The 144,179-nt window shown below is 40.1% G+C and overlaps 6 protein-coding genes across 9 annotated transcripts; 1 reads left to right on the top strand and 5 right to left on the bottom strand.

Moving 5' to 3' along the window:
* Positions 1–5,849: 5,849 nt before the first annotated feature.
* Positions 5,850–17,166, bottom strand: LOC110285368 (membrane-spanning 4-domains subfamily A member 6D). The gene is made up of 7 exons (XM_021151464.2): positions 17,043–17,166; positions 15,561–15,723; positions 14,240–14,374; positions 12,093–12,149; positions 9,224–9,430; positions 7,211–7,312; positions 5,850–6,424 (listed from the first exon to the last, which is right to left on the bottom strand). The coding sequence occupies exons 2-7, from the start codon at positions 15,705–15,707 to the stop codon at positions 6,329–6,331; spliced, it is 744 nt and encodes a 247-aa protein (XP_021007123.1). The 5' UTR covers positions 15,708–15,723; positions 17,043–17,166; the 3' UTR covers positions 5,850–6,328.
* An 11,399-nt stretch (positions 17,167–28,565) lies between these two features.
* On the bottom strand, positions 28,566–34,591 carry Ms4a2 (membrane spanning 4-domains A2). Of its 4 annotated transcripts, none has more exons than XM_021151469.2 (7): positions 34,530–34,591; positions 33,658–33,760; positions 33,020–33,154; positions 30,706–30,766; positions 29,826–29,881; positions 29,515–29,613; positions 28,566–28,664 (listed from the first exon to the last, which is right to left on the bottom strand). In XM_021151469.2, exons 1-7 carry the CDS (start codon positions 34,589–34,591, stop codon positions 28,566–28,568), a joined length of 615 nt encoding a protein of 204 aa, XP_021007128.1. The 4 variants fall into 4 exon arrangements, with proteins under 4 accessions (XP_021007128.1, XP_021007126.1, XP_021007127.1 ...); XM_021151467.2 differs by lacking the exon at positions 29,826–29,881 and adding an exon at positions 29,952–30,107 and having other exon boundaries at positions 30,710–30,766; XM_021151468.2 differs by lacking the exon at positions 29,826–29,881 and adding an exon at positions 29,952–29,996 and having other exon boundaries at positions 30,710–30,766.
* A 5,469-nt stretch (positions 34,592–40,060) lies between these two features.
* On the bottom strand, positions 40,061–49,328 carry Ms4a3 (membrane spanning 4-domains A3). The gene is made up of 6 exons (XM_021151465.2): positions 49,174–49,328; positions 48,226–48,363; positions 45,729–45,785; positions 43,104–43,262; positions 41,747–41,848; positions 40,061–40,159 (listed from the first exon to the last, which is right to left on the bottom strand). The coding sequence occupies exons 1-6, from the start codon at positions 49,258–49,260 to the stop codon at positions 40,061–40,063; spliced, it is 642 nt and encodes a 213-aa protein (XP_021007124.2). The 5' UTR covers positions 49,261–49,328.
* Positions 49,329–57,359: 8,031 nt separating this feature from the next.
* Oosp2 (oocyte secreted protein 2) lies at positions 57,360–72,563 on the bottom strand. The gene is made up of 4 exons (XM_021151474.2): positions 72,488–72,563; positions 64,090–64,271; positions 59,586–59,689; positions 57,360–57,504 (listed from the first exon to the last, which is right to left on the bottom strand). Exons 1-4 carry the CDS (start codon positions 72,561–72,563, stop codon positions 57,360–57,362), a joined length of 507 nt encoding a protein of 168 aa, XP_021007133.1.
* A 7,200-nt stretch (positions 72,564–79,763) lies between these two features.
* Positions 79,764–103,420, bottom strand: Oosp1 (oocyte secreted protein 1). Its single transcript, XM_021151473.2, is given in 5 exon segments — positions 79,764–79,896; positions 80,371–80,490; positions 99,760–99,857; positions 101,093–101,274; positions 103,345–103,420. Coding segments are annotated over 5 exon segments (609 nt in total).
* Positions 103,421–110,073: 6,653 nt separating this feature from the next.
* LOC110285371 (oocyte-secreted protein 3) lies at positions 110,074–123,445 on the top strand. Its single transcript, XM_021151471.2, has 6 exons — positions 110,074–110,146; positions 112,340–112,518; positions 114,066–114,163; positions 117,059–117,115; positions 118,351–118,462; positions 123,377–123,445. Exons 1-6 carry the CDS (start codon positions 110,074–110,076, stop codon positions 123,443–123,445), a joined length of 588 nt encoding a protein of 195 aa, XP_021007130.1.
* Positions 123,446–144,179: the final 20,734 nt, after the last annotated feature.

The raw sequence follows: 144,179 nt of genomic DNA, 5'->3' as shown, positions 1-144,179 counted from the left end.
AAACTCAGGAAGAACGAAGACCAAAGTGTGGACACTGTGCCCCTTCTTAGATTTCGGAACAAAACACCCACGGAAGGAGTTACAGAGACAAAGTTTGGAGCTATGACAAAAGGATGGACCATCTAAAGACTGCCATATTCAGGGATCCATCCCATAATCAGCTTCCAAATGCTGACACCATTGTATACACTAGCAAGATTTTGCTGAAAGGACCCAGATATAGCTGTCTCTTGTGAGACTATGCCTGGGCCTAGCAAACACAGAAGTGGATGCTCACATTCAGCTATTGGATGGATCACAGGGCTGTCAATGGAGGAGCTAGAGAAAGTATCCAAGGAGCTAAAGGGATCTGCACCCTATAGGTGGAACAACATTATGAACTAACCAGTACCCCAGAGTTCTTGACTCTAGCTGCACATGTATCAAAAGATGGCCTAGTCGGCCATCACTGGAAAGAGAGGCCCATTGGACTTGCAAACTTTATATAAACAGGGGAACGCCAGGGCTAAAAAGTGGGAGTGGGTGGGTAGGGGAGTGGGTGGGAGGGTATGGGGGACTTTTGGAATTGCATTGGAAACGTAAATGAGGAAAATACCTAATAAAAAATATTTTTAAAAGTAAGGTTTTGAAAAATATAACTCAACTGCCTGGCCATACATTTATTTTTGGCTTTCTAAAGTAGTGCTGTGTAGTGAAAAATAAGATTAGGCGGTAACAGACCCATCTGGAGTGGGGAAGAAGAAAGGACAACTATTGGGGGCTTTTGTAATGATGGATGTTTTTCATTTCTGATGTTATGATTTCTTTTAGTAAAATGTTCAGGGATATTACTACTCAGGGGAGCAGGACTGTGATTGTATGAATAAAGATTCCTGAGCTATTTGGCCACTTACTTGACAGTCAACAGGAGGTCAGTGTTTTCCCTTTGTCCAATGCCCCATCCCATTGTCCATACCAGAATCTCCCAGCTGGAGCTGATCTCCAGAAAAAAAGAACTAAAGACTGGGAAGAGGCTGGGAGGTAGAGGAGTGAGGGTAGAAAAGTGAATTGATATCATCTTATCAAGGTTTCTGCTGCTGTGATAAATATCATGACCGAAATCAACTTAGAGAGGAAAGTGTTTATTTTAGCTTACAACTGGAATCCATCATGAAGTTAAGACAAGGAAAGCAATGGAAGCATAAACTGAAGCACAGGCTATGGAGGAATGCTGCTTAGAGGCTTGTTCCCTATGGCTTGCTCAATCTGCTTTCTTATATACTATCTAGGAATACTTGCCAGGAGTGGCACTGTCCACCATGAGCTAGGCCCTCCTACGTCAACTGCCAATGAAGAAAGTGCTTCACAGACTTGTCCAAAGACCAATCTAATAGAGGCATTTCTCAGTTGAGATTTCTCTTCCCAGGTAACTCTAGTTAGTGGTGAGTTAACAACAACAACCACCATAGAAACAAAAAGCAACCAAATAGACAAAGATATAAACAAACAGGAAAGACATAGACAACATATAGTGTATGGGTGTATCACAGTGAATCTTATTAACCTGTATAATATTTGATAATGTTTAGAATGACAACTAAAAATTTAAAGAAAGACTGGATCAAAGCAGAAGAGTGCTCAAGACAGTATTCTTCCTTGTTTCTAAGTTTACCTGAATATGGTGCCTACATCTCAGCTCTACTAATTCACAGGGTGAGCCCAGTTCACTGTATCCCATGCCATTTAAGTTACACAGTCCACATTTTATGTTCCTCTGTGATTGTATAGAAAATTTACAATCATGTGATTTATGTCACCTTGGAAAAAAAACTTAATCAACCATCAAACCCAGACACTATTGCAAAGGCCAGAAAGATTTTGCTAAAAGGACCCTGATATAGCTCTCTCTTGTGAGGCTATGCCAGTGCCTGGAAAATACAGAACTGGATGCTCACAGTCATCTATTGTATGGAACACAGGGACCCTACTGAAGGAGCTAGAGAAAGTACCTACCCACGGAGCTAAAGGGATCTACAACCCTATAGAAGGAACAACAATATAAACTAGCCAGTACCCCCCACCCCAGAGCTGTATCTCTAGTTGCATATGTAGCAAAGAATGGCCTAATTGGCCATCAATGGGAGGAGAGGCCCTTGGTCTTGTGAATATCATATGTCCCAGTACAGGGGAATGCCAGGGTCAGGAAGTTTGAGTGGGTGGGTTGGGGAGCAGGGTATGGGGAGGATATAGGGAGATTTGGGGATAGCATTTGAAATGTAAATGACGAAAATATCTAATTTAAAAAAAGAAAGAAAAAAATTAATCAGGAAGCCCTTTTTCATTACATATTTTCTTTATTTACATTTCAAATGTTATCCCATTTCCTGGTTTCCCCTCCAAAAACCCCATCCCTTGTCCCTTCCCTATGCTCACCAACCCCTAACCCCCCTTCTCTATCCTGGCATTCCCCTACACTGGGGCATCAAGCCTTCACAGGACGAAGGGCCTCTCTTCTCATTGATGTCTGACAAGACCATCTTCTGCTGCACATGTGGCTGGAGCCACGGGTCCCTCCATGTATACTCTTTGGTTGGTGGTTTATTCCCTGGGAGCACTGGGGGAACTAGTTAGTTCATATTGTTGTTCCTCCTTTGGGGCTACAAACCCCTTCAGCTCCTTGGGTACTTTCTCCAGCTCCTCCATTGGGGACCCTGTGTCCAATCCATTGGTTCACTATAAGCGTCTACTTCTGTATTTGTCAGGCACTGGCAGAGCCTCTCAGGAAACAGCTATATCAGGCTTCTGCCAGCAAGCACTTGTTGGCATCCACAATAGTGTCTGAGTTTGGTGATTTTATATGGGATGGATCACCAGGTGGGGCAGTCTCTGGATGGACTTTCCTTCAGTCTCTGCTCCACACTTTGTCTCTATATCTCCTCCCATGGGTATTTTGATCCCCCTTCTAAGAAAGATCGAAGTATCCACACTTGGTCTTCCTTATTCTTGAGGTTCATGTAGTCTATGAATTGTATCTTGAGTATTCTAATATCCACTTATCAGTGAGTTCATACCATGCATGTTCTTTTGTGATTGGGTTGCCTCACTCAGGATGATATTTTCTAGTTCCATGCATTTGCCTAAAAATTTCATAAATTTATTGTTTTTAAAATCTGAATAGTACTCCATTGTGTAAATGTATTCCCAACTGAGTAATACCAAATGGCTAAGAAGCACCTAAAAAAAATGTTCAGCATCCTTAGTCACCAGGGGAATGCAAATCAAAACAACCCCTGTATTCTACTTCATACCAGTCAGAATGGCTATCATCAAAAACCCAGGTGATAGCAGATGCTGGCAAGGATGTGGAGAAAGAGGAACACTCCTCCATTGCTGATGGGATTATAAGCTGGTACAACCACTCTAGAAATCAATTTGGCGGTTCCTCAGAAAATTGGACATAGTACTACCTGAGGACCCAGCAATACCTCTACTGTGCATATACCCAGAAGATGTTTCAATTTGTAATATGGACACATGGTCCACTATGTTCATAGCAGTCTTATTTATAATAGCCAGAAGCTAGAAAGAACCCAGATGTCCCTCAACAGAGGAATGGATACAGAAAATGTGGTACATTTACACAATGGAGTACTACTCAGATATTAAAAACAATGAATTTATGAAATTCTTAGACAAATGAATGGAACTAGAAAATATCATCATGAGTGAGGTAACCCAGTCACAAAAGAACACACATGATATGCACTCACTGATAAGTAGATATTAGCCCAGAAACTCAGAATACCCAAGGTACAATTCACAAAGCACATGAAACTCAAGAAGAAGGAAGACTGAAGTGTGGATACTTTGATCCTTCTTAGAAGTGAAAACAAAATACCCATGGAAGGAGTTACAGAGACAAAGTGTGAAGCAGAGACTGAAGGAATGACCATCCAGAGACTGTCCTACCTGGGGATCCATCCCATATACAAAACCCAGACACTATGGTGGATGCCAACAAGAACTTTCTGACAGGAGTCTGATACAGCTGTCTCCTGAGAGGCTCTGCCAGTGCCTGACAAATACAGAAGTGGATGCTCACAGCCAAACATTAGACAGAGCACAGGGTCCCCAAGGAAAGAGCTAGAGAAAGTACCCAAGGAGCTGAAGGGGTTTGCAGCCTCATAGGAGGAACAACAATATGAACTAACCAGTACCCCCCCAGAGCTCTCTGGGACTAAACCACCAACCAAAGAAAACACATGGTGGGACTCATGGCTCTAGCTGCATCCTCTAGCAGAGGATGGCCTAATTGGTCATCAATGGGAGGAGAGGCCCTTGGTCCTGTGAAGGTTCGATGCCCCCAGGATAGGGGAATGCCAGGGCCAGGAAGTGGGAGTCGGTTGAGCTGGTGAGCAGGGGGAGTGGAGAGGGATTAGGAGGTTTTTGGAGGGGAATCTAGAAAAGGGGATAACATTTGCAGTGTAAATAAAGAAAATATATAATAAGAAAGAAGGAAAGAAGGAAAGAAAGAGAGCGAGAAAAGAGAAGGGGAGGGTAGGAGTCGGGAGGGCAGGGGAGGGGAGGGGAGGGGAGGGGAGGGGAGGGGAGGAGAGGAGAGGGAGGGGAAGGGAGGAGAGGGGAGGGGAGGGGAGGGGAGGAGAGGGGAGGGGAGGGGAGGGGAGGGGAGGGGAGGGGAGGGGAGGGGAGGGGAGGGGAGGGGAGGGGAGGGGAGGGGAGGAGAGGAGAGGAGGGAGGAGGGAGGAGGGAGGAGGGAGGAGGGAGGAGGGAGGAGGGAGGAGGGAGGAGGGAGGAGGGAGGAGAGAGGAGGGAGGAGGGAGGAGAGAGGAGGAGGGAGGAGGGAGGAGGGAGGAGAGAGGAGAGAGGAGAGAGGAGGGAGGAGGGAGGAGAGAGGAGAGAGGAGGGAGGAGAGAGGAGAGAGGAGGGAGGAGGGAGGAGGGAGGAGTGAGGAGAGAGGAGGGAGGAGGAGGAGAGAGAGGAGGAGAGAGGAGGAGAGAGGAGGAGAGAGGAGAGAGGAGAGAGGAGAGAGGAGGGAGGAGGGAGGAGAGAGGAGGGAGGAGGGAGGAGGGAGGAGGGAGGAGGGAGGAGGGAGGAGAGAGGAGGGAGGAGGGAGGAGAGAGGAGAGAGGAGAGAGGAGGGAGGAGGGAGGAGGGAGGAGGGAGGGGAGAGAGGAGGAGAGAGGAGGAGAGAGGAGGAGAGAGGAGGAGAGAGGAGGAGAGAGGAGGAGAGAGGAGAGAGGAGAGAGGAGAGAGGAGGGAGGAGGGAGGAGGGAGGAGAGAGGAGGGAGGAGAGAGGAGAGAGGAGGAGAGAGGAGGAGAGAGGAGGAGAGAGGAGGGAGGAGGGAGGAGGGAAGAGGGAGGAGAGAGGAGAGAGGAGAGAGAGGAGGAGAGAGGAGGAGAGAGGAGGGAGGAGGGAGGAGAGAGGAGGGAGGAGGGAGGAGGGAGGAGGGAGGAGGGAGGAGAGAGAGGAGGAGAGAGGAGGAGAGAGGAGAGAGGAGAGAGGAGAGAGGAGGAGAGAGGAGGAGAGAGGAGGAGAGAGGAGGAGAGAGGAGGAGAGAGGAGGAGAGAGGAGGAGAGAGGAGGAGAGAGGAGGAGAGAGGAGAGAGGAGAGAAGAGGAGAGGAGAGGAGAGGAGAGGAGAGGAGAGGAGAGGAGAGGAGAGGAGAGGAGAGAAGAGAAGAAGAAAGTTGTCCTTATTTTTTCTTAGTAAACACTGAGTATTTTTGGTTAGATTTTCTTTGAAACTTTTGGTAGCGCTTAGGAGGGAAGAAAGGTAGTTTATCTTGATGTGTCTATGTCAAGTGATCTGCCATGTGCTTAAATGCAAAAACAAAATTGTACAAATGAAATGTGGGATTATATAAAGACTTTATTTGGAGGCTAATGTTTTTTATGCTCTTTGAGACTTCATAAGAGGTGACTTGTCTTCATGTGCTTTGAATAAAATAGATGCCATGAAGTCCATGCCACACGCACAGAATATGATCTCAGACCCTAGTCAGTACCTCCTGCAGCCAAGTAACAAGGATAAGAAGAACTGTTGCCCATTGGCTCCACCATGATCCTATAAAACATTCTTCTAGTTTTTAGAGAAAATAATTGGGGCTCTTTGACCACTACATAAATTGAAATTTACAGGTCTGTGTTTTGACTGGAGTCAAATCAAGAGCATACTACTGAACCCAGCCAGTTAGTATGTTTTTCATGGTTGCTGATTAACCAATACACACATTAAGATATTAAGATATTAAGCATTGTTGTCACACAGTAAATGGCTTTTCTAAATCATGTTAAAGACAGATTTTCTGCTATATAACCTCTACTTAATTCTTATGAAGTCAATATGCTTTCATATGTAGGGTTACAAAGTGACTCTGAAGATACACTGGATTTATTCTTTGAGTTCTGAGACAGGAAAATTACATTCTAGAAAAAAAAGAAAACATATCAAGTGTCAGACTTTACTCAGATTTAACTGAATAATGTGAAGCTATTTACCTCCAGCTACAGATAAATAGATACAGTTATAAATATAATTTCCTTCCAAGTTTTACATAGGCTTCATCTTCATTGAAAGACGAGAACAGTTGTCTACTAACTTCCCAAAACTATTTCATGTTCATCACATTGTATTCATTCACAATGTATAATAAGACTTAGGCTGATGAAAAGTTTTCAGTTGAGTTAAGCTCTGTGTGACTTGATTTAACATATCCTTAGTATCTTTGAGGTAAGGAAGATTTTTAAGATCTCAAAGTGGGCTAAACACATTCAGTGTGCAACAAGCCATTGCCAGGTTAAGACTGTTAGAGAATAGTTACTCTTAGAGAAATTTTCCTGAGTAGAAGGGAGGCAGCTATGTTCTAGTTTGAGTGAGCAGTATAGTCAGGAATCCCTGACTATAGGCAAACTCAATGTAATGCCAAGAGATACATTTAACTTTCTCAAACTTATGATTGTTTATTTGGGGGGGAAAAAAGAACCAAGATATATGTGATATACAACTATTTCTTGTCCAGGTATTCCTTATCATCTATACTTCTGTCTCCTCTCTCCAATATCTACTAAGGACCCTCCCCATTAAAAAAAAACCAAACCACGTGGTATACATTTCACGATGGCTGATTATTCTGTCTGATATTCTTAGTGGCATTGACTAATATATCCCAGAGGAACACCAGGGAATATTCAAGCGGCCTCTAGCATACTTACCCCAGAAAAAGCAGAGCAGCTCTGTTTCCACCACAGCGTGGCAGTGAGGACAGCCAGGCTAAACTCCAACACAGTGCTGATTAGCATCAGTGAAAAGACTCCCTAAATTCAGGAGAAGAAAGGTCGATGTGACTGAGTCAGCTGAAGCCCTCATACCTGGGTGGGAGGTGACTGTAGAGATGAAACCATCTCCACCATCAGAAAGGGGAAAGGATCTTCCCAAACCTACAAACGGGCTAACGTTGTTGCCTTGTCCCTTCATTGCTTGGAGGAAGTGGGTGAAGATGACAAACTAAATCAACAAAGCCTTTTTCTGCCATTTCTCACCCTTCTTGGACATGGATTCTGACTACACTGTTCACTCAATGAGGAAGCAGAGAGGAGTAGTGACCCCAGGTCAGAGTCAACAGTTCCTGCTCTTGGCTCTCTTGATTAGTGTGGGGCTGGGCAAGTCTTTGATTTTCTAGCTTCTGTATGCTCTCTTATCTCACCTGTGTAGTATTTCCTCTGCAGAGACTTGTGAGGGTTAGTGAGATTCTGACCATGCAAGCAAACTCTGTAAAAGTCGGCATTGATAGAACCTTCTTCCTTAGGATGGATTTGTGTGTGTGTGTGTGTGTGTGTGTGTGTGTGTGTGTGTGTGATGGTGAAAAGGCAGAAAAGCAATCAAGTTTCTAAGTCTGTGACATCAAAAATCAACTCAAAGAAGGATCTAAGTGAAGAACGCATATCCCGTGACTCTGTCCCAAGGTCTTCATGAAGGTCGCTTGATAGGAAGGGAGATGAGTGTCACACTGTAAACTCTTCATTTATCTGCGCACACACACAGGTAGAAAAGAGACGGAGCATGCCTCCAGTACCTAGACACTGTCCCAGGAAATACACTCAAGCCAGTCTCTGACTTACAGTGTGAAACTATCCCATGATGCCATCATTCTTTGTGGTCCACCCAGATTCCTTACCCAATGCTTCTAAAATCAGGCATAGTTATTCCAGATGTTAATTTACTCACATTGTTATGTGTCTCTTTTAAAATAAATGCAAACTTTTTTTTAATTGTTGTGGTTTTCATAACTAAGGAAAACTCCCTGGGGCCCAGCTCCATAAGGAACTGAGAAAGCCTGGGGTTGAGAACTATTTGTAGCTTGTCCAGCTGTCTCTTGCTCATCTGACTTTTATGGTTACAGGACTATGGATGTGTTTCTGATAAGATGGAGGCTCTCACATCACTGCCAGTTACTCTTCTCCATTTCTCTGTATTTCTTTTTCTCCTCATTTAACAATCCCATCTCTTTGTGTTGTAATGAAAGCAGTCTTGAGCTCACCTCCACACGGGCTTGGTGCTCCTTGCTACTGTGATTACTGGAGGGAGTAGATGCCCTGACTTCCCCCTGCCCCCGCACTTCCCACGCTGTTTCTCAACTTGTGGCTGAGGTTTGCTTGGTTCACTTCATGCCTGTACCACATACATGCACCATGGTTCATGCATTTCCTGATCATCTGTTTTCTTTTATTTTGTTTTTTCTGGTATGCTTGCCTCTCTTCACTCACTACCCCATAAAGTAAGACTCTTGGTTTGACAACCTCATCCTTTATGCCTCTAAAACTGCATCCTTTATTCCTCTAATACCTTCTTAAGTCTTAGAAAATAGGGGTGGTCTTTATAGTTTTATCATCTACTTAATTTGGTAATTTCCCTCAATATTTTGCTATTACTACACGACCCAATCTGTGTAGAATTTTAACAATATGTTCATTCTTGCCTCTGTCTTCCATGACTCTGGCTTTATCCTAAATGTACAAGCAAGAGTTAGAATAAAAATAAAAATTTCCATGAAAATGCCACAATGAAACCAATTACTTTATATGTTAGTTTTAAAAACTAATAAATTAAAAACAAAAACAACAACAACAACAACAAAAGAATGAACAGAGTTTTGAATCAGGGAACAGAAGAAGTGTGCTGTCAAAAACATCTTTAAAACCTGGAACATTTCCTTTTGAAATACTTACAGTCAGAGCAGCTTTGGCCATGAAGCAGCTGTTTGATGGCTCAGGGCGAAAGTAATGATAAGGGTCTTGGGTTGTGTCTAGTTGTGTGAAAGCCAGATTACATTGCTGCAAGGCAGGCTCTAAAGCAGCCAAACTGACAGAGAGAATAATGATGCCTGTAAGAGCAGAGAGGACACTCAGGATGCTCAGGGCTAGGCTGCTGTGAACCTGGAATGACAACACACATCACATATGCCTCTTATTCACTACACTATAATAGGCCCAGCTGCTTGTCTCTTTCAGGATCTAAACCTACAATAGTTTATTTCTCAATGCCCTCTAGTGTCTGCAAACATATAAACCCAGAAGGTAAATTATGATTGAGTAAGTATGATCCCATGCCAGACAGCACTTCAGAGGCAGGGAAGAAAATATTGTCTATCAGCTTCATCTATGACTACAAGTAGCATCCTGTTAGATAAGCCTGAAAACTCTCCGATAGTGTGTAGCCAAAGGTGGGAGTGCAGAACCCAAATTTTCCCTATCTACCAATACCTTTATTGATACAGTTTGGATCTTGCATGCCTCCCCTACTCCCAAAACATTGTGTGGTGAAGACCTAATTTCCAGGTGGATGCTAGTGTAAAGTGGTAGAAACATTTGCCAGTGTAGCCTGATTGAAGATTTGTCATACCTTGTTTCCCAACATGCTCTGCCTCTCTAGTGGTTCCAAAGGAACAGATTCACACAGTCATGCATGAAGACTTCTTAAAACGTGAGCCCAAATAAACCTTTCTTCTTCATAAGTTGATTCATCCCATGTGTTTGTTGCAGAAAAGTAAATCTGACTTATATACTTAGAGACCTCCATGGAACCCCCAGGAACACACAAGAGTGGTAGGTAGAGTAGTCAATACTCCCACCACCTGGCATACAACCTCTCTCTCAAAAGCACATACACCTGAAGATAAATGCGAGGACATGGTTTGTAACATCAACCAGGCCCTGGGGTGTGCATAAGCACATGACTGGCTATGTTAAGGGTAAGGTACAGAAGACTCTATCCTTTGTCAAAAGAGGACAAAGAATAATACAATATGAACACAAACAGTGAGAGGAAGAAAGAAAGCAGTCAAGACTGGGTGAATGTCAAGACACAAGACCAGATATCCCCAGACTTAGTGTTCTCAAGTAGTCAGTTCCTCAGTGACTGTCTGCTGCCACCCTGGATCTCATGCTATACCATTCACAATGTAGGGAGATAAATAAACTGGTCTCAGAAGCAGCTTTCTTTCTTCCTTAGTTTATCAAATGTGAGAATTGAGCTAAGACTTCCTACAGGTTATAGATATATGTATGAAGGTAACAGAATATACCCAACTGTCATATATTAGAGTGTGATTTGGCCTGATAGGCTACTTTTCTTTTCAGGATTAAATAGATCACTTAGTTCTGATGCTTTGAAACACTAACAAGTCATACTCATTAACTTCTTGATCAATAGTCACAATTGGCATGCTGAAAGTGAGTCCTGACAAAAGTGTCGTAATTCATGTGTTATAGTTTAAATGTGGAAGAAAACTCCTCATGTGAACAACATCTAATCTGTTTTCTTAAGTTCTTCATTTAGTGGGTGAAATTATACAGTAAACTCACAACAGATGTACCTTTTCTATAAGCCTTTTCATTCCACCACTGATAAAAATTTAATATTTTGTGGAAGAATTTTTGTTGTTTTGACAAAGTGTCTCATGTGATCAGCTTGAGGGAATAATGAAATATTTTGTCTCATGCCATGGATCAGACCATAATCATGGAGAGGTATAGAGGAATTTTTATCCAACAACATAGCTGCTTTGGCAAGGGATCACATCCAAAGACCTAGCTCTGTGTAAACTGGCTGGAATGCAGACATGTCCTCAGTACACACATTTAAAGATAGAATTATTTTGTAGAGTGAAGCAGCATATTTGAAAGTGATGACTAATTGAGAGGTAGACAAAGTGATGAATCAGAGAAAGATTTGACAGAAAGAGTTGGGGAAACCCAGCTCTCATGAGAGCAGCACAAAGAAAGAATCTATTTAAGAGCAGTGCAGGAAGGGAGCATCAGTCACTTGAGACAGTGCACTGAGAGCAGTGAATGGTGTTGAGTTCATTCATGAGTTCATGTAGTTCAATGCAGGTCAGCAGAGGCAGCTGAAGACAGAGAATAAGAAGGAGCCAGATTAGAGCAAATTGCCAAAGTTAGTTTAAGGCCAAGCAAAGCAATTCAGCTAGAAGACAGATTAAATCAGTCAGTTTGCAGAGGAATTTGAGCCAAAACAGCTGAGTTAAACTGGCCAGCCAGAGTTCAGAAAGAACTAGAAAAGGTGAGCTTATTCAGCAGTAAGCTTCCAAGATGACAATTGTACCAGGTGAATAAAAGTTACATTTACAGAGAGGAGTTGGCAAAGCAGAAAAAGATCACATGCTGATGAAAGACAAAGAGGAAAAAAGGTTTTTTTTTCCCCCTTTTGCTTCCTTTTAGACCATCTGAATCTTCAGCTTATAAACGGCTCCAGAGGTATGACTACTAATCTCCTAGGTATGCCCTAATGCAATGAAATTGATGATACCAGAGCCTGTTATTTATAGACAGCAGATTTTTTTTCATGAGATTCTTGGTCTCTGATTGTTAATATCATATAGGCTTTTGGGCACCAGGGCAGGAAAAACACACTCTGTACGGGGTTACAGAGAATTCAGAGTAAGCTCCTAAGTCTAAGAAATAGCTTCTAACTTTGAATATGGAGAAACTGGCTTAGGATTTTTTGGGGGGAATGGGGGCTTGGAAGTGTTCTTACTAAGTTCCATCTCCATTAGTTGTAGGTTATAGCTCTTGTACTCACCAAAGGCTTAGTCATCTTTTTCTCTGTGATAATAGACAGAATTCCAGAGATGGCAAACTGCTCAGGGAAGACAAAAACATTGTCAAGTCATCTTGCAAGTATAGAATAACTGCAGTGTTAGTATCTGGGGCCTATGAAGCACTCCAATGGGAAAAGCTCTGGTAAAAACTGACCGGTGATTTTAGACACATGTAGATGCATAGATGTTCTCCTTGCCCATGTGATACATAGAAAGTTTTTGAGAAAAGATAGATTTGAGCTTGAATCTATACCCTTAAAATTAATGAGCACCTTAAAAGATAGCAATGAGTATTTTTATGGGAAAGAAAATTTTGGGAGTCTAATCTTTGAATAAAAATACAAGATAATAGTTTAGAATGAAAAGTACCAAGAAATTGCAGTTTTGGATCTGTATCTCCATTAATAAAGGAATATCATTTACTTGGTGGCATACATTAAACCACATTTAAATATCTGAGCAAATCCCATGCTGAGTAATGTTTTTCAAGTGCTGTCATACTCAGTGTGCTAGTATTTTGATGAAGAATTTTGAAATTACATTCTTGAGAATTTCACCTGTAATTTCCTTTTCTTGTAATACCTTTGTTTGGCTTTTGTGCAAGAATAAGACTAGCTTGAAATGGCTTCTGAAGTGTATCCTTCAAATTTTTTAAGAGTTTGAAAATAATATCTACTTGTTCCTTAAAGAAAAAACAGGATCCAATTTGTTAACTGCAGAGCAAGATCTGAAAACCAGCTCTTATCTGGACACCAGGTGAATGAGAACAAAAGGCAGGAGGGCTAGATGGTGTGAACTCTTTCTTAAACACTGTTCAGAAAGTCAAGCAAAATATGTTCTCAGACTCAGTAGATTTAAGAAAGTTAAGTAATAGAACGTTTCTGAAGATGAATTTTAAAATGCAAGACCATCTGATGTTTCAGTCTCCAGAATTTATCAATGTGCCCATACACATAATTCCTTTTCTTGGTGATGTTGAGGGTTAAATCCAGCCCCTCATACATACTACTCCAGTGGTCTACTGTTGAGCTTCTGCATCAGCTCTAAGTGTGTGTTCTTAAAGTTAAACTAAAAGTAACTCAATGACTTTTCCCATGGGAACAATGCTGATTGACATGAGAAGACCACAGAATGAAAAGGAAGAAAACTTGAAGAATAAAGACAACACCACAACTCCATGCAGAGGGTTACTTCAGCAGTGAAATGGTGTTGACAGCATGAATCTTTCACATGATCTGACAGAATGGCACTTCCCCTCTCTCATCTCCTATTCATTCATTATCCTGGCCTCAATTAGATCTGCAAACAGTCCACAAAATGTTGGCCAACGACTATCAAAGTCATCAAGTAAAGTCACCATAAGGAAAACATAAGAGGTTTAGATGAGGAAGTCAGGAGAAAACCAAGAAGGGACAACAACTAAGGGTTCTAGAATGGACCCTGGGACAAAGGAAGAATATTCATGGACAATGGATGAAGTCAATGTATTGGCCTCACTAACGCAGAAATCATTGACACAACAGATCTGTGGATGAATCAAAGGAAGAAATGTAGGAAGGAAAAAAAACCTGTAACTGAGCTGTAATAATCAGATGGGAAGCCACAGTGACATGAAAACTCAATTCTGAGTGAAATTCATCTACATCAGTCTACAGGAGAGCCATCCTCTGAGAAAAGGACCTTCATGACCTCCTCACCCCAAACATGAAGCAGGCTCAGAGGAATATCCAGTCTATCACCCTGAATGCCTCTAACAAAGTCAGATCCTAAAAACGAAAGTGTTCTTTTCCTCAGTGCGGTCCACTGTATGACCTTGCACGAAACAGAAAGTTCTAGATCATTTGGGTGCCACTTCCTAGACTTTTCCCTAAAGCCTGGAAGCCACTAAACTCATGAGCTCAAGAGATGTCATGAAGGTGTAATATTGACAAGAAATATTTATTTGAGCTACATGAAAATACTTTCAAGATGACATAACGGCTGCCCTTCCACACTAAGACCTTCTCTGATAACAGACAGAAGAACAAGGTCTACCATTGACCTCTTTTTCACAGTATACAGAAATGCAGCTAGATGAAAACTCCCTTCTGTAGCCTCCCCATCTTATTCCCCACAGAAGTCTACTTACAAACAAAGCTCCTACAAATGGGTAGCCAGATTCTAACAGGACGGAAAACACTGAGGTAAAGTGTACATTGGAGGGAACAGATGCCAAAATGATTCCCAGAGCCAACACCATCACAGCACACATGATCTGGATTGCCTGTTGAGTGAGAGAAGGGAGATGGTGATTAAACCAGCAATGACAAGAAGGACCTCTCCACTTTTCCCATGGTGCCCGTGCATTGTCATCTTCTACAACATCCCAGTGAGCACACAGACACTGTACAAGCTCTGCAGTGAGAGAGGAAAGTTCATTCTGGCATGGATGTAGTTCTGCCAGAACGTTGAGTCACCTTCAATTATTTCTGTCATGCTCATGACCCCTTCTGGCATCTTCTGGCTGAGGCTGAGTGCATAGTTAGCAAGTCTCCTGCTCCCTCTTGTGGGAGGAAGAGATATCTGAAAGCCCACTCACTGAGAACTAGAATGTGGAAACCTCTCCACACATCAAGCAGATCCCACAGAACACCACATAGGACTAGCCTCTCTGCCCTGCTCCACAGCACCTTCAGTCCAGGTGCCCGGTCTGGTGATCCCTTGCCTCTATATTAAAAGGGAAATTTTATCTTCCTGATGCCCTTCTTTACCTCACAGACTCACAACTGTTGTAATTTTGATTAAGCAAATTTATAAATGTTTTGTTACATGAGCTTCAAAGAAATCCAGAGAATTGAATGTATGTCCAAGCTAAGACCATCAGTTCCATTAAGTTTTGGGACTGAGTAACACAGAGGCCCATGCAGTGTGTTTCATAGAAACAACACTGACAAAACACCTTCATCTTTCCTCATAGCACAAAATATATGTTCTTTCTCATCTCCCTGTACCTAAAAGTCTTGTTAGTATGTCCTGGAGGAGCACAGAGAAACAAACCAATGGTCTTTTTTTTTTTTATCATCTCTTCTCACTAAAGAGGAGAAGGATGTTCTGCACTCAATGAGCACATAGAATGTAGCTACAAATGTTTTCATAAATAAAATACTTAGCAAGTACTATCCAAAAATAATAATGATAAAAAAAGAAATAACAAAATCTTGATGGCTGCTGGAATAAGATCATTGAATTACAGCACAAGCACATTAAAACAAGGTAAATACTTGCCAGTTTGTGGAAAGTCTTAGAGATGTAAGCAGCATTCCCAGGGGCTTCCACCAGTCTACAGACCACTCTGTGATCACTCTGTCAAAACTTAAGGCTTCCCACCCCTAAATTTATCTCTGGTCCTAATACATAGAGCCTCACCCTCTGCCCTCCACCCACCCCAGGGTGTTCTGTGTGGAATTTACCGCCATCACTTTGATCTCAGACTTTAGATGTTTCTTCAGGCTGTCTTGGCTCTGGTGGGAAGGCTGGGGTTTGTCTGTTTGGGGAATGCTGATTCCATTTGGTGAAATCACTGTGACAGTCTCACTGGTCACTACTTGTGGAATCATGATGGAGCTCCCACGGCTGGAAGAGAAAATGGACTCAGCTCTTACAAAGAACTGCACACCCATCTTCCCACTCTCAAATCTGTAGGTGAGTACCTTACTGCATTCTTGACTTATCCTCCAAGGGAAGAAACTAGAAGACTAAAGAAAATGTAAAATCCCAAACCTTAGATTCAGAAGGATTTTTTTTTCTGCTTGAGATAGAGGGTTGTTTTTAGACAATGATTATATACATGACATGACAACAACTCCCACTGATCCCAGTGAACAAAGCCAATTGTTCACATAAAACTTGTAGATTGGAACTCTTGAAATGACTCAGCAAATAAAGGCATTTGACTTCAAGCCTGAAGGTCTGAGTTCAATCTGCTGGACCCATGGAGCAGGAGAGATCCATTGCAAGCTATCTGTGACCTGCATATTTGCCTTAACACACATTCACTTGCATGCATACACACATATACACACAAATAACCATAATAAAAAAGACTTTCAAAATGTAGCATTCATTTCCTAGTTGCTATCATGTTTGAGTGCATTGTCCCTTATTTTGATGAGTTTTATCCTCAAGTTGTTCTACCAGTCTTGAGAAACTACTGAGAACTATTTGTTCATTGTTTGTCTCATAGTATTATTTCCAGCATATTTTATCATAGTTTAGAACCCTCACAGTAATTCTATTTGTTAGTAATGTCATAATCAAAAATGAATTTCAGAGGTAAATTTTGATTCATGTGTGAAAATAACACATGATTTTATAATGACATAGGCTTGATGCTAAATAGATATTTAAAGTTTTCGTTATTAACCAGTTGCCTACACACAGTTGGGTGCTGGATCCCAACTGTCTCTGTCTCTGGTTCCTCACCCTATTTTCCCACCTGGCTGTGGCAGCCTGTGTCTAAGTTTCCTCAGTGTGGAGAAGCACCTGAATGCAGAGTGCGAAGCCCTGGAGTTGTAACCTGAGGCTCAAGGTTAGAACTGTGCCCTTGTTAGAAAGGACCAAGTTGCCTGTGGAATTGGTTTCTGAGCTCAGTTTGCCTCTCTTTTCTTTTCCACTCTCAGACCTTAGACTGCCTAATTAGTGAATGGCCTAAAAGCCTTTGCAGGTACAAGAGCTCTGCTTTTGTTAATTACATGACCTTAGGACAGTGACCACCAAGATCATGGAACTAAAAACAGCCAGGACCGATATAAACCCAATACCCATTCCGTTTGCCCATTTAGTTCTGAAGTGTCCCAGTGTCTCCATTGCTTCCATAAGCACCAGCAATCTCTTACAGTGCAATCCCAGAAATAGAGTGCTGTACAGAGGAATTTCTCTTCAGGGTTGCCTACCTGAGCCTGTGCGCCTTGTCACCCAGTCACTTCCAGCGGAGCTCTCAGAAACCCCAAGAGCTTTAACTATGGGTTTTCTCAGTCTGATCCTTGGTTCCTTCTTGTGAACTTCTAACTGTCCCAGCCCTTCCTTCTTCTGTGCTCACTGCACAGGAAGTGGCGCTTACAGTCTGGACATGTGAATGTGTCTTTACTTCCTTTTTCATAAACTTCCAGTAACTAGGAAAATGACTAATTGGACTAGTTCTGGGAGACTTGTAGGTTACTTTTCCTTCCCATAAAATATCATCATGACAGCACTGACATTTTTATCACTGGATTGAATTTTGCGTCTCTCTAATTATCCTAGATCTAGAATACACATTCAGTGGCAGAGCTGAACCTGCTGAGGATCTCAGAGACCCTAATTTCTGATCTGATCCTCAGTGTGCATTATGCTTACGTGTCTATTGGGTGCCAATGAACAGAGTGAACCAAGTTGTTATGAAAACTGACAAAGGTGTTCTTCCGAGCTGGTTTGCTTCTGCAAAGGATAGCATTGCCTCCAGATCCTGACTTAGTGTCAGTGGAGTTCTGCACATTCCATGTTGGCCCACAATGATATGAGTATCACAAAATCAAGCAGTGAGCACAGAAGAAGGAAGGGCTGGGACAGTTAGAAGTTCACAAGAAGGAACCAAGGATCAGACTGTTCTTCCCAAACTTATGAGTCATGAAAGTTGTGGCAGAGATGGAACAAGGAAGATGAACAGAGTTGGATATCATATTCCCCAAGGCCAGTGATCTTGTGGTGTTAAGTAGAATGTCAGTCAGAGTAGCTTTTCTCAGCTCTGTAACTACTCCATGCTAGAGGGATCATGCATGGGGTTAAAAACTAAAATCTACAGGTAAATAAATAATATGCTACATTTTCAAAGGCTTTAATCAATGAACTTAAAATATTTAATGATTTCTGCAAAGCTCAAAAATCTAGATCACTATTAGAATACAACTAAGTCTTTCTTTTGTAGTTAGAGATGGATTCCTGATGTGTTTTCAGTACCCCAGAGAAATTTATTGTAATAAGATGTTGGAATAAAAGCTAGAAACCTCTAGAAGTCTCAACATCATGGAATGTTCTATGTGGTGGCATCTTTTGAAACAGGGATTGTGGAAAGAGCAGCTTTTCTTTAGCAGTTGTGCCACCATTAATGTCAGGATGTCATTCAACACTCTTCACTAATATTTTCTCTTCATTTGTGTGGGGCACACCTGTGCATAAAATGTGATACCACTTCTGTGATATGGTCAGTGTCTTAACCAGAATTCTCTAGAGGGACAGAACTGAGAGAATGAATATATATGTATGTATGTATCTCATTACGGATGGTTGTGAGCCACCATGTGGTGGCTGGGATTTGAACTCAGTACCTTCAGAAGAGCAGTCAGTCCTCTTAACTGCTGAGCTATCTCTCCAGCCCTCACAAAAAAAGATTAATCACTATATTGATCGGTTGACTTTGATTCTATCATAGAGGATATTATTATACATGAACCTAGAATAATTAGGTGTGCCAATTCAAAGAAAAAAAAAACTCAAAGAACTTGACATCTTTGCTTCCCTATTTTCTCAAAGTACACTATCATTCATTCTAAACTATCTATTCTACACTATCATTCTACACTATCATTCATTTCTAAAGTAAAGAAATGAATTCTGCCCTGTGAGCATGAAAGAGAACCAGAATCTCTATAGGACATGGCAATCCACCCAACAGCACAAGCATAGCCTACAACTTATAAGCAAGCACTTGACAAAACTATATCCCTATCTTGACACATGGACTCTGAGAGTCAATAAAGATATGGGGGTTTATTTAAGTTTCTAGGTTTGTGTAACTGATTAATATGCAATAGAAAATGCTTGAACCAAGCCTACCAGGGTTCCAACAGGTCACTTTGCATCTAAGGAAAGAGGGGGACACATCAACACAGGTGTCTACTGATCTTGATCACAAAGAATTCCTACCCTAAAAATAAAATCATACTGAGGAATGTAAGAAATGGAAGTCCAAGTTCCGAACATATCCTCTAGATCACAAGACCCAAAGAGAAAAGGCCCTGGCCAAAGTCTGGAAGTGTGATTCTTTGTTGACTGTGCCCCGGACTACTCGCTGCCCAACCCTGCCTGCCCTTGGGGGTTGGAGGTAAGGTGACACGGAATCAACAACACAGAGGTCCCAGGTGCCATTCCTCCTACAACTCTTGGTATAGCCTAACTCCTAGCCAGTTTTGGCCTCTTGAATGTCACTTGTTCTTTCACTTTTTCACAGATCCCTAGTCCCAAGCTCAATACGCTCTCATGCCAGCAGAGAAATTGAATGTGAAAGTGCTGTAAACTTGGTAAGAGAAGCCAATTCTCTCCAAATGATTGTCATATTGATCCTACTATGGCCTGAAATTCTGCATAGCTGAAATAATACAGTCCCACATTTGATTGTAGAAAGAGAACAGTCTCTCAAGTTGGCCTTCTAGCCTAGCTCCAGAATATGGGCTGTGGATGGTCCAGCTATACAGCATAGGATTTTCTACTTTGCAGATGGGATAAAGATTTATTTATTTGTTTTTGTTTGTTTGCTTTTTGTTCTTTTTTTATCAAATGACATGGACAAATTATCTTGTCCTGTTCAGGACTTCCAGGGGCTAGAAAGAAAGCTTCATTGATAAAGCACTTGCAAGAGGGACTTGGGTTTGACCCACATGAAAAAGGCAAGCATGGTTGTGCCTTGTAATCCTGGAGAGGCAGAGACAGGTAGATACCTAGATCTCACTAGCCAAACAACCTATTGGCAAGCTCAAGATCCAAGATGGATGGATAGTTCCTGAAGGATAAAAACTGAGGTTAATATCTGGCTGCAACACATGTGCATACACACACACATGCATAAATATACATATATACCTATACACACCAATACACACCTACATACTTTTACAATATTATACACACAAATACACACACACACACACATCCTATAGGGGATTGATTAGAATAATGTCTAATGCATGGCTGCTTAGGGGAGAGGTTCTCTGCCTGCTAGATAGTTTTTGGTAGAAGTAAATGGCATGTGCCAAACAAATTACACCATGCAGCAGGTCTCACGTGGGAGGTTTATCTGAAGGTGAAATAGAGGCAGCCTCTGGGAGAGGGAGGGGGCAGGAAGAACGAGGTTTTTATTGGGCCCATGATACATTCACAAAGGGACATGCAACAGGGGCCATGGCACATGTGGAAAGGAACAAACATAGGAGCGAAGCTGTAACCTCATGGGCCTCTAGAGATGACAAGTCTTATACCTGGGTCCTTCGAGGGCTGGCTGTAAAGATGCCTAATTGTCCTGAAGTCACTTCTAGCTGTCCATGGATGTGTCTGATTGCCAACAATTTTCAACTTGGTTTTAGCTGAACTCTCCTCTTCCAGGGGCTGCAGAAGAAGGCCTGTCAAATGCTGAGGAAATTTTATTTATTCCTCTTACTTCAGAAATATAGAAGCAGACACAAAATAGGAAACTAAAGCCAAGGAACTAAGATGAATCTAGTTTCATTGTCTCAGTTACTGTATTTACCACCTGGTGGCTGATGTGCTCTCATCCCACCATCTTTGAACTTGCATCTAGAAGGCTGCCTACAGCCATGCATACATGATTCTGCACGATGACCAGTCATATACCTGGGCAGAGAGGCCTGCCTGTAACAGACAAGCATACCCTTGTATTCATCTTTGGTCAGTCAGGGTGCCTTTAGAGAAATGGTGTGCAAGAATGAGTGAAATGTTTTCCCTGCCTCTTCTGTGTGACTGACAGTTCTGGGTGATTTGAATGAGAGGTTAAATGAATCTGATGTTACCAGCAAAGCCTCACAGGGTGCTTCCGTCTGTTCAGCTTTAAATGTAGGAGGGAAATATTTTCTGCCACACAATTGAAGTCCTGACTTCTGGAAACATTTCATTTATTCAGTCACTCGGCTGAGATTTACTCACCAATTTCAGAGTTTTTTCCTAGATGCTAGAATTAGAGTGGCATGCAAAAAAAATAATTCTAGACCTCTTAAGGAAGACAAATAAGAAAATGAGAAATGCGATGCCCCAGTGTAGGGGAATGCAAGGATGGGGAGGCGGGGGGGGGCACCCTCATAGAAACAGGGGAAGGGAGGATGGGATAGGGAGTCTCGGAGGGAGGAGGGGAACCGGGAAAGAGGATAACATCTGAAATGTAAATAAAGAAAATATCCAATAAAAATAGGAAAAACGAAAGTGAGAAATGTATTGTTCATTAGGATTTCATGATTAGAACAGCTTTCAACTCAGCCTCATCTCCGAAGCTTTCCATCATGTTTCTGTAATTCATTTTTGTTACTTAATAAAATTATTTAATCAGATTTACACTTGTTAAATTTTGAAGAAAGTCTGGTGCATTCTAAATAAAAAATGTATCATGTTTCTGTTATCTTAATTGGCAAATGATAATTATGTACATATTGGAGTATGTTGAGCTTTGATGTCTCTGGGGTGACTTATGAGGATAAATAAAGTGCCCATCTAGTCAACTGATTTTAATGAGATATTTAAAATCTACTATTTTAAGTTTCTAAACATTTTTATTTGGGAAATGATGACCAGACTGTACAATATGATTCTAAATATGATTCTAAATATTCAACATCTTATGTTGTTGAAACTTTACATTCCTTAGACAAGTAGTTCTTCATTTCATACCCCCAGAACTTCTGGCCACCATAACTTGGCTTCTTTCCGTCCTCCAAGTTTGCTTCATTAGATAAGGATATGATGCTCACACAGTGTTATTCTCTCTGTGCCTGGCTGATTTCACTCGGCATGTGGTACAGATAGATGCACTAAGGAATACAGTTTAGCATAAAATAGTAATTTAGTCCTATTGCTAAATGTTGAAATTGTGATTGCAGACATAACATCCACATTCATATCTTCTAATAGAAATGACTAACGGGTCCTCACATCAGATGGACATGATGGTATTTGCCTATAATACTAGATATTTGGAAGGCTTAAGCCTTACAAGTTCAAAGCCTGTCTGGGCTGTAGAGAATAAATATAATACCAGACTGGACAATTCAATGAGATCCTGGTTCAAAATAAAAATTAAAATGAGAACTGAAAATACAACTCAGGGTATAGTGTTTGCCTTCCCTCTGTCAGGTCCTAGAAACAATCCCCAATACAAAATCCCCATATAAAGAAATCTAATAAATCATTGTAGAAAGTAGTGCTTACGACATGAATTTTTGTATGCTCGTTATTAAGAAGACCGTTTAATAAACTAAAATACAATAATCGTTGTATAATGCTTTTCAGACACAAGAATAGATTTTGGTGCTAGATGTTGCCTTTTAAGGCAATTTCAGCAGGCTTTTAAGCAGTTCTCCTGTAAAGGGAACAATGTGTTAAGCTTCCCAGTAGAGGGAGCAAAAGAGTTGTTGCAACAGCAAGAGGATTCCTGTGATCTCTGGCACCAGGCACAGGCCCACAGCATGTCCATTCCAAGCCTGCTTCCTCAAATTTGTAATGCAGATACCTTCTGGTCAAGAAGAGCAGACGCTCACCGACGTGGCCAGCTTCATATGGGTTCTGTTGACAATCCGTGGGCTATCTGGACACAGCCAGCCTCCTGTGGCTGTGTGCTTTTCCTTCCTGTAAACCTCATGCACTCTGAAGAGCATAGCCCCGACTTGCCTCAAACATTCACTACACAGCTATGACACTACTACTGATCACCCACTTTCTATCTTCACTTAAGACTCCGAATAATTTATTACTTAACTGCAGACTCATTCCAGCCTGGATAAATCTACAAACTTCTTTCAAGCGGTTAAACCACACTTTCTCCAGGAAACAAACCCATCCCGAATTTGTCCTTCCCCAGGATGAACTCAAGCCTAAGATGCCATCTCAAATTTCTGTTACTATTTATTATTTATACTTCAAGATGTTAAACATACCCTAATAAATCTACTCTGAGTTTTCTAATTGGTCCCCGACTATCAAAGGTGCCTTCTACTCCTCCTCTTTCTTCTTTTTTTTTTTTTTAATTAGGTAATTTCCTCAATTACATTTCCAATGCTATCCAAAAAGTCCCCAATACACTCTCCCCCCCCCCAGTCCCCCACCCACCCACCCCCACCCCTTGGCCCTGGCATTCCCCTGTACTGGGGCATATAAAGTTGGCAAGTCCAATGGGCCACTCCTCCTCTTTCTTTCCCTCCTTCCCCTCCTCCTCCTTCTCCGTGGGAGTGCACATGTGCAGCAGTACACAAGTACGCATGAATGCAGAGGCCAGAGCCCAAGGTTGAGCATCTTCATCAATCACTGTCCACCTGTTACAGGATTTCAGTGGTGGGACCTTTGAATCTGGCAGGACTCTGGAGTGAAGGCACCTAACCTTTAGTATAACCTTTGTCAGTGATGGTTATCTGAGATTTTATGAGGCTATTCCTTTGAAGGTTTCTCAGAGCCTTTGCTTATCTTAGATCTGAGACAACCTGGTGAACCACAGCTGAGAACTGCTTAGGTAATGATAACCCCTAGGTCAGATAAGAAGTTTTGGTATGTGGAAATTGACTTGCTAAAAGTACATTTTGTGTAACAATAAACAGAGCTTCAAGGGTGCTCTCAGGGTTCAGCACCTCAGAAGCTTTCCTCCCCCACTCCCACCCCCCACCGCCACTGAGAAGCCTGAATTCATCCTATAGTGGCTCTTGTTCTTTGATAGATCATCCTTCCCATGTAAACCTACCAACACTGATTCACCCTATATTTTGAGTCAGGCTGTCTCACCAGACCTGGAGCTCATCAATTTGACTACACTGGCTGGACAATAAGCTCCAAAGTCCCTCTTATCTCGGCATTCCCAGCTCCTCCATGTTGTATGTATGTGCCATGGGCATGGTATTTTATATGGGTTCTGGATAAACTGAAATCAAGTCTGCCTGCTTGTGACATAGGCACTCAACTGCCTGAGGCGCCCCCAGACCACCCTTTGATTGGAAGAACACCACCAGAAAAGATGCTTAATCATAACATGATAATGCTTAAATATTAAATATTTTAAATATATATTTAAATATTAAATATATATTAATATATTTAAATATTAAATATTTAAATATTAAATATTTTAGAACATAGAGGGGACATACTTATGTCCTATACTATGAACAAATGAGAAATAAAAGAGAAAAAAGGCAAAAGATCATATAAAAACATGAGATTATATATCTAATCAAGTTATGACTAAGAAAGGAAAAGAGCCAGGAGAGATAACGTTGCTTTTCAGTGTGGTTCCTCTTTTGGAATAATCTACAGGAACACCTTTTCTAAACAGGAAGTAGAATTATCTTCACCATCATTATAATGAACGTATAAAACCAGCCCAAGATGTAAAAGTTGGACAAGCATTATGCAACTTCACAAATGCCGCAGGACATTTTCACAAAGACACAGAAGAAAGACTACCTGGAAGCTCGGTGCTCACCATTTTTCTTCTTCTCTTCACACTAACCTCCTCAGTGCCAGCCAGAGACCGTTCCCTCTAGGGACAAGCATCTGTTTCCTTCCTGAGGCCCCATGGCATCCTGAATTTCCCTCTCTATGGTAAAGTTTTTAATGCCGTGACTGATAGGTAGGAAAGAAGGGGATACATAGATAGATCACCAGTAAGAACTTAGAAAACATTATCTAAAATCCTCATGCTCACTTTTTTTCCCTGTGAAGCCAGATGAACCTTCTCATTGCATATTCTACCATATACTAAATGGGCTACATGAGCAGGTTGGTATTTCTCATAATAGTTTGGCTAATGTTCTGGATGCAATTTATAGCATGTAATCATATATCATGTATCATATCAGGAGAGATTTGTCAGGGGAAAAAGAGAGAGAAAAGAAAAAAAAGTACACGTAATGAAAACATATTTGTTCTTGAGGGGTGGGAGGGAATGAGCTTTGCCGTGAGCAGGCTTGCATGAATTGCTGTTGCTGCCAAGATGGCTAGCCAAACAACCTAGATGAACATAATTGCCAGCTCAGCAGGAGACCCTGTCTCACAGCAATGAGGTGGACAGCAATAGAGGAAGGTAACAGATGTCTCAGTCTGATCTTAACACAGAGACAACACACACATAAAATAAAAATAAGTAAATAAATATTGTGTTAATAAAAATCTAGGCATTTAAAGCAGCACAATCTGCTGGCATCTGGGAAAAGAAAAACAACTGCTTGGGTTTTCTACATTATTATTACAGAGCGGAAGTCTAAAAAATATTGTGTGAGAACAGATGTTTAAGTGTGCACAGGAAGATAGCTATAGAATGGTTGAATTTGGCTCTGCATATATTTATCAAAATGCACTCTCTACCCAGATCATCTGAATATGTTTTAGGTTGGGGGTTAGGGAGGGCACTAACAGCTCATTTAGTTGACTGATGGAAATGTAGCTGAAAAGATAGTGACATACTGCAAGCAAATTGTGGAGCACCAGATATGTCCTGAGTTATAGTAAGTTCCTTGATTCTGGAGACTTGGAATTTGGACTAAACCACACTTCTGGTGTTCCAGGGTCTCCAGGTTGCAGACACCCCTTCATGTGACTACGTAGCCTCTGAAACCATTTGAGTTGGCACCCCTAATTGATCCTCTTCTGTATATCTCTCTCTATTGAGAAATAAGGCCCCAACTCTCCAATAAAAGTTCACTTCAAGTAACAAAAGTCTGGCAGTTTTGTTTTTCACTCCTACCGAATGAATCACCAACAGAGAAAGGTCAATGTAGCTGACACATGACTTTTATATTCCTAAACAGAATCCTCTGCTGCCTGTCTTCACCATTGGCTGGGTGTGTCTGTGGAGAGCAATGTTCCCAGTATCTGGTATTGTTCTTACTCAAACCCACCAGCTTATTTGTTTAATTTGTTTTTTTTTTTTTTCTGGTTTAAGTTCTGCACTCTGAGAACTCAGAATCTTATCTAATATACATGCTGGATCTCAAAAACCCCTCTTCCTTCCTTATACACGGGCTCAGTCATATAGCAGACTGTAATGTTTTAGCTGTAAGAGAAACTAAAAGTACCCAAGCAAGCAGTCACCAGCTGCTGGAAAAGACAGGGCCCAATGTCTCCTGCCTATTTAAGGGCTGATAAATTTACATCTATCTTGTATACCTCTGGTTTGGAGAATTGTCCATTTATATGTCATTTCTTACACCTACCCATCTGTCTATCATAGACTCTTGTTGGTTGTACCTCTTGAATGAACCCTGAATGATACAGGTTCACCAAAAGAAGCCACTTTCTCCAGTTCATATAGCACTTGAATTATCATCAGTTCCATGCTAATACATGATCTATGTTAATAACATATTCACATCCTGCTTACCCAATTTATTAACAAACAATGTGTGATAGGTAGTACAGTGTCCTGTTTTCTGCCTTCAGAGTTATTTACATACAATTCCACTGTGAAAAGATTGAGGAAGAAGACTCCAGAAACTGTTCTTTGTCCTTGGCACCATTTAATCAATTGTTTTAATGTATGTGGTTCTTTTTAAAATGAGTTTTCTTTATTCCTGAGAACTTTACAAATGTGTACAGTGAAATATGATCATATCCACCATCGATTTTCTTCCTCAAGACTTCCCTCATATTCTTTTAACTTCATTTGCTAATACAAATATCAAGTTAAATAACTCCGATTTACTGGATAAACACTACCTGAAGATACATAAGGAGATCACAAGCACAGTTTAGTACCGTGATAGAGTAACTGCAAATTGAGGATATGGCTGTGTGAAGAGACAGATATAAATGAGGTGAGTCTTACATGAAGATTTAGAAAAGTTACCTGTCCCCTGGGACACATGGAGAACACACCAACTGATCCCAGCAAACAGATTTTTCAATATCTCTTTTTGTTTCTTTAAAAAATCTAAATAGCAGCAACAAAATCATTTTCTCAGCTGTTTTTTGTTTGTTTGTTTGTTTGTTTGTTTGCTTGTTTGTTTTTTCCTCACTACCTCCTATTCATGGTCTGTTCTCTGGGCACCTTTGCAAATGTTCTGGTCCTCTGCCCACACCCTCTTCAGAGTTAGCATTCATTTGGGATTGCTATTTTCTCTTGTCTTTCCCATGCCTACATGCACCGTCTCTGGTGGGTAATTATTTTCTCTTTGTTTAACTTTTCCCCACTATAGGCATCTGCGGGTTAATGTTCTGTAATATGCTTACCTGACTTGTTAGGCTTTCTACTTTGATCCTTACTTTCTCCTTCTAAGTGTAGGCATGTGGAGTTTGACTACCTTAGTTCTATCGCAAAATAATTCTCCTGGTGTCTTCCCTCCTTATTTAATGATCACTCTTATACCCATCTCAGAACAAAAGTCTAAAACTGAGTTTTAAGATGTCTCTACTACTCTTCCACCACCAGACTTCTACATTACCACTTCCCTCCCCCTCAGTGTTATTCATTTGGTTTTATTAAAGAATCAAGCACTGAATACTGCTATTTGTTTAACTATCCTTTAAGGTGTTAACAACTTGAACCAATTTCTCCTTTGGTTCTTTGATGTAGGATCTCCTGTAGTCCAGGCTGGCCTTTAACTCACTATGTAACAGAGGCTGCCCTTGTGCTGAGATTCTAGGCAAACATGCCAATATGTACCAACTTTTGGTAGATATTTACGTACATGTGTTATACACAATCATTTCTTGTCATTCCCATTGACTACCTTCTAGCTCAAGTCTTCATCAGTTTATTCTTCATTCTTCCCATGTGTCTTACTAAAGGTCATACACACTCACAGTATCCCTGATTTTACCTATCCATCTCACTAGACTGAATGGTTTAATAATGTTCTCTACTACCTACTACTCACCAATTGGCAAACCACTGAGCGATAACTGTGCAGGTGAATGTACTCATCAATCAGATGACATGGTCTTTTCACAAAGCTTTATATCTCTAAAATAACCCCATTATTATTGAGGGTGGAAATATATCTACACAGAAAAGCATATATCATGTTAAAATACATACAGAAGGCTTGATATGGTGGATATATATCACGTACAACTATAGCTGTTGAGAATTCTACAATGAACTAAGAGCCAAATATTACCTGATTATCTAAGGTTAGTTAAATTCTCAGGGTAATTCTTCCGTATCTTCCTTTTGTTCATGAAAGTAGACATACAATAAAGCCAACTTATTCCTTGATGACTTTCCAGAAAAGATGTATGTGAAATTGTGATACAAAACAAGAAAATTGGAGTGAATGATATCCACAAAAAGGGAGATATTTAGAGGATCAGATACAGCATAACTAAAAGAGTGGCATCTGCAGAACAATCCAATTGAAAAACTGACAGACTGTGGAACAAGCAGAAATTTTGCCAGAATTTTGTAAAAAGATCAACTTTCAAGATTATACTTGAATCAGATTGTCCTGGTCCCCTGATTCTTATGAATCAACTGGAGAAGACCTTTCCCCTTTGTCTTCCAACTCACTGTAAATTGGTGAATACACATTTAATTCTTCATAAAGACGATCATCTGGGACCTGATAAAGAGAAAAAACATCCCATATCAATTACCCAGATCTTTACATTTCTAGAAGGCTTGTCATGGATGCATCTCTTCTATCTATCTTTTTGAATTTCACCTTGCCTCTCATGATCCTGGAGTGTCTGAACCTTTAATGTCCAGAAACTAGATCAGATGGGTTGGCCAGTGGGGGGCTAAAAGAAACTATGTAAGTGACAAGTTATTGAGGTTACTCTATATCTAAAATGTTGGTTTCTCTTCTGACTGAAGACAGTGGTCACTAAGAAGTGTAACAACTGGGCTGTGTCTAAAAGTGGACATAGAGAGTTGATTGTAGGTTCCATTTGTCAGATTTAAGTTAGCAACAGTGGCTGAGAATTGGAAATTCTCACCAAGAATATAATGAGTTTGTGCAGCAGGTGAAAACGCAGTTGTCACCATGAACCAAGAGGTAAGCCAAACCTAAGGCTTTTTGAGAGCAATAAAGAGGGGAAAGATATATATATATATATATATAAGAAAGGGAGAGAACAGAAACAAATATAACAAGCCCCCCCCAAAAAACACGAAAAGCCCAACAGCTGAATGTTTACATCACACACTGCTGATAACTCACTTCTCACATGCAACCTCTCCAAAGCACCCACAATTTCTACAATGATAACAGTTCCATTTGCCTAACCTCACAGGACTGTGCTGTGATCTCATGCCATTTCAGTGTATAAAATAAGATCTCCAATATGAGATATAAGAGCCAGTTTTTTTGAGAAATAGTTTTCCAGCAAATAATTTCAGAAAATTCAGGGCATGTTCTAAAAGAATAAAGCACAAATTCTTCAGCATGCTCTTCAAGATTTCCTACTGACCTTTTTACTTTCGAACTCTTGTCCAATCCTATAGATAGTGAACAACACAGCACTGCAAAAGGCCAGGATGGTGAGAAACAACATCATCAACACCAGTTCCTGTCAAACAGCAACCAACCAAAAAGTGAAAGTCACAGGTGGATGTACCCCCAATAGCTTCCCTGAGAGAAGCACCCCCTTTCTCAGGAGCTCAGGAGCTTAGGAGCAGACATAAAACACTGACACATAAATAGGAAACCAGGAAGTGACTGATTGGAGGTGATGACTCCAACCTTAAGGAATGTGGCCAGGAGTAGGAGTAAGACCACCACCTCCTTAGTACAGAACTCTATTTTAGAGATGGAGATTCCAAAGGGAGGACGTGTCTCTGGAAAAGGAAGGGTTTTCACACTTAGGACAGGACCCAGAGAGTTAGTGTTTTCATAAGAAGTACATACTGTGGTGAAAGAAGCCACAAAGCAGCCATCGTCTTCAGTTATATCCTTGCAGTTGTTCATATAAGCGGAGTTAATGGTCAGATTGAGGATCAGCATGACGATCCCCGTCCCTGCAGCGATGCTACTGACAATGTTTGCTCCCAGGCTGCCTCTCACCTGATGGCATAGAACATTCAACCCTGGGGCTTGGTGTGGCAGCAGCTGACCAACTGATCTGTCTTGCAGAGCTGGCCCTGTATAGTAACTCAAAGCTGGTTCCAAACCCCAGTTAAATAGGGAACTCTTGCAAATATACTCATCACCTGGTAAGCATGTTTCCCTCTGAGATGCATTTAAGAAAAGCATAAGGGGTGGGGATGTACTCAGCAGTGAACACAGAGTGAGGCATTGCAAAAGGTCAGAGGTTCAATCTCCAGGATAAGAAAAAAAAAGACATATGCATGCGTAGTTTATCCTCAAGTCATCTCAATTGACATAACTAAAGGAGACTATAAAGATATACAAGGACAATACCTGTGCGGGTCCCTTTAAATGGTGTCAAAGTAATCAAATTTCACTGTTTATTAAGTGACACGATTTATGTTTCTAATTACTTTATCCAGTTTATCTTGCAAAATGCTTTCCAGCACAAAGAGATGGGGGGAAAAGCACACATCTACACTCTCTATAATGTAGTTGATTCTAGTGTACCTCTCTTAATACCCCTACAATTTTACTTTTCTTACCTTGGAAGAATGAATAACATGAGTGCAACTCACCAGATACAGTGTGTTTTTTCTTTCGGAGATAATTGACAAAAATCCAGACAAAACAAACTGTTCAAAAGGAAACAGGGGAGAGATCAAAGTGAGTCTCTGCTCTCTGGTGTACTTTTTCGCCTATCCTCAAAATATAAAAAGAGTTTTAGATGTTCTAGAAGGCTATCCACTAAAATCTCCCATGAGACCACTATTTATTATTTCCTGTAAAATACTTCTCAAAGCCAATTCCTTATACAGACCATGTGAAACTCCTGATAAAATACAAATTCCAAGCTGTGTGGTGGCACATGCCTGCAATCCCAGCTCTCAGGAGTCTGAGGCAGGAAGGTTGTAAGGATGAGGAAAGCCTGATCTACACAGTAAGAAAGAGAAAAGCACATAGGCTCCTACTCATTAGGTCTTAGATGACCTGGGGGCTCTTCGTTTTTTTACATGGCTCCTCTATGAGGTTGACTTTGATACCTACTGGGCAGATAGCAAGGGCTAGTGATATCTGCTGTATAACTGTAACAGTGGTCTCATTTATTGTAATGCTTAGTTCATATGTCCTGTCTTACAGGCCAGCCTTGTATAGCTATGGAGTCTGATATGCAGCTCTTGGTCATATAGTTAACTATGAAAATATACATTTGCAAATATCTAGTAAAAAGTAAAACTTGAGGCTTCAAAGTCAGACTACCTTCTAAGAAATTGAGATTTGTGTTCCTAGGCACTTAAAGAGTCAGGAGCTTGAGTCTATGAGATGCCCCAGCGGGTAGAAGTGCTTGTAACAGAACCCGAGTTCAATTCCTTGATCTCACAAAGTAGCAAAAAAAGACCTGACATCCTAGAGTTGTTCTCTGACTTCTGACCTGCACATGAGCTATGGCACTGGTGCATACACACACACACACACACACACACACACACACACACGAGAGAGAGAGAGAGAGAGAGAGAAACAAAGACAGAGACATACATACACATACAGAGAGAGAGAATAAATGAATAAATTTTTAAAATGAAATGTTTGAAAACTAGAAATAAATTTCGAGGAAAATGTGGTAAACGGTCAAGAAGATTCTTGACCATATGACCAAGAGATCTAAGAACCACATTCTTAGCAGCATATCAAACCAATGCAATGGCTTCCTTAGATTTGAATACATTTTTATAACTTAACTATTGATAAAAAGATAATACACAATGATGATATGAATGAAGAAAGGTAGGCATATAAGACATTGTAGCATACAATTCTTTTCCTACAAAGCTGTAAAAATTGAAAACTAATTTTCAGTTATAGTGATTGCTTCAAGATGGGAAGTCTGGTAGCAGAGTGAGACAGGAAGAGTTGTAGGGAAATGAATGTAACTTAAAAAATCATGGATAGGCTTGTAATATTGAGGGTGACATATAAGCTAATATTTCATATATACATATATGTATATATATGTACATATATATGAGTCAAATTTTATCAAATCCTACACCTTCTATATGCAGAATATGCTATTTATTGTATGTATACTACACATATATAAGGCTATATGACCTTGTTATCTCATTCAGTCATTTGCTTTCTAGACCGTAGAATATTTAAAAGGAATTGTGTTCATCCAATGTTGTTAACTTTGTTCTCATCTGAACAGTATGTCTTTCCCCTCCATTCTTAAATATAACTTTTTACACTATTGTATTGTTTTAGATTTTAAAAAAAAATATGTGCTAGTGTGTGTATGTGTCTGTATGTATATATGCTAATCTGTATGAAGGCCCAAGAAGGCCAGAAGAAGGTTCTTATCTCCTTGAGCAAGAGTCACTGGCAGCCATAAGCACATGACATGATACTGAGAACTGAACTCAGGTCCTGTGGAAGAGCAGCAAGCATCCTTAACTACTAAGGCCACTCTCCAGTCTTATTTTTTATTAATGGATAAAATATATGTACTAACCAAGTAGTTTTATTGCTAGGTAGTGTTAAGGGTAATTTCTTGAATATGAGTCTTCAGTCATTTAACTTTTAAATATTTATGTATTTATTCTTTTACAGTTTCATAGAGTCTCAAGTTTTTCAGTCAATGAAAGTATGTTAATGGTTTAAACCACAGTTAACTGTGATAAGAATCTTTTGCTCTTGTTAATGAGTATATGTGGAAAGTGCTTTGGAAACTACATTTAGAGATGCTATGTGTATATAAATGAAGAACTGTAGATATTATTGAAATGCTAGAGATAGCATTTGATTAAAAGAAAATTAATTAGCTTTGATTAAAAGAAAATCTCTGCTTAGCATTATTTCAGAAACAATTACAGCTATGTTCTCACCAGCACTGCACCCCAGAATGGATAGCCTAGTTTATATAATAAAAGCACTTCTTCATCCATGTCTGAAACGTAGAGTACGGAGCAGACAATTGTTCCAAAACAAAGGCATATCAAACCAACCAGAATTTGTGTTGCCTGTGGAAAACATGAATTTTATAAAGTTAGGATATATTTTCTCAAGATTGTACCAATTTCTCTGTAAGACTGAATATGCAAAATCTGTTTGGTATCATAGGCTTTCCTTGGATTGATCCATTTGTGAGATTTGTCCACTGTCTTCTATTCACTATATATTCTGAACCATGACTAGAGGAATTTAATGCATACATTATCAATACATGTCACACATATCTTTATTTGCATACTTAAGTTAGACATGCATAATTGTTCTTTCTATCTAATTAACAGCAGACATTTTGTATCCTTCATTCCCGTTTTCCATTCATGACCTAGTAACTTAGTCTTTATAAGAAAATGCTTTTCTCTTCTCAGAGTGTGCAAATAATACCGTCAATTCCTCGCCTATCAAGAATGCTATAGGACCCCATCAGCCCATGAGAGGAAATGTTAATATAACTAAATAATCTGTCCTAGAGCCAGCCTGCATTTTGAGTTGAGAATAAAGGCCAGGCACTCACTCCCAGGAACTCCAACTCTTTCTTCAAAAATGTCCGCCATGTCTGCTTTGGTGGGGGTGCTTTTGCAGAAGGAGGCGCTTCCAAGAGTTCAATGTCAGGTGCACTGAAATTTACAAAAATTTAATCATACGAAAATCTTCTGACTCCCTGTGTGATGTTCTTAACTGTCAGAATCTGGAGTGTTGTGTGTTAGCTGTTCCTCAAGAGAATCATGCAGTTGAACTCTCTGGTGTAGTGCCTGAGAAAAGGCTCAGAGAGTCAAAGCAACCAACCATCAACACTTGAACATTGTCCAAGTGTTTACATAGACCATAATAGAACAAACAAACAAACAAAATGCTGCGTGCGCTTGTTCATCCTGGGTTTCCATAAGTTCCGTCTTAAATCTCTTCTTATAATATGCCTGTCAGCCTCAAACAGGTTTTAACATAGAAATGTTTCTGCATGGTCAATAAAGGCCATATACAACTTCATATGTAGAGGACTGCTTTGAGGGGCTAGCTCAGTCTCTATTCCTATTTCGATCTTGGATGCAGGATCCCATGCCCTAAGCACCACAAGGGCCAACCAGGATCAAGATCATTTTGTAAATCCAGTGAGCTCTATATACAGAGGCATGAGATCTGTATGTTCAAACTCCCTGTCTCATACCCAAAACCACAAGTCTCTAATGTTAGAAAATCTGACATCTCCAGTTTTCAAGTGAAGTAAAAACCTTGTTCCCAACTGCTGAGAGAGTAAGACACTAAGAAACTTAAGTAACTTACTGGAATCTGTGAATAAGTCTATGAAATTGGCATCTGCATGCCCAGCACTGTGAATTTCTCTGTCTTAATAAATAACTTCAATGAAAAAAAAAAGTCTTTGTTTACCTGGAGGATTCTTGTGGGTTTGGGAGAGCAAGATCTGCTCTGCTCCTATTTTCTGTGTCCATTTTTTCATTAATTGGGCTATCCAGGAATGAAAGATACTGTTACACCGAAATGTGGTGTGCTCTGGATGGGCAGTTAAGATGGGTTGGCTCTGAATACCAATGATTATCTTCATGCGGAACCTACTTGTCAGATAAGTCTCTGGGCTGATTGATATCAGTGATTCCTTTCTCTTGCTATAATGAAAAGTCGTGCAAAACTGAGACATCTACTGAATAGAGAGCAAGATGAAGACAGAAACGTGAGCAGTTTAGAGCATAATTCTGCCTGAGATGTGGGATTTATGGAACCTAATACCGAAGTGTCTAGGAACTGAGAAGATAAAAGAGAGCAGAAGAAAAAGCAAGGGTGCTCTTTGGCAGCTTCATCTACTATACCTATGTCACGAGCTCTTCATTTGGCTTCATGTATGGGACCAAAACTATACTATGTGTATCTCTGACTTTATGTCATCTCTCTTTCCCCTCCCCTCCTTCTTGCTACCCCTGTCCCTCTCACCCACCTCTCCTCACCCCCTTCTCATTTTCTCTTCCTGTCTTCTGCATAGTATTTTCTATCCTCAGCAGATGACCTTGACAAAAGCACCACCAGAGTTCTTAGTGCTGTAAACCAGGCCACTGGAATTATTCAATATACTATTTTAATTATGAAATATACGTTATCTGAACACTTGTGTGGCAACTGCTGCACTCTTGTAATGGTAAGAACAAGACAAGGAAAATACGGAGGGATGTGAATGTCATAAATAGAAATGGTGTGAGCAAGTCTGAATAGTGGAAACTGAGCAACATGTCTGCCCAGACACAGTGTTCACTCGACTCCATCACAAGTAACTACCCCAGAACACAATGCACAAGAGAGAACAGGTCTGCCTTGCTTATATTTCAGTTCAGTTCTATGAAGGGTTTTTCACAACTGCAAGATACTATCCATAGTACCCTAAATCACCTCAGTTATTTTCCTGGGATATAATAAAATGTCTCAAAAGAAATTAAGATATATATATGAATAGAGGGTTCTAATGTACATAGTGGCAAACTTTTCATAACAAAATACTAGTGTTCCAGCTACCTTCCTTCCACTGTGTCTTTGGGGATCAGTGCATCTAACAAATACACTATATGAGTTAACAAGTAAGCCCCATCTACTTATTCATTTATACAGAAAGGACTTAATGCTTCTGGCCAGCAACTGATCATAACATGGAGCAGACACTATTGAAGGCCATGATCCCACATCTAACCTTGCAGATGTGAACAAAGAAAAATGATTACCCAGGATGTCAGAGGCCAGAGGCTGCTGGGACGTAAAGCAGGTTACAACACTGACTGACCGAGCTTCACCGAGCACAGAGAAGGAATTCTCAGGGAAGGTGATATTTGAGCCTAGCCTTAAAATGATTGGCTTGGAAATTTCATTCCCCTACCTAACCTTCACAAAACCACATGCGTCTGCAGGGGAAAGTCTTGAATCAATGTAAGGGTCTTTTGTGGTGTTTTCTAATAGTATATAAAGGCTTATGTTCAACAACAACAAAAAAATTAGCAATCCTACTTGAGATTTGGACAGATAACAGACTGAGGGTATCTTTCTGTGTTTGGACATATACTGTTCTATGGAAATTTCCAAGAGCACTTTACAAGATGCTACGAGGGGGCTGAAAGGTGATTTATGACCTTGCAACTATTTCATGCCTCCGTGTGCATCAACAGCTTCATCTTCCTCCTTTCTTGAGATACTTAGCACATTCTGTAATCAAACCAAGTTCCCACAGCCAAGTAGTTCCAGCTTTCCAAGACAGTATCAGAGCATATGATCAAACGACTTCCTTTGGGGCTGGGCACTATTACCAAGATGATTTTTAACCATGCATCTGCCTGAACAGAAGAGATAACAGAGCTAGCATTTCTTCCCCAACACACAGCAGTTCTCCTCTGGCACACACAGGCTTTTCACGTGTATTTTACTCTGGCTTTCTCTTTGATATCAAGTTTCTTTGCTTAGTTAATTATAGCCTATATTTTTTCATTATATTTTTAATTTTTCTCAATTTCCATAAAATATATGTTCATCATATTCTTTCCCCTCCCACAAGTCCTCACAGATCTTTCTCAGTTCCCAACCCACCCAACTTCATGTGCTCCTTCTCAAAACAAAACAAAACAAAACCAAAACATAACCCCAAAATCTTTCAGCAGCTATCAATTACAAATAGGTTCTTAGTTAGGGGTATACCCCAAAATTCAAAAAAAGAACATTTACTTTTAAATCCATCTAGAGACTGCCATACCTGGGAATCCATCCCATAATCAGCCTCCAAATGCTGACACCATTGCATACACTAGCAAGATTTTGCTGAAAGGACCCTGATATAGCTGTCTCTTGTGAGGCTATGCCGGGGCCTAGCAAACACAGAAGTGGATGCTCACAGTTAGCTATTGGATGGAAGACAGGGCCCCCAATGGACGAGCTAGAGAAAGTACCCAAGGAGCTAAAAGTACCCAAGGAGCTAAAAGGGTCTGAAACCCTATAGGTGGAACAACAATATGAACTAACCAGTACTCCCAGAGCTCGTGTCTCTAGCTGCATATGTATCAGAAGATGGCGTAGTTGGCCATCATTGGAAAGAGGGGCTCCTTGGTCTTGCAAACTTTATAGGCCTCAGTACAGGGGAACACCAGGGCCAAGAAGTGGGAGTGGGTGGGTAGAGGAGTGGGGGGAAGGGTATGGGAGACTTTTGGGATAGCATTGGAAATGTAAATGAAGAAAATACCTAATAAATAAAAAAAATCCCTCCTGAGTAAATGTTTTCTCAAATAAATTTATAAATAAGTATTTTTTAAAATTTTATGTCTATGAAGCAACTTTTCATCTCAAACATTTTAAGATAGGTTGTCTTTAGCGGGTTTTTTTTTTCCCTGATACTTCCCACCAAGTAATCACAACCTCTGCCATCTAAATTCTTGTCTTTTTTTTCCTACAACCCCCTTTCATCTCTTCTTTTCTGTGGTGAGTAAAGGTGTTTTCTGCCAATCCTGAGGACCTGTGTTCAAATCCTGAAACTCACATGGTGGAAGTAGAGAACTGGCCTGACAAAACTATTCTCTGACCTCCATAGTCAAATGGATGTGAGTCCACACATGCACACATGCAAATGGTAAGCAAAGAAAAGATTTTAAACATACACACATAATATAGTTTAAACAGTCTAGACTGACAACAAGCTCTAGTGTTGCCTGGCAAATATGATTATAGAGATGGCCATGGGACAAATGGCTCAAAATGTTCAAGAGCTAAATGCAAACTCTAAGGCAAACCTTCATTTCTTTATCCATATAACTTCAGAAATGTTTAGAGCAAGATTATACAGTTCATTATGACTCTAAGATTTCCTTGATTCCTTGCAGACAGCTTTTGTCTGGTATTACAGTCCAAGAGCCAGTTCTCTACCAAGGTGACTGTGTAATTCATGTTAATTCTTCTCTTTCCATATACCTTCTATTATCCAAAACTATAGTGTTCATGAGGAAATAAGCATGCTATATGGTTGTCCCTGGCCTAGGAAGTTACCAGAGAAATGTGTGTACAGTTCTGTATCTAAATATGGAAACATCTTAGTGAAAAGCTCTAGAATTTTTAGCTTCCTACAAGCTAAAATGTGATAACAGTACAATAATGTCATTCTCTATTGTAAAAAACCAAATTCATAATATAAAATATTTTAAATACAATAAAAAGTGAAATATCTTATATTGTAAGGACATGAAGTTTTTAATTTTTTAAATGCAAAATGTATAAACCATACTTAAAAATTAAATTGACTACAGCAGTAGTTGGGGAAACTTGAAAAAATGAAGGAATCAAACAACAAAAATAGAAGTCAATCACTACAAAATATATGTCTGGTGAGACAGCTCAATTCATAAAGTGCTTGCTGTACAAGCAGGAGGACATAGGTCTGATTTTTGCATTAAGTAAATTTTTAAAATGAAATAAAAGCCAGACATGGGGGGCACACCCTAGTACTCCCAGCAGGGAAGAGAGGTAGAAAGACAGATCCTTGGAGCTCCTTACCAGCCAGCCAACCCTAATTTATGAGCCCTATCTCCAGTGAGAGATCATGACTATAAAACAAACAAACAGACAAACAAACAAGGTGGTTGGTGCCTGAGAATGGATTACTCATCTCACATTTATGAGACATCAGATTCCATATGCATATTCCAGGAGTGGCTAAATTAGAGTTGGTTTTTATTTTCTAAATTTCCTATGTGTGAACCCCAGAATAACTATTCAGCAAGTTTAAGATGTTTTCTCTTAATGGCTCCTATTTCCAGTTATATTTCAGTCATATATTTTATGAAAAGGTCATAGAGCCTCCTTAGTGAAGATGGCTTCACATTAGAGCCAAGCAGTTATCCATGGAGGTGTCATAGACCAATACAATCATCAAGGTATTTTAATAGAGTTAGACCATGCAGGGTGTGTCCCTGAACCTCATAGTGAGGTCAACTCCACCAGAATCTACAGGTAGTAGTCAATTCTGGTTGTAGGAAATGCTAGTGAGGAAGCCACAGTGTTCCTGTGTACTGTTAACATGCTCTGATAAAGGATAATTGAAGATGTATTGAAATAAAAGGAAGTAGATCATCTGTAACACAATAGAAGTAGAATTAATGAAACACAGCCCTACAGAACAAAATCCCCTAAAGCAAACCATCATTGTAGCAGGACATGTGTGACTCCCAGAAGCTGATGGAAATAAAATCTGAAGCTTAAGTCTCAAGTATAGTAAAGTGCAAATTAGTCACAATGATTTGTTTTAACTTGCTAGGCTTGTAATTCTGACATCAGCCAAATCAAGAATTTATTTTTTCTGTGCTGAAAAAACAAACAAAAAAAAAATCTGCTCATTCTCATTTCCAAGAGGTAGCTGGAATTTGGCTTCTACTGTGAGTCCGGGCAATGGGGATTACTGCTGGGTGTGGTGGCCCACACCTGTAATCTCAGCAGTCAGGAAGCTGAGGGTTACGAGTATAAAATATGAAACTCTGAGTGTGCTTGCATGTGCCTATAATCCTGAAACTTGGGAGGTGAGGATAGGACGACTAGGAGTTCAAAGACTTCATGGGTTATTAAAAGCCAGCCTACAAGCCATGAGACACTGTGTTTCAAAAGAAAGGGGGAACAAACGAAGATTATTATATGTTCTTTCATCCCTAAGCCTCACAAAGCAATGCATTAAGGAAAAAGGAGAGTCAACATGTGGAAAGAGCTTTGGAAGAATGACCATAGAAGTTATAAATCCAAGATCACCTAAGGAAATATATTTATTCATCCAGATCCAGACCGTGCTCGTGGATTTACAGGGGAGAGAATTGGGACAGATGGCAGCTTTCTTGTGAATATTTCCATGACAGAAGGATTGCATTTCATCTGTTCATGTTCTGCTGAGTTTTCAAATGAGGTTCTCACTCTTCCGTAGTTTGGGGCTGAGTGTTCAGGTTCTCTGAATCACTTCCTTCAGGAAGTATTCCTGACTCCACAGAATTAGGAGGTGAAGTAATTGCCTAGAAAATGAGACATCAGTTCTCATGAAGAGGATCATCATCTTCCCTGTCCACTCCATCCTTTCTCATTACCACCATGATCACTATCACAAGTCCACAAAGATTCCTGCACTGATGATTACTCTGTTGAACACTGAAAAGTGAGAACGTGCATATGGACCAGAGACAATCAGAACATGTTTATTTTCATTTCTGTGGGTTGCCACTACATATGTGGTTGCAGAACTGAATATGGAGATTGGGGTGGCGGTCAATCAAATCAAATGGATAACCTATCTAAGGTGTTTCTGCTTGCCCCTATTGAACTGTATGCCTTCACTCTGGATGTGGTTCTGAACACACAGCATGCTGCTGCCACACCACAAAACACCAGTGAATGCTGCTCAGATTAGATAATATTTGTATGTTATGAATGGCAGCAATGTCTCTCATAAAAGCATAGTAATACAATTACAGAAGACAAATACCTGTACTATTTTCTACTACCCTTCCTTAACATATATACATCAAATTAGCATATTTTGGGGTTGCTTTATGTGAGAGAGATTGATTTTTAACATTGTTGTTTGGATTGTTGACTTGAGTTGGTAAAACATTGTTGAATGAGTTTTGATTTGGGATTAGGACAAAATTTCCAGCAGTTTTCAAACTGGCCATAGACATACTAAACATATTTCTGTTGTTTTATACAAGCATTAATGCAAAGCACTATTCTCAGCCTTGACAACAATAAAATCAGAATATCTATCAACTTTCAGAAACATGAAAATTGTCTCCATCCTCCAACATCTAATATTTAGCCAAGATTCCATTATTATGGAAAAATAAATATGGACATTTATTTAATTAATATGCAAATTTGCTTTGGTCTTTGGTACATGGTAAAATTATATGCCAACTAATTGTTTTAAATAAATTTCTTTATGATTTACTATCCATAAATGTTTGATCCTTAAACCTTTTTTTGTTTTCATTTATTCTTCCCTCATATAATACATCCCGCTGCAATTTCCCCTTCCTCCAATCCTCCCAGTTCATGCTCCCACTTCCCTTCTCCCCAAGACCCACTGCTCCTCCATTTCACTTCAGAAAAGATTTCCTGAGGATATCAACCAAATCTGGCCTAACAAGATGCAATGAGACTAGGAGGAAAGAGGTCCAAAGAGTAGATGAAGGAGTCAGAAACACCTCATTCCCACTCTTAGGAGTCCACTAGGACCGTGTAAAGATTCTTTGGCCAAAAAGGAATTACAAGTGGAAAAATTTAAGAAACTAAATTACAAGATCTAAATATCTAGCAAGAATATGTGGTCATCCTGAGACATACACCTCAAAAGTAAAAAGTTAGAAGAAAATAAGTTAAATTCATTTTAATTACATTAAAATGTATACTAATATATACCTTGCATTTTCAAATCTGAATCATTTCCAACCTTACTTCATCTCACACACTGATCTAAGAAATAATTCCTAGAACTCCAAAAATCATAATCATACAAAGGTTTCTTTTTCTAAAAGTTGGAGATAGCTTCAACCATTGTGGAGTTTTCAGATGACCGAACTTGCTCAGCATTGACACAAACTCACCTCTCTTAAACCACAAACATTTCCCAAGCACCACATGGCAGAGATAGAAATGGTCACGGCCAGCTCCAGCAGGGTGAGAATCAGCATTAAAGACACCAGGCCCTAGGAAAAGGATGTCTCAGATCAAATCAGTGAAAACATCCAGAGGGAACACTTGTCGGCAGGAAAGCAGGCTGAAGAACACCCACAATGTCATAAAGTGGAACGCAGATCAAACTGAAGATTGACCTCTGTGAACTAGTCAAGGGGAGAAGAAATCACAGAAGAAAGATTCTGACACTATCACTAATGCTTATTCAATGTACAGAAAAAATACACCGTTTATTAAAATGGATAAAAATTACGATTTCACTGACAGGCTTTCATGGGAGGTGTAAGCATTTATAATAGGCCTATGGGCCAAACTACACTGCTGCAGAAAACTACCCTTCCATCATTGCTGAGCACCTAGAAGAAATACATGATCAAATTTCTATAGAGGAAAAATACCACTTTAATCAATAAAAATAGACATAGATAAATACAAATTTAGGTGATTAAAAATTTAATAAAGGATGGAATAGAGAGATGACTGAGCAATTAAGAGCATCTGTTGGTCTTACACAGGACCCAGTTTCAATTCCAAGCACCAATGTGGTTTGCCACAACCATCTGTAACTTCAGGTCTAGGAGATCAAGTTATCTCTTCCAACTTCCTCCGGCACCAAGAACACACATAGTGCACATACATGCATACATACATATATACATAATGCTGGGGATATAGGCAACACACTCACATAGTCACACAAAATTTAGACCAAATATATGTATGGGTATAGCTAAGTTGATAGTGTATACCTAACATGTACAAACGTTCCATGTTGCAGATTAAGTGGTATGTCTCAGAAGTTTGTTACATCAAATGTATGTGAAATAAATTAATGTATTATTTCTGGAGAGTATAATAAATAGCAGTAATATTAATACAACATAATAGCTAAACACTGTTTTCATTACTTATCAAGTATTAATGTACTGAATTTTATAGCAATCCATTAGGTAGGTGCTACTCATTATTATATTTATTTCAAAGATAAGAAAATTAGAATATAGACAGATTGTCTAATTTGTCCTTCATTACAAAACTAATAAATAACAAAGCCAATATTCAAGTTAACATAGTATACAACCTAGTGTTTTCCTGTATCTTTTGGATGGTTTGAAATATGTTATTAACAGTTTTTTATTAGATATTTTCTTCACTTACATTTCAAATGTTATTCCCCTTCCTATTTTCCTCTCTGAAAGTCCCCTATACACTCCCCACGCCCTGCTCCCCAACCCACCCACTGCCGATAACAGTTTTTAAACATACATTTGATGAGGAACCCAGGAAAATGCAGACATCAGGTGACTGTGAAGACTGGCAACCCTTGAAAGCCTGGGTATTGAATGCCAAATGCACAGAAAGGAAAACAGTCCCAACCAATGCAATTACAGTACTGGCAATGTTTATCCCAAAACTGTTTTGCATCTAAAACAAAAACAAAATGTCCATTAATATATGTAGAACATCCTTTAACCCCTTGGCAATGGAAGTATATATTTAAGCACCCCACAGTATTTTAGACACAGAGCAATCTCCCATGAACTGAGATTTTTCCCATTGCACCAAGAGTGTACAGTCTAGCAGTAAAACAGAGAAGGGGTTAGGATACACAGTTAGAACACTTGCCTAGCATGCACTAATCCCCAGTATTAGTCATCATTACTGCATAAACTGGGTGCCATTGATGCTGTAATTCCAGCACTCTGTGGGGGATGACAGAGATTACCACTCAAAGCTAGCCTATAATACATGAGACCACATCTCAATTAAAAAAAAAAAAACAAGGAAAACTATAAACACACTAGTGTATAAATTATGCTATATTTTTAAGTAACTAAGTATTGAGGCTAGTAGAATAGTATAACAAAGTGGAAATCCAGAGAAAGTAGTAGAAGTTTGTGATGTTGCATAGTAATAACATATGGGGATAGGAATAAATAACTGAGAATTTCCCTAGATGATACAAAGAAGGTCTGGGTGAAGAAAACAGCCCAAAGTCCCTGAGGCCATATGTTCCTAGGAATCAAGAGAGCCAGGGTAGATAAAGATTAGGACACTGAGTCAGAATTAACAGAGATATCTATTACGTAAAGCCATGTAATTCATGAAAAGTCTTTTTCTAATTCTGAGAAAAATACAAAATGGATAGAGGATTTTGAGCAAAGAAATGACAGATGAATAATTCAAGCTGAGTCACTTTGTCTTTATTAAGATTAAAAAATGAGATTCACAAATAGAAGCAAAGACCCCAATTGGGAGACTACATGGAATGCTATCAGAGAAAAGATGAAAAAAAGCTACACACGCAGGTAATTTGTAAGGTGGAGCCCATGTAATTTGCTGATACTGGCTTCAGTAATGTGGAAGAAGAGATTGGGATAGGGTTAGCTCATGGCATTGGTCTAATAAACCTCAACAGGAGACTATTAAGGTGACTTCAAAGGACAAGAGGAACATAAGCCACTCAAGGTGTTCTGGAGCCCAAGAGAAAAATAATCAGGAGAGGAGTTGAGCTAAAACACTGCTTATAAGTGAAGTCAGGAGTGGGCCATGAACTGAGAAGTGTTTTAGCAACCTGGATACCTTCAATAATCTTAAAGAGAGAAGTTACAGAGGCCAGGAAGAAACAAAAGAATGAGGAAGGTAGGAAGGTTTAACTATAACTGAATAGATAAGAATTGTAGATAGACTATACATTACTCCTTTAAAATGGAGTTTTGTCACAAACAGAAAAATGAACTATACCTAGCTATCAGGGAAAAATAATGCCAAGATGATATAGATACAGACAGACAGACAGACAGACAGTCAGTAATGTTCTTATATGCTGATATAAATTTAAAGTACCTAGTAGAAACGTATTAAAATGATGAATTTATATAATGGAAAAAGGCATGGGCTAGAACACCCAAGTAGGAGAAACAGTTTTAAAGAAAGACGGTGAGTTCCTCCCTGGTAAAAGCTGAGGAAAAGATACACTGGAGCAGGTCTAGTGTGCACAGCAGATGCTACAGTGTGTTAGTTTGTGTGCCTGAAAGTCTCTCCATGGCTGCAGTTTCTCAGAACAGAGAGCAAATCCATCAGGGAGTGGGGAAGAAAGAAAAAAGATAGGTGTTTGAGGATGGAATGCTGTGATGAAAACCCATTGGGGGCGGGGAAGGAATTGAACAGAATGGGACTAAATAGCTAGATAATGCAGAGAACATAAAACAGAGAGTTACCTATTTTGTAATGAATAATCAAAAGTAGAGAAATTTTTGCTTTCAAATTCGAAGACAGTGGTGAAAGACCTTTCACTAAAAATAATTTGTTAAACCTAACAGCACACAAAAATCTTGTGCATTAGATTTTGCTGAAAGGACCCAGATATAGCTGTCTCTTGTGAGACTATGCCAGGGCCTAGCAAACACAGAAGTGGATGCTCACAGTCAGCTATTGAATGGATCACAGGGCCCCCAATGGAGGAGCTAGAGAAAGCACCCAAGGAACTAAAGGGAACTGCAACTCTATAGGTGGAACAACATGATGAACTAACCAGTACCCCGGAGCTCTTGTCTCTAGCTGCATATGTATCAAAAGATGGCCTAATAGGCCATCACTTGAAAGAGAGGCCCATTGGACTTGCAAACTTTATATGCCCCAGTACAGGGGAACGCCAGGGCCAAAAAGGGGGAGTGGGTGGATAGGGGAGTGGGGGGGTATGAGGGACTTTTGATATAGCATTGGAAATGTTAATGAGCTAAATACCTAATAAAAATGGAAAAAAAAATCTTGTGCATTAAATGAGACTTGGCTCCTCAGCTAGACCCACCCTCTGTTTTCTTCCTGGTGGTGGGAAATTTATTTCTGTTCATCTGAACATCGAGAAAAAGAGGAAGAATCAACACTTACCAGCATTCGTGTGGGGTTTCTCCCTGCTGCCACAGTCAAGGATCCTGAGCTGATAAACTGTTTAAAATAGGAAGTAGGACGGATAAAGGGACATTTAGTCTTGACCACTTTCTCCATGGCATCCCCCTGGTAGCAGCTATCAGTAGAAGCTACACAAATTGGTTTTGTTCAGTTCATACAAAAGTATACTTTGCATTATGCATTACTTTCTTTATATGACTGAAATTTAAATATTCTGTATTATAAGTAAATTCATCATAAATTCAGTGTGTTTATGTCTACCTTTTAATGGGTTTAATGTATGCAACCAAATAACGAAATACTATAGTTGTGCCTATATTTATGTTTCTATAAATGACACATTTTTAAATTCTCACATTGCTGCCCATACTTCAAATTTGTAATTTATTGGTCTATATGCTTCAAAGAGAATTTACAAATCTAAATGTGTTCTCCAGTTTTAAAATCATTATATTCATGCACTATCTTCCCATGACTCTGATTTTGACAAATTAGATTTTCTTTGTATTTATAATTTTCCAAAATTTTCAGTTGGTAAGATTTTACAACACTTTAACCAAGTTACTAAATCTTGAAGAATAAAGGCTTGCTAAGCAAAACTTAACTACTGAATTCTAGATGAAAATGTAGGAAGAGGTTTTGAGTTCTGTCTCAGATACCAGAGATTTTTCACAGGTCTTCCCAACCCTGCACTCTGTGAATGAGCGACTTTGTTTTCAATAGTAGCTCCAGCTCATAGGATCCAGCATGGGATTCTAGGTAGATTACTAAGCTCTTTTTCACCTCAGCTTCTTTTCCCATCCAACAGCATATCACCATGTTAACATCATCAACTAACACTTGTGTGCTATTAAAATGGGGAGACTATGTAAAAAGTGCAGGAGAAAGAAACCATCCAAATTAATGATAATATACACTTCTCATTTCATTTCAGAGACCTCAAAAGAAGATCCTTTTGCTATTTCTGGCATCCTAATGAGGAAACTGAGGGCAAACGTTCACGTCTAATCTTTTAAACCACATCCTTGATAGGATTATAAAAGATGAAGCAATAGAAAGGACCCTATAGTGAGTACACAGCAGTTCATGGTTGATGGCTACAAGCAAAGGCAGACAGGGAGAACAGGTCATACACCTGGAACTTGCCCTGAACGTGTATTGGGGCCATAGAGCAACTTTGAGAATTGTAATCAGTGCTCAACTCTTTTGGTGGTGCTTAAGCAAATCCTGATCCCTAATTCCTTCCCCCTTTTAAATATATGCGTGTGACCTGCATGTGTCTCTACGTCACAAGAGAGTATTGGATCTAGAACTGGAGGTACAGACAGTTGTGAGCCTCCTTGTGGGTGCTGTAAATCGAAGCTGAGTTCTCTGGGAGAACAGCCAGTGCTCTATTGAGCCATCTTTCTGGCTCCTCTTCCATTTTTTAAATAAACTAATTTCACTTTCTGAGAAAATAAAACCCAATACTTATGCAACACCTGAAATTCTTCACTTCTGTCTTTTCTAAAATGCAGTGCAGAAATTCTTCACTTGGGCTGTCAAGATTTATTATGCAGAACAATTCAGGAATACTTCAGAGCTTAACTATTCCATCAAAACTTTATCTTAACTTTCTCAGAATTTCAGGAATGTCAAATTCAAAGTGCCATTGTGAATGAGCATGAACTGAAAACACACACAGTCTTTTCTCAGACTGAGAACCAATGCTGACCCTCCATCTTTCACGTGATGCTTCTGCTGCTGCTGCTGTCTTCTGTCCCTCTTCCTTCCCTTCAGATCTCTTTTCTCCTCTTAGGGTCTCTATTCTAGTCTCACAACTTATGCCCACACCCACACATACTTATAGGTGCATAAATAAAATTAAAATCTAGGAGCTGCAAGGGAGAAAAAACATAAAATTTTTATTTTTCTGAGTCTAGAAAGCTTTGAAGCTATAGGATTCTCCGTGTGTCTGCACGCGCCTCTCTGTCTCTCTCTCTCTCTGTCTCTCTCTCTGTCTCTCTCTCTCTCTGTCTCTCTCTCTCTGTCTCTCTGTCTCTGTCTCTGTCTCTGTCTCTGTCTCTGTCTCTCTCTCTCTCTCTCTCTCTCTCTCTCTCTCTCTCTCTCTGTGTGTGTGTGTGTGTGTGTGTGTACATATCCAAGGACTTTTATGTTTCACCACCAAGATACTTATAAACCCATGGTTATTGCTGCACCATTCATAATACCCAGGAGATGGAACTGGTCATGTCCATCATGCCCATCAACAAATTAATGGATAAATAAAATGTAGTACATATACACAACAGAATTTTATTTGGTCATAACAAAAAATAAAATCATAAGTTGCATTGAAAGAAAGGGACTTTTGCCTACTTTTGTTGGAAATTATAAATCAAAACTACAGCTGGTAATCTTCAAAGAACACTTTCATACTAGCACACTAGCAGTGCTGGGTAGGAGATGGTCTATGGCCAAGGAAATGAATACTCACAAACACAGCACCCCAGAGTGGGTAGCCTGTATAGAAGGTAAAGAAGAAGAAATGCCTGAAGTGGTGGGACACGTGTTCTAAACAAACCAGAAAAATACCGAGAGCTAGAATCAGTATTCCATTCAGGATCTGGATGGCCTGTAAGGAAGATGAAGAAAAAAAGAAAAAGGTATAATGTTATTTTTATTTTCCTCCAAAAGGACTTATTGTGCCTTTAAATGGTTTAAATGCTAAGTCTAAATTAACTGAACAAAATCTTGTTCTGAGAAATAGGACAAAGCCAGGTAGCTGTCAAATTTTTATTTTAAAATATTTTTATTTAAAATATAGATTATGGTGATGAGGTAGAAACATCTATATGAGCTACAGAATGAGTTCAAGGCCAACCTGTGTGATTTAGTAAGACTCCATATAAAAACTGTACAAAGGGTTGGAGTTTTAACTGAATAATAGCATTTTCCTGGCATCCAGGAGGACCTGGTTCTCATTCCCAGCACCACAGGAAAGACAGAGGAGAGGAGGGGAAGGGAGGGCAGAGAAAAGGAGGAGTGATAAGGGAGGGGGGATGAAAGGGAGAGGGAAGAAGGGAAGAAAGAAGGAAGAGGGGAGAGAAGGGGAAAGAAGGCAAGGGTGAGAGAAGGGAAGGGGAGGAGGAGGGAAGGAGAGGGGAAGAGAGAAGAACTTCACAGAACTCAAGCTCCTGATATAAGTTGTCAGAAAGCACCAAGATACAATAAAGAGCCTTAGAACAAATTCTCTGAGGTACGCTGGGGTGGATATTCTACCCTATGAGAGACTGACTGGTTCTCCATTTCTACTCCTCAGATCTCCATGACCCTATCTTGTCCTCAGTGACTTGATAAATAACTCAGAAATTTACAGGAAGGTGTCCATATAATCTTTTGCTCCTTCTCTCATAAGCCAACTTTATAGCAAAGGCTGACTTACCCCGAGGGCTTGCAGTACACCTCGTTGAACATGGCGTGACTCATCCAAGGGCTGATAAACAGAACCACCAGTCTCCTCTGGCTTCATGTGTCTGCCTAAGCGGTGCCACCTGCTGAGATCCCCAGTCCTGTATCATGAAAGTCCTGGGAGGCCATTTGGGGCTGTTTGGGGCTATCATAGGGAAGAACCCACGGGCTTGGTGCCTCCTTGGACCACTTTGTAACAGTATTTTTTAGTGTCACAGAAGAGTTCATCTTGTCCACGCATCAGGATTGCTCTCCTGAGGAGGGCCTGAGTTCCAGAAGTCACACCCTGTGCCTTGCCTTTCTACCTTAGATCTATTCTCTTCACAAAGCAAATCCTCTCTCCCCACTACAACTTGGCCTGGATACTGCCAAAATCAAGCTTTCAAAAAACCCTTTTAGTCCTGGCCTAGTCTGAATGGTGAACCCTTTCTTCATGTTCTGGGAATCCCTTTAGCACAAGTTCCACACGCCTCAGGCTGAGCTTCAATGTTAAAGGTGCTTGCATCTCTCTGTGTGCTCATCTGCCTCACTGCCTCACAGTTCGTACATAGCTGATACATACTTTATAAATAGCCATGTTTAAGAAGAATAATAAAAAATCCATTAGCAGGCACTGGGTCTTCATGCAGAAAACACCACACAATGGCTTTGGAGGTCTGACACATTGTTGACCTTTTTGGAAAAGAATTGAAGGTAAGCTCCAGCCTTCAGGTAAAGCAAACCATGTTCTATAAAATATAGTCACTTTGGCTTTTAAAAGAAATCTAGTAATTGTAGGCTTCTTAGTGTCCCACTAAGGAGTTCATCTCCCCAGCTTTATCTGTGTAGAACACTGCTGGGTGTTTTACTCATGTCAACCAATTCAGTTTGCAAAACATCTATTGGAATGTGTATTGTCATTATGACACTTTCCATTTTACAGATGAGGAATCTAAGAAATAGAGCATTAAATAACATTCCCAAGTCCACCAGGCAGGGATCTGAGAACTTAAGGGTCAAATCTGCCTCTAATTATCACCACACTCTTATGCACTCAGGCGGGATCTCCCTCACAAAACTTATCATTCAGGCCACCTCTCATAGCTAGACCTGGCCACCAAACTCAGAGGCAGCCTCTTAATATGTCAAAATGTGTGTGTGCGCGTGCGTGCGTGCGCATGCGTGCGTGCGTGCCTGCCTGCCTGCCTAACATTGGTCTATCCATGTCTACATTTTTCAAATATATTATGCCAAAAACCATGGCACCAGGTTACCAGGCACCAGGTAATATCTGCATTCCAAAGGCATTTGTCCACACAGCTAAAAATTCCAAACCTCTACTGAGAAATGAAACAGAAGACTTTTATCCCAAGAAAGCCACCCTTAGCAGACAGAAAAATGAAGAGATGATTCCAATGGAGAAAGGTCTGGTAGGGTTTACCTTGAAGACTTCAGGATTTGACGAGTCCTTCCCCTGCAAGTCCAACTCATTACAGAAGAGGAGACAGTCAGTAATGACCACCAGAGTCTGTCCTCCCAAACCAGCAGTCTCTTCCTCCTCAGGCTTAACAAATCTCTTCCTTGTGCAATTCCTCAGCAAGTCCAGTGGAAGTGGTTTTGCTGGCTGCCTGAAAGGTGTGCTAATAACACTCCTATTTGAGGGCACTAGTGGCCCACCCACTTCCCCAAGTATGCCATTAAGAAGGAAGCTGGTATATGGAGCCATCAGCATCTGGCTCTAAGATGTTGCTTCACACATTATTGGAGCAAGAAATAAAAGCAGAACAAGGGGCTAAGTCAGTGGGAAGGTAGAGTGGGATGGGGGAGAAGAAGTCTAGCTATGTCAAAAAAAGTGAAGCCAGGCAGAATGAATAGTGTTGGGAGGGGGGACAACATACTGTGGCCATTAAGGGACTGAGTTTACATAACGTATCAGTGATGTTGCTAAGACTGTTTTTATAGACATTATAATGTTTAATCCTCTCAGGCCAAGCAAGGTTAATTCATTTGTCATAAATTAAGACAATGGTAATTTAAATATATTGCATTTACATCAACTGCCACTTGCTGTTCAATTTGCTTCAGGTTGCATCCATTTCTTCCATCCTTGGGAAAACCCATGACCTAAATACCACTACTGAATCAATGTAATGAAAGACAAAACTGACATGGAGGAGATAATCAGATTCCCTCATATTTATCCAGATGTATTGGTCTGTTGTCTGATAGTATAAGAGAATGCCCCTGACAGGGTGGGTTATAAAGAAGAGGAGTTTATTTTCCTCGTGGCCATAGAATCTGAGAAGTCCTGTGCCAGAACACTAGCACTGCTGAGGGCTTTCATGTCACGCCATAGAATAGAGGGAGCAAGGGAGAACACTTGAGAGAAAGTAGAGGGCAGACGCTCATAATTAGACATATAGGGTCACCTGGGATATGAATTATGACTCTGGTTACCTCTGTGAGAGAGTTTCCATAAGAATTTAACTTAGAAGATGAATCCTGAATATGGGACTCAAAATCCCATGGATTTGGACTGGATGAAAAAGGAACTGTAAGCTGAGTGAGCACTCATCTCTGTCTGCTTCCTGACTGCAGAGAGTGTGACCAGCCCATTACATACTCTGCTGGCAGGGCCAGAACAGCCCTTGTCACCACCCCTCCCTTCAAATTGGAAATAGGCATAAAGCTTTCCTACGTTTATTTAGTCTGTTTTTTTTTTTTTTTGTCATAGCAATTTTAAAACAAACAAACAAACAAAGGCAAATTTCATCCTCTATTAGGACCTATTCTGACTAGACCTTATTCTAATGTTAACAGTGATAAAAGCAGCCCATGCCCCATGTTCTGGGAGTACCAAGATGAATGACAGTCCTTCAGTGTCTTACCTTGGGCCACTGTACCCAGTGGCTTTCAGAGATCATCTGAGGCTTCAGCTTAGGTTGGGACCATGTGTCTGAAGCCCTCCAGTCAGATAGTTTTGTATGGTGGAAATGGCTTGTTCTCATATATGGTCTCTATGAGGGCTTTATTTCTTTTTTTTAAATATTTTTTATTAGGTATTTTCCTCATTTACATTTCCAATGCTATCCTAAAAGTCCCCCATACCCTTCCCCACCCACTCCCCTACCCACCCACTCCCACTTTTTGGCCCTGGCGTTCCCCTGTACTGGGGCATATAAAGTTTGCAAGTCCAATGGGCCTCTCTTTCCAGTGATGGCCGACTAGGCCATCTTTTAATACATATGCAGCTAGAGTCAAGAGCTCCGGCGTACTGGTTAGTTCATAATGTTGTTCCACCTATAGGGTTGCAGATCCCTTTAGCTCCTTGGGTACTTTCTCTAGCTCCTCCATTGGGGGCCCTATGATCCATCCAATAGCTGACTGTGAACATCCACTTCTGTGTTTGCTAGGCCCCGGCATAGTCTCACAAGAGACAACTATATCTGGGTCCTTTCAGCAAAATCTTGCTAGTGTATACAATGATGTCAGCGTTTGGAGGCTGATTATGGAATGGATCTCTGGATATGGCAGTCTTTAGATGGTCCATCCTTTCATCACAGCTCCAAACTTTGTCTCTGTAACTCCTTCCATGGGTGTTTTGTTCCCAATTCTAAGAAGGGGCAAAGTGTCCACACTTTGGTCTTTGTTCTTCTTGAGTTTCATGCGTTTAGCAAATTGTGTCTTATATATCTTGGGTATCCTAAGTTTCTGGGCTAATATCCATTTATCAGTGAGAACATATTGTGTGAGTTCCTTTGTGATTGTGTTACCTCACTCAGGATGATGCCCTCCAGGTCCATCCATTTGCCTAGGAATTTCATAAATTCATTGTTTTTAATATCTGAGTAGTACTCCATTGTGTAAATGTACCACATTTTCTGTATCCATTCCTCTGTTGAGGGGCATCTGGGTTCTTTCCAGCTTCTGACTATTATAAATAAGGCTGCTATGAACATAGTGGAGCATGTGTCCTTCTTACCGGTTGGGACATCTTCTGGATATATGCACAGTAGAGGTATTGTGGGATCCTTCGGTAGTACTATGTCCAATTTTCTGAGGAACGGCCAGGTGGAATTGCAAGCTTGTACAACCACTCTAGAAATCAGTCTGAGGGCTTTATTTCTACAACAGTTTTCTGCCTAGGCATCTAAAGTGTTTGCTCTTGCACCTTACACACCTAAAGCACTGGTGAGAGGTGGGTGATACCAAGGTTCGCATCTTGTACCTTCTCTGGGGCAGGCAAACTGACAGGCTTACTTGAGCCATGACTGAAGCATCTGGGTAGTGCTATTCTGGAATACCAGAAGCAGAGTATTAAGAGCTTTGTTAGGGGACACTTGGAGTCAATCCTGCATCCAGCTTCCCAAAGCATTCTGTTTTGCAGGAGTTCTGGGCTTTAAAAGGCAGCTTTAAGAAACTCCAAAATCCTATGTGGGCTTCTCTCCCACCATCCATGATCCTTATGTCTATGCTAATCTCAAGTTAGTTACACATATGACTTTACATTCTTCTCCTGGCCATTCTGTAAATATTTCTACTCTTTGCCTTTTAGTTTATTTTTTCAATTACAAATTCCACCTTAAGCTCTTCTCCTCTTAGAAGGATGATGTTAAAATGATCATACAGCCATTAGAGTCCTCCTGAATTCTACATTCTATAAAGTCCTAGGATGCAAACATAACCTCTTGTTATGACACAGGGTCTCATAGAGCTCAAGCTAGCCTCAGACTCACTGTGGAATTAAGAACCTTGAGTATTTTGTTACCCCTTCTAAGAAGGACCAAAGCACCCACGCTTTGGTCTTCCTTTTTCTCGAGCTTCATGTGGTCTGTGAATTGTAACTTGGGTATTCTGAGCTTTTGGGCTAATATCCACTTATCAGTGAGTGCATACCATGTGTTTTCTTTTGTGATTGGGTTACTTCATTCAAGATGATATTTTCTAGTTCCATCCATTTGCCTAAGAATTTCATGAATTCATTGTTTTTAATAGCTGAGTAATATTCCATTATGTAAATGTACCATATTTTCTGTATCCATTCCTCTGTTGAAGGACATCTGGGTTTTTTGCAGCTTCTGAAATAGGTAACAAAATACTCATAGGAGCAAATACAAAGACAGTGTGGAGGAAAGGACTGAAGGAATGGCCATCCAGAGACTGCCCTACCTGGAGATCCATCCCATATACAGTCACCAATCCCAGACACTGTTGTGGCTGCCAAGAAGTGCATGCTGACAGGAGCCTGATATATACAGAGGCAGATGCTTGCAGCCAACCATTAGACTGAGCAAGGGGTCCCCAATGGAGGAGTTAGAGAAAGGACTGAAGGAGCTGAAGGGGTTTGCAACCCCATAGGAAGAACAACAAGCCGGGCAGTGGTGGTGCAAGCCTTTAATCCCAGCACTTGGGAGGCAGAAGCATGCAGATTTCTGAGTTTGTGGCCAGCCTGGTCTACAAAAGTAAGTTCCAGGACAGCCAGGGCTACACAGAGAAACACTGTCAAAAAAAAAAAGGAAGAACAATATCAACCAACCAGAGCTCCCAGGGTCTAAACAACCAACCAAGGAGTAAACATGAAGGGGCCCATGGCTCCAGCCATGTATGTAGCAGAGGATGGTCTTGTGTGGCATCAATGGGAGAAGAAGTCTTTGGTCCAGTGAAGGCTCAATGTCCCCGTGTAGGGGAATGTGAGGGCTGGGAGGCAGGAGTAGGTGGATGGGTGGGGGCACACCTTCATAGAAGCAGGAGGAGGGGGATGGGACAAGGGTTTTCTTGGGGGGAGGAGAATTGGGAAAGGGGATAACATTTGAAATGTAAATAAATAAGATATAAAAAAAACAAAACAAAACAACAAAAACAAAAACAAAAAACAAAAAAACAACAACAAAACCCTTGAGCTCCATCAGCAGGTTCTCAAATTACAGGCATACATCTTCATATTCATTTTCAGAGTCCTGGGGATCCAAGTCTGAGTTCTGGGAATAGCAAACAAGCACTCTACCAAAAGAAGCACACAACCAGCCTATGCATGAACTCTTACCAACTTCTTTGCAGCCAATAATAAGGATAAACTTGACTCTAGTTTCCAGCCCCTTGATCCTCATTGCTACAATCTCATGAGAAACACCTGTCATGCCCATGTACCTGCCGGTATCCTGAGTGATATCAAGAAAAAGGTAAGGTGGAGAGTCCGTGGAAGAGAAAAAAAGATGGAAAGTAAGGTCAGAGGAGTCGTAAATACCAGGTTCTGGGTGGAAACAGCACTTGAAGGAGGAAGAGGGCACAGTACTACAACGGAGTAACAGTGTGAGAGTAAGAGATTTTAGAGATTAGACAATCAGAAGCTCATCAGTGGCCCTATAGTCAAGGCTGACTTCAGAACCCAGAGCCAAGTACAGGAACCCATGAAAGATAGACCTGAACAGAAGTCACAAGGAATTGGTGGAAAGGGATTGTGGCAAAAGGCAGAACACATCACCATCTCTGCTCCCACAGCACCGCCGCTGCCACCACCACCACCGAGTACTGTTTCAACAAAAGCCATTGCAGGTGGAATATCACAAAAGAAAAAGGCGACAAGAACATGGTTTAGAGGATGAAGGGAGAAGCACAAGACTGTGGGGAAAAGCTAGTATTTTTTTTTTCTAATTTAGAGCTGAAAAGTCATAAATGGTACTTGAGGTTTCAGCTGCACTGTTTGTAAATTGAAAATAGGAACACCCATTTCAGCAAGCACTACAAACAGGTTCAAAGGGCAGAAGGAAGCCATATTACTTTAGTCACACGAAGTGACATTGTAAAGATGAAAAGTAGGCACCTCTGTATGCTTTAAGCCAGCTCTTATTTCTTTGATAGAAACACTATGGCCATGAGAAAGAAGCTTACGTAATTGGTGAAATGAAGAAAAGAACTGGATTTGTTCCTGGCTCATCCTTAACCCACCATGTACATTTCAGACACATGCTTCCCCACCTGAGTCTAACCATCTGGCCGGTGAGATCAGGCACTAGGATAAGATGCTTAGAATCATCTTCCTGAAGTCTGGCTGTTCCAACACTGTTCACCTTATCCCCTAAGACTGTTGAAAGGAGAAATTCCACACCACTTCCTCTATTAGTCAGCTTTTCCACTGCCATGAGAAACTCCTCAATAAATATGCTCCAAGGAAGATATATTTTGTCTCAAAGCTTCACAGGCATCGCCTCTGTGCTAATGGGCTTGTGCTCTGAGTGCAGGCTCTCTGTTGAGAGGGAAAAACATAGAAGTACTTAACAATAAAAAAAAAAATTCTTGCAGAGGACTGACCCACAGGATGAGTCCAGGCCTGCCAACTTTGGTTAGTTGTTACATATGCAGATGAAACATTACTGAGGGAGAGGAGATATCTGACATCAAACTTCAGTGATGGGAACATTTGCATAAATTCAAAGTGTGAATTAATTTTCTCATGTTTTGTCATCTGAGTATGCTGTCACCATAAATTAGTTTTGGAACACAGCACTTTTTGAGTTAGAATACTAACCATTATTAAAGTATATGCAAACGAGAGACTATTTATTTTTCCTAGGGGTTAGCTTGTTAGTTGTTAAAATGTAAACTAGGTCCAAAGTTTCTATTCTGCTGCATTAATACACCTATCCCTGTTCATTATTCTTACCGAAAACATTTCAAACATCTTTCTGTTGGATCAAAATTCGTGGGCTGGTAGGATAGAGAAGCAGTTGAAGGTGCCTACTTCCTGTCCTAACAACCTGAGTTCTATCCCTGGGACTCACATAGTTGTAGAGAAGAATCAGCACCCACAGGTTGTCCTCTGCCCTCTCGGCAAGCATCATGGTATGTGTATGCATGCATGCACACCACCAGCAGCAGCAGCACAATTTAAAACAATAAACATTAAATGTTCAAATTTGCCATTAAGGACATATTCTTGAAAATAGGTACAAAAGAGAAACAAAATTTAAATGACTAATATAAATTGCCTAATAGGTAACACCTGATTTACAAGCCATCCACAGGAGTAAAATAATCAAAGAATGCATCTTCATAAGCTGAGCCTTTATTTCATTGATGTATAGGAATGAGATATCTAAGGAGAAGCTTATGCCAGGATTTTTTTTTTCTTATTGAAAGAGAAAAGTTTGTCTTACAGTGAAATCTGTGGTGCCAGCACTGTCCCTATCTCCCATTCTGGGAGGAAGCAGCTTGGTAATCACTTAATATCCCCAACTCTTCTGGCGTAGCTTCAAAGTCAGTCATAAAGGGACTCTTAACAGGCTTTGGATCCTCCTCAGTAGACACTGACATAAGCCATACAGACTTCCTAAAGAAAAGGGGAACAGAGAGAATCAAGATTGGAGTTCTTGGTGCCATAGCTTTTCAAGTCAAAACTTGGAATCAAATTATTCTTATCTCTATTAAACCCCATCACATCATCAACCCGATAACTTGGAAGGCAGAGACAACGGAATCACTGCAAGTGCAAGACAGCTCTACCTAGTGAGTTTCCAGTCAGTAACTCCGTTGGATTTCTGAAGGTGAACGGATGGATGGATGGATGTTTACAATTTTAAAGTATATGCGCCAAAGCTCTGCTCGTATCTGTTTGTCTGACTAGTCATGATTTTGTTTCATTTTAGATTTATTTTATAGGTAAGAATGATATGCCTGCAGGCATGTATGCATACCATGTTCACACCTTGGTGCCTGAGGAAGTCAGGAGCAGATTTAAGACCCCTGGAGCAGGAGAGGTTGGTGGCTGTGAACCATCATGTGGGTGCTAGGAATTGAACCTAGGACATCTACAAAAGCAATGAGCACTCTTACTCTCTGAGTCTTCTCCCTAGTCCCTAGCCATCACATCTTCTAAGGTAGGTGGGCCAAAAACAAGAGAGCAATCACTGTTGACAGAGGAATGCCCATTCATCTCTGTTAAGACGGCAGCCTCTGAAGAAGCACTCGCTACAAGACAATGGTCAAAACTCTACATTACAACCAGCGTTTGGTGGTATATACAAGAGATGATACATTTATGTATGCATGTGCATGTGTGTGTGTAGGACTTAATCAAGTTTGGCTCTAATTTACGGTTCTGGTACACCCCAGAATGTCACTAAATCCCTCAATCTAGTTTACCTTAGAAAAATAGTTATATGAAAGGTCATAAATACTACCAAGGTAAATATATTTTCTGCCACTAAAATCCACACATAAGGGTGGTAATGATGGTAAATTTTATCTTATGTCTATTTTATCAACAGTGAAACAAAAACAGACATATGATTTGCCACATTAAAATATATTACACATTTGTTCTGAGCTCTAAATTCTTTTTAATATCAAGTATTTTTATATATTAGATTTCTATACTTGCCCCTAAGAATTTTTAATATTTGAGATAAACATTTCTACGACATGGTAAGTAGTATATCAGGATGCTATTGCATTTCTTCTCAAAGTTCCTATGGGGCACTTTCTGGACCCAATATTAGTTCTATAAAATTGCAAACAAGTGATTTAGTCAAACAGGTGAACGAATCCTTCTTTGTTCTCTGCTAGTTCCGATTAAAGTGGGCAGGTTTATTTTCACTCACATTTTAGCCAGGCAGTCTCATAACTTAAAAAAGTTTATTACAAGAACTGTACTATGAATTAGATAATAGCAAAATACATTGATGCTATGGACCAGTGGCTCAGAAGGTAAAGGTTCATGTCAGATAGTCTTATGACCCAAGTTCAATTCCAAGACACCACAGGTTGGAAGCTGAGCAACAATTCCCACAACTTGACCTCCGTACACTGACCTCTGTACAAACACTGTGGCATATGCATCCACAAATATATACAAAATAATTAAATAAATAAGTAAATACAAAATAATTAAATAAATAAGTAAATATAAAATAATTAAATAAATAAGTAAATATAAAACAAACTAAATTTCAGATTCCCAAATTAATGTGTGTGTGTGTTTGTGTGTGTGTGTGTGTGTGAATGCCTAATTCTTCTATTTATTGAGGTGATGGAGTATTTTATCTTGATTTGTAGCTATAAACTACAAAACTGTAAAATAATCTCTGACTATTAGACTATATGTTAGACCCTTTCAACTCCGTAGTGTTTTGATTCTAAAATTAAGTAATATATTTAACCTTTAGAAATGTAAATTTTTTTTCCAGAGCTGAGGACCGAACCCAGGGCCTTGTACTTGCTAGGCAAGCAGTCTACCACTGAGCTAAATCCCCAACCCCTAGAAATGTAAATTATTAAGGTATCTACTGAAGTATTTTATAAATAGTTCCTTAGGATTTGTTTGAATTATTCTTATGGGCAAGTCAGGACATAGTCTCTAAATTCTCTGTTTCTGTGACAGCAGCTCAAAGGAGAGAGATCCACAGGACTCACCGAGAGGCTAAACACTGCAAAGGGACTATCTGAAGTTCCAAACAATGATTCCTTGGACGAAAGTACATCTCGGTTTCAAAACAGACGATTTCATTTGAGATAACCTAGGAAATCACACTGGTTAGGAGGAAGGTATCCTAGCAACAGAAGAGCCATTCATAGAGGTGAACATGAAACAGAAATCATCAATATTTCAAAAGGTGGCTTCTGTCATTCTCAGGTGCATGTGAAGTTCCAGCCACTTAACCATGGGACAGAAAAGGAGCACTGTAAGAGTGAACTGAAAATACTTTTAGACAGGAGTATCCTAAGACACAGAAGTAAACTGTCATTTAACAGCCTTTGTAATAGAATATTAATGAAAAGCATTCAGTAGTTATTTTTGAGTGCCTTTGTCTCTCTGACTCTCCATCTTTCTCTTTGCAGCTCTGTCACATCTCCCTGCTTGTGTGTGTGTGTGTGTGCACATATGCATGCATGCACCTATACGCACACATGTCTGTATTGTTCCCTTGTGTTTGCACATGGCCTGCCTGTACTAAATGCACATAAGTGTGTGGATGTACCCACCGATTTGTGCACATGCAGAAGCCAGAGCATAATGTAGATATTTTCCTGAATTATGCTCCAACTTATTGCTTTGAGGCATGCTCTTTCACAAAACCAGAAGCTCACCATTTGGACCAGGCATGCTGGCCAGCAAGCCCTCAGCATGTACCCAACTCTGTACCCCAGTGCTAGGATAACAGGCCTCTACAGACACACCTCCCTTTTCACATGGTTTGAGGGCTTTCAAATTCAGATTCTGATGTTTGCAGAGAAAGCACTCTTACCCACAGAGTGATTTCTTCAGAGGTCAGCAGTTTTTCAGTAACACAATTTAGAACCAAATATCAAAAAAAAAAAAATGGTTTCAAGCACAGATTCTGGAGGGAAATCAGTCCTACTTATTAGTGAAATCTCACTAGCTCATTAACCACACCTGGGCAAATTGTGCAACCCCCCCCCATCTGAAGCTCCAGGTGCCTAATTTTCCAAATGCAGTGTCCTATCACAAGTAATAAGACAGTCAAAATATTACTATAGTATAAATATAAACTTTAAAAATCTACTGGGAAGAAGGAAATTAGGGAAACAACACCCTTCTCAATAGTCACAAACAATATAAAATACCTTGGCATGACTCTAACTAAGGAAGTGAAAGATCTGTATGACAAGAACTTCAAGTCTCTGAAGAAAGAAATTGAAGAAGATCTCAGAAGATGGAAAGATCTCCCATGCTCATGGATAGGCAGGATCAACATTGTAAAAATGGCATTCTTGCCAAAAGCAATCTACAGATTCAATGCAATCCCCATCAAAATTCCAACTCAATTCTTCAAGGAATTAGAAAGGGCAATCTGCAAATTCATCTGGAACAACAAAAAACCTAGGATAGCAAAAACTCTTCTCAAGGATAAAAGAACCTCTGGTGGAATCACCATGCCTGACCTAAAGCTGTACTACAGAGCAATTGTGATAAAAACTGCATGGTACTGGTATAATGACAGACAAGTAGACCAATGGAACAGAATTGAAGACCCTGAGATGAACCCACACACCTATGGTCACTTGATCTTTGACAAGGGAGCAAAAACCATCCAGTGGCCGGGCGTGGTGGCGCACGCCTTTAATCCCAGCACTCGGGAGGCAGAGGCAGGCGGATTTCTGAGTTCGAGGCCAGCCTGGTCTACAAAGTGAGTTCCAGGACAGCCAGGGCTACACAGAGAAACCCTGTCTCGAAAAACCAAAAAAAAAAAAAAAAAAAAAAAAAAACCATCCAGTGGAAAAAAGACAGCATTTTCAACAAATGGTGCTGGCACAACTGGCGGTTATCATGTAGAAGAATGTGAATTGATCCATTCCTATCTCCTTGTACTAAGGTCAAATCTAAGTGGATTAAGGAACTCCACATAAAACCAGAGACACTGAAACTTATAGAGGAGAAAGTAGGGAAAAGCCTCGAAGATATGGGTACAGGGAAAAAATTCCTGAATAGAACAGCAATGGCTTGTGCTGTAAGATCGAGAATCGATAAATGGGACCTCATAAAGTTGCAAAGCTTCGGCAAGGCAAAAGACACCGTCAATAAGACAAAAAGACCACCATCAGATTGGGAAAGGATCTTTACCTATCCTAAATCAGATAGGGGACTAATATCCAATATATATAAAGAACTCAAGCAGGTGGACTCCAGAAAATCAAATAACCCCATTAAAAAATGGGGCTCAGAGCTGAACTAAGAATTCTCACCTGAGGAATACCAAATGGCAGAGAAGCACCTGAAAAAATGTTCAACATCCTTTTTTTTTTTTTTTTTTTTTTTTTTGGTTTTTCGAGACAGGGTTTTTCTGTATAGGCTTGGCTGTCCTGGAACTCACTTTGTAGACCAGGCTGGCCTCGAACTCAGAAATCCGCCTGCCTCTGCCTCCCAAGTGCTGGGATTAAAGGCGTGCGCCACCACGCCCGGCATGTTCAACATCCTTAATCATCAGGGAAATGCAAATCAAAACAACCCTGAGATTCCAGCTCCTACCAGTCAGAATGGCTAAGATCAAAAATTCAGGTGACAGCAGATGCTGGCAAGGATGTGGAGAAAGAGGAACACTCCTTCGTTGTTGGTGGGATTGCAAGCTTGTACACTCTGGAAATCAGTTTGGCGGTTCCTCAGAAAATTGGACATAATACTACCAGAGGATCCAGCAATACCTCTCCTGGGCATATATCGAGAAGATGTTCCAACCGGTAAGAAGGACACATGCTCCACTATGTTCATAGCAGCCTTATTTATAATAGCCAGAAGCTGGAAAGAACCCAGATGCCCCTCGACAAAGGAATGGAAACAGAAAATGTGGTACATTTACACAATGGAGTACTACTCAGCTATTAAAAGGAATGAATTTATGAAATTCCTAAGCAAATGGATGGACCTGGAGGGCATCATCCTGAGTGAGGTAACACAATCACAAAGGAACTCACACAATATGTACTCACTGATAAGTGGATATTAGCCCAAAAACTTAGGATACCCTAGATATAAGATACAATTTGTTAAACGCATGAAACTCAAGAAGAACGAAGACCAAAGTGTGGACACTGTGCCCCTTCTTAGAATTGGGAACAAAACACCCATGGAAAGAGTTACAGAGACAAAGTTTGGAGCTGTGATGAAAGGATGAACCATCTAGAGACTGCCATATCCAGGGATCCATCCCATAATCAGCCTCCAAACGCTGACACCATTGCATACACTAGCACGATTTTGATGAAAGGACCCAGATATAGCTGTCTCTTGTGAGACAATGCCGGGGCCTAGCAAACACAGAAGTGGATGCTCACAGTCAGCTATTGGATGGATCACAGGGCTGTCAATGGAGGAGCTAGAGAAAGTACCCAAGGAGCTAAAGGGATCTGCAACCCTATAGGTGGAACAACATTATGAACTAACCAGTACCCCGGAGCTCTTGACTCTAGCTGCATATGTATCTAAAGATGGCCTAGTCGGCCATCACTGGAAAGAGAGGCCCATTGGACTTGCAAACTTTATATGCCCCAGTACAGGGGAATGCCAGGGCCAAAAAGTGGGAGTGGATGGGTAGGGTATTGGGGGGGGGGAGTGTATTGGGGACTTTTTTGATAGCATTGGAAATGTAAATGAGGAAAATACCTAATAAAAAAATTAATTCTAAAAAATATAATAATAAATAAATAAATAAATCAAACTAGACTTGAAAAAAATCTACCGGGAAACAATGTCCCAGAATAAAATAACAGTTTTAATATAGCCTTAGCTGAATAGCTAACAGATATATAACTCCAATTAAAATTCACTCCCGTGTAGGCACACATCCTAATGGAGCATGGGTAAATTTCAGATGACTTAACTGAATTGACTATTGAATTGAACATATAATGTAGCATGCATTGCCAGGGCTGGTGATCTGGAGCATTAGAAGCATTAATACAATTTACAATTGTTTGTGAAGGGGCTAGGAAAATGCATAGGTGAATAGAAGTGCTCGAGGCTCTTGCAGAGAATTTAATTTGGGTTCCAAGCACCCACATCATGTGGCCTACAACTGTCTGTAACTCCAGGGAATCCGATGTCCTCTTTTGGTCTTCCAGCACACCTGTATATATTCATGCACAAATATAGATACACAAAAATAAAATTTTGCTTAAAAACTTCTTGCCAAGATTTTGTGAAATAGACTAGAATCTTTTTAAATTTTTTAAAATCATTGCCTGCATCATGAGTCTGCAAATCTGTGCTACAAATTTCTAGGCCTAAAATTTACCCAATAATTGGGGAGGAATACATGTGGGAGTCTATTGTACTATAGTCATTGGTTATTACCAGCAGAATCATGGATATGGATCAGTTAAAGGACCATAATGCTAACAGTAAGCAAATAAACATGAAAAACACTTGTTACTTTTACAGACAGCACTACAAAGTTCTCACCTTTGTCCTGATGCCACACTGAGAAACAGGGTATATGAAATCATATTGATGTGCGAGTATTTGAGTTGCACTGCAGTTCTGTCCCAGATATAATTCATCAGCAAAAATATATGGATGTTTTTTGTTCTGAGAAACCGCACTAACAGTGACCGTCAACCAGTCCTGAGAACAACTTTTATACACTGCAGAAAGATACACATGAGAAAATGTCAAGTGTGCATTAACTTCAAGAAAGAGCTAATTTTCTGTCAAGAGTAAACATAGTTTTAAAAAGAGCTGATGACTGGTCTCCCATCTGTGCCCCAGAGCTAAGGCTGTCCCACAACCCTCCACACCTAAATCCCACCCAGAGAGAGCTGGTCTCTCAGGAGTACTCTCACTTCTAAGCCTACAAGTGAGACCTCCACTTTTGCTCCAATAACTGTCCAAAAGGAACCCAACAGGAGTGAAAAGGACACAGGAACAGCAGAACAGCTAAGGACAGAATACTTCTGGTCTCCATCTGCACCCTGAGCTAAGGGTGACCCACAGCCCTCCTTACACAAAACTCGCCAGTTGAGAGCTGGACTCCCAAGGAGTGCTGATACACCTAACACCACAGGTTCACAGGCCCAAAGAAGGGGAAAGCCCCACTCAGAGACAGAAAGGACAGGTAGAACTTGAGATAACCAGATGGCAAGAGGTAAGCACAAGAACATATGTAACAGAAACCAAGGCTACTTGGCATCATCAGAACCTAGTTCTCCCACTGCAGCAAGTCCTGGATAACATATCAAACTGGAAAAACAAGATTCAGATTTAAAATTATATGTCATGATAATGATGATGATAGAGGACTTTAAGAAGTACATGAAAAAAAAAAAACTCCATTAATAAAATGCAGGAGAACACAGGTAAAAAGGTAGAAGCCCTTAAAGAGGAAGCACAAAAATCCCTTAAAGAATGACAGGAAAACACAATCAAACAGGTGAAGTAATTTAACAAAACTATCCAGGATCAAAAATGGAAATAGAAGCAATAAAGAAATCACAAAGGAGATAGAAAACCTAAAAAAAGAGATCAGGAGTCGTAGATGCAAGCATCACCAACAGAATACAACAGATAGAAGAGAGAATCTCAGGTGCAGAAGATACCATAGAAAACATTGACACAAGAGGCAAAGGAAGTGCAAAATGCAAAAAGGTTCTCACCCAAACATTCAGAAAATCCAGGACACAATGAGAAGACTAAACCTAAGGATAATAGGTACAGAAGAGAGTAAAGATTTCCAACTTAAAGGGCCAGTAAATATCTTCAACAAAATTATAGAAGAAAAATTCCCTAACCTAAAGAAAGAGATGCCTATGAACATACAAGAAGCCTACAGAACTCCAGATAGTTTGGACCAGAAAAGAAATTTCTCCCATCACATAATAAGCAAAACACCCAATGCACAAAACAAAGAAAGAATACTAAAAGCAGTAAAAGAAAAAGGTCAAGTAAAATATAAAAGCAGACCTATCAGAATTACACCAGATTTCTCACCAGAGACTATGAAAGCCAGAAGGTCCTGGGCAGATGTCATACAGACCCTAAGAGAACACAAATTCCAGCCCAGACTACGATACCCAGAAAAACTCTCAATTACCAGATATGGAGAAAGCAAGATATTCAATGACAAAACCAAATTTACACAATATCTTTCACAAATCCAGTCCTACAAAGGATAAAGGACAGAAATCTCCAACACAAGGAGGAAAGCTACACCCTATAAAAAGCAAGAAAGTAATCTGCTTTCAACAAACCCAAAAGAAAATAGCCACACAAACATAAATCCATCTCTAACAACAAAAACACAGGAAGTAACAATCACTTTTCCTTAATATCTCTTAACGCCAATGGACTCAATTCCCCAATAAAAACACATATAGACTAAATGAATGGATATGTAAACAGGACCCAGCATTTTGCTACATACAGGAAGTGCACCTCAGTGTCAAAGACAAAAACTACCTCAGAATAAAAGGCTGGAAAATAATTTTCCAAGCAAAAGGTCCCAAGAAACAAGCTGGAGTAGTCATTCAAAAATCAAATAAAATTGACTTTCAACCAAAAGTTATCAAAACAGATAAGAAAGGACACTTTGTACTCATCAATGGAAAAATCTACCAAAAAGAATTCTCAGTTCTGAACATCTATGCCCCCAAAGGCAAGGGCACCCACATTCATAAAAGAAACGTTACTAAAGCTCAAAGCACACATTACCTCACACAATAATTGTGGGAGACTTCAACACCCCACTCTCATCAATGAGCAGATCATGAAAACAGAAACTAAACAAAGACAGACTGAAACTAACAGAAGTTATGGACCTAATGGATTTAACAGGTAGTTATAGAATATTTCATCCTAAATCAAAATAGTATACCTTCTTCTCAGCACCTCATGGTACCTTCTCCAAAATTGGCCATATAATCTGTCACAAAACAGGCCTCAAGACATACAAGAAAATTGAAATAATCCCATGCATTTTATCAGATAACCAAGGATTACGGCTGATCTTCAATAACAACAAAAACAACAGAAAGCCCAGATAAACATGGAAGCTATACAACATTCTACTCAATGATAACCTGGTCAAGGAAGAAATAAAGAAAGAAATTAAAGACTTTTTAGAATTAATGAAAATGAAGCCACAACATACCCAAACTTATGAGACACAATGAAAGCAGTCCTAAGAGGAAAACTCATATCTCTAAGTGCCTCCAAAAAGAAACTGGAGAGAGCATACACTAGCAGCTTAATAGCACATCTGAAAGCTCTAGAACAAAAAGAAGCAAATACACCCAAGAGGAGCAGATGGTAGGAAATAATCAAACTCAGGGCTGAAATCAACCAAGTAGAAACAAAATGAACTATAAAAAGAATTAACAAACCAGGGGCTGATTCTTTGGGAAAATCAACAAGATAGATAAACCCTTAGCCAAACTAAACAGAGGACACAGAGAAAGTGTTCAAATTAACAAAACCAGAAATAAAAAGGAAGACAGAAACCCAGGAAATCCAAAACATCATCAGATCCTACTATAAAAGCCTGTACTCAACACAACTGGAAAATCTGTATGAAATGGACAATTTCATAGACAGATGCCAAATACTAAAGTTAAATTATGGCCAGAAAAATGCATGTAAATAGTCCCATAACCTCATTAAATGTCTCCCAACCAAAAAAAAAAAAAAAAAAAAATGCGTTTAGAGCAACGTTCTATCAGACTTTCAAAGACGACCTAATACCAACACGCTTCAAACTATTCCACAAAATAGAAACAGAAGGAACACTACCCAATTCATTCTATTAAGCCACAAGTATGAGCATACCTAAATCACACAAAGACCCAAAAAGAAAGAACTTCTCACTTATGAATATCGATGCTAAAATATTCAATAAAATTCTTGAAAACCAAATCCAAGAACACATTAAAATAATCATCCATCAAAATCAAGTAGGCTTCATCCCAGGGATACAGGTATGGTTCAATATATGAAAATCCATCAACGTAATCCACTATATAAAGAAACTCAAAGGGGAAAAAACTCATGAGGATCTCACTAGATGCTGAAAAAGCATTTGACAACATTCTACACCACATAAAGGTAAAAATCTCGGAGATATCAGGAATTCAAGGCCCATAACAAACATAGTAAAAGCAATATACAGCAAATCAGTAGCCAACATCCAACTAAATGGAAAGAAACTTGAAGCAATCCCACTAAAATCAGGGACTAAACAAGGCTGCCCACTCTCCCCCAAACTATAGTACCCAAAGTTCTATCCAGAGCAATACGACAACAAAAGGAGGTCAAAGGGATACAAATTGTAAAGGAAGAAATCAAAATATTATTATTTGTAGATGATATGGCAGTATACTTAAGTGACCCCAAAAATTCCACCAGAGAACTCCTAAACTTGATTAAATAACCTCAGAAAAGTGGCTGGATCAATCAAGTCCAACACAATGGTATCCTTCCTCTACTCAAAGGATAAATGAATTTCTGAGAAAAATTTGGGAAATGACACCCTTCAAAATAGTCACAAATAATATAAAATACCTTAGTGTTTAACCAAAAAAGTGAAAGATCTGTATGACAACAACTTCAAGTCTCAGAAGAAATAAATCAAAGACCTCATAAATGGAAAGATCACCATGATCAAGGATTGGCAGGATTAATACAGTAAAAATGGCCATCTTGCTGAAAGCAATCTACATATTCAATACAATCCCCATCAAAATTCCAACTCAATTCTTCATAGAGTAACAAAGATCAATTTGCAAATTCAAGTGGAAAAACAAAAAACTCAGGATAGCTAAAAATATTCTCAACAATGAAAGAACTTCTGGGGAAATCACCATCCCTGCTATCTCTGACCTCAAGCTGTACTACAGAGCAATAGTGATAAAACAGACAAACAAACAAACAAACAAAAACTTCATGCTGTTGATACAGTGACAGGCCAGATGATCAATGGAATAGAATTGAAGACCCAGAATGAACCCACACAACTATGGTCTCTTGATCTTTGACAAAAAGCTAAAAACCATCCAGTGGAAAAAGGACAGCATCGTCACTAATGGTGTTGGTTCAACTGGAGGTCAGCATTTAGAAGAATGCAAATTAATCCATTCTTAGCTCCTTGTAAAAAGCTCAAGTACAAGGGTATCAAGGACCTCAAACCAGATACACTGAAACTAATAGAAAAGAAAGTGGGGAAGAGCCTCAAGCACATGGGCACAGGGGAAAATTTCCTGAACAGAACACAAATAGCTTATTCTCTAAGATCAAGTATAAACAAATGGGACCTCATAAAACTACAAAGCTTCAATAAGGTAAAGGACACTATCAATAGAACAAAACAGCAACCAACGTATTGGGAAAATATCTTTACCAACCCAACATCCAATAGAGGGCTAATATCCGATATATACAAAGAACTCAAGGAGTTAGACTCCAGAGAACTAAATAACCCTATTAAAAATGGGGTACAGAGCTAAACAAAGAATTCTCAACTGAAAAATATAATGGCCAAGAAGCACCTAAAGAAATGTTCAACATCTTTAGCCATCAGGAAATGCAAATCAAAAGAACCCTGAGATTCCACCTCACAACAGTTAGAATGGCTAAGATCAAAAACTCAGGTGACAGCAGATGCTGGCAAGGATGTGGAGAAAGAGGAACACCCTTCCATTGTTGGTGGAATTACAAGATGGTACAACCACTGTGGAAATCAGTCTGGCAGTTCCTCAGAAAATAGTAGCGCCTAAGGACCCCGCTACACCACTTCTGGAAATATACCCAAAAGATGCTCCAACATATAACAAGGACACATGCTCCACTATGTTCATAGCAGCTTATTTATAATAGCCAGAAGTTAGAAACAACCCAGATGTCCTTCAACAGAGGAATGGATAAAGAAAATGTGGTACATTTACATAATGGAGTACAACTCGGCTATTAAAAACAATGAATTCATGAAATTCTTAGGCAAATGGTTGGAATTAGAAAATATCATCCTGCATGAGGTAACCCAGTCGCTAAAGAACACACATTGTATGCACTCACTGATAAGTGGATATTAGCCCAAAAGCTTGGAATACCCAAGATACAATTCACAGACCACATGAAGCTCAAGAAGAAGGAAGACCAAAGTGTGGATGCTTCAGTCCTTATTAGAAGGGATAACATAATACTCAAGGGAGGAGTTACAGAGACAAAGTGTGGAGCCGAGACTGAAGGAAAGACCATCCAAAGACTACCCCACTTGGGGATCCATGCCATATACAGTCACCAAACCCAAACACTACTCCAGATGCCAAGAAGTGCTTGCTTACAGGAGCCTGATATAGCTGTCTCCTGAGAGGCTGACAAGCCTGACAAAGACAGAGGTGGATGCTCTAAGCCAACCATTGGACTGAGCAAGTGGTCCACAATGGAGGAGTTAAAGGACTGAAGGATCTGAAGGGACAAAATCACCAACCCAAGACTTCACATGAAGGGACCCATGGCTCCAGCTGCATATGTAGCAGAGGATGGTCTTGTTGGACATAATGGGAATAGAGGTCTTTTGTCCTGGGAAGACTCGATGCCCCAGTATAGGAGAATGCCCAGGCAGGGAGGTGGAAGTGGGTGGATGGGTGGGGTACCACCCTCATACAAGCAAGGGGAGGGAGGTGGTTGGGCTAACACCCTCATACAAGCAGGGGAAGGGATGATGGGATAGGGGGCTTCTGGAGGGAAAACTGGGAAAGGGGATAACATTTGAAATGTAAATAAATAAAATATCCACTCAAAAAAAGCAAAAAAAAGTAAAACACCAAAAAATAGATAATTTATACAATAAATTATTTTTAAGTCATATTCTGCCACAAAAAAAGAGCCTATGAAGGATTTGGAGATTATCATTATTTTCAAAATACATCTGCTTAGTTATTCCCACATACATAGATAGATATCTGATATTTCACAGGTGAAACCCAGCAACATCAAGGATGAAAATATAAAATCACCTATGATTTCTTTCCTTCTGAAGAACTGAAATTCTACAAAAGGTGCTATATTCAGGAGTGTGTGAAAGGGAATACTTTATCCCCACAACCTTTGTAAGGAGATGAAGAGAAAATATGCTCCAGAGGAACTCAAAACAGCCTCAGCCATGAGAGAAAGAAGTCTGAAGAGAGAAAACACACCCTCCTCACAGCTTTACAGTGCTGGAAAATTCACCCTCAGGTAAAACTTACTCTTAGCCTATACATGGAGATCTCCAGGAAGTCAACCACGAAAGTTACTTTTAATGGATGCATTGGGAGGAACTTCCCATAATGGAAAATATATGCGGTCAATGAGTATGAGGCTACTGCAGCCTCCAAAAATCAGTGGGGCCTATGAGTTTTTGGTCTTTGGAGATAAGCCACCATTAAGAAGACAAGGTAAGTTTGGGGTAGGAAGGCAGGTGTTTTACATCTATGTCTTTGTGTGCTTAAAATGTTATTCTATGCCCTAAATAGGAGAATTGGGAAGAGCTTCCTTAAAAGAAATATATATATATATATATATATATATATATATATATATATATCAACACCTAAGATTAAAACTGGTTTTTAAAAAGTAAGTGGACCTAGGCATACTGAAAGTCCATTCTTTTAAGCTCTACTCCCACCTCCTATCACCACATTTCAGTCAGTTGGACACTTTATGGTGGTTCCTCCAACATCTGAAAAATTACTGAGAACCACACATAGCTGTTGAATCATCAACTTAAGCAATTCTTCCTGACCCCAAACAGTAATTAGGACCAGGGCACAGATACCTTGCTCAATCTGTCCCAGGAAGCTGGAATCTGCTAGTTACCACTTCCTCTGCATGTGCTGTCTATTTTCAGCCATTAACTGCTGCACTAGCCTAAAGACATCATTGTAAAGTGAAAGGATACCAGAACCCGAATATGGTCCTCAATCCTACAAGGTCTCCAAGCCAAACAGACAAATAAGAAACCTGTATTTCAGTTCTACAGGAAACTCCACTTCTAACAATAGCAATAGACAAGCCAACTTTGTAAATAATAATAACAACACAAGAATTCTGCCTTGGAAAAGCTAGCATTTAGTCAGATGTTAAAACTAGGAGGATCTTGATTCTAGGTGAGATGGGGGAAAGATATTAAAATGAACCTTTAAACATGACAGACTTGCTTTATGTTGGTCTTCGTGGCTTCTTAGGAATCACCATCTGATATGAGTGACTGGCAGAGCAGTACGTTTGTGTGTGTGTTTCTGCAGCCCAGGCTAGCCTCAAAATTGCTATACAGCCAAAGCTGACTTTGAACTCCTGATTCACTAGCTTCACCTTCACAAGTACTAGAATTATATAGACTTGTATCATCACAACCAGCTAGGGCAATACTATTAAAAGAACAGAAAGCAATATCATGAAGAAGAAATATGGAGATTCTAGACATAGGAAGGTCAGTTTCAGAGATACAGTGCCACTGATTGCAAACTATCAACGTACAGATAATTGGCAGTAGATTTGAAAAGGCAGACTTAGATTCAGAGCCATGGGATACTTCTGTAAATGAGATACATTATACAGAAAATACCAAAGCATAGGAAAAGAGGATGTCTGAGAACGTAGACATTAGGCAAAAAGAGGAAACATGTAAATTTGCAAGTCTGCTTTACCTGAAAGTATTTGTATTCCAGAAAATTTATAGCAACATCACAGCTCTGTAGGGAGTAAAAAGGCCTGCATGGAAAGCAATCACTCCACACTGCTTTATCAAGGAAGTATCCTTCAAAGGAGCCTGCATGGCAGGCAATCAATCGTTACCCTTTCTAAGAAGTATCTCCAAGTGCTCACTTACCATCAATGTCCCAAGCACAAGTCCAAACCAAGACAGCAAGATAAACCAGGACCTCTAAAGCCATAGAGACCCCCATCTTGCAGACTTCCTGAATAGCACCACTCAGAAACAAAAAGGAACAGTCATGGCTGATTTAAGTGATTTTGTATGGCAGCCCGTGCTCAGCTGCCTTCATTTTTCTTGTTAAAGTAGGCTGTAGAGGTGATGTGCTAACTACTTAAAACTCAGGTTTTCCAGATTATTTACACCACAAATCTCAAAGAAGCATACATAAGTGGATCATGCTCTAGTGGATGGTCCCACCACTGTGCCGCACAAATTAGATTCCATAAAGTATCACAAAAAGAAGACAGAAGTTTGGGGGTGGGGATGGAAAGAGGGCTAGAGCTAAGAAAATTAGAAAATTAGAGGGCTAGAGCCAGGAGTAAATATTATAAAAATACACTGTATAATGTATGGATTATTCAAAGAAGAAATTAAAAAATTTTTAAATGTTTCAATTGATAACTATTTGCAATGGATTGTTAAGGTCATCTAAATGCCTCCAATTACAATATTGACAGTAACCACTATGTTGTTAGAAATAAGTTTTTTTTTAATTGGATATTTTCTTTGTTTACAGTTCAAATGTTATCCCCTTTCCTGGCCCGCCCCCTGCAGAAATCCCCGACCCATTCCCCCTCCCCCTGCTTCTATGAGGGTGTTCCCTCACCCACCAACCCACTCCTACCTCCCTGCCCTCTCTTTCCCCTACACTGGGGCATAGAGCCATCACAGGACCAAGGGCCTCTCCTCCCATTGATGCCTGACAGGGTCATCCTATGCTACATATGCAGCTGGAGCCATGGGTTCCTCCTTGGTAGTTTAGTCCCTGGGAGCTCTGGGCGGGGGGTGGGGGGGTCTGGTTGGTTGGTATTGTTGTTCTTTCTATGGGTTGCAAATCCCTTCAGATCATTCAGTCCTTTCTCTAACTCCTCCATTGGGGATACCATGCTCAGTCCAATGGTTAGCTGAGAGCATCCACCTCTGTATTTGCTAGGCTGTGGCAGAGCCTCTCAGGAGACAGCTCCTGTCAGCACTCACTTTTTGGCATTCACGATACTGTCTGCGATTGGTGACTGTATATGGCCTGGATCCCCAGGTAGGGTACTCTCTGGATGGCCTTTCCTTCAGTCTCTGCTCCACACTTGATCTCCATATTTGCTCCCATGAGAATTCTGTTCCCTCTTCTAAGAAGAACTGAAACATCCACACTGTGGTCTTCCTTCTTCTTGAGCTTCATGTGGTCTGTGAACTGTACCTTGGGTATTCCAAGCTTTGGGGCTAATATCTGCTTATCAGTGAGTGCATACCATGTGTGTTCTCTTATGATTTGGTACCTCACTCAGGATGATATCTTCTGTTTCTATCCATTTGCCTAAGAATTTTATGAATTCATTGTTTTTAATAGCTGAGTTGTACTCCAGTGTGTAAATGTACCACATTTTCTTTATCCATTCCACTGTTGAGGGACATCTGGGTTATTTCCAGCTTCTGGCTGTTATAAATAAGCTGCTATGAACATATTGGAGGATGTGGCTGTAATATATATTGCATCATCTTTTGGGTATATGTCCAGAAGTGGTACAGCTGGGTTCTCAGGTAATACTATGTCCAATTTTCTGAGGAACCACCAGACTGATTTCCAGAGTGGTTGTACCAGCTTGCAATCCCACCAGGAATGGAGGAGTGTTCCTCTTTCTCCACATCCTCACCAGCATGCTGTACTATCACCTGAGTTTTTTATCTTAGCCATTCTGAATGGGGTGAGGTGGAATCTCAGGGTTCTTTTGATTTGCACTTCCCTAATGAGTAAGGATGTTGAACATTTCTTTAGGTGCTTCTTGATCATTTGAGTTTCATCAGTTGAGAATTCTTTGTTTAGTACTGTAACCCATTTTTAATAGAGTTATTTGATTCTTGGAGTCTAACTTCTTGAGTTTTTTGTATACATTGGATATTAACCCTCTATCAGATATAGGATTGGTAAAGATCTTTACTCAGTCTGTTGGTTGCCTTTTTGTCTTATTGACAGTGTGCTTTGCCTTACAGAAGCTTTGCAGTTTTATGAGGTCCCATTTGTTGATTCTTGATCTTAGAGCATAAGCCAATGGTGTTCTGTTCAGAAGAATATCCCCTGTGTCCATGTGTTCAAGGCTGACCCCACTTTCTCTTCTATTAGTTTCAGTGGACCCAGAAATAAACCCACACACCTATGGTCACTTGATCTTTTACAATGAAACTAAAAACATACCAGTGGGGGGAAAAAAAGAGAGAAAAGAAAGAAAGAAAGCATATTCAACAAAGGCTGCTGGTCTAACTGGCAGTCTGTATGTAGAAGAATGCAAGTTGATCACTTATCTCCTTGTACAAAGCTCAAGCCCAAGTGGATCAAAGACCTACATATAAAACCAGATTCACTGAATCTAACAGATGAGGAAGTGGGAAATAGCCCCAAACACATCTGCACAGGGGAAATTTTCCTGAACAGAAAACCAATGGCTCAAGCTCTAAGATCAACAATTGACAAATGGGACCTCATAAAATTGAAAAGCTTCTGTAAGGTAAAGGACACTGTAAATTGGACAAAACAGCAACCTACAGATTGGGAAAAGATTTTTATCAATCCTACAGCCAATAGAGGGCTAATCTCTAAACTATAAAAATAACTCCAGAAAACCAAATAACCCAATGAAAAATAGGGCAACCTACAGATTGGGAAAAGATTTTTCTCAATCTTACATCCAATAGAGGGCTAGTATCTAAATATAAAAAGAACTCCAGAAAAACAAATAACCCAATGAAAAATAGGGTACAGAGCTAAACAACGAATTCTGAACTGAGGAATCTCAAATGGCCTAGAAGTATCTAAAGAAATGTTCAACATCCATAACCATCAGGGAAATGCAAATCAAAATGACAGAGATTCCACCTCACACTATTCAGAATGGCTAAGATCAAAAACTCAGGTGACATCGAGTGCTGGAGAGGATGTGGAGAAAGAGGAATACTCCTCCATTGTTTCTGGGATTGAAAGCTGGTATAACCACTTTGGAAATCAATCTGGTGGTTCCTCAGAAAAAATGGAAATAGTTCTACCCGAAGACACAGCTATACCATTCCTGGGCATATACCCAAAAGATGCTCCAAATTTTAACAAGGATGCATGCTCCACTATGATCATAGCCACCTTAATTATAATAGCCAAAGGCTAGAAACAACCCAAATGTCCCTCAATGGAAGAATGGATACAGAAAATGTGGTACATTACACAATATAATAGTGCTCAGCTATTAAAAACTATGACTTCCTTCTGGTCAGCACTGGTCTATCTTGGGTGCAAACTCAGCTGACAGTCCGACGGTCACCAGAAGAGTCTCCACTCCCAGGCACTTTTGCATGCCCAGGATCTTAGGATCACCTGTGAGTAGAACACAACATCTGTTTCAACACCACTGGGAGTGACTAGGACTAGAAGAATCCAGGGATGCAGGAACACCACCGAATGAGTGGCTCCAGGTCCTTCTGGTCAGCACTCTTCTACCTTGGGGGCAAACTTGTCAGAAGCTGGAAATAACCCAGATGTCCCTTAACAGAAGAATGGATATAGAAAATGTGGTACTTTTACACAATGGAGTACTATGCAGCTATTAAAAAACAATGAACTTATGAAAGTCTTAGGCAAATGGATGGATCTAGAGGATATCATCCTGAGTGAGGTAACCCAGTCACAAAAGAACACACATGATATGCACTCACTGATAAGTGGATATTAGCCCAGAAGCTCAGAATACCCAAGATACAATTCACAAACCACATGTAACTAAAGAAGGAGGAAGACCAAAGTGTGGATGCTTCAGTCCTTCTTAGAAGGGGCAACAAAATACCCATGGAAGGAGTTACAGAGACAAACTGTGAAGCAGAGATTAAAGGAAGAGACTGCCCCACCTGGGGATCCATCCAATATACAATCACCAAACCCAGACACTACTGTGGATGCCAACAAGAGCTTGCTGACAGGAGCCTGATATAGCTGTCTCCTGAGAGGCTCTGCCAGTGCCTGACAAATACAGAAGTGGGTATTCACAGCCAACCATTGGACTGAGCTCAGAGTCCCCAGTAAAGGAGCTAAAGAAAGGACCCAAGGAGTTGAAGGGGGTTGCAGCCCCACAGGAGGAACAACAATATAAACTAACCAGTACCCAAGAGCTCCCAGGGACTAAACCACCAACCAAAGAGTACACATGGTAGGACTCATGGATCTAGTTGCATATGTAGCAGAGGATGGCCTAGTCAGTCATCAATGGAAGGAGAGGCCCTTGGTCCTGTGAAGGCAATATGCCCCGGTGTAGGGGAATGCCAGGGCCAGGAGTTAGGAGAGGGTGGGTTGGTGAGCAGGGGGAGGGATAGTGGATTGGGGAGGGGGTTTTCAGAGGGGAAACTAGGAAAGTGGATAACATATGAAATGTAAATAAAGAAAATATCTAATAAAAATAATGAAAAAAACTATGACTTCATGAATTTTGTAGGCAAATGGATGGAACTAGAAAATATCATCCTGAGTTAAGTAACCTAGACACAAAAGCATATACATGGTATGGACTCCCTGATAAGTGGATATTAACCATGTTCCAGCTCCAGCAAGCAACAGAACTCAGCAGTATTGGCTATTTGGCTCTGGCTTTAGAGTCATGAATAGAAGGAACTACTGGGACAACTGATGCTGGTTAGATGGAGCTAAAAAGAATTAGTGGTGATTAAGAAGAGATCAGCATCACCGAGGTGAAATCTTCTGGGAAGTGTTTTCTGAGAGCACAAAGAAACTATGTTCCAGAGATAGCCAATATTGTACCTCATGCTGCAGCTGTACTTGGTAATGTGTAAGAGCCACTCAGGTGGTACTGGTTTTGAAGACATGAATGGGGTCATGAAGAACAGATGAGGCTTGGCACTGTGAGAGGCCATGGAAGGCCATTGGTGAAGGTGCAGTCTCATTTGCAGTTGATGGCCCAGGACTGAAGGGACCATGCCCAAGAAGTTTGAGATTCCAGAGACATGGGCTATCCGCTGAGGAAAGCTGCTAACGGAGTGGAACCAGCCCATGAGAAAGAAGTTTGTTGCAGTCAACAAAAATGAAAAAGGAGTTGGAGATCTGAAGACTGCTTTGATATCAGACATTGAGATTCAGAGTTTGGAGTTTGCCCAGCTAATTTCCTGTCTTGATTTGGGGTGATTTCAGTTAAGTGATTGGATAAATCTCAGAAGAGACTTTGAACTTTGGGCTTTTAACTTTGTTGAGATTGCTATAGACTATGGAGACACTCAAAGTTGGACTAAACGTATTTTGCATTATGCTATGTTTAGGAAGTAGAATGTTATGGTTTATATATGCTTGGCCCAGGGAGTGGCACTATTAGAAGATGTGGCCCTGTTGGAGTAGGTGTGTCACTGTGGTGGTGGGCTTTAAGACCCTCATCCTAGCTGCCTGGAAACCAATATTCTGCTTGCAGCCTTCAGATGAAAATGTAGAACTCTCATCTCTGCATGCACCAAGCCTGCCTGGATAGTCCCATGCTCCTGCCTTGATAATGGATTGACCCTCTGAACCTGTAAGCCAGCCCCAATTAAATATTGTCATTATAAGAGTTGCCCTGGTCATGGTGTCTATTCACAGCAGTAAAACCCTAACTAAGACAGGTGGGGAATGAGGGGAACCACTAGAAAGTCCCAGACACCAGGGATGTGAGAGGCTCCCAGGACCCAGTGGGGTTGACATTAGCTGAAGTACCCAACACCGGGGAGATAGAACCTGAAGAGACCACCTCCAGTAGATAGACATGGCCTCCAGCAGAGGAATGAGGTCACCCACTTGTCTCAAAATTTTTAACCCAGAATTGTTCCTATCTAAAGGAAACTCAGGGACAAAAAATGGAGCAGAGACTGAAGGAAAGGCCATCCAGAGACTGCCACACCTTGCCATCCATCCCATCCACAGATACCAAACCCTGACACAATTGCTGATGCCAAGAAGTGCTTGAAAACAGGAGCATGGTATGACTGTCCTCTGAGAGGTTCTCCCAGCACTTGACTAAGACAGATGCAATACTCACAGCCAACCATTGGACTGAGCCTGGGAACCCCAATAGAAGAGTTAGGGGAAAAACTGAAGGAGCTGAAGGGGATTGCAACCTCACAAGAAGAACAATATCAATTAACTGCACCTCATGGAGCTCCCAGGAACTAAATCACCAACCAAAGAGTATACATGACTAGGTCCATGGCTCCTGCTACATATATAGCAGAGGACTGCCTTATCTGGCACCAATGAGAGGAGAGGGGCTTGGTCATGTGGAGGCTTATTGCCCCATTGAAATTCTAGAAGGATTAGGTGGGAGTGGGTGGGTGGGGGAGCACACTCTTGAGGAAAAGGGAAGGCGGGGATGAAGAGGAGGGTTTTTGGAGGAGAACAACATTTGAAATGTAAATAAGTAAAATAATAATAATAAAAAGAGCACATGTTCTTTCAGAGAACCAGAGTCCAGTTTGATGAACTCATGAGTTTACTAGGCCACCTTAGAGATATATTAGTGAGTCTCAAAACCGTGACATCACAGAACAGTCCCACCCAGCCTAGGTAATGAGTTCTAAAAGCTGTGTAGAAGAAATCTTCCTTTTAATATTTCACTCCTGAGGACATTAGCATCCCCCAAACCACATGCAGTTGGGCAGGACCAGGTGCACCTGGTGATGGGGTGTGGTTTTGAGCTCAGCTAAAAGCCAGCCACCTCCCACTCCTCCTTCCATGAGAGAAGCACAAATTACCCTTACTAGGTTTTTTGTTTTTTGTTTTTTGTTTTTTTTTTTTAAGGACAAAGCTGGAAAGAGGTAGGGCGGTTGAAGAATGGATCTTGGAGGAGTTAAGGGGAAGAATAGGAGGGTTGAATAAGATCAAAATGCAGTGTATACATACCTGAGATTCTCCCAGAATAAAATATTATAGTAAAAATAATTTTTCAAGAAAAAATAACTACTTATGATCATTAGGCTTAAAAATATGTACATTAATCCTTTAATAATTAGACACAGCATCAATTGGAAATTTTTATTCTTTAATCAGATTTTATACAGTTAAAAGCAGGGACAGCTCCTTTTTAAAAATGAGAATATATGAAGGTCGCATTTCACTTTATTTAAAATTGTCTCTTTTTAAAAAGGGGATGAGAAATCACCAGACCATCTACATTCTGGAGAAATGGAGAACCTAGAAGTTTTGATCCATGAAGCTAGGTACTTCAGCAGCCTCAGACCTGCTCGTTTCAGAGGCCTGAGGCTCCTTGGAGACCTGGTGGTCTTCACTTGATGTTGAAAGGCTGAAGAAATAAAATATGATGTCATCAGAGGATAGTGATGACAACTATAAATATGTGCTCAGGAAGAAGGCTATCCAGGTGACACTGCTTCTTTGGACCACCAATTGTAGGTCTCAATATAGGTACCACACACTTTGAGGTTGAGCCCTACCCACTCAGTTAATCTTCTCTGGAAACACCCTTACAGACACACCCATAGTTAGGTCTCCTAGATTCTAGTCTTCAAGTAAGACCAACTATCACAGTACCCAAGAGGGACATCACTAAGTCCTATGGGATCTCTACTGTCTACTAACAGACTAACAAGACCACTATCATCATTAGCAATTTAAACAAACACAGGAAGGCCTGATCTGGGAGCTGTTTAAGACCAATGTGTCTTTAGTCAACCAGGACATGTCCCTTGACTTTTTCCTTGGCATGTTTTAAGTAATGCCTAACAAAGATGTAAAATATAGTTTGGCATCTTCTTACTTTGATGGCACCGTCGTAACAGTTTGCTCATCTCTTCTTGCCCTCATATCTACTGTCCATTCAGGAGGATCACCAGTGAAATCTCCTCTACTTTCTGCTTCACAGACATGAGGACTCTGACTAAAATAGAGGAAGAAAAGAAGAGAAATATCACAGGGGGCTGAAGATCTATTCCAACCTTAGAGTTGAGAAAGCTCCACTCAAGGCCAAATTTCAGTGACTAATAGACAAAGTGATTTCCACTTATTTTTTCAAACCATTACAAAACAATGATCATTGACCATGGGTTCATCCTCTAATTCCATCATTGACCAATCAATGACCTTGGGCAAGAAATTCAAGTCCATTGTGCCTATTTCCTCACCTGAGAATTGATGTCATTGCATCTACTTCATGGAGTTGCCATAAGTAACAAACTATTTATCTAAGTGAGGCACTTACAACATAAGCCTATGATATAGGACTTTAAAATCCTAGCTACAGTGGGTAGACAAATCATAACTGATTGGGTACAGAAATCAAACATCAGTAATCAGCCACAAATAAGTCATTTATATTATCATCATAATCACATGTGTATAACACACATACACACCCAAATACACACACACACACACACACACACACACACACACATACACACAAACATTATAAAGGAAGAGGGTATGAAAAGATGGTAAGCACTGAAGGTCAGGGAGAACCAGAAAGACTGTCTCTGAAAATGGCAGGACCTCTGCACCCATGAGCTCATAGTACCTGTGGTTCCCTTCATAAGACCTGCATAAGATCAATCCATGTCATACAATATCATGGAGTGGGAAGAGGTTTGTGAGCCCTCAGCCCTAAATGAGGAGTTATGAATAAAGACATCTCAGGGAGAGAAAGTCAGTTGGTTTATTTTGTTTTTTGTTTTTGTTTTTGTTTTTAATTTGGTGCCTGGTAGGTCAATCACACTTTCATGGGTGACCCCACACCCAACACAAATTAGAAGAGAACAATATTTTTTTAAGTAGAAATACTATTATATTTGATTCTTTTTTTTTATTGGATACCTTATTTACATTTCAAATGTTATCGCCTTTCCTGGTTTCCCCTCCAGAAATCCCCCTCCCTCTGCTTCTATGCGGGTGCTCCCCAACCCACCCACCTACATTCTCCTCCCCACCTTGGCATTCCCCTTCATTGAAGATGTGGGGAAAGAGGAACACTCCTCCATTTTTGATGGGATTGCAAGCTGAAACAACCACTCTGGAAATCAGTCTGGTGGTTCCTCAGAAAATTGGACATAGTACTACCTGAGAGTCCATCTATACCACTCCTGGGAATATATCCAAAAGAAGCTCCAACATATAACAAAAGCACAATATTTTTTAAGTCCAAAAGAGAACACAGGCTCCCCTGAAGACAGCTTCCTGAGCCTTCCCAGAAGATTCCCTGCACTCAGAACAGTTGGTGGGAGCTCAGTGAACTCAGGATCCATCATCTCCCAAAACCCCTGCCCACTGAATACCACTCCCCTTTCGCCTAATGCTTTCTGCTGGGGCAGACTGCTAGCTAGTCTGCTCCCCTGAAGATACCATATCCTGAGCCATTCCAGAAGATCCACTGCACTCAGAGCAGTTGGTAAGGACCATCCCCACCCTGCCCCCAGAAAACATCTTCACACAAGACAACAGCTTGACTGCTTCTCTGAAGACTCAACAGGCTAAGGCCTCCCAGGAGATCTACTGCAGCCAAAGTAACAGATCAGCAGCTTCTCTGTCCCTCTGAAGAGCACCCTGTTGGAAAGCCCCACAGATGGCTACAGCCAGGGCCACAGGCCTACCAGGAGAACTGAAGCAACCCAGTAACAAAAGAGACAGATTCCAGATAGATTTACTCAGACCAGCAAACATGAGGAATAGCCAGATGTCGAGAGGCAAGTGCAAGACCACAAGCAACAGAAGCCAATATACATGTATATCATCAGAACCCAGTCCTCCCACCACAGCAAGCCCTGAATATACCAACACACCTGAAAATAGGAAAGCTGACCTAAAATCCAATCTCATGAAGAAAAATAGAGTCCTTTAAGGAGTATATATATATATATATATATATATATATATATATATATAATCACTGAAAAAAAATAAAGGAAAACACAGGTAAGCAGGTAGAAGCCCTTAAAGAGAAAACAAATAAATCCCTTAAAGAAATATGGGAAAACACAATCAAACAGGTGAAGGAATTGAATAAAGTGGTCCAAGACTTAAAGGTAAAAGTAGAAACAATAAAGAAAAGACAAAGGGAGGCAAACCTGGAAATGGAAAACCTAGGAAAGAGGTCAGGAATTACAGATGTAAGCATCACCAGCAGAATACAAGAGATAGAAGAGCTAATCTCAAGTATAGAAGATACCATAGAAGAGATTGACACAATGTTCAAGGAAAATTCAAAATGTAAAATAAACTTCTAACCCAAAGCATCCAGGAAATTCAGGACAATGAAGAGACCAGATCTAGGAAGTATCAGAATAGAGTAGAGTGACAGTCCCCAGCTCAAAAGACCTGAAAATGTCCTCAACAAAACCATAGAAGAAAACCTCCCCAACCAAAAGAAAGAGATGGCCATAAAGGTACAAGAAGCCTATAGAACAGCAAATAAATGGGGCCAGAAAAGAAAATTCTCTTGTCATATAATAATCAAAATGCTAAACACACAAAAAAAAGAAAGAATATTAAAAGCTTCAAGGGAAAAGGGCCAAGCAACATACAAAGGCAGACCTATCAGAATTACACCAGACTTCTCAACAGAGACTATGAAAGCCAGAAGAGTTTGATCAGAGGTCCTGAAGACTGTAAGAGAACACAAATGCCAGCCCAGGCTACAATACCCAGCAAAACTCTCAATCAACATAGATGGAGAAAACAAAATATTCCAAGACAAAACCAAATTCAAACAAATCTACCTACCAATCTAGCACTACAGAGGATCCTAGAAGGAAAACTCCAACACAAGCAAGGTACCTACACCAAAGACAAGACAAGATAGTAAGCATCTTACAACAAAGCCAAACAGAAAGAACCACAAGCACATAAATCCACCTACAAAAACAAACATATCAGAAACCAACAGTCATCTGCCTTTAATATCTCTCAATATTAATGGACTGAACTCACCTATAAAAAGACATAAGCTGGATACACAAACAAGATCCAGCATTTTGCTGCATATAAGAAACACACCTCAGCACCCAGAGCCAATCCTCTGCCACAGGGCTCCATACCCGAATAGTGCTGGGAGATAGATAGCCTCCCAGGAGTACAGACAAGCCTGTGAATGGAGGCAAGACCACCACTGCTGTTCAGAGGATTCCAGCCAGAACCCTCAGGACACAGGAACCATGGAGCTGCCTGGGACAGGAACCTTTCAGTTTCCCTATATGCCCGGAGCTGATCCTGCGCCACAGAGCTACATATACAAATACTGCCAGGAGAAAGCTGGTCTCCAAGGAATGCCTACACACCTTCGAGCATAGGTAAGACCACCACTTCTCTTCAAATTCCTGGCCAAGAGGGACCCTCCCAGAGCCATCAGGACACAAGAACGAAGGATCACCTGTGGATCGGATCCTTCTGGTTTCTGTCTGCACCCCAGAGCTCACCCTGTACCACAGCTCTCCATACCTAAATTCCTCCCAGAGAGAATGAGTCTCCCAGGAGTACTGACACACAGGCTTGCAGGAGGCACAAGACACAGTCTGAGACAGCAAGACCAGGTAACACCACAGATAACCAGATGGTGAAAGGCTAGGACAAGAACATAAGCAACAGAAACCAAGGCTACATGGTATCATCAGAACCCAGTGCTCCCATCACAACAAGCCCTGGTTACCCCAACACACTAAAAAAGCAAGACTCTGATTTAAAATCACATCTCATGACAATGATAGAGGACTTTTAAAAAGACTTAAATAACTTCCATAAAGAAATACAAGCAAACACAAGTAAACAGGTAGGAGCCCTTAAAGAGGAAACACAAAAATCCCTTAAAGAATTTTAGGAAAATACAACCAAACACATGAAGGAATTGAACAAAACCAGGATCTAAAAATGGAAATAGAAACAATTAAAAAAAAAAACCCACAGAGGGAGACAACATGGGAGATAGAAAACCTGGGGGGGGGGGGAAGAAAATCTAAGAAAGAGATCAGGAGATCAGGAGTCATAGATGCATGCATCGCCAACAGAATACAAGAAATAGAGGATCTCAGGTGCAGAAGATACCATAGAAAACATTGACACAAGAGGCAAAGGAAATGCAAAATGCAAAAAGATCCTAACCCAAAACATCCAGGAAATCCAAGATACAATGAGAAGAAGACAAAGACCAAACCTAAGGATAATAGGTATAGAAGAGAATGAAGATTCCCAACTTAAAGAGCCATTAAATATCTTCAACAAAATTGTAGAAGAAAACTACCCTAACCTAAAGAAAAAGATGCACATAAGCATACAAGAAGCCTACAGAACTGGAAATAGATTGGATCAGAAAAGGGATTCCTCCTGTCACATAATAATCAAAACACCAAACACACAAAACAAAGAAAGAATATTAAAAGCAGTAAGGGAAAAAGGTCAAGTAACATACATATAAAGTAACATATCAGAATTACACCAGACTTCTTACCAGAGACTACGAAAGCTAGAAGATCCTGAGCAGATCTCATACAGACCACTAAGGGAACACATATTCCAGCCCAGACTACTATACCCAACAAAACTCTCAATTACCACAGATAGAGAAAACAAGACATTCCATTACAAAACCAAATTTCACAAATCCAGTGCTACAAAGGATAATAGATAGAAAATGCCAACACAAGGAGGAAACTACACCCTAGAAAAAGCAAGAAAGTAATCTTCTTTCAAAAAACCCAAAAGAACATAACACACAAACATAAAAATAACATCAAAAATAACAGGAAGCAACAATCACTATTCCTTAATATCTCTTAACATAAATGGACTCAATTCCCCAATAAGAAGAAATAGACTAACAGACTAGATAAGTAAACAGGACCCAGCAATTTGCTGCATACAGGAAGTGCACCTCAGTGTGAAAGACAAACACTACCTCAGAGTAAAGGCTGGAAATACAATTTTCCAAGGAAATGGTCCTAAGAAACAAGCTGGAGTGGCCATTCTAATATCTGATAAAAATCGACACTCAACCAATAGTCATCAAAAAAAGATAAGGAAGGACACTTCTTACTCATCAAAGGAAAAATCTACCAATAAGAACTCTCAATTCTGAACACCTATGCCCCAAATGCAAGGGCACCCACATTCATAAAAGAAACTTTACTAAAGCTCAAAGCACACATTGCACAGCACACAATAATAGTGGGAGTCTTCAACACCCCACTCTCATCAATAGACAGATCAGGGAAACACAAACTAAACAGAGACACAGTGAATCTAACAGAAGGTATGGACCTAATGGATTTATCAATAGAACATTCCATCCTAAATCAAAAGAATACACCTTCTTCTCAGCACCTCATGGTACCTTCTCCAAAATTGAGCATATGATTGGTCACAAAACAGACCTCAACATATATAAGAAGACTGAAATAATCCCATGCATCCTATGAATCACTACAGATTAAAGCTGGTATTCAATAGCAACAAAAACAACAAAAACCCCACATACACATGGAAACTGAACAATGTTCTACTCAATGATAACTTGGTCAAGGAAGAAAGAAAGAAAGAAAGAAAGAAAGAAAGAAAGAAAGAAAGAAAGAAAGAAAGAAAGAAAGAAAGAAAGAAAGAAAGAAACTAAAGACTCTTTAGAATGTAATGAAAATGAAGGTACAACATACCCAAAATAATGGAACACACTAAAAGCAGTCCTAAAGGAAAAAAAAAAAACTCATAGCTCTGAGGGCCTCCAGAAAAGAAACTTGAGAGAGCATACACTAGCAGCTTAATAGTACATCTGGAAGATCTAGAACAAAAAGAAGCAAATACACCCAAGAGAAGTAGACGGCAGGAAATAATCAAACACAGGGCTGAAGTCAACCAAGTAGAAACAAAAAGAACTATACAAAGAGTCAACAAAAACCAGGAGCTGGTTCTTTGAGAAAAATCGACAAAATAGATAAACCCTTAGCCAGACTAACCAGAGGGCACAGAGACAGTATCCAAATTAACAAAATCAGAAATGAAAAGGGAGATATAACAACAAAAACTGAATAAATGAAAAAAAATCACCATATCCTACTACAAAAGCCTATACTCAACACAACTGGAAAATCTGGATGAAATGGACAACTTTCTAGACAGATACCAAATACCAAAATTAAATCAGGATAAGATAAACTATCTAAACACTCCCATAACCTCTAAACATAGAAGCTGTCATCAAAAGTCTCCCAACAAAAAAAAAAAAAAAAAAAAGCCCAGGACAAGATGGGTTTAGTGCAGAATTCGATCAAACCTTCAAAGATCTAAAAACAACACTCTTCAAATTATTCCACAAAATAGAAACAGAAGAAACACTACCCAACTTGTTCTATACAGTCACAAGTACATTATAATTAAACCATACATTCAACAAAGAAAGAGAATTTCAGACTAATTTCCCTTATGAATATTGATGCAAAAATACTCAATAAAATTCTTGAAAGCCAAATCCAAGAACATATCAAAATTATCATTCACCACAATCAAGTAGGCCTCATCCAGGGATGCAGGGATGGTTCAAAATATAGAAATCCATCAATGTAATCCACTATATAAACAAACTCAAAGGAAAAAAAAACACAATCCACATTAGATGTTGAAAAGCATTTGACAAAATGCAACATCCCTTCATGTTAAAAGACTTGGAAAAATCAGGAATTCAGGGCCCATATCTAAACACAGTAAAAGCAATATACAGCGAACCAGTAGCCAACTAAATGGAAAGAAACTTGAAGCAATCCCACTAAAATCAGGGACTGGACAAGGCTGCGGTCTCTCTCACCATCTATTCAATATAGTACTTGAAGTTCTAGCTAGAGCAATTAGACAACAAAAGGAGATCAAAGGGATACAAATTAGAAAGGAAGAAGTCAAAATATCATTATTTTCAGATGATATGATAGTATACTTAGGTGACCCCAAAAACTCTACTAGAGAACTCCTACAACTGATAAACTTCAGCAAAATGGCTGGATATAAAATTAACTCAAACAAATGAGTAACCTTCCTATACTCAAAGAATAAACAGGCTGAGAAAGAAATTCAGGAAATGACACTCTTCAAAATAGCCACAAATAATATAAAATACCTTGGTGTGACTCTAACCAAGCAAGTGAAAGATCTGTATGACAACAACTTCAAGTCTTAGAAGAAATAAATCAAAGAAGACCTCAGAAGATGGAAAGATCTCCCATGTTCAAGGATTGGCAAGACTATTATAGTACAAATGGCCATCTTGCTGAAAGCAATCTACAGATTCAATACAATCCCCATCAAAATTCCATCTCAATTCTTCATAGAGTTACAAAGTGCAATTTGCAAATTCATCTGGAATATTCTCAACAATAAAAGAACTTCTGGGTAAATCACCACCCCTGACCTCAAGCTGTACTACAGAGCAATCATGATTAAAAAAACAAAAACAAAAAATACTGCATGCTATTGGTACAGTGACAGGCATGTAGATCAACAGAATAGAACTGAAGACTCAGAATGAACCCGCACACCTATGGTCACTTGATCTTTGACAAAGAAGCTAAAACCATCCAGTGGAAAAAAAGACCAGCATTTTCAACAAATGGTGCTGGTTCAACTGGAGGTCAACATGTAGAATAATGCAAATTGATCTATTCTTATTGCCCTGTCCAAGGGGATCAAGGACCTCTACATAAAAACAGTTACACTGAATCTAATAGAAGAGAAAGTGGGGATAAGTTTCAGAACAGAACACCCATGACTTATGCTCTAAGATCAAGAATTGACAAATGGGACTTCATAAAATTGCAAAGCTTCTGAAAGGACAAAACAGCAGCCAAAAGATTGATAAAATATCTTTACTAATCCTACATCCAATACATACAAAGAACTCAAGAAGTTAGACTCCAGAGAACCAAATAACCCTATCAAAAGTGGGGAAAAGAGAGAGCTAAAGAGAATTCTCAACTGAGGAAACTCGAAGGGCTCAAAAGCACCTAGAGAAATGTTCAACATCCTCATCAGGGAAATGCAAATCAAAACAACCCTGAGATTCCAGCTCCCACCAGTCAGAATGGCTAAGATGAAAAACTCAGGTGACAGCAGGTGCTGGCGAGGATGTGGAGAAAGAGGAACACTCCTCCATTGGTGGTGGGATTGCAAGCTGGTAAAACCACTCTGGAAATCAGTTTGGTGGTTCCTCAGAAAATTGGACATAGTATTACCTTAGGTCCCAGTTATACTACTCCTGGGCATGTACCCAGAAGATGTTTCAACTTGTAATATGGACACATGCTCCACTATGTTCATTGCAGCCATATTTATGATAGCCAGAAGCTGGAAACAACCCAGACATCTCTCAACAGAGGAATGGATACAGAAAATGTTGTACATTTACACAATGGAATACTACTCAGCTATTAAAAAATAATGACTTCATGAAATTCTCAGGCAAATGGATAGAACTTGAGAATATCATCCTGAGTACACTGACTCAGTCACAAAGGAACAAACATGGTATGTACTCACTGATAAGTGGATACTAGCCCAAAAGTTCAGAATACCCAAGATTCAATTCACAGACCATATGAAGCCTAACAAGAAGGAAGAACAAAATGTGAATGTTTCAGTGCTTTTTTGAAGGGTAAACAAAATGCTCACCGGAGGAAATATGGATACAAACTGTCGAGCAGAGACTGAAGGAAAGGCCATCCAGAAACTGCCCCACCTGGGGATCCATCCCATTTACAGCCACCAAACCCGGACGTCACTGTGGATGCCAGGAAGTGCTTGCTGATAGAAGCCTGATATGGCTGTCTCCCAAGAGGCTCTGCCAGAGCCTGACACATACAGAGGAAGCTCACAGCCAATCATTGGACTGAGTTTGGGGGTCCTCGATGAAGGAATTGGAGAAGGGACTAAAGGAGCTGAGGGGTCTTGCAGTCCTATGGAGGGAGCAACAGAGTCAACAGGGCAGACCCCCAGAGCTCCTGGGGACTGGACCACCGAGCAAAGAATGCACATGGAATGACCAATGGTGCTGGCCACATACCTGGCAGAGGATGATGGCCTTGTTGGACATCAGTGGGAGGAGAGGCCCTTGGTCCTGAGGGTGTTTGATTCCCCAGTGGAGGGGAATACCAGGGCAGAAGGATTGGAGTGGGTAGGTTGGGGGAGCACCCTCATAGAGTCGGGGGAAGGATGGGATAGGGGCTTTCCAAAGGGGAGACCTGGAAGGGGGACAACATTTGAAATGTAAATAAAGAAATTACCAGAGAGAGAGAGAGAGAGAGAGAGAGAGAGAGAAAGAAAGCTCAATAACAAAGACAGACACTATCTCAGAGTAAAAGGATGGAAAAAGGTCTTCCAAGTAAATGGTCCCAGGAAACAGCTGGAGTTGGCATTCTAATATCCAATAAAATAGACTTTCAACCAAAAGTTATCAAGTATGATGAGGACAGACACTTCATGTTCATCAAAGGGAAAATCCACCAAGAGAAAGTCTCATTCTGAATAACTATGCCTCAAATGCAAGGGCACCCACATTCATGAAAGAAACTTACTAAAGCTCAAAACACACATTGAACCCCATGCAATAATAATGGGAGATTTCCAATACAGCACTCTTACCAATGGACAGGTCATTAAAACAGAAACTAAAGAGAGACACAATAAAATTAATAGAGGTTATGAACCAAATGGATTTAACAGATATCTATAGAATATTTCACACTGAAACAAAAGAATACACCTTCTTCTCAGCACCCCATAGTACCTTCTTCTCAGCACCCCATAGTACCTTCTTCTCAGCACCCCATAGTACCTTCTTCTCAGCACCCCATAGTACCTTCTTCTCAGCACCCCATAGTACCTTCTTCTCAGCACCCCATAGTACCTTCTTCTCAGCACCCCATAGTACCTTCTTCTCAGCACCCCATAGTACCTTCTTCTCAGCACCCCATAGTACCTTCTTCTCAGCACCCCATAGTACCTTCTTCTCAGCACCCCATAGTACCTTCTTCAAAATTGACCATTTAATTGGTCACAAAACAACCATCTACTGATACAAGAAGGTTGAAATAATCCCATGCATCCTATCAGATTACTATGGCCAAAGGCAGTTTTCAATAATAGCAAAAACAAGAGAAAGCCCACATATACATGGAAACTGAACAACTCTCTACTCAATGATGACTTGGTCAGGGAAGAAAGGAAGGAAGGAAATTAAAAACTTCCTGGAATTCAAGGAAAATATTGACACAGCATACCCAAACTTATGGACACAATGAAAGTAGTGCTAAGAGGAAAATTTACAGCACTAAGTGCCCTGGTAAAGAAACTAGAGAGATCATATTGTTGTGCCCTGAATTCATGGGAATCCCAGATGAGCCCAAGAATTTCAAAGTCCACTGCAACTCTCAAAAGAGTCTTTTATTTTCAAGTTTGAACTTAGTTTGCCCACCTAGCACTCACTGTGTGAATGTTGTCAAGCAACCCTGAGTCCAAAAATCATTGGGTTGATATCCAGTATAGTTAGGAATAGTGTGAATATTCACAGAAAAGGGGAGTAGAGGGTGGAATAGCACTGAAGGGGGGAGGTTAATGGGTGTGTGTTCAAAGACTAATTTTATGGCCAGTTGTAACTGTCTGTGACCTGACCTCTGATCTCCCTTGAGCTTGTTATTTCTCTAAGATCTCAAGGACAGGCACCTGGAGACTTATCAGGAGGAGTGTTACTTTTTGGAGACACAAAGGTGGGGAGAATGTCTTCTCAGAATGTCCGAATTAAGTGCCATTCTAGGATAGGGGAAGGGGAGGGAACCCCAGGCTGCTGCAGGAGGATGCAGCACAGAAACCAGCTGTCAGCATATCGTGCTTGCCTGGGGGGCTAGTGGGGGGAGGTTGGGAGCCTCTGGAGAGGAACACAAAGGTAAACTGTCTGTACACAACACTGATGTCTCTCAAGTATCAGTAATTCAGGGGTTACAACAATTACACTAGCAACTTAACAGCACATCTGAGAGCTCTGGAACAAAACGAAGGAAACACATCCCAAAGGAGTAGTTGGCAGAAAATAGTCAAACTCAGGGCTGAAATCAACCAAATAGAAACAAAGAGAACAATACAAAGAATCAACAAAACCAAAATCTGGTTCTTTGAGAAAATCAACAAAATATATAAACCCATAACCAAACTAACTAAAGGGCCCAGAGGCAGCATCCAAATTAATAAAATCAGAAATGAAAAAAGAGACATAACAATAGAAACTATGGAAATTCAAAAAAAAAAAAAAGATCATCAGATCCTACTACAAAAGTCTACACTCAACAAAACTGGAAAATCTAGATAAAATGGATGGTTTACTAGACAGATGCCACATACCAAAGTTAAATCAAGAGCGGGTAAAATATCTAAACAGGCCCATATCCCATAAGGAAAGAGAAGAGGTCATTAAAAAACGCCCAACCAAAAAAAGCCCAGCTGCAGAATTCTAACAGACCTTCAAAGAAGTCCTGATACAAATACTTCTCAAACTATTCCATAAAATAGAAACAGAAGGAACACTACCTAATTCATTCTATGAAACTACAATTACTCTGATACTTAAACCACACAAGTACCCAACCAAAACCGAGAACTTCAGACCAATCTTGCTTATGAATATTGATGCAAAAATACTCAATAAAATTCTTGCAAACCAAATCCAAGAACACATCAAAACAATCATTCACCACAATCAAGCAGGCTTTATCCCAGGGATGCAAGGTTGGTTCAATATATGAAAATCCATTAATGTAATCCACTATACAAACAAACTCAAAGAAAAACTCATGATCATCTCCTCAGATGCAGAAAAAGCATTTCAAAATACAACACCCCTTCATGTTAAAAGTCTTAGAGAAATCAGGAATCCAAGGTCCATACCTAAACATAATAAAAGCAATATACTGCAAACCAATAGCCAATATCAAATTAAATGGAGAGATACTAAAATCAGGGACAAGACAATGATGCCCACTCTCTCCCTACCTATTCAATATAGTACTTGAAGTTCTAGCTAGAACAATAAGACAACAAAAGGAGGTCAAGGAGATACAAATTTGCAAAGAAGAAGTCAAGGTATCACTATTTGCAGATGATATGATAGTACACATAGGCAACCCCAAAAATTCTACCAGAGAATTTCTACAAGTGAAAAACCACTTCAACAAAGTGGCTGGATATAAAATTAACTCAAATAAATCAATAGCCTTCCTTTATACAAATGGTAAACAGGCTGAGAAAGAAATTAAGGAAACAACTCCCTTCACAGTAGCCACAAATAGTATAAAAATATCTGAGGGTAACTCTAACCAAACAAGTGAAAGATCTGTATGACAAGACTTTAAGTCTCTCAAGACACACCGGAAAAGCTAGACCCGGATCTAAAAGCATATCTCATGATGATGGTAGAGAACATCAAGAAGGACTTTAATAACTCACTTAAAGAAATACAGGAGAACACTACTAAACAGGTAGAAGACATTAAGGAGGAAGCACAAAAATCCCTTAAAGAATTGCAGGAAAATACAACCAAACAGGTGATGGAATTGAATACAACCATCCAAGACCTAAAAAGGGAAGTAGACACAATAAAGAAAACCCAAAGTGAGGCAACGCTGGAGATAGAAACCCTAGGAAAGAAATCTGGAACCATAGATGCGAGCATCAGCAACAGAATACAAGAGATGGAAGAGAGAATCTCAGGTGCAGAAGATTCTATAGAAAGCATCAGCAAAACAATCAAAGAAAATGGAAAATGCAAAAAGATCCTAACTCAAAACATCCAGGAAATCCAGGACACAATGAGAAGACCAAACCTATGGATAATAGGAGTAGATGAGAATGAAGATTTTTCAACTCAAAGGACTGGCAAATATCTTCAACAAATTTATAGAAGAAAAATTCCCTAACCTAAAGAAAGAAATGCCCATGAACATACAAGAATCCTACAAAACTCCAATTAGACTAGACCAGAAAAGAAATTCCTCCTGACACATAATATTCAGAACAACAAATGCACTAAATAAAGATAGAATATTAAAAGCAGTAAGGAAAAAGGTCAAGTAACATATAAAGGCAAGCCTATCAGAATTACACCAGATTTATCACCAGAGACTCTGAAAGCCAGAAGAGCCTAGTCAGATGTTATACAGACACTAAGAGAACACAAATGCCAGCCCAGGATACTATACCCAGCCAAACTCTCAATTACCATAGATGGAGAAATCAAAGTATTCCACGACAAAACCAACTTCACACATTATCTTTCCAGGAATCCAGTCCTTCAAAGGATAATAACAGAAAAAAAAAAAAAAAAAAAACAATACAAGGACAGAAACCATGTCCTAGAAAAAGCAAGAAAGTAATCCCTCAACAAACCTAAAAGAAGAGAGCCACAAGAACAAAATGCCAAATTTAGCAACAAAAATAATAGGAAGCAACAATTAATTTTCCTCAATATCTCTTAATATCAATGGACTCAATTCCCCAATAAAAAGACATAGACTAACAGACTGGCTTCACAAACAGGACCCAACATTTTGCTGCTTACAGGAAACTCATCTCAGAGAAAAAGATAGACACTACCTCAGAATAAAAGGCTGGAAAACAATTTTCCAAGCAAATGGCATGAAGAAACAAGCTGGAGTAGCCATTCTAATATCTAATAAAATCGACTTCTAACCCAAAGTCATCAAAAAAGACAAGGAGGGGCACTTCATACTCATTAAAGGTAAAATCCCCCAAGAGGAACTCTCAATTCTGAATATCTATGCTCCAAATACAAGGGCAGCCACATTCATTAAAGAAACTTTAGTAAAGCTCAAAGCACACATTGCACCTCACACAATAATAGTGGGAGACTTCAAAACACTGCTTTCACCAATGGACAGATCATGGAAGCAGAAACTAAACAGGGACACAGTGAAACTAACAGAGTTATGAATCAAATGGATCTGACAGATATCTACAGAACATTTTATCCTAAAACAAAAGGATATACCTTCTTCTCAGCACCTCATGGTACCTTCCCCAAAATTGACCACATAATAGGTCACAAAACAGGCCTCAACAGATACAAAAATATTGAAATTGTCCCATGCATCCTATCAGATCACCATGGACTAAGGCTGATCTTCAATAACAAAATAAATAATAGAAAGCCAACATTCACGTGGAAAATGAACAACACTCTTCTCAATGATACCTTGGTCAAGGAAGGAATAAAGAAAGAAATTAAGGACTTTTTGGAGTTTAATGAAAATGAAGCCACAACATACCTAAACTTATGGGACACAATGAAAGCATTTCTAAGAGGAAAACTCATAGCTCTGAGTGCCTCCAAAAAGAAACTAGAGAGAGCACACATTAGCAGCTTGACAACACACCTAAAAGCTCTAGACAAAAGGAAGCAAATTCACCCAAGAAGAGTAGAAGGCAGGAAATAAACTCAGGGGCAAAATCCACCAAGTGGAAACAAGAAGAACTATTCAAAGAATCAACCAATCGAGGAGCTGGTTCATTGAGAAAATCAACAAGACAGATAAACCCTCAGCCAGACACTCTAGAGGGCACAGGGAAAACATCCAATTAACAAAATCAGAAATGAAAAGGGAGACATAACAACAGATCCTGAAGAAATCCAGAAAACCATCAGATCCTTCTACAAAAGGCTATACTCAACAAAACTGGAGAACCTGGATGAAATGGACAAGTTTCTCAGTTACCAGGTACCAAAGTTAAATCAAGATCAGGTTAATGATCTAAACAGTCCTATATCCCCTAAAGAAATAGAAGCAGTCATTAATAGTCTCCCAACCAAAAAAAGGCCAGGACCAGATGGGTTTAGTGCAGAGTTCTATCAGACCTTCAAAGAAGATCTAATCCCAGTTCTTCACAAACTATTCCACAAAATAGAAACAAAAGGTACTCTACCCAACTCATTTTATGAAGCCACAATTACTCTGATACCTAAACCACAAAAGGACCCCACAAAGATAGAGAAATTCAGACCAATATCCCTTATGAATATTGATGCAAAAATCCTCAATAAAGTTCTCACTAACCGAATTCAAGAACACATCAAAACAATCATCCATCCTGACCAAGTAGGTTTCATCTCAGGGATGCAAGGATGGTTCAATATATGGAAATCTATCAAAGTAATCCAGTACATAAACAAACTCAAAGACAAAAACCACAAGATCATCTCGTTAGATGCGGAGAAAGCATTTGACAAAATCCAACACCCATTCATGATAAAAGTCTTGGAAAGATCAGGAATTCAAGGCCCATACCTAACCATGATAAAAGCAATCTACAGCAAACCAGTAGCCAACATCAAAGTAAAAGGTGAGAAGCTGGAAGCAATCCCACTAAAATCAGGGACTAGACAAGGCTGCCCACTTTCTCCATACCTATTCAACATTGTACTTGAAGTCCTAGCCAGAGCAATTAGACAACAAAAGGAGATCAAAGGGATACAAATTGGAAAGGAAGAAGTCAAAATATCACTCTTTGCAGATATGATAGTATATATAAGTGACCCTAAAAATTCCACCAGAAAACTCCTAAACCTGATAAACAGCTTCAGTGAAGTAGTTGGATATAAAATTAACTCAAGCAAGTCAATGGCTTTTCTGTACACAAAGGATAAACAGGCTGAGAAAGAAATTAGGGAAACAACACCCTTCTCAATAGTCACAAATAAAATGAAATACTTGGCATGATTCTAACTAAGGAAGTGAAAGATCTGTATGATAAGAACTTCAAGTCTCTGAATAAAGAAATTAAAGAAGATCTCAGAAGATGGAAAGATCTCCCATGCTCATGGATTGGCAGGATCAACATTGTAAAAATGGCTATCTTACCAAAAGCAATCTACAGATTCAATGCAATCCCCATCAAAATTCCAGCTCAATTCTTCAACGAATTAGAAAGAGCAATCTGCAACTTCATCTGGAATAACAAAAAACCTAGGATAGCAAAAACTCTTCTCAAGGATAAAAGAACCTCTGGTGGAATCACCATGCCTGACCTATAGTTGTACTAGAAAGCAATTGTGATAAAAAAAAAAAAAAAAAAAAACTACATGGTACTGGTATAGCGAGAGACAAGTAGACCATTGGAACAGAATTGAAGACCCAGAGATGAACCCACACACCTATGGTCACTTGATCTTTGACAAGGGAGCTAAAACCACCCAATGGAAAAAAGACAGCATTTTCAACAAATGGTGCTGGCATAACTGGTTGTTATCATAGAGAAGAATGCGAATCGATCCATTCCTATCTCCTTGTACTACGGTCAAATCTAAGTGGATTAAGGAACTCCACATAAAACCAGAGACACTGAAACTTATAGAGGAGAAAGTGGGGAAAAGCCTCAAAGATATGGATACAGGGAAAAAATTCCTGAATAGAACAGCAATGGCTTGTGCTGTAAGATCGAGAATCAATAAATGGGACCTCATAAAGTTGCAAAGCTCCTGCAAGGGAAAAGACACCATCAAGTCACCAACAGATTGGGAAAGGATCTTTACCTATCCTAAATCAGATAGGGGACAATATCCAACATATATAAAGAACTCAAGAACGTGGACTCCAGAAAATCAAATAACCCCGTTATAAAATGGGGCTAAGAGCTGAACAAAGAATTCTCACCTGAGGAATACCAAATGGCAGAGAAGCACCTGAAAAAATGTTCAACATCCTTAATCATCAGGGAAATGCAAATCAAAACAACCCTGAGATTCCACCTCACACCAGCCAGAATGGCTAAGATCAAAAATTCAGGTGACAGTAGATGCTGGTGAGGATGTGGAGAAAGAGGAACACTCCTTTATTGTTGGTAGGATTGCAAGCTTGTACAACCACTCTGGAAATCAGTCTGGCAGTTCCTCAGAAAATTGGACATAGTACTACCGGAGGATCCTGCAATACCTCTTCTGGGCATATATCCAGAAGATGTTCCAACCGGTAAGAAGGACACATGCCCCACTATGTTCATAGCAGCCTTATTTATAATAGCCAGAAGCTGGAAAGAACCCAGATGCCCCTCACAGAGGAATGGAAACAGAAAATGTGGTACATTTACACAATGGAGTACTACTCAGCTATTAAAATGAATGAATTTATGAAATTCCTAGGCAAATGGATGGACCTGGAGGGCATCATCCTGAGTGAGGTAATCCAATCACAAAGGAACTCACACAATATATACTCACTGATAAGTGGATATTAGTCCAGAAAGTTAGGATACCCAAGATATAAGATACAATTTGCTAAACGCATGAAACTCAAGAAGAACGAAGACCAAAGTGTGGACACTTTGCCCCTTCTTAGAATTGGGAACAAAACACCCATGGAAGGAGTTACAGAGACAAAGTTTGGAGCTGTGAGGAAAGGATTGACCATCTAGAGACTGCCATATCCAGGGATCCATCCCATAATCAGCTTCCAAACGCTGACACCATTGCATACACTAGCAAGATGTTGCTGAAAGGACCCAGATATAGCTGTCTCTTGTGAGACTATGCCAGGGCCTAGCAAACACAGAAGTGGATGCTCACAGTCAGCTATTGGATGGATCACAGGGCCCCCAATGGAGGAGCTAGAGAAAGTACCCAAGGTGCTAAAGGGATCTGCAACCCTATAGGTGGAACAACATTATGAACTAACCAGTACCCCGGAGCTCTTGACTCTAGCTGCATATGTATCAAAAGATTGCCTAGTAGGCCATCACTGGAAAGAGAGGCCCATTGGACTTGCAAACTTTGTATGCCCCAGTACAGGGGAACACCAGGGCCAAAAAGTGGAAGTTGGTGGGTAGGGAAGTGGGGGGGAGGGTATGGGGGACTTTTGGGATAGCATTTAAATATAAATGAGGAAAATACCTAATAAAAAATACTTTTAAAAAGGATTAAAGAATTAAAATTTTCAAATTAAAAAAAAAAAAAAGACTGGCTCACATTAAGTTACAGTGAGGTCTTTTAACTTCAAAAAACTAAACAAAACAAAAAGAAGTCAAATGAATGGAGCAAGTCAGTCTGCAGCCTGGAAGAGCTTTAAAACTTTTAAGCTAGGCTAATTCCTCAATCACTATGCACTATTCAAGGCCTGGGAACTTGTCTAGACTGATTCAGATATTTTTTTCTGTTTAACATTTTAGTTTCCTGAAGAACAGAAAGTCATATGTCATAAATGCTTACATAGTCTAAAATTATTTGAAATTGATCATACCTATTCTCTCTGTAGTTGTAACAATTGTCCAGGGACCAAAAGATAAAATGTATCACAAAAGTAAAAAATGTATTTCTTTTGAAATCATGAGTTTGCCTCCTTTGTGTGCTGTGTATAAACAAGCATCCTGGTTGCTACTCAGAGATGCAAGACTCACCCATCCAAGTCTCTACTCATTCATTCATTCCTGCCCTCTCAGCTGATTCTTGGCTCCTGCTGGAACCTGTGTCAGATACTAAATGGGGCTGATCCCCGTCAGATATTAAATACCTTTAATTGTTTTTCTTCAGATGACTTTGAACAGAGAAATCTAATAGCTTGCTCCCTAAAACCCTGCCAAGTTTATCATAACTTTACCAAGACCTGATTAAAGTTGCTAATGATCTACACCTTAGACTTTCTCACAGGGATCAACTAATAAGATACAAAACGAAGGGGTATGATTTGAATCTGCTCTCCCTCCCTGTGGCTTCAGCACCATGCACCCACCAACTGTGCTGCATTCTGGCCTTGATTTTTCTGATATACTTCTGTATCTTTCAGGATTTTTTTTTTCTTTCCGTACTGAGTAAATTTTAGTGTGGACTTATTTCTAGAGCATTTGAGTGTTTAGCTGGGTGAAACTGGTGAGGTTTTCATTCACTCTGACTAGTACTGGAAAAGTGGATTATCCTTCTCTTTCCCAGCATGCTAACACTCTAGGAGATAACTGTAATTTTTAAAACCCATGGCCAAGGATAGGAGGAACCATTAGGTTTTGGTTCCTCCTACCACCATACCCCTACACCCATGCCCATGCCCACCCTGGGTTGTGTGACTTAACATGTAGGGCTGGTGGCTCTTATCTAAAGGGTTGAGGGGAAGCCAGAGCCTTGGACAGGTGCATGGCATATTGCACTCACCTGTGCATAACACAGGACAAACTCATCTCAGCTTGTAGAGAAGCATTTTTTGAGATGTATGTAAGTTTCGTCTGCAGCAGAGTGACATCACAAAGAACCTACAGGAGTAAAGAAAATGTACATCTGTGTTTATCTCACAGATCTCAGGAGACTTCAAAGGATTTGAGTAGGAGCTTATAAGTACTTAAAGTTCCCAAATAGAAAAAGTCATTTTCCAACAATTACTCATGGAATGCAGAACTAATTTCTAAATAAAGAGAAGAGTTCAATATGGTACACTTCCTGGATGTAAAAGCCACATAATACTTGTTAATTGAAAGATCAGATATTCATTTCATATTTAAAAAAAAAAGAAAATATCCAATAAAAAAATCATGTGCTTACACTTCCTTTCCAGGGGCAGAGCAGAAGGTAAAGTGCTGCTTATTGCAGAGACTACCAGCTTTCAGAGAAGCCAAAATGCATTTGGAATAAATACTTCTGAAAATGTTACTGAAATGATTAACTCTGGACATTTGCTTTGATACTGGGACTCATATGATCAGCTGTCCTTAACACCACAGGTTACTGGTGTGCTCCACCATGCCCAGTTTCTGTGCTGTTAGGGACTAAAGACAGAGCCTTGTGCATGCTAGATGAGCACTCTAGCAACTGAGATGCATGGATACAGCCCCAGACCCTGTGTCATTTCTTAAAAAATCAAATCAAATAAAAAAAGAACAACTGCCCTGGTGAAGTTCCAGTTCTAATCAGTTTTCTGACCAGAATGCTAAACTCTCTGCAGGGTTGGCCACCAGCTGAGTTCATCACAGACTAGGTTCTCCTTCACCCAATAGTCAGTCATTCTCCAAGGGCACTTCATGAGCACTCTGTATCCTGCATGCTCAGCTCCATCTAAAACTTTCTTCCTGCGTCACCGAATCTGTCATTCATCTCAACCTGCCGAAGTTGTACAATTCTCTTAATAAGTACTGTTTCAGCACAGCCTCTCTGACTTTTATTTTCTTAATCAACTCAAAAATCCCAGCTAATGTTACACACCAATATGCACAACTAACCTATCCATCCCCCAATAATGAACCCTGAAGACTTTTGTGATGTCTATCCAATATTACTCCCTTCCACCTAAGGCTAGCCAAATGTCATGGGCTGTAACTAGTTTGGGGAACTACTTTATGATATTTAGAAAACTGGTCTCTACCCTCAGCTAGCAACTTAATATCATTTGTCCTGGATGTTAAAGATATTAATACAGCTGTGTGACAAATAGAAACTATAATTTCCATTTTGTGGATCTAAGGAAGGGACCATAGGCACTAGTGTTCCTTCTTACTTTATTGACAATGCCACAGGAGTAAGTACGGTAGATAAATTCATAGATATCATTTGGCCAGACAGTGGTCACAGGGCAGCCAATTCCTAAAAACACTTCATCAGGGTCCATAAAAATGTTGTGAAATATCGTAGGTTTGATCCTGAGTTGGAACCAGTAGTTGGCACATTGCAGATGAATGGCTAAGAAAGAGAAAGAGAACATTTCTGTTACTAGGCTGCATGGGAATCATCACAGAACATTTGAGCAAGGCTAGTTAATACAAGCGTTCATCCCCTAACTAAATAAAACGTGTTAGAGAAGCAAGTCTGGAAAAGATGATCACCTGTGATAATGTCATGCCTAAGAAACTCACATATACTCCTAGCTACCAAATATATATTTTTAGTAAGCCTGTCAGGGGGAGAGATCTATACACATTTAAAGTGTTTTAATTCTGTTCTCTTTAGTTGTATTTTTCTTAGGACAAGTCTTACTATGTAGCCCTGGCTGGCCTTGAATTCAGAGATCCACCTACCTCTGCCTTCCAAGTGCTGAGACTAAAGGTGTGAGCCACCATGCACCAGTCTCAAAGTCAGCATTTTATACAGCTGGGGCATAAGGACACGTTTCGATTGTAGCATATGTGACGGACAGAACATGCTCTGTACTCCTGATCAACGCCTTCCTCTACTAGCCCTTGTTCTCACCTCTCTCCCCACAGCCTCATGATACATAAATGCACCCAGGGTTGATGTAGTGATAAGCACTCGTCAAGAACACTGTAACCAACTTATTAAGCCATGCTTGTTTGATATCCCTGGAAGGCCTACTCTTTTTGTTTTTACTTTTTTAAGGAAATGGAGGAATGGATCTGGGGAAGAAGGGAGATGGGGGAGAGGGACTGGGAGGAATGGAGGGGAGGGGAAACTGTTTGGGATGTAATATATGAGAGAATTTTTAAAAGTAAAAACAAAAAAACCTACATATAAAGAGAAAAAAAGAACGCTACAACCAAACAATTGTGTGTGCATGAAATTTGAGTGAAGATAATATCACATTTCTCTTTTTAGCTCAGAATATCTGGAGAAAATATTCTACACACACACACACACACACACATACACACATCAATAAATAGCACGCTAGAAGTCCTAACAATAAGAAAAAAAAACAACTTGCAATGTATTCATTTCATGTATTACAAAATAGTAATTAAAATAAACCAAACCAATGCTACAGATATCTTTAAATAATACTGAGCCAAGTAAAGCTGTAGAATGAACTATAAATAAAACTTCAGATGCCTGCAAACCATACTTCTGTTCCTCTGAAGCTGAAGTGAAATTATGAAATATGCAATGGAATGGCTGGTTAGTAATCTTCCATGTGAATAGAGAGAAGATGCAGAGATCAGAACGACCAACCACAGGGACTCACACTGTGATTCCCACTGTATCTTAAGTAAATGTAAGCAAGCCAATGGGAATTTAATAAGTCTAGACAATGAGGTGGTGGAGAGTAATACAATTCCTAGAGCTGTTGCCTTTAAACAGCTTCTAATAAAAAGAAATTGAACACATTGATCAATCCATTAAGAGTCTTGCAGCTTCCCTAGCATCAAGACTGGATTATCTTGTTGAAAGTAATTTGACAAAAATACAGAACTTTTCATTGTAATTCTAAACTTTCAAACTAAGAGTCTACACTCATATATAGGTAACCAAGCATTCTAGTTTGCTCAAAGTAGACTTGTTGGCATTTAAGCTGAGGGAACTGGATCAGTTAGTCACTTTACTACAAGAAGCTGACCTTTCCTCTCTAGATACTGTGCTCTATAACAGATAAGTCTGTTATAGGCCAATAACTGTTCCTGTCTGAAAGAATTAGAGGGATGGAAATGGAGAGGAGCCTGAGGCCCTCCAGAGTACTGGATTAAAGGTGTGTACCAGCAAGCCCAGTGATTCCTGAGTTCTTAACAGCCAATAGATACCTCTGTACTGTCTAAGCCATTCCACTTTGCTTAAAACGTACTCACTTCAAGTATTGAACCCCCAGAATGTGACATGGTCTGAAAGGGTCAAAAGAAAAAGTGAGCTGGAGAAAGAAGAAAAAAAAAAAAAACCTCAAGTTAGGACAGTGTCTAATCTCAGTAGAATTGTGGCATTCTAAGATCATGCATCTGAAAGAGACCAATCTATATGAAAAAGCCTAAATGCCACATCCCTCAGCACACGTTAAGAAATTACAGTCCTCTAAGTCACGAGTGATACCTGACCAATCATCAGCACAAGTCTTCATAAAGGAAAGAAGCAGGAGGAGGCCCAGTAGGCCCACGAAAGGCTTCATTGCTCAGGCTGAAGATCAAACCCCAGAGAGGAAATGAGAAACAGGAAAGAGTAAGAGGCCTTCTTATGTGCTAGAGCAGATGACCTTCAGGTGGCAGTAACTAAGTAGCACCTCTGACAGCACACATGCCAACAGTTCCTTGTCTAAAGTGTAACACTTATTTAGGCAATGAAGAGCTAGAGAGAACATGATGTAAAACCTACCCCTGGAGTGTTCTCATAGCACACTTGAAACTCAAATCCAGCTCTTGACCCTGGCTGCAGAGAGATGAGACTTCTGCAGGTGATTCCAAAGGAACAGAAGCCCGCCTTGCATGAGAATCTGTACCACTGTGTATAGAGTGGTTTTATACACTTTCTTAAAACTCCCTAACGTCCCAAAATATCTGCGGCTCCATATCTGAACACTGAAGGAGTAACTGTCTGAGAATATAATCGTCCTGTGTAGCTGAGAATGCAAAGGCCCAACCCCATGAGGCCTCCCATAACCATCCCACCAATCCACCTCTGAGCATAGCTCTCAATCAGTCTCATCTGAAGAATGTTCTCTTAAATACATCATGACTGAATTACGTGCATTCTTTTTGTCTGACTGAGCAAGACTAGAGTGGAGCAGGGAATTTACATGTCTCAGTTCCCAAGTTCCACTGATACTAAGACTTTCAGGACCTCTGGGGCATGGGGACTTGCCTTCACTGTGCTATGCTGATACTTGTTAGCAGGTTTTGTTTGCAAACTTTAAAAAAAATACACATATCACCTGAGTACCTTGTTACAAAGCAGGTTCTAACTCAGAAGTGGGGATGAGACCCAGAGATGCTGCAGTTGTAATAAACTCTCAGGTGATATCAGTGACTCTCCAGGACTACATTTCAAGTAGCAAGGCCTGAATATAATTTACACCACATCGAAATTCCTTTCTTTCGAATGAAAGGTAACACTTCTTCAAAATGAGAAGTTAACTCTCACTATGAAAAACATCTTAAATCCATATTTGAGTGTTGGGAATGTAACTTCATGGTGAGAAACTTACCTGCCTTGTGTGGGTCCAAAATTTTGATGCCCAGTACCCCAAAATATCAGGCCCAAGTTCATCCTCCTTTTTCCTCTCTAGATTATCAGTTATTTTAGTTTAGAACGACATCCTACAATATTGCAGCATTAAAGACAAAGCTACTGAAAGGTAAAATGATAGAGGACTGTACCATCTCTTTACTGTATTGCCTGAAATGTATTATTGCACTAACAATCTTTTCTAATAGAAAGCTGGGGTTGTAACTGAAATAGTAGACATCTTGCCTAGCACACACAAAGCCCTTGGTTTGATCCTCAGCACTTCAAAAATTAGATGCACGGGGCTATATGAGATGCTCTCTCAAAACAAAGCACACACACACACACCAAAATTAATTACTATTAATTAGTAACTGTAATCTCCCCTCCCCAGCCTGAAAACTGTTTGCTCAGGTTTCAGTGTTAGAGAGCATGGGGCGGAGCTTGCCGCCCTATCGTCCTGCCACTCCCACTGCCACTGCCTACTACCTAGCTGTTCCGGAGCTATCACGTGGTCACCTGCAACCTTACTCCAAGATGATTTGGCGGGAATCGGGCCCCTCCCCCTGCTTCATAACTGAGTGTCATAATAGTAAAATCGAACCTTGATCAGACTGACTGTCTTGGTCTCATCTCTCTCTCGCGCCAGCTAGCCCCCCTCTTCCAGGTTTCCAAGATGCCTTTCCAGACTAGAACCCAGACATGTGAGGCTGGTCGGACACATCAAGTAACAGTCTTACATAGTCACTATCTCCAGGGCTTAGTAAATCTGTTGCAAAAATAAGAGACAAAGATGCAGCAATAGAAAGAAATGTAACTCTGCGACTTTGAAATGTATGGCATAGGTTAGTGACAGAGGATGGAAGGTAAAGCCTTCAAGGTCTGGACTTGCAGAAGTTCAGGTTGTATATAGATTAGAAACTTCTAGGCATAGGCCTAAAATACAGAAATAGAAACACTATAGGCTAGTCCCAAGTCATGTCTTCACACACTTGGGTATAGCTCTCTTTTCAACCCTTCTTCTGAGGAAATAAAAGTGACATTTACATTTATAGTTCCTGTTTTCAACTGCCCCTCAATTAGAGGTCATTGTTTGGGATTAAATGTGTGTACTAAAGGTGCATCTGTATTCCATCCAAAGGGATCAAATGTATGTACTAAGGACTGTCTGTATTCAAAACAGAGGGATTAAAAGTATGTATTCAAGCCAGAAAAAAAAAAGAAAAGAAAAAGAAAGAAATGTAACTATTTACCACTTAACAATTTCTTAAGGTTGGGGAGTTCAGTGGTAGAACACTTGCCTAGAAATCTCAAGGTCCTGGGTTCAGATCCCAGCACTGAAAGAAAAAGGCTTTCTCAAGTATATTCAACCCACTTGTAGTACAGGAACTTAGTGAATCTGAAGATGTTCTTAAACTTGCTGTCAAGTAAATGAACAAAACCTTCTCCTTCTATCTTTCAATAACTATAGTGTTCTCTCTCTCTCTCTCTCTCTCTCTCTCTCTCTCTCTCTCTCTCTCTCTCTCTCTCTCTCTCTCTCTTTCTCTCTCTCTGTCTATGTGTGTGTGTGTCTGTGTGTGTGTGTATGTCTGTGTGTGTGCGCACATGCATTAGCAAAGATTCAATATAGAACACAATGCTATCACCTATAGTCTCTGTGTTGTATGCTACTTTATGCTACTTATCTAAATTTCATCATCTTAGACAACTGGGAGTTTGTATCCTGGGACCGACTTCTCCCCTTTCTTATCCCCACTATTTTTTTCATTTCTTAATACAATAAAGATGCATGTATCCAATCTCTAATTTTCCTTCTGCTTAAATTTGTGTAACTTCTCATATGCCAGCAAGATTTTGCTGAAAGGACCCTGATATAGTTGTTTCTTGTGAGGCTATGCCAGTGCCTGGCAAATACAGAAGCAGATGCTCACAGTCATCTATTGGATGGAACACAGGGCCCCCAATGGAGGAGCTAGAGAAAGCACCCAAGGAGCTGAAGGGGTCTGCAACCTTATAGGTGGAACAACAATATGAACTAACCAGTACCCCAGAGCTTGTGTCTCTAGCTGCATATGTAGCAGAAGATGGCCTAGTTAGCCATCATTGGGAAGAGAGGCCCCTTGGTCTTGCAAACTTTATATGCCCCAGTACAGGGGAAAGCCAGGGCCAAGAAGTGGGAGTGGGTGTGTAGGGGAGCAGGGCGGGGGGAGGGTATTGGGGACTTTTGGGATAGCATTTGAAATGTAAATAAAGAAAATATCTAATAAAAAATGGGGGAAAAAACTCAGGCTATGGGAAGCTGGAGAGATGAATAAGTAGTTAAGACCACTATTTGTTCTTCCAGGAGAATCTGTGTTCAACTCCCACCCACATGATGGCTCACAAGCATCTGTAACTCTAGGAGATCCAACAGCCACTTGTGACTTCCACAGGCACACATATCATGTGCAAACAAAATTGCAGGTTATATATGTTAGCGTTTTTAAAAATCAAAGTACTTCTTTTTCACTAAATGGACACAGTGTCAAACTGCCATTAAATGTTTATGTTTGTGCCCATAGTTTAGCATTGCTCTCAGGTTTCATCAGAGAAGTTCTCTTTGCAGTGGGCCATGGTCAATGCAGAGACTCACAACTAATCAGGGGGTTGAGAATAAGTACTGTTGAGAGTTCATCCCTAAAGGTGTATCTATATCACCTTCACCAAGGCTCAAGGAGCATCTCTGTAGAAATGACACCTGCATGCACAGTTTTTCAAGGATCATCACATAAGAAAAGCAGAAAGGATGTAAGAGCCAGGGAACAGGGAGGGGGTATGTAAAATGTCCTCCAGACAGGACACAGCTGTTGCACACATGAACTCACAATAGGATTGGCTATTCTCAGGATAAACTGTACAAAATGAGGTCCTTCAACATACCATCACGGAGAAGAAAGGCTCAGAAAGTCCCACCCTTCCCTGAGGAAAAATAGGCAATTAGTGGTTGCTGGAGGAGGGGAGGTCATATTCTTCTGTGATGGCATATATATGTATTTCATACACACATACATACCTACATACCTTTGGAAAACTTTAGAAGCAATCACAGTATCTATCCATCACTAAGGAATGTACTAGGTAGACCTTTAGATTTATATTTTTAACAAATTTTGTACTTGCATTTTGAATCATTTCATGGATTTTTCTTTCATTTTGGTTTTGTTTTAGGTCAGTTTTGGTTTTGATTTTAGTTTGTTTTAGGGGTTTGAGGTCTTACTGTGTAGTCCTGGCTGTTGTGGAACTCCTTATATAGACCAGACTGGCCTCAAACTCAGAGTTCTGCCTGCTTTCTAGTTCCTGAGTTCTGGGATAAAATGTGTGTGCCACCACACCTGGCTAATGGGATTTCTTAAAGTTACTTGGTTAATAGGACTCTTCCCCCTTTCTGCCTCAACAGACTTAAATGTCAAGTTTGCTATACCTATTTTAACTTTTAAGATATTGTGAAATATTAATGATATTTTCAGAACTATCTGATGTCTTTCAAACTATCTCTGAAGTGGAAAAAACTGAACAGCATAGTATAGAAGGTTTGAGCTGGAAACTGCATGTTTGAATTCCAGTTTTATTCTAGGTATACATGGAACTTCTCTTTCATGCTACATTATCTTTTTCATAATGTGTGTAAAATTGTTTTTCAGATAAGTCTTCAAGCACTTATCTTAATACACTTCCCAGGGCATTTTCCACATGCACATTTTATTATTGGTTATATTTAAAAATGTAATGCTAGCATCCTGAACTTGTACAATAGATACTAGCATAGAAGTTAGCAAACATTTATTGCCATACTTGAAGAAAACTTAAGACTCTTAGGGTCTATTGGTTTGAATGAGAATGGCCTCCATAGGCTCATATATTTGAATACTTGGTCCCCAGTTTGTGGAACTGTTTGGGAAGGATTAAGAGTGTGGCTTTATTGGATTAGAAGAGGTGTGGTCACTGGGCCAGAGGGCTCTGAGATTTCAAAAGAATGCCAGTGCTCTCTCTCTCTCTCTCTCTCTCTCTCTCTTTCTCTCTCTCTGTGTGTGTGTGTGTGTGTGTGTGTGTGTGTGTGTGTGTGTGTGTTATATATCAAGATGTGAGCTCTCAACTACTGCTCCAGCACCATGTCTGCCTGCCTGCTGCCTAGCTCTCCACCACAATAGTCATGGGCTCTTTATCTCTGAACAGTAAGCCCCAAATAAATGCTTTCTTTTATCAGTTGCCTTGGTCATGGTGTTTAAGCACAGCAATAGAAAAGTAATACATCTGCCTCTATACAGAGGCAGATGCTAGCAGCAAACTGTTGGACTGAGCACGGGTCCTCAATGGGATCGCCAATGGAGGAGTTAGAGAAAAGACTGAAGAAGCTGAAGGGGTTTGTAACCCCATAGGAAGAACAATAATATCAACCAACCAGACTCCCCAGAGCTCCCAGGGACTAAACCACCAACCAATATGGAGGAACCCATGGCTCCAGGTGCATATGTAGCTGAGGATGGCCTTGTTGGGCATCAATGGTAAGAGAGTCCCTTGGTCCTGTGAAGGCTCAATGCCCAGGTGTAGGCGGGGAGGTGGGAGTGGGTAGATGGGGGAGCATCCGCATAAAAGCAGGAGGGGAAAATGGGAAAGGGGATAACATTTGAAATGTAAATAAAGAAAACATCCCGGGGGACTTTTGGGATAGCATTGGAAATGTAAATGAGGAAAATACCTAATAAAAAAGGGGGGGAATAAATGTAAAAATTGCTTAAAAAAAAGAAAATATCCAACAAAAAAGGAAAAAATATTAATAACAAGAAAGAAAGAAAAATAATATATGTGGATCATAGGAATTGTTTAATCCTTCAGATGAGCCATCTCTCCAGGAAGTACACACTTCTCTCTTAGGACATCCCATAGTGCCTGGGACTCAAAATCTAGAAAGACTAGAAAGACTCATTTACAAAGGTATAAGACATTAAAGTCTTAGACATGTCACTCTAGCAAGGACATTTTGAAAACACTGAAGAACACTGGACTCTCTTAAGGGTGTTTTAGAAATGGTCAATATTGGGGTCTCTATTTGCCTCTCCTTCCTGGGTTGCTAAGAGTGAAAACTTCTACTATGTTAGCTCCTAATACAACCAATGAATTAGCTAATTAATGAGTTAATCAAGCTAGCTAAATATTACAAACTTGGGGCAGATGGCTCAAACCATAGATGACAAAGTACAGCATTGTGTCAGCATCCCTAAATCTACCCATACAATACCAAAAACTGGCCAGGAATTAGCCACCTAGACAAGCATTTTCAGGCCTTACACAGTTAGTTCAAAATCACTGCATAATGTATGACTGTACTCATTTAGCCAATACTATATATTTCTAGTCTATATGATAAAGACTTGGGAGCTAGAGTTAATGGTGTGTTAAAGGGTTTTTTTGGTTGGTTGGTTGGTTGGTTTTTTTGGGTTTTTTTCCTGAATTGGGTTCATTGAATACATCTGAGTATAGCCTCAAGTATAAAAACACTTCTGGCTTGCTAATTCTTCTCAACTATCTGATACCTGAGAAGATTCTAGGCCAAGGTCTGGCATAATGAAGGCCTTCGTTGCTTCAGGATTGCTGCTGCTCATATTTGGGATGCGGAGATGTTCTGGGATAGAGCCAGGTATCAGAGTGGACCTTGACTGGTGATATTTTCAGGGGGTAGTTCTTCAATGTCTATGAGTTATGAGGGTTTGGGTTACAAGGGTTTTATCATTCTATCTGAAAAGTTAGAGATTTAATAATTCCTAGCCCTCTATGTTGTCTCCCCCTGAATTACTAGAACATTATTGGCCTGAAATACAAGTTTTACAAACTGAATTCTCATTATCCATGTCTTGTCTTCTTCCCCCATCCCCATAAGTAAAGGTGTTCCGGACTCAAGTCACTCTGTTTGCTGAGGTTCTCATAGTTCCTACCACCCTCCCACTTCTTTCTACATAGGCACTCTTCAGGTTCCTACCAGGTCACCCTTGAGCCATCCATTCTTCTGCATGATTCTCTCTTCCTACTGCTTATCTGTCTTTTAACAGTTTCCTACTTGTATTATTCAACCACAAGTCCTTAACTAGCTGTCCTTATGTAATCATCTCTCGTGCCCTCCCTATGTCATTGTACAATACTTTTTAAGATATTCTCAATAAAAGGTTCTTAAACATTCCAGTGTTTTCCTACAGTCAACTCAGTGACACATAGACTGCATTCAACGTCCCATGCAGACTGACCCCAGGCTGCTCTCACGTCCTAGGAGGTCTAAGTTCCCCAAACAACTGAGCAACCTTGTTTCACCACTGGTATGATGGGACAGAAATCATTTAAAACACCTTCCAGTTCTGCAGATCACCACAGACTCAGCTCAAAGGAGACAAAGGTTAACTTAAGAGTTTTCAAAAAAAAAAAATAACTAGAATGTCTCAAAAGGAAGTTGACTATGAGTCTGGGTACTGAGAATAATGTGTGTAGTGTTGGGAGGAAAAAAGGGAATCCTGGAGGTAGCGCAGTTACTGTGGAACCTTGGGAATAATATTGTCACTGCTTACAGGAAGGGTGGGATGTTAGAGGGCAAGAAACATTCCCTACTCTTTGCCTTTTTATAAATGAAAGGGGAATTGTGCAAAATACCTGTTGCAAATGTGATAGCCCAAGCTGATGAAATATGACCAAAATGAACTAAACATTTTATAAAGAATTGAAAAAATATTGCTTAAAAGTTAAAGGGCTTTTAAAGACAGAGAAGTGGAGGTCTCTGCGATGGTGTGCAAGGGTGTAAGCAAGGGCAGCATAGGGCAGCTGTGAAGAATGAAAGAAATGAGGCTGGAGGACTGTGAACTCCTCTGCAAGGCTGCTGAGGTTGCCCACGTAAAAGGACAGCGATGGAGCCGAAGGTACAGTCAAGCAGAAGTAGATGGGAGATCAATTTTGAAAGTAAAAGTGAATTGACTAAGTGAGAGACTAGATGGGAAGGAAAAGATGTGGGAACTGGGACTAGACCCTAAGGCTTCAGTGTTGGTGAATGTGGTGCTGTTGACTGAGAATGGGGAAGTACAGATGGAAGTGATGTAAAACACATGGGTTCCATGTAAATCATGTGCACGCTGAGGAGGAATGTTTCAAATATCCTTTGTATATCTGCTAGCTACTTGGATATTTGTCCTAAAGCTCAGAAGAGTCCAGCAGAGGCATAAATTAAAACATTCTGATCTTCAGGGCAGTGCACTGTAATGGGTCCATAAAGCATAATGTTCAGACTCTGCTCTTTATTCATTCTTGGATCTTGAAAGTCTCGCATCTTTTCTCCACATGTCTGCTACTATTTGGCACACAGCCATGGCCTAAAAATTAAAACCTAGGGGTCATGGAAATGGTTCAACTAATAAAGTTACTTTTCATGAAAGCATGATGATTTGAGCTCAGATCTCCAACGCACAGAAAAAGCCTGTAATCCCAGTGATTGGGAGGCAGAGACAGAGGGATTACCAGGGTCTGTTAGCCAGTTAATCTAGCAAAGCTGGTGTGCTCTTGGTGAACCCAGTATTAGCACCCTAATAAAAGTACATACCTCTGCTTTCATTCTAAATAGTCACTATGGTTAATCTCAGGCAGAACTTCTGAGTGTTTTGCAAGCTGATTCTATTTGAGGAATATCAATAGAAAGAAAAGAGGAGAGTCATATCATGAGAGTAGTCATCTTTGCCCACATCCCTAAACTCTATTAATTTTGGCCAAATTGGGTTTTTCATTTCTCCTAATTTGGATCAAAGTTCTTTGCTATGTATTAAGGTGGGGAAGCTGATTGTTTTTTCGTCTCTTTCAACAGTATCCATGGAATGCGGTTACTTTACATTCCGTGTTATAGCTAAAAGGGCACTGTTTTATCCAGATGATCTCATTGACCCTGATGAATTAGTCTTAGGGGGAAGCTGCCCAGTAACTTCCATAAGACCAGATGAACTTGAGTTTTATTATGATATCGGTTCCTGTGGGACTTTCATAGAGGTAAGAGAAGGAACTGTATTTCTTGGTATCATCTGTAAAGTCTTCTCAAATGTTGTTTTCTGTTCTTGTCTTAATATATACAAAACACTGGTATTACTATCCTAGTGCCTTAGCCTAAGAGAAACACGAAGAATTTTTTGTTACTTTTATTCATTCACCAGAGACTTGCTATGTATAGGATACTAGGCATTAATAAGAAAACTATAGGCTTTCTATAAAAATAAGTTAGTGTTCTATTAATATGACACATATTATTTTCACATGGCTTTTTACACACCTAATCCTACTGGATCAATTCTGCTTCCACTTATATAAAATGAGGGATTGGGGCATTAAAAAGTCAGCCATGTAACCCAACACCTGTTGTTAGAACATAGCAGAGCAAGGTTCAGAGAAGAGGCTTGCTGATGCCGAGTCTGAACTTGTTGCTTTAGTTCTATGATGACTCTGAGCTGAATGAAATGAACAACAATGATAAGAAAAAATCCATAGAAGATATCCCTAGGGAAGTATCTTATTGTACTTGACTTACAGATCTGTCTCTGTCACTAACCTATACTGATCTCTCCTGGCCCCTTGCTCTGGGCAGACTTTTTCTACTAATGACTTAAATTAAACTCTGCCAGCCATCATGAGGCCACTTCAGAGCTTTAATAGTGTTTGTCTGCCTAACCTCTTGATTTGAAAGCTGGATGAGATAAATTTTTCAGACCTTGGCAATCATGTGAATCATCTATCTTACGGATGCTCTTCAGCTAATCTATTTATTCATTGAGTTGCTGCTTTTGGAACCTATTGATTAGGATTGTATGTCATATCTAATGTGATCCCAAAAGTATGGCAAAACCATAAGATTTGTAACTTATTATGAAATGTACATGTGCCGGGCGTGGTGGCGCACGCCTTTAATCCCAGCACACGGGAGGCAGAGGCAGGTGGATTTCTGAGTTCGAGGCCAGCCTGGTCTACAAAGTGAGTTCCAGGACAGCCGGGGCTACACAGAGAAACCCTGTCTTGAAAAACCAAAAAAAAAAAAAATATATATATACATGCATTCCTCGCTCAGAAAATTTGATTGGTCAGTACGAATACATCGGTGTTTTAGTTAGCAGTCTTCTTCCTAATGTGCTTTTAAAAACTGGGAAATCCAAAGTAAAAGACGACTACTATGGTTGAAGTCAGTTGTATCAGGAAGAGTCTTTCAGATCTTTCAACTGGTTTCTTCATCTTTTAAATACTCATAGAGCAAGTTTCCATCTAAGTAAGAAACACTTGCTAGAACTTTTATTTGAAAGGGCTAGTGGAAAAGCTCCAGGAATAATGTGGCCAGCCTCTTGCCAATCTCATTCACAAATCCTATGTTCATGGTGTTGCTTTATTTTCTGTGCATTAAATACATTCACATTGTAGGGAGAACTTTAAGCACATTAATGTGGCTGCATGTCTTTACTTCTTGGGGTGGTAGTTTTTCTATTTCTTATTTGAATATATTAAAATGTGTTGTGATAATCCATTTGCATACTTCAAAAAATCTCTTATCTCAACAGCACGCATTTGATGGAACTATTGTTAATACCTGGCTCACCTATATGCCCAGGAATATATCTATTTATGCTGAGCTTCAGATTCAGTGTGTCATTCCCAGGTCAGTGCAAAACACCCATTGATTCCTTGATTCAATTCTAATAGCTCTTGGCCAAATTGTATCATTGCTTATCCACAAACCTTGAAATTCCTGACGTCTTATATAGCTGTGTATCTGCAGCATGTCAGTCCATCTTAACCTCTACTGCAGTCCCTACTCCAAGGCCAAATTTTAAGCCAATAAAGTGACACAGGTTGCAAACCATGGGTCGGTTTTTGTTCATCTATCTATTCCTTGAAAGGTTATCCGAACATGCTGCCAAGCCAAATGCATCACACCAACTTGGTACCCAATATCTAAGGAAATATCTTAAGTATACAGATTGGCTTTGACCTTCTGAACAATCCAAAGGACTCTAGCTGGGCCTCATGGCAGTCATGTAAAACCAGCCTCTCAGAAGGCTTAGGACGACTGACTATAAATTCAAGACCTACCTGATATTACTCAGTGAGTTCAAGGCCAGCAATTAAAAAAAAAAAACTAGATGGAACTGTCATAATATGAAAAACGTGTTGGAGCTAGAGCCCAGTGGTAGAGTACTTACCTAGCAAGCACGCACAGAGAGAGAAAGAGACAGAGACAGAGGCAGACAGAGAGAGACAGAGAGACAGAGAGAAAAGGGATGGGAAAGGATGGGCAGGAAGGGAGGGGGAGAAAGAGGAGAAAGAAGGGAAGAGGGGGAAGACTGAGACTCTAGGTTGTTAGAAGAATTAGACTTCAGAGAGTCTAATAAAAAGTTAGTTCTACCTTCTAAGTTTCAAAGCCAGTAATAATGACATACAAGATGAAGCCTTAAAAAAAAAATAAAAAAAAAACACAGCCGTCTGGCTTAAACACTAAGTTCAAAATTCCTGAAGGAAGTTGGAATTAAATAAAACAAAGACATTAGAAAGTTTGATAACTTATTTCCGGTTAAGTGCTTCCACATTAAGACTATGCATGGCATCAGCATTTAGGTAAGAGCATGACTCTCCCCAGCATTTGGGAGCCGAGGGGACTTGAATCCTCATCACCAACTCTTGTGTGTACAGCATGAATACCATGCCAACTTGGTTGAAGGGAAGATGTTCCTAAAATCTCTCAAAGTTGAATGGACAGGTTACTTGGAGCTAATGAAGTCTGCTTTTATTTAAAGACTGTTATTTGATTATATATTATATATATGATTTTATACATATATTACACTCCTACAGAATATATATATGAATATATATTCATAGAACTATTTATTATTTATTATTCCAGATTTAAATTTGGCAAACTTACCTGAAAATGCTGTGTTTGTAACTTTAGTTTATGCTTTGGTGCACTCAGATGGCTAATGAGTTTGCAGGACTCATGTTTCAAGATGGCTCAATGACATAGACTCAACAGTGAGGGGCTGGAGCAATGGCTCAGTGGTTAAGAGCACTTACTGCTCTTCCAGAGAACCTGAGTGTTATATATATATATATATATATATATATATATATATATATATATATATATATATATATATATATATACCAAGGACAATAATAAGCTCCCAAATGCTGGGGAGAGTCATGCTCTTACCTAAATGCTGATGCCATGTATAGTCTTAATGTGGAAGCACTAAACCCGAAATATATATATATATATATATATAGTACTCTGGGAAAACACACAGTATAGTCACTTCAAAAAAGCCTTTTGGGAAAGACTCATGTGTATCAAGTGGAGTGGGCTTCAGACTAAAAAATATTTATAAATTTTCCAAAAATTTAAGTATTAAAATAGTTCTCTCCCTTTTTCAACTTCATGTTTAAGGAAATATTTGACAGACAAGTATGCAAAAGACAACAGAAGTTTACCTGGATTTTAAAACAATAAATTCTAGAGCTATAAGAAGTTCCTGGTTTGTACCAAAAGGCCAATGACTGGCCTTCATTCATCCATTTCTATATAGTTATAAAAATACAGTATCAAATCTTTTTCTATTGCCCCTAAAATTAGGGGAAACATTTTCAGCTGTGAGTGTGTGGATGTAGGTGTGAAGATTCCCAAGTGCACAACCACACATCACTTTACTAGGGAAATTATTTTCTTCACACTGTAAACATCTCTCTTCTACATCTGGACATTTCAGAATCGTCTTTGGTATTCTAGTTGCTGTACTATCAGAGAGAAAGCCCCAGGGTTTCTACAGTGGTATATACAGACATCTTAAGATATAAATAAGGAAAATGCACTTAAGTTACAATTAGATGCTTTTGCATAATTTTCAATAACTACAGTGGACGCCTAGTCACAATCTTATGAGGAAGAATATGTTCTTTTCAAGTCCTTAATTTTAATCAACCCTTATTTATTTTGGCTAAAATCCATTTTTCGAGTAGGTCTGTTGAGTCGCATGGCACTAAGTTTGGATCCTCTCCATTTGATCAAAGGCACATTTTAAATAATGGATTATATAGAAGTTGGTCCTTCCGAATCTCCCATGTCTGTTCTCCAGCGGCGATTGTCCTGTGACCTTTATAGACACATGCCTTCAGCTAGACGATACCCTGAGTAGCATGAAGACATAGCTCCTTCTGAATGTTGTGCGGGATTTCACGCTGAGCAGAATACTCTGATTTCCCCTGAGTCCATGGCACGTATACAAAAACAATGGTTCACCTCCCTGATTATTTTCACCAACATCCAGACATAAAGGTTGACCAACACTCTTAATATATCCAGATATAACAAGATTAAGGTCTGGTACATAACACTTCTAGGTAAATAGGGTTCAGGTACCATGTAAAATTTTTACACTGAAGGCATTTCTTTACTTCAGATCTTTTTGAAAGGTCACCAAATGAGTTTTGCTTAATGATTTTTTTTGCTGCATCTGTGTTTCTCCTATAAAATATTTTCTTGTATTCGTCCATCCAGAATTTCGCAAGATGAACTCGATAACAAGCAATCACCTGATGAGTGCGATGCGGAAAGGTATGGGCTTTTGTCGGAATGGCATTTCTATATTTTCATCTCCCCAGATTTCCATCTCTTCATCATAACTTTCAGTGTGCTCAAAATATTCTTTAGATATAGAACAAAGGCCTTCTGCAAAGGTGGGGGTCCTAATTGGGTAGGTTTGATCATTTGCTTCTCATGATCAGGAAGTGATTCCCAGTGGCTCCTGTAGCCACTCAGCTCAACTCTTCCTCCACCTCCACTTACTGCCTCTTCCTCTGCCCTGAGTTTGGGTTTTTGGTTTGTTTGTTTTTTAAGTAATTTTATTTTTTAATTTTTTTACATTTTTTATTAAATATTTTCTTTATTTACATTTCAAACGTTATCCCCTTTCCTAGTTTCCCCTCTGAAAACCCCCTATCCCCTCCATCGCTCCTGCTTCCCAACCCATCTACTCCTGCTTCCTGGTCCTGGCAGTCCCCTATACTGGGGCATAGAACCTTCACAGGACCAAGGGCCTCTCCTCCCATTGATGACTGTCTAGGCCATCCTCTGCTACATATGCAGCTAGGGCCATGAGTCCCACCATGTGTTTTCTTTGGTTGGTGGTTTAGTCCCTGAGAGCTCTGAGGTTACTGGTTAGTTCATATTGTTGTTCCTCCTATGGGGCTGCAAACCCCTTCAGCCCCTTGGGTCCTTTCTCTAGCTCCTTCATTGGGGACCCTGTGCTCAGTCCAATGGATAGCTGTGAGCATCCACTTCTGTATTAGTCAGGCACTGGCAGAGCCTCTCAGGAGACAGCTATATCAGGCTCCTGTCAGCAAAATCGTGTTGGCATCTGCAATAGTGTCTGGGTTTGGTGGTGGTTTATGGGATGGATGCCCAGATGGGACAGTCTCTGGATGGTCATTCCTTCAGGCTCTGCTCTGAACTTTGCGTTTGTTTCTTAACGCCCATATCTGACAGTTCTAAACAAACCGTTAGCTCCAGCTCCAGGGGGATCTGTCACCCTCTTACGAATCTGTGGGCACTGCACTTGTGTATATATGTGTGTGTGTATGTGTGTGTATAATCTTTAAATAGAAGCAATCAGGCTTCATTAGCTTCAAGTAGCCTGTTCATCTGATATGAAATGTATTACATTTTTACACCAAGGCTGTTGAATCACTAAACTATTGGGTTGAGGCTAGCATTAAAGCCCAGGGACGGTGATCTTTAGACCTCTGCACCGATTTCTAATTCCTGTTTTTATTGTTTTGCTTTCCCTGTAGTGAAATTATTGATGTGGGTAACCTAGAAGTCCATCCTCCTCCTCAATGCTGGTTCCTGGTACTGAAGAGATACTGCATTATTTGTGGCCATTTCCACTTCTCAGATAACTGGGTAAGAATTCCTACAAGGGCCAATTTTAATATCCAAATGGTCATAGTTATCCATTACATTTAGTGTTTGTTTGAGGAGGAACCTACACCCATCTCCACCATGTACTAAGTGGAAGAGAGTCATACATAGTCACTATACAACTTGATAAGGTCTAGTCCCATCATCTTCTCTTCATTCTTGCCTGTCTTTCCTCAGCAGTATTATTTTACCTTACAGCATTTGAAACTGAACATCTGAATACAATATGCCAAGATTTGGAATGGAGGGAAGGGTAAAAAGTTATTACTAATTTGGACCAGCCTCTGTGTCTTTTCATTAAGAAGACCAAATGTCTTAAGATAAAGGTGTCCCTGGAAAGAAATACTACGAGCAAAAAGTCATGGTTTACTACTGGGTTTTTGTCAAGTATATTCAAGATTTCTTTGAGAGTTGTTTTCCTTCATTTTTCTGTAAGTCTTTAGAAAATGATCTGTGTGGCTCCCATCCTATAAAGGGTGGGTTATGGACCATTTTGCTCCTATTTTAAAGCTCTAAATTTAGCTATCTCCATCTCAGAAAGTCCTCGACTCTCAAAATTATTCTTGAGCAGTGAGAGAGAGGTTCATAGGGCTCTGTCCCTCCCAGGGAAGCTGTTTGCAGTTAAAGGTGCAGGCGCATCATTCTTGTCTGTGGTGAAGCTATGACTGGGTTATCATGCTTCTGTAAATATTCTCTACCTGTGTTCGAAAAGGGGGTGGTTCCATAGGAATGAAAGAGGATGAGAGAAACCCACAGGTAGAAAAGAATAAAATACATTATGTAAATGTACAAATTTGTCAAAGAATAATATATTTAATTTTTTTCTTTTATTGAAAGTAGACTTTTCTCATGTAGTGTATTCTGATATACTCTCTCTCCCAAACTCCTCCCCACCACCCCTCACATCTGGATCTACCACTTTTCTGTCTCCTATTAGAAAACAAAACAGCTTCTCTAGAATAATTAAAATAAAACAAAAAAGGTCAGAATAAGACAAACAAATGGAAGGAAAGGAACCCGTGAAAAGGCACAAGAAACAGAGACACAGACACTCATTGACACACTCAGGAATCCCATGAAAATGTGAGTTGAAAGCCACTATATATACTCAACAGGCTTACAGGTTACAGAGAAAGACAGGGTAGGGAAATAAAATTTAAAAATGTTTAAAAAGATAAACTTTTTAAAAGGGAGAAAGACCTGACAAGACATTATGTAAAAAGGAACCTCCAAGGATTCAACTGAGTTTCTTTTCTATTGGTCATCTACTGCCGGGCATGCAGCCCACCCATAAGAAGAGTTTGTTTCTCCAGTGAGACTCCTTGGAGAAAACTAAATTTTCATTTCCAAGTGATTACTGATTGGAGTTAGGATCTATGTTAAGGATAGGAGTATGTGTCTACTTCTCCTTTCAGATCTAGGACCCCATCAAGTGCAGACTAATGTCCCTGTGCATGCTGCAACCCCCTAGGAGGAGGAAGCTTCCCTCATGATGGCTGCGCAAGGCACTGATCTATGAGTATAGCAGAACATCATTTGGAGTCATTTTATTATTTTCTGTTAGTAGAACAGTAGTACTTGACTTACCTGCTAGGTCCTTCCCTGGGCTATCTACTCTCAAGTTTTTGATCACCAGATCAGCAACAGGTATGGTTTCTATCTTTTACTTAAGAAGTGGGCCTTAAGTAGAACAGATATTGGTTGGTTCCTTCCACAAACTTTGTGCCAAGATTGCACTAGCATATCTTGCAGACAGGATACCATTGCAGATCAAAGTATTTGCAGATTAGTTGGTGTTATGTTTCTTCTTTGGAAGCATTCAGAGTACTTTCCAATACCAAGAACATTATCCATAATGGTGAAGGCTGTAGGTGGCCACAGCTCAACTTCTCTGTGTTCAGTGAATTGTGGAAGTATTGCCATCAGTAATAAGGCAGTCTATGTCTGTGGAAAACAACCAACAGCTTTGGCAATAGCCTGGGTTGTTCAGAGTTCCCATGAATCTCCTTTGTCCAACAACTGAATTAGATGTAACACATTCCTAGTACTGGAAGCTTCATTTGGTGACACATGTCCTTTTGGGACTCTGTCTTATCTGTTATTTGGTAGTTTCATTTCGATCTTCTTCATAGATGTATATGTTTTAGGAAGCTTCTACTGTATTAGGTTTCCATACTACCCCTCAAAGGGCCCTTAAGTTTAGATATATTCTGCTCCGCACTTGATCCTCTCATTCCAAATATTCGCCCTTGTCCACTTGTATCTAATCTATTTCCCTTTCCTAAGGAGATCTATTTGCCTCCCTAGTCCCTTAGTCTATCCCCAACTTCTGTGATTCTACAGGTTGGAATTTGCTTACCATTGAATTAACAGCTAATATCCATATATCAGTGAACAAATAATATTTGTTTTTCTGGGCCTGGGTTACCTCACTCAGACAAATATGATTTTTTCTAGTTCCATCCATTTACCTGTGAATTTCATAATTTCATTTTTTAATGGCTGAGTAATATTCCATTGTACAAATGTACATTTTCTTTATCAATTCTTCTGTTGAGGGACATCTAGACTGTGTCCAATTTCTGGCTGTTGTGAATAGATCAACAATGAACATGTTGAACAAGTATCTCTATGGTAGGATGAAGCATCCTTTGGGTATATACCCATGGGTATAGCTGGAATTGTCATAGATCTATTCCCTTCTTCTTGAGGAACAACTACACTGATTTCCATAGTGGCTGTACAAGTTTGTACTCCCATCGGCATTCCAATGAATGAGTCTTGCCCTTACTTCACATCCTCACCAGTTTTATTGAGGTTAGCCATTCTTATGTGCATAAGATGAAATTTTAGGTAGTTTTAATTTGTATTTCCATGATGACTCAAAAATTTTGAACATTGCTTTAACTGTTTTTCAGCCACTTGAGTTTCCTCTTTTGAGAATTCACTGTTTATATCTTTACTCCAGTTTTTGACTGAGTTATTTGTTTCCTCAATATCTAGTTTTTTGAGTTCTTCATATATTTTGGATATTAGTCCTCTACCAGATGTGTAGTTTGTAAAAATCTTCTCCCACTCTGTAGGCTGTTGGAATGATGGTGCCCTTTGGTATGCAAAAGCATCTCAGTTTCATGAGGTCTCATCACTTTTTTTTAATCTTAGTGTCATGCTAATAGTGTTCTGTTTAAAAGTCTTTTTCTATGCCAATGAATTCAAAGTTCTTGTCTACTTTCTCTTCTTTCATGGTCAATTTATCTGCTTTTATGTTGAGGTCTTCTATTTGAAGTTGAATTTTGTGCAGAGTGATAAATATGGATCTATTTGTATTCTTCTACATTCAGACATCCAGTTTGACTAGCAGCATTTGTTTAAAATGTTCTATTTTTCCAGGGTGTATTTTTTACTTCTTTATCAAAAATCAGTTGCCCATAGGTTTATGGATTTATGTCTGGGTCATCAATTCAATTGAACTGATCAACATGTCTGTTCTGTGCTAATACCATGCTGGTTTTATTACTATTGCTTTGTAGTATAACCTAAAATAGGGCACTGTGATACTTCCAGCAGTTCTTCTATTATTCAGAATTGTTTGACCTATCCTGAGTTTTCCAGTGTTTCAATATGAAGCTAAAATTTACCCTTTGAAGGTCTGTGAAAATTTGTGTTGGAATTTTGATAGGGATTGCATTGAATCTGAAGATTGCTTCTGGGAGAATGGCCATTTTTTACTATTGAAAACTTCAATTTGGATTAACCACACACACACACACACACACACACACCCAAAAAAAACCTACAAGAAATAAGAAAAAAACACAGCACAACAATTCTTTGCTTCCATTCTTTTTTTTTTTTTTTTTTTTTGAGACAGGGTTTCTTTGTGTAGTCCTGGAACTCACTCTGTAGACCAGGCTGGCCTCCAACTCAGAAATCCCCCTGCCTCTACCGCCCAAGTGCTGGGATTACAGGCATGCACCAGCACTGCCCAGCTTCAGCACAATTCTTAACATCAACAGTTTTAATTCCCCATAAGTGGTGGCTATATCTTTCTTGGTAGGGAATTCTGGGATCCTGCCAGTTGTCCTCACTGAGTATGCCAGGAAAAATGTGTTTCTAGGTATTGTGAGCTGACCCTTAGGAATGGGAAAGAGGGTCGTGGGGCTGAGGTCATCCATAGGAGGAATGCAATCAGAGTGTTCCACCAGTAGCTGCTGGGAATGGTGGAGAGGCCACAGCTGGTGGTCTGCTAGAGAGCTGAGGATAAGACTGGGGCACTGGATTTGGAGGAAGGGAGGGAGTGAAGACTTGTAGCTCCTATAGCTCACCTACCTATTAAGATGACTTATTTGCTTCTCTGGCAGGCTTGGCTGGTAAGTTCCTAGGGAATGCCTGATGGAGTTGGGGGCTAGGATAAGAGGTTGAGAGAGGAGAACAAAGGTTGGAAGAGAATATCTGTATGAACCACTGGAGATGGGGGCCAAGGAGGAAGAGGAGGTTGCCGCAGGTAATCTGCTAAGGAGTTAGGGGGAGACTGAAGGGTTGGATTTGGAGGAAAGGAGGGAGAGGTGAAGGTGTCTTCAGTTAGCCTACCTCCAAAAAGAAAAAAAAATAAGTCTTTTCATATATTTTATTTTTTATTATTTAAAACAATTTTTAAATTGGAATGTGTTTTAGATCCTGATCTTCCCTCCCCCCAAGCCTTTGGTCACAATCACCATATTGCTCCTAAAGAATTTTTAGAACAGTGATTGTTATATATTGAGGAGTCAATATTGTTATTACTGATACTCTATTTAAAAAATTAAGATTCAAAAAAATAATGAAAGAAAAATATTCTTGAGCCTTGGTATTTCAAAATAGTAATATGAGTTACTGAACTTTTTTTTTTCCCCGCAGTTAATACCTTATCATGGGTGGAAGGATGAGTCCTTTCAAAGACTTTTGCCATCATTATTTCACTGTTGACTTGCCACAGCAACATAACATTTAAGAATTTGACATGGACATTGATATTTATATGTTTGCATGTTTTAATTTTATTTTAATATACTCTAACCCTTTTGTAATACCTACAAAAATTACTATCAGTGTTTTTAACCTTTACTGTAACCACAACCTATAAATAAAACATTTTATTGTATCATTGTGCTTCTAAATCTAGCTAATTCAGTTTTGATATTTCTACGCTAAATTAGCAGGAAAATGGGACCTGGGGCAGAGTAATTACTAGTCTTGTTTTCAATACCTTGTTTTTTAATATTTGCCAATTGAAAACTAGTTTTCATTGTATGCAGTAATAATATGGCCTATGAACCTGCTTGAAAAAGAGTCAGTGGAGACTGAAGTCTACTAGAAGTATGGAGAGCTCAGATATGTAAACAAAACATCTATTAGGATCCTCCCCCACAGCTGGATGGTGATGGCACATGCCTTTAATCCCAGGCTCAGGAGGCAGAGGCAGTCAGATCTCCTTCAAGGCCATCCTGGTCTACAAAGTTCCAAGACAGCCAGAGCTACACAGAAAAAAAAAAAAAAAAAAAAAAAAAAAAAAAAAAACTGTCTCAAAAAAAAAAATCTTCCCCGGGGGGCTGGGTAAATGGATCAGTAAATAAGAAGCTTGCAGTGCCAAACTGGAACTTGGATCACAAACATGTTGAGATTAAGTGGAAGGAGGCATGATGGTCTGCATACCATCCTAGTGTTCTGGAAGCAGAGACCCTGGACAAGCTAGCTAGCTGGACTTGCCAGCAAAAGACCCTGCCTCAGTAAATAGTGTGAAGAGCAGGAAAGGACGACATGTGACATCGGCCCCTGACCTCCACAAACATGTGCAACACAGAGGCAAATGCAAAAAAAAAAAAAAAAAAAAAATGAAAATAGAAGTTTCTCCTGAACCAAACCATTCCGTAACCGAAGTTCAGGGGCAGATAAGTTTTGAGTCTGCCAGCCATTCCTAGGCAATGTTAGCAACCTTCCCATTCTTCATTCCAAGGATGCTGCATTAACTGGGCTGGTTGCTCCAGACACTGAAAGTAGTGGCCATTGATTTCTATTTTCCCAGTACTTCTTTCACCAATACTGCCATAATTACAAAGTTGGAATCCAAGCTGGCATCTAAGAAATTGCAGGTGTTGCTCTGTGGTGAGGATTCGTGTATTGTCACCTCATAATGTTTACAAGGCAGCTTTCCAAAGTCAAGACAGTCCATCTCATGCTTGTTCAAGTTTCCCTTGCCTGTATCATTACCACATTTTCTGCTTAGAAACTAGTAATGTTTCTATTTATATATTCAATTAACTGAATTCTAGTAAAGGAAGCACCCTACAGTAGTCTCAGCCCTTTGTACAGATGGCAGTTCCATTGCCAGGGGAGGTTACAGGACACCTAAACCTCACTCCACCTATACAAAGCTGGTTCAAAATCAGAAAAGACTAAGTTCAAGGCTTTGGCTTCAAGTCCTGGACCTCAATTCCATGACTTGAGTATATCTTCCTCTTTTCTTTTCCCATTCTAAAGCCACACAGCTCCCATAGAAACCAAAGTGTATAATGCAAATAAACAAGGCGGTCCTTAAAAGATCAGAAATAGCACATTTACATACTAGGGAACAGTTAACAGGAAGCTTAAGATGAGGCTATTTCTAGTGTCAGCCATTGACCTTCAATACATCACACAAGATGTTTACTGGGAAACTATATGGACACCTAGGATTTCAGTTCAGGAAAGACTGGTCAATGGATCTTTCATTTATTAATCTCCATGAAAAACTCTGACACTGGGAAGCAGAAACCGGCCTGAGTAGGACCACAAGCCTCATCCGGCCGGATCAGCACGGGGTAGCGGGAGCGCAGGGTTGCCTGACACCCGCCAGCTACCCACGACCCCCGCCGCAGGATTTTGGGACTGCTGGTGAGTGGAACACAGCTTCTGCTCCAATCCAATTGCACGGGACCTGAGACTGCATTAGTTAGGGAAGCAGAAACCGGCCTGAGTAGGGCCACAGGCCTCATCCAGCCGGATCAGTGCCGGGGTAGCAGGAGCGCAGGGTTGCCTGACACCCGCCAGCTACCCACGACCCCCGCCGCAGGATTTTGGGACTGCTGGTGAGTGGAACACAGCTTCTGCTCCAGTCCAATCACGCGGGACCTGAGACTGCTCTGGTTGGGGAGAGAGAAATCCGGCCTACATAGGGCCACAACCCTCTTCCGGTCAGAAAAGCTCCGGGGCAGCTGGGGCACAGGGTCGGCTGACACTCACCAGCTACCCACAACACCCACCACAGGATCTTAAGACTTCTGGAGAGTGGAACACAGCTTCTGCTCCAATCCAATTGCACGTGGGACCAGAGACTGCATTAGTTAGGGAAGCAGAAAAACGGCCTGAGTAGGACCACAGGCCTCTTCCGGCTGGACCAGCACCGGGGTACCGTCAGCTACCCACGACCCCCGCCGCAGGATTTAGAGACTGCTGGTGAGTGGAACACAGCTTCTGCTCCAATCTTTAAACAGTGACAACGATAACAACTAACCCCAGAGATTACCAGATGGCGAAAGGTAAACGTAATAATCTTACTAACAGAAACCAAGACCACTCACTATCATCAGAACCCAGCACCCACACTTCGCCCAGTCCAGGGCACCCCAACACACCGGAAAAGCTAGACACGGATTTAAAAGCATATCTCCTGATGATGATAGAGGACTTCAAGAAGGACTTTAATAACACACTTAAAGAAATGCAGGAGAACACTGCTAAACAGGCAGAAGACAATAAAGAGGAAGCACAAAAATCCCTTAAAGAATTGCAGGAGAACACGGCTAAAGAGTTACAAATCCTTAAAGAAAAACACGATAACATAATCAAACAGGTAGAAGTCCTTACAGAAAAACAGGAAAACACATCCAAACAGATGATGGAAATGAACAAAACCATACTAGACCTAAAAAGGGAAGTAGACACAATAAAGAAAACCCAAAATGAGGCAACACTGGAGATAGAAACCCTAGGAAAGAAATCTGGAACCATAGATACGAGCATCAGCAACAGAATACAAGAGATGGAAGAGAGAATCTCAGGTGCAGAAGATTCCATAGAGAACATCAGCACAACAATCAAGGAAAATGTAAAATGCAAAAAGATCCTAACTCAAAACATCCAAGAAATACAGGACACAATGAGAAGACCAAACCTACGGATAATAGGAGTGGATGAGAATGAAGATTTTCAACTCAAAGGACCAGCAAACATCTTCAACAAAATTATAGAAGAAAACTTCCCAAATCTAAAGAAAGAGATGCCCATGAACATACAAGAAGCCTACAGAACTCCAAATAGACTGGACCAGAAAAGAAATACCTCCCGACACATAATAATCAGAGCAACAAATGCTCTAAATAAAGATAGAATACTAAAAGCAGTAAGAGAAAAAGGCCAAGTAACATATAAAGGCAAGCCTATCAGAATTACACCAGATTTTTCACCAGAGACTATGAAAGCCAGAAGATCCTGGACCGATGTTATACAGACACTAAAAGAACACAAATTCCAGCCCAGGCTACTATACCCAGCCAAACTCTCAATTAACATAGATGGAGAAACCAAAGTATTCCACGACAAAACCAAATTCACACATTATCTCTCCACGAATCCAGCCCTTCAAAGGATAATAACAGAAAAAAACCAATACAAGGACAGGAACCATGCCCTAGAAACAACAAGAAGGTAATCCCTCAACAAACCTAAAAGAAGACAGCCACAAGAACAAAATGCCAACTTTAACAACAAAAATAACAGGAAACAACAATTACTTTTCCTTAATATCTCTTAATATCAATGGACTCAACTCCCCGATAAAAAGACATAGACTAACAAACTGGCTACACAAACAAGACCCAACATTTTGCTGCTTACAGGAAACTCATCTCAGAGAAAAGGATAGACACTACCTCAGAATGAAAGGCTGGAAAACAATTTTCCAAGAAAATGGCATGAAGAAACAAGCTGGAGTAGCCATTCTAATATCTGATAAGATTGACTTCCAACCCAAAGTCATTAAAAAAGACAGGGAGGGACACTTCATACTCATCAAAGGTAAAATCCTCCAAAAGGAACTATCAATCCTGAATATCTATGCTCCAAATACAAAGGCAGCCACATTCATTAAAGAAACTTTAGTAAATCTCAAAGCACACATTGCACCTCATACAATAATAGTGGGAGACTTCAACACACCACTTTCACCAATGGACAGATCATGGAAACAGAAACTAAACAGGGACACAGTGAAACTAAGAGAAATTATGAATCAAATGGATCTGGCAGATATCTACAGAACATTCTATCCTAAAACAAAAGGATATACCTTCTTCTCAGCACCTCATGGTACCCTCCCCAAAATTGACCACATAATTGGTGGGCACAAAGCAGGCCTCAACAGATATAAAAATATTGAAATTGTCCCATGCATCCTATCAGATCACCATGGACTAAGGCTGATCTTCAATAACAAAATAAATAATAGAAAGCCAACCTTCACGTGGAAACTGAACAACACTCTTCTCAATGATACCTTGGTCAAGGAAGGAATAAAGAAAGAAATTAAGGACTTTTTAGAGTTCAATGAAAATGAAGCCACAACATACCCAAACTTATGGGACGCAATGAAAGCATTTCTAAGAGGAAAACTCATAGCTCTGAGTGCCTCCAAAAGGAAACTAGAGAGAGCACACATTAGCAGCTTGACAACACACCTAAAAGCACTAGAACAAAAGGAAGCAAATTCACCCAAGAGGAGTAGACGGCAGGAAATAATCAAACTCAGGGGTGAAATCAACCAAGTGGAAACAAGAAAAACTATTCAAAGAATCAACCAATCAAGGAGCTGGTTCTTTGAGAAAATCAACAAGATAGATAAACCCTTAGCCAGACTCACTAGAGGGCACAGGGAAAGCATCCTAATTAACAAAATCAGAAATGAAAAAGGAGACATAACAACAGATCCTGAAGACATCCAAAACACCATCAGATCCTTCTACCAAAGGCTATACTCAACAAAACTGGAGAACCTGGATGAAATGGAGAAGTTCCTAGACAGATACCAGGTACCAAAGTTGAATCAAGATCAGGTTAATGATCTAAACAGCCCTATATCCCCCAAAGAAATAGAAGCAGTCATTAATAGTCTCCCAACTAAAAAAAGCCCAGGACCAGATGGGTTTACTGCAGAGTTCTATCAGACCTTCAAAGAAGATCTAATCCCAGTTCTTCACAAACTATTCCACAAAATAGAAACAGAAGGTACTCTACCCAACTCCTTCTATGAAGCCACAATTACTCTGATACCTAAACCACAAAAAGACCCAACAAAGATAGAAAACTTCAGACCAATATCCCTTATGAATATTGATGCAAAAATCCTCAATAAAGTTCTTGCTAACCGAATCCAAGAACACATCAAAACAATCATCCATCCTGACCAAGTAGGTTTCATCCCAGGGATGCAGGGATGGTTCAATATACGGAAATCCATCAACGTAATCCAGTATATAAACAAACTCAAAGACAAAAACCACATGGTCATCTCGGTAGATGCGGAAAAAGCATTTGACAAGATCCAACACCCATTCATGATAAAAGTCTTGGAAAGATCAGGAATTCAAGGCCCATACCTAAACATGATAAAAGCAATCTACAGCAAACCAGTAGCCAACATCAAAGTAAATGGTGAGAAGCTTGAAGCAATCCCTCTAAAATCAGGGACTAGACAAGGCTGTCCACTTTCTCCATACCTATTCAACATTGTACTTGAAGTCCTAGCCAGAGCAATTCGACAACAAAAGGAGATCAAAGGGATACAAATTGGAAAAGATGAAGTCAAAATATCACTTTTTGCAGATGATATGATAGTATATATAAGTGACCCTAAAAATTCCACCAGAGAACTCCTAAACCTGATAAACAGCTTCGGTGAAGTAGCTGGATATAAAATTAACTCAAACAAATCAATGGCCTTTCTCTACACAAAGAATAAACAGGCTGAGAAAGAAATTAGGGAAACAACACCCTTCTCAATAGTCACAAATAATATAAAATATCTTGGCGTGACTCTAACTAAGGAAGTGAAAGATCTGTATAATAAAAACTTCAAGTCTCTGAAGAAAGAAATTATAGAAGATCTCAGAAGATGGAAAGATCTCCCATGCTCATGGATTGGCAGGATCAACATTGTAAAAATGGCTATCTTGCCAAAAGCAATCTACAGATTCAATGCAATCCCCATCAAAATTCCAAATCAATTCTTCAACGAATTAGAAAGTGCAATCTTCAAATTCATCTGGAATAACAAAAAACCTAGGATAGCAAAAACTCTTCTCAAGGATAAAAGAACCTCTGGTGGAATCACCATACCGACCTAAAGCTTTACTACAGAGCAATTGTGATAAAAACTGCATGGTACTGGTATAGTGACAGACAAATAGACCAATGGAATAGAATTGAAGACCCAGAAATGAACCCACACACCTATGGTCACTTGATCTTCGACAAGGGAGCTAAAAACATCCAGTGGAAGAAAGACAGCATTTTCAACAAATGGTGCTGGCACAACTGGTTGTTAACATGTAGAAGAATGCGAATCGATCCATTCCTATCTCCTTGTACTAAGGTCAAGTCTAAGTGGATCAAGGAACTTCACATAAAACCAGAGACACTGAAACTTATAGAGGAGAAAGTGGGGAAAAGCCTTGAAGATATGGGCACAGGGGAAAAATTCCTGAATAGAACAGTAATGGCTTGTGCTGTAAGATCGAGAATTGACAAGTGGGACCTCATGAAACTACAAAGCTTCTGCAAGGCTAAAGACACCATCAATAAGACAAAAAAACCACCAACAGATTGGGAAAGGATCTTTACCTATCCTAAATCAGATAAGGGACTAATATCCAATATATATAAAGAACTCAAGAAGGTGGACTCCAGAAAGTCAAATAACCCCATTAAAAAATGGGGCTCAGAACTGAACAAAGAATTCTCACCTGAGGAATACCGAATGGCAGAGAAGCACCTGAAAAAATGTTCAACATCCTTAATCATCAGGGAAATGCAAATCAAAACAACCCTGAGATTCCACCTCACACCAGCCAGAATGGCTAAGATCAAAAATTCAGGTGACAGCAGATGCTGGCGAGGATGTGGAGAAAGAGGAACACTCCTCCATTGTTGGTGGGATTGCAAGCTTGTACAACCACTCTGGAAATCAGTCTGGCGGTTCCTCAGAAAATTGGACATAGTACTACCGGAGGATCCAGCAATACCTCTCCTGGGCATATATCCAGAAGATGTCCCAACCGGTAAAAAGGACACATGCTCCACTATGTTCATAGCAGCCCTATTTATAATAGCCAGAAGCTGGAAAGAACCCAGATGTCCCTCAACAGAGGAATGGATACAGAAATTATGGTACATTTACACAATGGAGTACTACTCAGCTATTAAAAAGAATGAATTTATGAAATTCCTAGCCAAATGGATGGACCTGGAGGGCATCATCTTGAGTGAAGTAACACAATCACAAAAGAACTCACACAATATGTATTCATTGATAAGTGGATATTAGCCCAAAACTTAGGATACCCAAGATATAAGATACAATTTGATAAACGCATGAAACTCAAGAAGAATGAAGACCAAAGTGTGGACACTGTGCACCTTCTTAGAATTGGGAACAAAACACCCAGGGAAGGAGTTACAGAGACAAAGTTCGTAGCTGTGATGAAAGGATGGACCATTTAGAGACTGCTGTATCCAGGGATCCGTCCCATAATCAGCTTCTAAACGCTGACACCATTGCATACACTAGCAAGATTTTGCTGAAAGGACCCAAATATAGCTGTCTCTTGTGAGACTATGCCGGGGCCTAGCAAACACAGGAGTGGATGTTCACAGTCAGCTATTGGATGTATCACAGGGCTCCCAATGGAGAAGCTAGAGAAAGTACCCAAGGAGCTAAAGGGATCTGCAACCCTATTGTTGGAACAACATGATGTACTAACCAGAACCCTGGAGCTCTTGTCTCTAGCTGCATATGTATCGAAAGATGGCCTAGTCGGCCATCAATGGAAAGAGAGGCCCATTGGACTTGCAAACTTTATATGCCCCAATATAGGGGAATGCCAGGGCCAAAAGAATGGGAATGGGTGGGTAGGGAAGTGGGGGGCGCTATGGGGGACTTTTGGGATAGTATTGGAAATGTAATTGAGGAAAATATGTAATAAAAATATAAAAAAAAAAAAGAAAGAAAAACTCTGACACTACCTAGAAAAGAGCCATAAGACACTCTCATCCTTCAGGAACTTTGGAAAGAGGTGTTGAGTAAAATATTTTTCCAAAACTAGTATCAATAGAGTATTAAATAGAAATGTTTTTATTTTTTGTTTTTGTTTTGTTGTTGTGTTGTTGCTTTGTTTTGTGACAAGCTCTCAAGACCAAAAAAACCACCTTGAACTCTTGGTCCCCCTGGGTGTTGGGATCAAAGCTATCTAAAAATAGATCCAGTAAAGGTTAGCATCAAAACCACAGGATGCAGACTTTTATACATACATAGCTGTTGACAGTTGTGTGCTCAGATATCTTAAGCTTAGACCCTATCTCCTAAAGAATAGTGTCTGCTTGCTGGAGAACACCTTTCCTAAAGTGTGTTAGAGATTTCTTCTGATACAGCTGTAAAGGAAAAAACCAATATGTGATTCAAATTTTGGATGTAAGTGTTCCTGATAAGATGGATCTATGTTGAACTGTTCTACAACGTATGCATGTTTCAAAAGTTCACATGGTGCATGGTAGATAGGTTTGGGGTTTTTTTTGTTTTTGTTTTTTGTTTTTTTTTTTTATTAAAAATCAGTCAATCAGAATTAGTTTTCTAAAGTACAAAAAGGGTGTCTCCTGGGCCTTAGATGCAGGGGTTGCATTATATTTAGACACTAGTTATACCTAGGCTCCCTGTACTCATGAATTCTCTGCATTTCAATAGTCAAGAGTCTCTTTAGAAGCCTACATCTGCTTCAAAAAAGAAAAGAAAAAGAAAAGGGAAAAACTTTTTTGATGAGTGGTGGGAAGCACACTTTTCCATAGGTATGAAGATAAATATTGGTAATTCAATGAGGAACTATATTGATTCTGCAAAGTGGATCTAAAAGGTTCTGTGGTCTATGACCTCTTCAACCACATGTACTTGGCTAGTTTTATAATATCAGGCACCAGCAAAGGAGGAGTGTTCCCCTTACTCCCTCATCCTCACCAGCATGAGCTGCTATCACTTGTGTAATTGATCTCAGCTGTTGTGTCAGATGTAAGAATCTCAGAGGCATTTTGATTTGCATTTCCCTGATGGTTAAGGGTGTTAAACATTTCTTTGTTTCTCAGCCATTTGAGATTCTTCTGCTGAGAATTCTCTATTTAGATCTGTACCTCATTTTATTTGAATTATTTCGGTTTTGGTATCTAATTTCTTTTTTTTTAATTACTTTCTTTTTCCCATTTTTATTAGGTATTTTCTTCATTTACATTTCAAATGCTATCCCGAAAGTTCCCCATACCCTTCCCCTGACCCCAGCTACCCTACACATCCATTCCCACTTCTTGGCCTGGTGTTCCACTGTACTGGGGCATATAAAGTTTGCAAGACCAAGAGGCCTCTCTTCCCAGTGATGGCCGACTAGGCCATCTTCTGCTACATATGCAGACATGAGCTCTGGGGGTACTGGTTAGTTCATAATGTTGTTCCACCTATAGGGTTGCAGACCCCTTTAGCTCCTTGGGTGCTTTCTCTAGCTCCTCCATTGGGGCCCTGTGTTCCATTCAATAGCTGATTGTGAGCATTCACTTCTGTGTTTACCAGGCACCAGTACAGCCTCACAAGAGACAGCTATATCAGGGTCCTTTCAGCAAAATCTTGTTGGCATATGCAATGGTGTCTGCGTTTGGAGGCTGATTATGGGATGGATCCCCGGGTATGGCAGTCTCTAGATGGTCCATCCTTTCGTCTCAGCTCCAAACTTTGTCTCTGTAACTCCTTCCATGGGTGTTGTGTTCCCAATTCTAAGAAGGGGCACAGTGCCCACACTTTGGTCTCCGTTCTTCTTGAGTTTCATGTGTTTGGCAAATTGTATCTTGGATCTTTACCAATACTAAATCAGATAGGGGACTAATATCCAATATATATAAAGAACTCAAGAAGGTAGACTCCAGAAAATCAAATAATCCCATTAAAAAATGAGGCTCAGAGCTAAACAAAGAATTCTCACCTGAGGAATACTGAATGGCTGAGAAGCACCTGAAAAAATGTTCAACATCCTTAATCATCAGGGAAATGCAAATCAAAACAACCCTGAGATTCCATCTCACACCAGTCAGAATGGCTAAGATCAAAAATTCAGGCAACAGCAGATGCTGGCCAGGATGTGGAGAAAGAGGAACACTCCTCCACTGTTGGTGGGATTGCAAGCTTGTACAACCACTCTGGAAATCAGTCTGGCAGTTCCTCAGAAAATTGGACATAGTACTACCAGAGGATCCTGAAATACCTCTCCTGGGCATATATCCAGAAGATGTTCCAACTGGTAAGAAGGACACATGCTCCACTATGTTCATAGCAGCCTTATTTATAATAGCCAGAAGCTGGAAAGAACCCAGATGCCCCTCAACAGAGAAATGGATACAGAAAATGTGGTACATTTACACAATGGAGTACTACTCAGCTATTAAAATGAATGAATTTATGAAATTCCTAGGCAAATGGTTGGACCTGGAGGGCATCATCCTGAGTGAGGTAACACAATCACAAAAGAACTCAAGTGATATGTACTCACTGATAAGTGGATATTAGCCCAAAAACTTAGTATACCGAGATATAAGATACAATTTGGAAAACACATGAAACTGAAGAAGAACGAAGACCAAAGTGTGGAGACTGCCCCTTCTTAGAATTGGGAACAAAACACCCATGGAAGGAGTAACAGAGACAAAGTTTGGAGCTGAGACAAAAGGATGGACGATCTAGAGACTGCCATATCCAGGGATCCATCCCATAATCAGCCTCCAAAAGATGACACCATTGCTTACTGTGATGGTTTGTATATCCTTGGACCAGGGAGTGGCACCATCTGAAGGTGTGGCCTTGTTGGAATAGGTGTGACCTGGTTGGAATGGGTGTGTCACTATGGGTGTGGGTATAAGATCCTCACCCTAGTTGCCTGGAAGTCAGTCTTCCTCTAGCAGCCTTTGGATGAAGACATAGAACTCTCAGCTCCTCCTGCGCCATGCCTGCCTGGATACTGCCATGCTCCCACCTTGATGATAATGGACTGAACCTCTGAACCTGTAAGCCAGCCCCTATTAAATGTTGTTTGTTTGTTTTTTTATAAGACTTGCCTTGGTCATGGTGTCTGTTCACAGCAGTAAAACCCTAACTAATACACATACACTAGCAAGAGTTTGCTGAAAGGACCCTGATATAGCTGTCTCTTGTGAGACTATGCCAGGGCCTAGCAAACACAGAAGTGGATGCTCAGAGTCAGCTATTGGATGTATCACAGGGCCCCCAATGGAGGAGCTAGAGAAAGTATCCAAGGAGCTAAAGAGATCTGCAACCCTATAGGTGCAACAACATTATGAACTAACCAGTACCCCGGAGCTCTTGACTCTAGCTGCATATGTATCAAAAGATGGCCTAGTTGGCCATCACTGGAAAGAGAGGCCCATTGGACACGCAAACGTTATATGCCCCAGTACAGGGGAACACCAGGGCCAAAAAGTGGGAATGGGTGGGTAAGGGAGTGGGGGGGTGGGGTATGGGGGACTTTTGGGATAGCATTGGAAATGTAATTGAGGAAAATACCTAATAAAAAATATTTTAAAAAAAGAAATTCAGAAGAGAAGTATGGAGGCAGTACTACATTTTGGCTAACTAAACAAAATATTATCAGCTGACTTTTAAGCTGATTGGTCCTAAGTGAGGTAAGAGAGGTAGTGGATAGGTGTTGAAGAGGGAAGTTTCAGAGCATTGAGATAATACAACCATAGTGTTGTGAGATTTTAGGTTAATTTTTCAATGTCAATTATCAGTAATTAATTCTGGGAAGTGGATTCTGAGAACCTGAGCTTAATTTAACCTTATGAGCAAAATAAAGACTGAATACAAAATGGTTACAGATATGTTAAAAGTAGCAGGCCTCAACATGGATAAGGATTTGTCTATCTTATTGATTTTCTTAAATAACCAACACTTTGTTTCTCTAGTAATTCTACTGTTTTCTTTCTGTTATTGATTTCAGCCCTCATTTTGATTAATTCTTGCCATCTACCTTTCTTGCATGTGCTTATTCTGTTTTTTTTCTAGAGTTTTCAGATGTGCTGTTAAGTTCCTAGTAAGAGAGCTCTCTAATTTCTTCATGAACTCACTTTAGTGCTATGAACTTTCCTCTCAGCACTGCTTCCATTGTGTCCCATAAGTTTTGGGTATGCTGTATATTCATTTTCATTGATATCTAGAAAGCCTTTATTTTTTTCTTTATTTCTGACCCATCTTTCATTCAGTAAGAGATGCTAAGTTTGTATTACTTTGTTAGCTGTCAGTTGTTTCTATTATTGTTGATATCCAGATTTAATCTGCAGGTGGTGGTCTGATAGGATGCAGGAAGTTGTTTCAATTTTCTTGTATGTCTCGAGACTTGGTTTGTGTCTAAGTATGTGGATAATTTTACAGAAAGTGCCATAACATGCAAAGAAGAAGGTATATTCTTTTGTGTTTCGGTGAAATGGTTTGTAAATATCTGTTATAGCCATTTGCTTTATAATATCTGTTAGCTCCAGTATTTCTCTGTTTAGGTTTTGTCTAGATGACCAGTCCATTTGTGATGCAGGGTATTGAAGTCTCACACTATCAGTGTGTGAGGATCAATATTATTATTTAAGCTGATCTTTTACAAAAGTGGGAGCCCTTGTGTTTGGGGCATATATGTTAATAGCTGAAATGTCATCTTGGTGGATTTTTCCTTTGATGAGTATGTCCTTTCCCATCTCTTCTGTGTGGACCTGTGTACCAAAGGCTTTCCACAGAGATCTCTGGCCCAGCCTGGTTTTGGCAAAGGAAAGTAAGTGCGGGCAGGAAGGGGAAGTCACTTCCACCCACTTCCACTGCTGCAGTTGGTTCTACCTCCATCTCTGCTGTGCTTCCCCAGTTACTCCACAACACCCTGCACTGAGTTGGGCTGGGCTGGAACAACAAGAGGCCAATTAAAGACTCAAAGGGGGGCTGGTGAGATGACTCAGAGGGTAAGAGCACTGACTGCTCTTCCAAAGGTCCTGAGTTCAAATCCCAGCAACCACATGGTGGCTCACAACCATCCACAATGAGATCTGATGCCCTCTTCTGGTGTGTCTGAAGACAGCTACAGTGTACCTACATATAACAATAAATAAATCTTAAAAAAAAAAAAAGACTCAAAGGAAGTGACCTTAGAAGAAATGCCCAACAGTGGGAAGAGGGAACTTGTAGAATCCATCCCCAGTAGAAAGACGGGGCATCATGTGGACCGATGAAGTGGCCATCCCACAGTCAAAACTCTGACCCATAATTGTTCCTGTCTAAAACAACTGCAGGGACAAAGTTGGAGAAGAGACTAAGGAAAAGGAGGTCCAGTGTCCAACCCAAATTGGACCCATCTCAGGGAGAGGCTCCAAAGTCTGACACTATTACTGATGCTGTGATGTACTTACAAACAGAAGCCTAGCATTGTTGCCCTCTGAGAGTCCCAACAAGCAGCTGACTGAGACAGAAGCAGATACTTACATCCAACCATGGTCTGAAGTCAGGGACCACTATGGTTGAATTAGGGAAAGGCTGGAAGAAGTTGAGGAAGAGGATGACCCCATAGGAAGACCAGCAGTCTCAATAACCCGGGACCCCTGAGGTCTCTCAGGCACTGAGCCACTAAGCAGGCAGCATACACTAGCTGGTCAGAGGCCCCAACACATATACAGCAGAGTACTCCCTGGTTTGGCCTCAATGAAAGAAGATACACCTAACCCTAGAGAGACTTTAGGCCCCAGGGAGGCCTGGTGGGGTGTGAGGAGATGTGGGGGTGTGGGCATATCCTCTTGGAGATGGGGGAGGAGAAATGGGATGAGGAACTGCCAGAGAGCAGAACAGGAGGAGGATAATAACTAGACTGTAAAAATTGATTAAAGATATGAAAAAAATAAAAATCATTCAGCTCATTTTTCTCACTTGTTATTTGAGAAGCATATGTAGTGTTTAGAAGCCATGACTGCAACAGTTTGACATGTTGCTGAAGATTCCTATTTGCTTTACATTTTTATTTTTATTTATTTTTTATTAATCACTTTATTCATTTACATTTCAAATGATATCCCCCCGTCCTGGTTACCCCTCCACAAACCCTCCATCCTATTCCCCCTCTCCCTTCTTCCCATTGCTGCTATGAGGGTACTCCTCCACCCACTCCCGCTTCACTGCTCTAGCATCCCCCTATGCTGAGGCATCAAGCCTCCACAGGACCAAGGGCCTCCCTTCCCACTGATATCAGATAAGGCCATCTACTAATTTGGTCTTCAATAGAGTGCTTTTATGATTCTTTATTAAGAAGGATCTTTCCTGTTTTTAATTTCATGGAGCATTATAATAAACTGTCTTTTCCATTAGTGGCCTTTCTGTTGTTTATGGTTATTGGTATAGTGGATGATACCATTCCCTGGTAGAAAATTAGTTAAGCACGAGTCTATGTGAATGAATGAGCAGTGCTCCTCCACAGTATCTGCTGTACTTCATTGCTGAGACTGAGTTCCTTGGTCAGAGCTAATGCTATGTAGAACAGAAAGCAAACCCACCTTCAACTTCATGTCTGAGTTTCTACTCTGATTTCAAGCATCGGTGGAACTGTAATCTGTCGTTGAAAACTGACTAAACATTTTTCTCTTATGAGCTTTTTTTTTTTTGTCATGGAATTTGACACAACAACAGAATAAAACTAGAATGCCCACCTTTCCTATTTATTCACCTTAGTCAGTTTTACAATGTTGTCACAAAAAACATGATAAAAACAACATGAGAGAGGAGTCTCCAGACACCCGCAAGGACCCACACAGGATTCCCCACAGGATCCGAAGACCTCTGGTGAGTGGAACACAGCTTCTGCTCAATCCAATGGAGCGGGACCTGAGACTGCATTAACTAGGGAAGCAGGCAACCCAGCCTGAGCTGGGGCACAAGCCCCTTCCGGTCGACTCAAGCACCGGGGTGCCATGCCAATGGAGTCTCCAGACACCCACAAGGACCCCACAGGGTTCCCCACCTAAGAAGTCTTAGGACTTCTGGTGAATGGAACACAACTTCTGCCAGGAGGCAGGTTTGAACACCAGATATCTGGGCACCTTCCCTGCAAGAATAGAGCTTGCCTGTAGAGAATACTCTGACCACTGAAACTAAGGAGAGAGCCAGCCTCCCAGGTCTGCTGATAGAGGCTAACAGAGTCACCTGAGGAACAAGCTCTAACCAGACACAACTATAACAGCTAGCTTCAGAGATTACCAGATGTCGAAAGGCAAATGTAAGAATCCTACTAACAGAAATCAAGACCACTCACCATTATCAGAACGCAGCACTCCCACCCCACCTAGTCCTGGGCACCCCAACACAACCGAAAATCTAGACCCAGATTTAAAAGCATATCTCAAGATGATGGTAGAGGACATCAAGAAGGACTTTCATAACTCACTTAAAGAAATACAGGAGAGCACTGCTAAAGAGTTCCAGGTCCTTAAAAAAAAAAAAAAAAACAGGAAAACACAACCAAACAGGTGATGGAAATGAACAAAACCATACTAGACCTAAAAAGGGAAGTAGACACAATAAAGAAAACCCAAAGTGAGACAACGCTGGAGATAGAAACCCTACGAAAGAAATATGGAACCATAGATGCGAGCATCAGCAACAGAATACAAGAGATGGAAGAGAGAATCTCAGGTGCAGAAGATTCCATAGAGAACATCAGCACAACAGTCAAAGAAAATACAAAATGCAAAAGGATCCTAACTCAAAACATCCAGGAAATACAGGACACAATGAGAAGACCAAACCTACAGATAATAGGAGTTGATGAGAATGAAGATTTTCAACTTAAAGGGCCAGCAAATATCTTCAACAAAATAATAGAAGAAAACTTCCCTAACCTAAAGAAAGAGATGCCCATGGTCATACAAGAAGCCTACAGAACTCCAAATAGACTGGACCAGAAAAGAAATTCCTCCCAACACATAATAAACAGAACAACAAATGCACTAAATAAAGATAGACTATTAAAAGCAGTAAGGGTGAAAGATCAAGTAACATATAAAGGCAGGCCTATCAGAATTACACCAGATTTTTCACCAGAGACTATGAAAACCAGAAGAGCCTGGACAGATGTTATACAGACACTAAGAAAACACAAATGCCAGCCCAGGTTACTATACCTGGCCAAACTCTCAATTACCATAGATGGAGAAACCAAAGTATTCTACGACAAAACCAAATTCACACATTATCTTTCCACGAATCCAGCCCTTCAAAGGATAATAACAGAAAAAAAAAATACAAGGACAGAAATCACACCCTAGAAAAAGCAAGAAAGTAATCCCTCTACGAACCTAAAAGAAGACAGCCACAAGAACAAAATGCCAACTCTAACAACAAAAATAAAAGGAAGCAACAATTACTTTTCCTTATCTCTTAATATCAATGGACTCAATTCCCCAATAAAAAGACATAGACTAACAGACTGGCTACACAAACAGTACCCAACATTCTGCTCCTTTCAGGAAACCAATCTCAGGGAAAAAGACAGACACCACCTGAGTGAAAGGCTGGAAAACAATTTTCCAAGCAAATGGTAGGAAGAAACAAGCTGGAGTGGCCATTCTGATATCGAATAAAATCGACTTCCAACCCAAAGTTATCAAAAAAGACAAGGAGGGACACTTCATACTCATCAAAGGTAAAATCCTCCAAGAGGAACTCTCAATTCTGAATATCTATGCCCCAAATGCAAGGGCAGTGACATTCATTAAAGACACTTTAGTAAAGCTTAAAGCACACATTGCACCTCACACAATAATAGTGGGAGACTTCAACACACAACTTTCATCAATGGACAGATCGTGGAAACAGAAACTAAACAGGGACACAGTGAAACTAACAGAAGTTATGAAACGAATGGACTTAACAGATATCTACAGAACATTCTATCCTAAAACAAAAGGATATACCTTCTTCTCAGCACCTCACGAGACCTTCTCCAAAACTGAACATATAATTGATCACAAAACAGGCCTCAACAGATACAAAAATATTGAAATTTTCCCATGCATCCTATTAGAACACCATGGACTAAGGCTGATCTTCAATAACAAGATAAATAATGGAAAGCCAACATTCACGTGGAAACTGAACAACATTCTTCTCAATGATACCTTGGTCAAGGATGGAATAAAGAAAGAAATTAAAGACTTTTTACAGTTTAATGAAAATGAAGCCACAACATACCCAAACCTATGGAACACAATGAAAGTATTTCTAAGAAGGAAACTCATAGCTATGAGTGCCTCCAAAAAGAAACTAGAGAGAGCACACAATAGCAGCTTGACAACACATCTAAAAGCTCTAGAAAAAAAGGAAGAAAATTCACCCAAGAGGAGTAGACGGCAGGAAATAATCAAACTCAGGAGTGAAATCAACCAAGTGGAAACAAGAAGAACTATTCAAAGAATTAACCAAACGAGGAGTTGGTTCTTTGAAAAAATCAACAAGATAGATAAACCCTTAGCTAGACTCACTAGAGGGCACAGGTACAGCATCCTAATTAACAAAATCAGAAATGAAAAGGGAGACATAACAACAGATCCTGAAAAAATCCAAAACACCATCAGATCCTTCTACAAAAGGCTATACTCAACAAAACTTGAAAACCTGGACGAAATGGACAAAATTCTGGACAGATACCAGGTACCAAAGTTAAATCAGGATCAAGTTAACGATCTAAACAGTCCCATATCCCCTAAAGAAATAGAATCAGTCATTGATAGTCTCCCAGCCAAAAAAAGCCCAGGACCAAATGGGTTTAGTGCAGAGTTCTACCAGACCTTCAAAGAAGATCTAATTCCAGTTCTGCACAAACTACTCCACAAAATAGAAGTAGAAGGATCTCTACCCAACTCATTCTATGAAGCCACAATTACTCTGATACCTAAACCACAGAAAGATCCAACAAGATAGAGAATTTCAGACCAATTTCTCTTATGAATATTGATGCAAAAATACTCAATAAAATTCTCGCTAACCGAATCCAAGAACACATTAAAGCAATCATCCATCCTGACCAAGTAAATTTTATTCCAGGGATGCAGGGATGGTTTAATATACGGAAATCCATCAATGTAATCCATTATATAAACAAACTCAAAGACAAAAACCACATGATCATCTCGTTAGATGCGGAAAAAGCATTCGACAAGATCCAACACCCATTCATGATAAAAGTCTTGGAAAGATCAGGAATTCAAGGCCCATACCTAAACATGATAAAAGCAATCTACAGCAAACCAGTAGCCATCATCAAAATAAATGGTGAGAAGCTTGAAGCAATCCCACTAAAATCAGGGACTAGACAAGGCTGTCCACTCTCCCCATACCTATTCAACATTGTACTTGAAATCCTAGCCAGAGCAATTCGACAACAAAAGGAGATCAAGGGGATACAAATTGGAAAAGATGAAGTCAAAATATCACTTTTTGCAGATGATATGATAGTATATATAAGTGACCCTAAAAATTCCACCAGAGAACTCCTAAACCTGATAAACAGCTTCGGTGAAGTAGCTGGATATAAAATTAACTCAAACAAGTCAATGGCCTTTCTCTACACAAAGAATAAACAGGCTGAGAAAGAAATTAGGGAAACAACACCCTTCTCAATAGTCACAAATAATATAAAATATCTTGGCGTGACTCTACCTAAGGAAGTGAAAGATCTGTACGATAAAAACTTCAAGTCTCTGAAGAAAGAAATTAAAGAAGATCTCAGAAGATGAAAAGATCTCCCATGCTCATGGATTGGCAGGATCAATATAGTAAAAATGGCTATCTTGCCAAAAGCAATCTACAGATTCAATGCAATCCCCATCAAAATTCCAACTCAATTCTTCAAGGAATTAGAAAGAGCAATCTGCAAATTCATCTGGAATAACAAAAAACCTAGGATAGCAAAAACTCTTCTCAAGGATAAAAGAACCTCTGGTGGAATCACCATGCCTGACCTAAAGCTTTACTACAGAGCAATTGTGATAAAAACTGCATGGTACTGGTATAGTGACAGACAAGTAGACCAACGGATTAGAATTGAAGACCCAGAAATGAACCCACACACCTATGGTCACTTGATCTTTGACAAGGGAGCTAAAACCATCCAGTGGAAGAAAGACAGCATTTTCAACAAATGGTGCTGGCACAACTGGTTGTTATCATGTAGAAGAATTCGAATCGATCCATTCCTATCTCCTTGTACTAAGGTCAAGTCTAAGTGGATCAAGGAACTTCACATAAAACCAGAGACACTGAAACTTATAGAGGAGAAAGTGGGGAAATCCTTGAAGATATGGGCACAGGGGAAAGATTCCTGAATAGAACAGCAATGGCTTGTGCTGTAAGATCGAGAATTGACAAATGGGACCTCATGAAACTGCAAAGCTTCTGCAAGGCAAAAGACACCGTCAATAAGACAAAAAGACCACCAACCGATTGGGAAAGGATCTTTACCTATCCTAAATCAGATAGGGGACTAATATCCAATTTATATAAAGAACTCAAGAAGGTGAACTCCAGAAAATCAAATAACCCCATTGAAAAATGGGGCTCAGAACTGAACAAAGAATTCTCATCTGAGGAATACCGAATGGCAGAGAAGCACCTGAAAAAATGTTCAACATCCTTAATCATCAGGGAAATGCAAATCAAAACAACCCTGAGATTCCACCTCACACCAGTCAGAATGGCTAAGATCAAAAATTCAGATGACAGCAGATGCTGGCGAGGATGTGGAGAAAGAGGAACACTCCTCCATTATTGGTGGGATTGCAAGCTTGTACGACCACTCTGGAAATCAGTCTGGTGGTTCCTTAGAAAATTGGACATAGTACTACCGGAGGATCCAGCAATACCTCTCCTGGGCATATATCCAGAAGATGTCCCAACCGGTAAGAAGGACACATGTTCCACTATGTTCATAGCAGCCTTATTTATAATAGCCAGAAGCTGGAAAGAACCCAGATGCCCCTCAACAGAGGAATGGATACAGAAAATGTGGTACATTTACACAATGGAGTACTACTCAGCTATTAAAATGAATGAATTTATGAAATTCCTAGGCAAATGGATGGACCTGGAGGGCATCATCCTGAGTGAGGTAACCCAATCACAAAAGAACTCACACAATATGTACTCACTGATAAGTGGATATTAGCCCAAAACTTAGGATACCCAAGATATAAGATACAATTTGCTAAACACATGAAACTCGAGAAGAATGAAGACTGAAGTGTGGACACTATGCTCCTCCTTAGAATTGGGAACAGAACACCCATGGAAGGAGTTACA

The sequence above is a fragment of the Mus caroli genome, unplaced genomic scaffold (genome assembly GCF_978045245.1).
Source record: "Mus caroli unplaced genomic scaffold, Mus_caroli_1 scaffold_20, whole genome shotgun sequence".
Classification (NCBI taxonomy): domain Eukaryota; kingdom Metazoa; phylum Chordata; class Mammalia; order Rodentia; family Muridae; genus Mus; species Mus caroli.
The sequence above is the reverse complement of the archived record's forward strand: the minus strand, read 5'-3'. Positions and strand labels throughout refer to the sequence as shown.

What these genes read in the sequence shown, in the direction of transcription:
- LOC110285368 (XM_021151464.2), bottom strand. Translation starts at nt 15,707, where the DNA reads ATGATTCCACAAGTAGTGACCAGTGAGACTGTCACAGTGATTTCACCA. An exon ending in AAAAGATGACTAAGCCTTTG is followed by an intron (nt 9,431 to 12,092) that starts GTGAGTACAAGA and finishes TTGTCATTCCAG; the next exon opens with GTTCACAGCAGCCTAGCCCT. An exon ending in GCTGCTCTGCTTTTTCTGGG is followed by an intron (nt 6,425 to 7,210) that starts GTAAGTATGCTA and finishes TTTTTTTTCTAG; the next exon opens with AATGTAATTTTCCTGTCTCA.
- Oosp2 (XM_021151474.2), bottom strand. Translation starts at nt 72,563, where the DNA reads ATGGGGGTCTCTATGGCTTTAGAGGTCCTGGTTTATCTTGCTGTCTTG. An exon ending in TTGTGCTTGGGACATTGATG is followed by an intron (nt 64,272 to 72,487) that starts GTAAGTGAGCAC and finishes ATCTTTCTGCAG; the next exon opens with TGTATAAAAGTTGTTCTCAG. An exon ending in TTGCAGTGTTTAGCCTCTCG is followed by an intron (nt 57,505 to 59,585) that starts GTGAGTCCTGTG and finishes CCTTTTCTTTAG; the next exon opens with GAAGTCTGTATGGCTTATGT.
- Ms4a3 (XM_021151465.2), bottom strand. Translation starts at nt 49,260, where the DNA reads ATGAAGCCAGAGGAGACTGGTGGTTCTGTTTATCAGCCCTTGGATGAG. An exon ending in CACTCTGGGGTGCTGTGTTT is followed by an intron (nt 45,786 to 48,225) that starts GTGAGTATTCAT and finishes TATTTTAAACAG; the next exon opens with TTTATCAGCTCAGGATCCTT. An exon ending in GAAACCCCACACGAATGCTG is followed by an intron (nt 43,263 to 45,728) that starts GTAAGTGTTGAT and finishes TTTTTGTTTTAG; the next exon opens with ATGCAAAACAGTTTTGGGAT.
- LOC110285371 (XM_021151471.2), top strand. Translation starts at nt 110,074, where the DNA reads ATGAAGGCCTTCGTTGCTTCAGGATTGCTGCTGCTCATATTTGGGATG. An exon ending in ATGTTCTGGGATAGAGCCAG is followed by an intron (nt 110,147 to 112,339) that starts GTATCAGAGTGG and finishes CTCTTTCAACAG; the next exon opens with TATCCATGGAATGCGGTTAC. An exon ending in TCCACTTCTCAGATAACTGG is followed by an intron (nt 118,463 to 123,376) that starts GTAAGAATTCCT and finishes TTTTCCCCGCAG; the next exon opens with TTAATACCTTATCATGGGTG.
- Ms4a2 (XM_021151467.2), bottom strand. Translation starts at nt 34,591, where the DNA reads ATGGACACAGAAAATAGGAGCAGAGCAGATCTTGCTCTCCCAAACCCA. An exon ending in GAAAAAACACACTGTATCTG is followed by an intron (nt 30,108 to 30,709) that starts GTGAGTTGCACT and finishes CTATGCCATCAG; the next exon opens with GTGAGAGGCAGCCTGGGAGC. An exon ending in TTGTGGCTTCTTTCACCACA is followed by an intron (nt 29,614 to 29,951) that starts GTATGTACTTCT and finishes GCTGTTTGACAG; the next exon opens with GAACTGGTGTTGATGATGTT.